Raw genomic sequence first — 144,179 nt, forward strand, 5'->3', positions numbered from 1 at the left:
TTCCAAATTTGGTAAACAGAGTACCATTAAATTAGGTAATAATTACATAGCACTTAGGAACATAAAAACTGTGGTAAGGGGGGGCACTGTCTAAAAACAAATGTATCATTATTATTAGAACACCCTTCTGGGAATAGTGAAGACCGTTGAATAGAAATATGGTAGCTATTCAGGGAAAAGTACCAGTGTTTGCACGTACTGTACAGCGGCTATGCAGAGTAGTGCTCACACTGCCCAATTTAAATTATGCCAGTCCACTGTTGTGATGGTTACTTTCTATTACATGTTCGCAGTCTTGATTAGATGTGTAGATACTTTTCAACAAGGATATAGCAGCCTGAAAAGCAGGTATACATTTACCATGGTTTCACGCAGTGCAGCAACCAAATTTGGCATTCTGCTCTCTTTGCAAGTGCATAATTAAGCTGCCACTACCATTCACACATTTGTATATGTGTTTTAGAGCGCAGCACATATGCAAGGTTCATAGTTTGGAGGGAATGAAATCCCACTTTGTGGTGGTAAGCCCTGCATACCATTTTTTTTAGATTAGGCAGGAACCCAGGATGGTAGAGTGGGAACGCCTATGTGGCATTGATGGGATGCCATCGTGAAGCAAAGCGCTACTTTGAATTGTGTTAGGTCAACTTTCCAGTGCAAAACAAGTTTTGCGCTGGAAATTAAATAATAAATCAATACTTAGTGCCTCTTTAGGCGACACTACACTTGTGCAAATAATGGATTCTGGCGTACATGTACAATAACTTTCTTGAGAAGTCTTGTTGCTGTTATTGAATAGTTTAACAGCCGTTAAATTCTTAAAGGTATCCTAGCTCTTCTGAGATTTGTTGGTACTACCCGGATTTGGTGGTAAGATGCGATTGTAAATTTAACCTCTCAGCTGCCTGGTATCATGTTTCTTCAGACATGCCATTTAACTTTGGAGCGCTCATTCGTTCACGGCGAGTTCACCAAGCATATCTTTTCCATGTCTCGCAGTAGGCAAATACATTTTCTTTTTGCAGTCATGGAGCACAAATGGGGGGCTTCTAGGACTTCCAATTTCTAGTGTGTGTTTTTGCACTGGCAAGGTTTGGAAGCTATTAAATGGGGCTCCATCTTGAGGTGAGCCATATGTTAAGTCTGCTGCAATTAGAGGAGAACAGGGATTCTACTTTCCTTAGGTTTGGCCTTCTTGAATAGGTGATTGTGCTACATGCCACCTGCACATCCAAAGATGAAGTGACTCACTGGGAGGTGTAGGAGTCAAACTCAGGCCAGCATGAGTAGAAGCCATCTTGTGACATTGCCACATACTGTTTAAGTCTTTGAGCCAGTCCGGTCAAACGAATGCTGGGCTTAGACTAAAGATCGATGTGCAACAAGCTCTCCATAACAAGACCACAGCATTACCCTGAGCATTGCACATATTTTCATAACATCCTAATACTATCCTGTTTATCTAGCCATCAAGGCCTCCCTGCAAGAGTCCAGAGTAATCTTTGCAGCCGTGTCTGATTGAGAGTTTGAGGTGTAATGCTTATGTTTCAATGTCCATCAGTATGTGCGCAAGCGGTTATAACTGATTACAACTCATCCAAATTCCATTCATATGTCCGCAAAAATGTACCTCGAAATTGTAAAAAAGTGGAATATTAATTGGGGTGGATGGTAGTCCACCACATGTAATTATGTCACAATTCTGGTCAGGTCAATTAAAGGTTTCAGTAATTTAAACTTAAGCTCAACCACCGGTAGCTGCAGTACAGAGCAGACAGGCTTAACTTAAAGAAAATATATTTGCATTTAGAATTAACAAAATAGTTAAAAATTCCAAAATGCAACACAATAAAAAGCACACTTCAATTTATAAACATAGAGAATATTTTAATGAACAAGAAGACATCAATATTATAAAAATTCAATAAGGTGAACAGGAGAGATGAAAGCTTAAAGTAAAAATAGCACCAACAAGCACGAAGTGCCAACCACGGACAACTGGTTGTGCTAGACTGACAAGGGTAAGGTTTAAGGTCAACTGAGAAGGAGTGCAGCTAGAATAGGAGGACAAGGTTGGTCCCAGTCAAAGAGTTACCTTCAGACTCTCCTGAGAAGGTGGAGTCCTCAGCCAGGAAAGGCTGCAAGCTGCACCCGACAACAGAATCTTTTGACGACTGGCAAGGAGTGTTATACGGTTTCTACAAATATAGCAGGACAGTGCATTAGACCAGCACAAACTTCATAGTTATAGAGACTTAGTCCACAAATACCATCAGTGAGTGTTGCGGGGTTTCAGACTAGCTCACAGTAGCACATCTAAACCTAAACCAAACAGGGTAGCAAATGTTGCCAACCTTGAACAGCACATACATATTTCCAAGGAATCTGTCGAAACAGATACACTTTTGTTTGTCAGAAGAAAGTTACAACAATGTATTTCCAAACATTTATTGAAATGATCGTATTCTTGCATATAAAGCATGAGCTGCAATTATTAGAAAGAAAAGACATGCTAATGTAATCAGCATTGTTAGAATGGTTAACAGGATGAATGATTCAACCATATTAATGGTTGCTTCACCTATCTGTACCTACACTATACTAAGAAAGCATAGCAATAGCATTATTCTGCCAGATCAAATGGGAAAGTCTAAACCGCGTACCCTAGTCTTAGGTGTCCGGAAGCCCATTGAAGTGCACAGGTTATAGTCTTTAGCAGGATAGAGGTTGGAATCAGCAGGGCTGCATTCAGTCATAGTCTGCAGCAGTTCTGTGATAATTCCCAGCATGGAAATGCTACTCTCAAAGAGCCTGAGAAAAGAAGTGGTTTCTTTACAAAAAATACTGTTCTTATCAACTGTGGTCAAGGCACAGAGCAGCTTTTTTAATTTCATTTAGCTAAAATGAAGAATCTCTTAAGAACAGAAAGAAAACAGTGACATTGTGTTCTTCATGTACGACCCTGGCAGTAACTGTACTACAGGGAATCAGCGCCTATTGCAAGTACACATACAGCAAATTCACGAATTAGCAGAAAGCTGAAAAATAGAAAAGAGTCACAAAGGGCACCATAAGAAAGATGTCAACTTAAGGAGCCGACTCTAAAATGGATTATGCATGAAAGTCATGCGACATGAGGAAGGATGAGGTCTCAGTGAAGTTGTCATCGAAGGCACGAAAAGCTCAAAGTGGGAAAGTATGGATTTTGTGCCTAGCAAGTCGTTGATGTCGAATAGATGTTGCTTCGCGGCCCTGCTGAAGATTTTTATCTACTGACAAACTGTTTTGCGGAAGGGCAGTGGGACCAATCTACTGATTGAAGCTGCAAAGGGTTGGACCACTGAATCCGATTTGTGGTTGCATAGAAGAACATAACAGGATTTGCAGAGGCAAACATACTGGCAGGTTGGTTACAGACCCACAACCATTTTCCAAACAAAGATTTTCAAAAAAGTGTTTAAGCCAAGCGTTTAGGGTTAGGCAAGAGGATTACACTCCAACACCAGTCAAGGGTCCCAAGATCTCAGGAGTAGCACTTTTAGGACTCTTGCAAACAGAAGCCACCACCAGGATCCAGAGCAGGTCCAGTTGAAACTGGTTAGTTGTGCTCTTTAAAAGAAAGTGGGCTTCTTGCAGCTTTTATTTCTCTGTAACTTAACAAGAGATCAACCAAATGAGCCTTTGAGTCCGCTTCATTATCATGGGTATAGGTAGGAGCAGGCCCAACCATTCAGGGTTCTCCTTCCAGTTCTAAACAGGTGCATTCCTTTTTTCGGTCTTCCACAGTCCAGTAGTATTCTGAAGAAGGTGCCCAGGGGTGACATTTTGCCAGACACGAGCCTGTAGGTGACTCTTGGCCCCAATAGTATAAAGGTTACCAGGGTATCTCTACCCACGTTTGCAGCAGTTCCTGTGAGCTCTACTGCAAATAATCCCACAGTGCCCCCCTCAATCTAACATAGCAAACCCTTCTTCCCATGTGAGGAGGTCCTGCGTCCACCCTAGAGATGTGGCCTGGGAAATGAGCACGCCCTCATCTTTGGTCACTCAAAACCAGTTTGGGGTTCGATCCTTTCCCACTGGGACTGCCTAACAGACTGAAGGTGGATGGGAGTACAAAGGAAGGGGCAGGCCCAGGAGTTAGCTATATCGGTCTGTGACAGGGTAGGCCTCTGAAGTTAATTAGGTTCATGAGCACTGCCCAGATGGTCAGCCAATCAGAGGAGAAAAAGACCTCCCCACACCATGTCTTTGTCTCTGCTCGCAAGTTCGCACATCATCAAGGAGCTATTCAGTTCCTGGATGACAGTTGAAAGTTAATGGATTATAGCGGTTTTAGGCAGGTTAAAGGTGACTTTTCCAAAATATCTTTGGTAAAAAGAAATAGTGCAAATCCGACTTTACCAATGAATTGAGGTGTTAATAAATATTTTAATAAATCCAAGAAGAAACTATTTAGCAGATTCCTAAGCTCAGCTAAGAATATCTAAATTTGATAATTATCTCCTATTGCACAGCAAACCCTACTTCAGTGAAAAAAGCTTTTGGGGTCTTGCAACTATAATGACATGTTTTACTTCAAACTTTACATCTTCTACTTTTAAATACCATGCACCTGCCTTATTGAGCATTAAGACCTTCTAAGGGGTAACTTATCGAATATTTAAAAGCAGTGTTTAGGCCGGTCAAAAGGAGTTGTTTAGACAGGTTGAATGTGCAGTTTAAACCTGAAAGGCACTGTCACTTTAGTAGTGGCAAAATATGTGCTGCAGTCCTTTAGTGACATTTAACTTAAAGTCCCTGTGTACATTTTGTACCATATACTAGGGGCTTCTATGTCATTTAAATATGCCAATTAAGAATATAGCCAATTTTTACATGTTTTGGGGGTCAGAGCAGATGCACTGGGTCCAGGTTAGCAGACTACCAGTGCAAGCACAGAGTAAAAACAAAACTGCAGCTTCATTCTCCCCTCACCCCCCACCCCTCAGAAAAAGAAAAAAGTTTTTCTATTTACTCAGTCATTCCTTGAGTGTTATCCCCTACAGCCACAGTAAAGTGGTATTGAAATTGTGTCCATCTTTGACCAGGGTTTCTAGGGAAAAGACACTTCTAATGAAATGTCTCTTTTTGTAGTCATCTCAAGTTTTTGAAATGAAGCTGCTGTTTTTTTGACTGTACAGAGGCCTGCTAATCAGACTTCAGTGCCTTTGGCCTTGACCTTAAAAGTATGTTTGTTTGATTGGTTGATACCCAATTGGTTTAAGATAACTTACTTGCAAGTCCCTAGTATATGGTACCCAGAGTATTCATGGCCTGCAAGTTAATGGGTCACCCTGGGAACTGCAGCACTGGTTGTGCCACTATGGGTGTGCCAAGATAAAATATGACCCTAGTCTGCCACCGCAGACTGGAAGAGCAGTTTCTAAACTGCTAACTCAATGTTGACATTTAAAAGCAGTGGCAACGTCATTTCTTTTAATATATGTAAGTCACCCCCAGGACTGCCTCACCCTGCCATGGACCAATACGTAGCTGCAGCAAGACCCTGTGGACCGCATCACATTCACAGCATCCTGTATGTCTTCCTTAAGGACCACTGTTATAGGAGTCTATGGCAAGGAGATTAAAAAAAATGCCTGGAACTCACTGAGAAACTGCTTCCTTCGAGTTAACTATTTCTGTGGACCTTACTGGTTTTATCTGACTGCTCCCTGCCAGAGTTGGACCCTTACAGTGACTTAAAAGTAAATGAATTGAAACTTACCCCAAGTTCTTCTTTAAAAAGTTCCAAGTGTCAAATTCATAGAATCTGCTAATGATTGTTCATGGTTAACTGAAAAAGTGTATTTTTACTATACCTTGTTAGTGCTATTTCTCCCGGAACGTCAGGTGGATCCATTGGATACATTAAAAAATACTGTGCCCGGACAACAGCCCGTGAATGAGGTACCGTCACGATTATGAGTTAAAGATGTTATAGATAAATGGTAACTATTGTTGGGGAGATGGTAAGGGGCTAACGCATAATGATATGATATAATGTGTAAAGTTATAATGGAAACTCATACGGATGCTGTGATGTACGTGGTAAACCAAATGATAATGGAGATTGTTGAATTTTCTTTTGAAAAATTAAATAAAATTTTACAAAAAAATAAAATACTGGGGATTTTTATTATATATTGGTGTCAAATTTGAGCTTCTCGTGTATTTCTTCAATTGCTTTGGTGCGGTTTAAATACTTCATACTTGTTCCTTTGTGTAAACCGGACAGTTCAGAGCCACAGCTACCCAGCATTGAGTTTAGGCTTAACAAACAAAACCCAACTGGTCCTAAAGGGGTTGGTAAGTGTATTACACAGTGAGTTTGTAAAAACCAGACCATATAATATACCTAATTTCCTCACAAGTAGAATTAATTTCAATATCTTGAAAATCATGATTACTAAAATTTTGTAAGTAGATTTTCTATGGCCAATAAAAACGAAGAGGCCTGCCCCATCTAGTTCCGCCATATAACTTAATGGGAGCAGGTATCGCATTCTTATTGAATTAAATCACGCTAGTAGTTAACAATGGTGTTATCATTATATTTGCCATTTATTAGATTAGTGGCAAATCAAAAACAAATCTGTGGTGCAAGTGTGAGGGCCAAGAAAGACGCAAGGTTTTGGATTTTAGACTTTCAATGTGACCATGCTAGTGACAATCCTCATTTAAAGAGGGAGAGGTGTTACAGAAGAATGAAAAAATAGCTAAGGGCATGTATTCTAAATTTAAACCGGATGATAACTTTGGGGCAAGAGTATTTAGCTAGAATTTTGTAATAAACATTTTCCTGAATAAACCTTTTCCACTGAGATGAAACATTTTGTGATTAATTGAAAAAAAGATAATCCAGTCAACCCAAACCAGATTTGCCTTTTAGCTACTGAAAACAAACAGTGTGCCAAAATATTTATCTACAGGAGCCACCTGCTCCAAGAAGACCAAGCACGCCCCCCTCCAGATAAGAACACAAGCATCTTCAGGCCGTTTTAGCCTGCGTAGGCCTGATCAGTGAGGTACAACTGGAGTCCTCTATGAGAGTTATCACAGGACTGGGGACCGGGCGCTAAGGGCATGAATAGCTACAAAAAAAGGTGATGGAAGGAATGCTTGCATTTAATCACAGCTACTGTCAACTGTTCTGGCTGATTTCCAGTTCATCATATTCGCCCACTGTACCAAGCAGAGATGAGCCATTTGAAAACCTCTCATGATCCTGCTCCAAAAGAAACAGTACAGTCCAAACTGCCCAGGAATACTTTTGTCAGCAGCAACACTCGAAGTGATCTAAGGCAGTGAAGGTTAATAAAAGCTTATATCAGTGCCATCTTATTTGGTTTAATTCAGCTTGCTTTGTGTACCAACAGCAGTTCAAATAAACAAGCACTCGCCAAGCCAATAGATCTTGCCTTTAAAAGGTGAGGGCCTCCTAATTGGATTTGTTAATGCATGCTTGGCGATGGCGCTCCAATGCAACTTCCTTAGAATTTCCCATTTAGAAATTCATTGGACATGTTGGAACAGTAAGTTCAAGAGGGTGAAATGACCGCTGCCTTCAGAATATGAGAACATATTTATTTTTAAACTCTATTCAAAGATCACCACTGTTCGTGCATGCATCTGCAACTAAATGAATTTGTGGCCATTTTTAAAAATGTGACTTTACCAATTAAAGAATGCAAGAATGCTGGTAGTCATTTTAGAATGGAAAATTAAAAATAAATAGCACTGGAGTGCCCCCCCCCCCAGCCCCCTCAAAAAGCGGGAAGACCGGTAGCACTTTGCAGTTGTTGGGTGTTCAGAAAGAAAAGTAGGGGGAGCAGGATGGGTAGGGGCCAATGAGCATAGGGAAATAGCTAGAGAGGGCAAATGACCCCTGGGTGTTGGAGGGAATGCAATGTTAAAAAATATAAAAAATGGGGCTGAGGCAGAAACAGATAAGCAGGAGTTGGTGGTGAGAAGTGAATCAAGAAAGATTGAGGAGATGAGAGTGAACAAGCAGTCAGGGAGAAAGGAAAAACATGCAGGGATATAGGGTGCTGAAATATAGGTATTTTGTTTTAAATGACAATCCCCTCAAGTCAGCAGTGGAAGGATAAACTCATCCAACCAGACGCAAAGTAAAGCATTAATAGTTCAGGGGCGGTAAAAATAGACCAGGGAAGAATGGCATTGATTAAGGGACAGAAGATTAAGCTAGACAAGAAAACCACCAGTGTATGAGCAAGGGCTTCACCATAAACCCACTAGGCACTGTATTGTATTGTACATTAAAACCTAATAATGTCTGTAATTATTCATAACCATTTGCTAAGAATTGATGCAGCACAATTTTGACTAAACTGGTACAAGTCACAATTACATAACATGAACATGCATTTATCACGTTTCTTGGGTGGGATAACAATATTAAAATAAGTGTTGCACTTGACATAGTTACTGTAGGGCTAAGAATTTACTCAAACTATGTATTTTAACTGAATTAAGATAATAAACTATTCTTACTTAATAGATATGTACTCACTACAAAAACGTATTAGATTTACATAATGTGAGCCATAATAAATTAAATGACATTACCCGTTTAGATGATTGAATAGAAACCATCCTGACTTATGTAAACACCCCAAAAGTTTATATAATGTGTTCACTGTTTCATAGGTTGCCTTTAAATTCTAATTCTTAGACATACACATGACGATCACAAGACTTTACTGTATGTCCCTTGTAATATGAATTTATTGTACTGACATTTTACATTTACAAGTGTTTAAATGTGCGCACACATATTAAACGTGAATTCTTGCTTGGCACTCCAAGCGGACATTTTAGGGCTACATTTTCATGCTCCATTAAATATTGTTTTCTATTTTCTGCTAATGTGACTTCTCTTGCATGTAGTCACATGCATTGTTAGTGTGAGAATAAATACATTACGGTACTAGTGATAGAGAAAAGAGAGAGCATGAGAAGAGGACCTGGACGAAAGAACATGGAGAACCAGAGCATCAACAGAAAGGACTATTCAGCAATGTTACCACCTAACTTTACATGGGAGCAACATTATCTTCTCACACTAAAGTGTGGGATACTGCAGTCCGCAACATGAGAACGGTGGAGGACAATAGGAATGTGAACTACCTAAATTATGCTAGTGTAAATAATAGGAGTTTACACTGGCGGATGCTACTGCAATTTAGTCTGGACTCTAATAGTTTCTCCCCTCTATGCTTCTTTTGTTTCTTTCCTCAGTGTGGCTTAGGCAAACACTCACTTCCCTGCCCCACAAATAATGTTGTCCGAGTTTCTGCAATGCAGACACCTTCCTACTTAATGCCCTGCCTAATTATGTTTTCAGTTATGGAATTTATTGATTTTTGAGCTCCTTGTGTGCTCTAGACCATCCTGTTAGTTTGGACTTTACTTTGGGTAAATTAGACTCATTCATGTCTAGACGAGAAAACCAGAGACTCTTCTTTGAGCATCATATACTTTTGTTACTATTTTGTATTGCTGTGACTGAACTCCTTGTTTCCCTGATATTGGTTCGCTTACACTTCTTTAGGTGGTTGGGCATCCCATTGGTGATTCTGTATTTTTATATTAAGGTACTAAGTGTTGTGTATCTTAACTTGATTATTAATTTATAATAAATCTTCTTAACCATAGTTACTGATTACTGGTCCTTATTGTGTAAAGAAATGTGTTACGCTGTTAATTGAAATTGACTGATGTCCTGTTAACTCCCATCACCTCTCGGACGGGAAATAAGTTTCATCGGAGGACCATATTTAAGGAAGTATGCCCAGAGAGTGCTGTATCAGAATCAAGCTGTGCAACATACTCTGGAAGTCACATACATTTTGAGTAACATGCTGTACATTATGTACAGCAGTGGAGTAATGCTGAATCCGGTGCTTCTACCATAAATACCCACATTCAAATCTAAAGTCAACAAAAATGCATTCTAGCAGCAATAAATCATTGTGTACAAAGTTGAAAGTTCACCTACAGCTTGCAAAGAAAAATCACAAATGTGGTGGTAGTATATCAGTTTATTTAGCCATTTCTCTTCGTTTTCACGACAATGTAAAACAAAATCAAATATATTAATTTATATGGCAATAATTAGAATTAAACTGAACACATTGTGACCTGAAATGTTGCAGAAATGTTACCTAAGGCTATCTGATCATTAATACAAATGCATTACAACCGACATTTAAGTCTGGATTTAGGTCTTGAGTGGACCCTGGCTAAACACAGCAGAAGACCTCATTTGCTGTACAGTTTATTTCTCATTGTTAGACACAGAATCATACTTTTAGACATAAATGCCGAGCATACGGTAGTAGAAATGCCAACATGATATTGCTCAGTTAAGCCATATTACAGAATCATGTGAATCACTTGTCTTTTCATTGAAAGCATGATTCAACATATAAATACCAAAATGCAATTCTTTCATAAGATTATTACACAAAATATATAGGCCCAAGGATGGACAATTGACTTTATCCATTTGTCAAAGTGGGCTACTCTTGCAAAATGGTCAGAATATAGAGAAAATAAGAGGATAACAAGTGTGTAATGGATTAAAAATACCCACAAAAAGTGGGGCAGAGACTCGATATTCTTCACAGAAGAATGTCTAAATCTATGGGAGAACAGTTATTACTGTGCTATGGCAGCAAATATGTTTGAAAAAAAGTTTGCTTTATAAAATACATTTGCAAGAACCAACTATAATCTGTAAATTTAACATACATGTGAGCAGGATTGCCAAAGAATACGATAACTCAATGATACAGTAGTGTTTATATTGATAGCACCTCAAATTGGATGCATGAGACAAATTCATACCAAAAAAACATTTTGTTATGAGCAAAGACCAATTTGTCAATTGAGCAACAAACAGTAATTAGGCTAAATGGCGACACACCAAGGACACAGATCAGCATAGGGTTAGACTGACAATGCAAAACATTGGGATAAAGGCCCAATGCTTTCATTGCGATCACATTGCTGAGCGTGCTCAAAGAAACATGTGTATCCCTTCTCCGCAATCAGTGGAGGTAAGAAATAGAGGTTTGTGCTGCAATTTACAGTACACATATTCGATGGAACATGTGAGGGGTGCTTATTGCTTTCCGTCTGGCCTCAATGGAAAGTGGGATTGGTTGGATTGGTTTGTAATGAAAATGCCACACCTGTGTATGAATTGGTGCTTCATCACTCTAGATCCATGCTCATCTGGGTACTTAGTCATTGACATAGAGACCAGCATCGTAAACAGACATTTGTGCGCCAGCAAGTAAAAACATGATTTACAGATATAATTAAATGCCTTATATGTAAGCAAGGCAAAGGTCAGACTCTTACATATCACATAGTGATTTCAATTCTATGAATTGTGAGAATATTAAAAATACAAGGAAAATATCGATCTCTGTAACATCGTGTAAAAGTAAAACAGCTGTTGCATCTTAGAAAATGTAGTAATGATGTTCTATTTAATTCCAAACAAAAACAACTACCAGTGCACGTTTCCCTGCTTGGTTTACAGCTTTCTGTAACAGTTAAACAATAACAGACCTATACTACAATTGTAGGATTATTAATTTACACCGAGATTTCTTTGCCAGCATAGTTTCAATGATCAGAGAAAATTATACTAAACACCAACAAAACATTAATCCTTTCCCTTCTGTAAATGCCCATAAAACAGGTCTACTAGAGTATGCTAATTCATGGAAAAATGAATTCCGTCAAGTTGTTAAGTATGTATACACACATATCTCAAACAGGAAGCTTATAAAAAAAACTATCCACAGCCAAAAATATTTTTATGCTAACCCAATCTTACACAATGAGACTGGATCCTAAATAACTTCTTGGGAAAAGGGTATGGGAAAAGGGTATGGATTCCTTATCACATTCTAGTATAGGTACTACTTTTCATGAAAGATATTCTGCTGTGAGGGATACCAACAGAAGCCTTTTTTGTTGAGAATTGCGACTGAATGTGGGACTGCGCGGGGTTTCAATGTGTTTTCATAACCACATCAATAACCTACGCTAATGAATTTGAGCAACATAAATGGTCTCAATGACATTACTTCTACACGGACTGCTACTTTTAATGTAGCAATCTTGCTTTTAATAATCATTTATGGCAATATCCACACTTGATCAAATATTTGGTTATAGTGGAACATGTTGAGTTTGCAATTGTATTCTTTACTTTGCTTAAGACCGGCTTTACAAAGTACTCAAAAGCAGATGTACGCAGGTGTAATTTGAAATATTTTGCTCTTTGTTTATGGCTCTGCTTGCCATTAGGTTTGAGCAGTCCACTTTCTATGGTTCTGTGATTATGGCATAGATAGACAATGAACTCTGCAACCGATACACCTGTGGTAATTATAGGCCTGCATGCAGGTAATTCATTTTTAATTGACGTCTGTCTGGAAAGTGATATTTCTATAAAAGATAACATATATAATAATTTGGTGGTCAGTAAACAGAATAATTTTTAAACACCTATTTCTACAGGCAAACAGGCAAAGGCAGTGATAATTCTACATTAGCGCATAGGTCCATTAGGAATAAGTACCTAAACACAGGAATTAACATTTTCCTGTTACTCAACACAGAAGCAGAGTATTACAAGCAGAGAGCACATTTCTGTTTGTGTTTCACAGTATGAGAGATTAGTTTGAACCGAGTTTAATATTGAAAACGCTCTCATTGTTGCACTGTGCAACCAAACTTTCACAGATATGCAAGTTTTAGACATCATTACACAATCATATATTACATATATTTCAAATAATTGCAGCAGCCTGGAACCAGAGGACAATGCAATTTTTTAAGCACAGCTTACAAAATTCATTTAAAAAATATTCTCTAAAAAGGCATCTTTCTTAATTGTGCAAAGTGAAATTTCCTTACAAAAAAAGAGAAAAACACTAGATACAGTTTACTGTACAAGCTCAGTAACATTGGTAAAAAAAGAAAAAAGGAAATCCTGGATCTTCTTTCACCACCTGGTTAAACTGCAATTTTTCCCTTTGTACTAGGCTCGGTTGTTTTGCTCAACTGATCCTCTGTGAAGGTGATGTATGAATACACAAGGCTTCCAGCAATGCTAGAAAGAAGTTTGCACAATAAACGTAAGTTGGGTGGGTCCAACAAGTTTTAAAAAGGCAAACACAGTGAAGCACATTCACGTTTTAAAAGAATTGTTGAATCCAGTATTAAAAAACAAAAAAAAAAAACCATACAACTCATTAGTTTACATCACATTAGAAACCATGTTCATACTATAAGACTGCCCTCTGTTTCCCATCTCTTACTCTTTCACCACTGGAAATGGTCAGTAGAAAAAACCATATCAGTTATTCATTTATTAAAGCCGGTACTTCTTCAATCATCAGTGTAGGTCTGAAACATGTTCTTATATGAACTAAATATTAAAAGTTGCAATGGAAAGTACACCCAAATGTGTTGGCTGCAAAACTAAAGTTGTAACAGTAGTAACCAACTGCAGGAACCACACCATGCCAATAAATGGGATCCTTGTTGACATACCACACCGTGTTTTTTGCTAATATGTGCTTTCAGACTCATTAATGCTACACTAAGAATTAGAAAATAGAAATGTGTAAAAAAAAAAAAAAAAAAAAAATGCCCCGTATTTGAGAAATGGACAGGAAAAACTAGTATCTAGAACCATGCTAAAAACATCACTCAGACTGCTTACTGTACATGTATGAACTGCAAAAGGTAAGAAATTCAGACGACAAGCCCAAATCTTATCCTTCTGGGTGATTGTGCACTTTACAAATATATGTCATGTTATGTAATGCACAACGACTGCTCAGCCAAACAATTTAAAAACACCTACTTTTTTAACTAATGTGTACATTGATAAAAGTTTTTACCTGATATTTAAACCAAGAAAATTGGTCCATGAGAAGATGTAGTCCCCACCAAAAAACATTCCAATATACGTAATTAGTATATTCTAAAAGAGAAATATGTAAAAACATCCTCAGTTAAGGCGGAAACAAATTCAGAGAAAGATAATAGACCTTCGTGAACAGTTTTAAAGCTTGGAGTTAATCTTCCAAATTGAAAAACAGTAGAAAAACATATATAATAGCAAATTACCACAAATTATTTGTCAAGGATTGATTACATTGGTCTCTCTCTCTCTGCAAACACCAGGACACTTCTCAATTTATTTTGTAATACTATATTCAACTGAACAACTTCTTGCAGGATCATCAGTAAAAACAGATGCAATCTTGAATCTTTGAATGAAATGGACGAAAAACATCCACATATTCTGATGCATCAAAACTCTAATGTTTAGGAATAAGAAATTACTCTATCGGTATATAGGGCAACAATGTCTAATTTCAGTGAAAAAAAGCCCTCATAGAAAGTTTAAAGGCTATCTACCACAAAAGCCCAGTGGCAATCAACATACAGAATAGCTTCGTAAGCCTGCACCGCGGAGAGCCTGATGCTGCATTCCTCCAAATGGTCTGGGAGTGCCCAATTCCCACCCCATTCAGGAAAACAATGCTGAAAGCTTGGTCAGTGGCTTTAGAACGCCTTTTGTCTCCTTTCCCTACGAAATGTCTTTTGTGTTTGTTTCCTTGACCTAAAGCAGAGGTCGCCACAGCCAGGTCTGTGAGACGCCAGTTGACAATGGCCTGGAAAACACCAGAGAGTGCCAACATCCAAGCCTGGTTGGCGGAGCGTCGCAAAAGGGCTTCTTCAGAAAGTGCAGTGTTAAAAAGAGGCAAACAGGGAACTGGAAGCTGGGTGGAGGCTTGGACAGAAATACTGGCCGATCTTTCCAAAGTGGGAAGGGATGGACTATTAATTAGGCACATTACAGACTAGCCACAATGCCCACCTGTCTATGAATAATGTCTCATTAACACCCGCTCCTCTCACGCGGTTTCACCCCATACTAGTGGAGATCGTGTTCCCGAGAAATATGCATGACGAGGCATGCCTAATCACCCCCGCCCTGTAATAACACATACTCACTCACTCAAAGACTGTGGCTCACTCCCTAGTGTCTTCTATACTCCCATAGGGCTGGTTCTTGGTTGCAAATATTTATTTTGCTTTAGTTGAACTCACTGCATTATTACCCAACCTTTCATATTGCATCCACCACCCCCATGCGTATGAAGGGTTCTAAATTATGACAATGATGCATGTGAACTTTTTTTATAACACATTTTTATTGGTTTTCCATAAATAAACAACAACGTATTGTCTGAAGCAGTCAACACAGTAACATTCCTTCCCGGTCTCAGACACCACATTAGTTACAAAGTGAGAAGTCAAGTCCGTCAATAGCTCGCTACACATATTCCTGCCTCTCGAGTGCGTAGCACCCTTTGACTCCCTGCCACCCTCCAATATCGGCATGTTAAGGCCCTCTTCCAGGTTTCATGATTATACTACAGTTTAAGACAAGGAATCACACATCGGGTGAGCAGCATCCCTCTGTATCAGGCCCACTCTCCAGATATTTTCTCATGTTTCTTCGGGTGACCTCTAGCTCCGTAAACCCTTTGTTCTAGGGCCCTACATTTATCAACTCGCGTTCTTCACTCTGCCAGGGATGGAGGTTCTGTGTTTAGCAAATGCCTTTTTTTTTGGCCAACACCAGTCCTGGCCATAGCAAGGCTCTTTTATAGCAGATGCCCTCTACAGTCTCTGATTTGCAGGAGGACGAATTTGTGATCTCGGGGAAGAGACCATCCCAAGATTCCTTTGAGGCATGCAGTCACATCTTCCCAGTATTGGGCTAAGACCAGGCATTTCCAAAGCGTGTGTAAGAAGTCCCTAGGTTGTTTGGAGCAACAGAGGCAAAGTGAGGACATTATTCGCCACAGCTTAGCTCGGGTAACGGACGTCCAATGGAGATATTTAAATTGTACGAGTCTGTATTGGGCAGCAATCACTGATCACCTGGGGTAATTCAGAGCTTCACACCAGTAGTCATCGTCTATTTGTCCTAAGTCACATGAACGTGCCTCCTTCTGTACGTAGATTGCGTTTGGCATGTTGTGACTAATGATTTGTAGATGAAGAACAGTTTATGGTGGCTAGGTGGCTTTAACAGTACCTGGGACTCCAGTGGTTAGAATTCTGCCAGATCCAATAAACCAGAGACACAAGGCTCGAATATATGTCTAATCCGAAGAAAGTGAAAAAATTGAGTTTGGTGAAGCCCATACTCCCTTTGTAGATCAGCAAAGGATTTAATGGTGGTCATGTTCATATCTCACAGTGAGAAAATGTATTTGTTGAAGCCCTGTAACGTAGTCACTTGTTGGAGCACACCCCTGTTGTGATCGTATCTAGGACCCTAATTAAATATTCCTGATTTATGCCCTTATGTGGTTATAACAAATCATAACCTTATAAAAAGGCATAAGAATCAAATCCATATTTAATAATAGCCAATGCAAACCAAATACGGCAAGGCTACTTCCTTAGACTCCTAGAAAGTACAACAAGTTCTTTCAACAAACCAAACCTCCAGCAACCTGGGAATTCCCCATGCTTTTGTTTTGATTTGTCCTAGAACTCCTGCGAGCACTGAAACAATGGCCAGTTCTTAGCCAGTTCTTAGTGACATCTTTTATTGACGTCTTATGTCCAACCTTACGTCAAACACGGCACCTTCCAGGTATAAATATACCAGCGTTTGCTTTAAGCAACACACGGTGGTTTGGAGCAGAGCGGCTATCTACTTATCCGAAGCCCAGCTGATGCGAGTGCCGAAGGAAGCCGTCCCTCCCATTTGACGCACTGAGAAAGACGCTGTCTTTTTCTCCTGCCGAGAAAATCCAGCTCCCTTGCGGGTTACTGGGAGATCGAGTCCTGAGAGCGAGATACAAGACCTCCTTCATTGTAAAACCAAGGTACGCTGCAGATTAGATCCTTAGAGAATTCTTGGGTCAGATTCTTGGCAAAAACTAACTTAACTTAAACTGCAGCTCACTTACTCCTTCCCACGTACTAGGCTTAGGTTAGTTACATCGGGGTAGGTGTATCTTAGAAGCACCAGTTGAGTACGTTTAGTCAAAACTTTTATCATTGTATGTAACTGTATATATTTTATACCTTTTAAGTATCATATGGCTCAGAAACCATATCAATACTTTTACAGTATTATTTCATAATACTCGTTTTAATGTACGCACTTTACTATATAACAAGTATTGCAATTGTGGCAATTCATTTCTCTTGCATGAGAAAGAAGACTACTCCATAAATAACACCTTTTGTTGAAAACAACCGTCTCTCTATTTCTCTGCACTCTGGTGAAACTAAGTATGCACGATTGACTGATTGAAATAGCTATCTATTGTTTTCACACGACTCTGGAGATATACTCCTCATTCTGGGGGAGCAAAGTTGTCATGTTTATGCGGTTGTCAGAAGCTGAATCCCTTCTTGTCTAATCAGAGAAGTTCACTCCTCCCTGTTAATTCGAGAAAGTTTCTAGTGACCTCTGAGCTAGGGGGCAAACCTAAATTAAGTCTAACATTCAATAGAGACCTAGTCGACCTCAGTCCTACGTCTAAACTATTGTTTATGTTATTCCAAAGCGCAGAGCCTATTGGGAAAGTAGGAGCTACACTACACCCCAAAACCATGGCAGGCTCTCCAATCTCAAGCGATTGCGCAAACCCAGTGCATACAGAGTGTTCTTCCACATCTGAAACACTACCATTGTTGCAGGAAGAAGTCCTAAGGGGAGATGGCTCAGTTCAGGCCCTGTGCGACTGGGGAATTTCGCAGCTCCCAGCGCTCTAAGGCGTATTTGGGGAGTGAGTACCACCGAACTACCAGTCACTGAGTACTACCAATTGTGCTGCTCTATAGTAGGAGTAGATCGGGTGTAGCTAGACCACTATCGTAAGTAAATTTGAAGCACTTGGCGAGTGCAATCTCGGTCTGCAAAATTGAATATGTGGAGGATAATGGTCCAGTGGGAGTGAAGTGGGGTACGCCCGGAGGCAGACAGATCTGTGGGCCCTCTCACACAGGAAACAGGCAGACAGATCCTCTGCCGGCACCCATGACAGCAGCCACTGAGTGACTAATTGTTTGTGCGGTGGACCCTATGCCCCCTCCAGGAAACCCACTAAATACCGGGTGAGGAGGGTTAGGTGAAGGTAACCTACCTGTTGTAGTTAGGGGGGAGCAGAGGATGTTTTTGTGGTATTCTGGCTCCAGCATCCAGCAGCGCATGACAGAACCCCATGAACCACATCTCCAGAAGACTTTTGGCCAACCCCTACCCCCGGGACTCTGCCAGAATCTTTTCCCTCAGTGGTAGGAATGTACGGTGTACAAGATTTCAAGCCAGGCCCTCTCAATGAGAAATTGGACCCCTCAGGAGTCCAGGGTACCCCCTGGGCTCCTCACACCATGTTCGCATCTCTGGAGCACCTGAGGACCACGGCTTGTGTGGCGGTGTAAGGCAACCTCTGCCCATCCCTCTATGCCTCCATCTCCATCCGAAGGAGACCACAGCCGGCCAGGGCCCTGCTCGCATAGGGCCGCAGCCAACATGCAGTCTATCTCCCCACTCTCCACTGCCCCTTAGTCACCAGCTGAGGGGTATGCACCAGTAACGAATGGTATTCCTCTTGGTCCCATTTTACTCACCTGTGGGGCGTGGAGGTCAGCCGCAGCTCTGCAGACCGGGCCCATGGAGGGGGTACGCCCTCCACAAATGCCAGCCACACATGTTAACCTATCTTGGTACTGCTTGTATACTGAATGAGGATCTAAAAATATCATGGCTGTTGTGGGTACTGCAAAGCAACTACTATGTTTTTCGAGTTACCTGCAAGGTGAATATTCAATAAAATAAGTTTAAAACACAAAATCGGTATGGACAAGCTCCGTTGCATAAAAAAGGGAATTACTAGATAGATAACGGTTATCTATAGAATAGTTAGGACAATCTGACTCACTTATGAACTGCAATCAATGTTGGTTTTTAGGCACCTCAATGCTCTAATTACTTCCTCTGCAGAACAATGTTACAAAGATAGCTAAAGTAGATAAGACAGACAAAGAAAGAGAGACCGATAGATATAGTTGTGAAGATAGATATGCAGAGATATACAGACAGGTAGATAGGACATACAATGGGAATAAAATGGTACAGTTTCAACTAGTAATATAATAGTTAAAAGTCTATATATGTACCACATACAAGAGCACTGAGAGCATACTAGAAATCCATGCAAGCAGGACATAATGACTACATTGGTTTACAGGTATAACTGTAGTCTCAATTAAAACACATATCAGTATGACATAGAGGCGCGTTCAGTTATATATGCACTTCATTGAATGCATTCTAAAAAAAGGAGGATCACTTTATAAAGAACAGTCGAAAATGGGTACAATCTGATATACTTTGAAATCGTAGCAGTCAGATCAGCAAAGACCACTCCAAAAGGAATTTAAAACAGCTTATAGAAGAAAGAGCAAATGCAGTTAAAGTGAAGTTAGAAACAGTCAACGAAGGAGAAGAGCAACAAAGAAGCTCCAGGGGAATAAAGAAAAAGGTTAAAAGTGATGGTAAAGAAATGGAGTCGTCGTAAAGTGTGAAATGAACAGAATTTGGGGAGTCCAGGTGTTAAACATTGGTATGTTAACTGCTGATATCAAAATAAGAATTGCAGTGTAAAATTAAGCAAGCTTAAGAAAAACATTTAGAAGCCACTTCAAAGGCTATTTACATGTAAGTACGGGACCTGCCGTAAAATTGCAGTAAGGTGAGAAACCAAACAAGAAGTTGTACAGTACCTAATGAACGCAGTCAGAGGAAAAGAGCAGGCAAAATAAGTACACATACAGAAGCGAGCAAGAAAACACATGCACTCTCAAGAAGTGCTAAAAGCAAAGGACAAAAATAGTTTTCCAACTGTGAGCATTTCAAAGAAAAAGGGAAGCCAGTCAAAAGTATAGTAAAGAGGATATGCTCCAAGGGATGGGCAAACGCAGGAAGAGGAGAGCAAATAATCAAACAAGCAAATGAGAGTGACAAAGTCAGCCGATGGTAAGCAATAAGTGGGCTCGAAAACTGCAATAGATCTTCCGCAACCTGACAACTTTAGGAGTCATGTAGGCAACACCTAATAAAATCTTTTAATTGGACGACGACTAGATATACAGTTTTAAACTAGTGCTCTTCCTTTCAACAAATCTCTATAGAAAATTAAACTAAAAAAAACAGTTAAGCTTTCTAATAAGACTTATAGGTTGGAAAACCATGGCAACAATCATGTACGGATTCTAAAGCAGTTTTCAATAGAGGCATTGCAATTTAAAATTCAGGTTTAATGCAAACTGAAGTCATTATCTAGTGCAAACACTGTAACTTAAATTAGTTTGTTAAAAAGACATCTACTGTAGAAAGGAAAGGGAAGATTAAAATGAATTGTAAAGAAAAAAAAATTGAAGGCATTAGCAAAGCCAATAGGTCTCGCCTACGAGCGAGCTATTCACTTTGCCAAAATCCTTTTACCCATGTTGGACTGCAGCGTGGCTGAAAGACTTTAAAAAGATAGAAGACACTATGATGCATTGTAGTGCGCTTTAAAAAAAATACTTTGGGGAGGGACAGGAGGCAACATAGAAGGTGCCAGAATAGCAACACAGAGGGCAACATGAACAACATAGGTTAGAATGGAGGAGCTGGACAAAGTCAAGGGCAACATAAACATGGGTTAGAATGGAGGTGCTGGACCAAACAACAAAACAGACAGTAATGGAAAAAGAGAAGGAGTGGAGGAGGGCGTGGTAAGGAACAACATAGACAACAATTGTAGGCGGGTAGGGGCAATGATCAACCCGGATTTCAATGGAGGAGGAGAGATGGCAGGTAGGGGCAAGCAACATGGACGAAGGGAGAAGTACCACCTGAGAAAGCCAGCTCAAAAGACACACTTTGGTAGAGTTCTTAAAAAAAAATCTTTTTAAAAACTTAGAGCCTGAAAAAGCGAGTAGTGGAAGGACACAAAAAATGCATCCATGCTTCAGGGGAGGGGCAAACACGAATATGAAGGAAGTCTACTGAAGCACATTTAGCCCAGTTAGACTTTTACTGTTAGTGACTCACTACCCGACCCTCATTGTAAATACGTAGTAATTGGACTAAGCGTGGTTTCCCAGAGGTAGTGATGTTCAGATTTAGTTAGATAGTGTTGGGTGGGAGCAAACAGACCAATCAGATGGTTCAAGGGGGGAAGAAGTTTCAATTACTTCTTGAAGTGAGGGAATGATTGATTGTTAGATAAATGCGGAGGCACAGAGTTTCAGATTTTGGGAGTGTTCCTGGAGAAGTAGGTGCAAGATTTTTCTCTTAAATTTGGTTAGAATCAGGAGTAGCCTGTTAGAGCTTCCAAGTTGCCTTATTCCCGGCTTTTGAGAATTTATTTGTGAGATAGATTGGTTTTTCCGTATCGAGAGCTTTGTTGGTTACACAACCAGTTTTGAAAAAAGATCGGGCTTCGATTGGGAGCCAGTTGAGTTGAAGAGACTACCCTGACAATTGTCTGGATGCTGCGTGGAGTGTAGCTTTCAAGGGGGCTAGGTGTGTTTTTGGGGCATCCGTAATCGTTGCTTTACTGTAGTCCAGCTTGGGGAGGAGCAAGGATTGCACCACAGTCTTTATGTCTTTGATGGGGATGAAGGATTTGACTTTAAGGTGTTTCAGTGTGTATAAGACACTTTTTTTTACAGAGGCATTGATACATTCTTTCATGTTATGGTGTCTGCCAAGTGTAAACCACAGAGATGGAGATGAACAGATTGCAGTTTAATACTGTGGGGTTGTGAAGCCAGTTATCTACTGGGAAGTTTGTTGGGGTTGAGCTTAAGATGGTTGTTGGTCAGCCAGGACTGAACCATGGAGAGAGTGCTTGTTTGGTTCTGGATGTATTTGACTTAAGCGATTTTCATGTAGACTTGGGAGTCATCAGCTAGATATGATAGGCAATTCTGGCTTGTTTCAGGAGAAATGCAAGGACTTCCATATAGATTTTGAATAGGGCAGAAGACCAATTTTACCTCTGGGGGACTCCTTGTGAGACAGGCTGGTGCTGCTTTTGTGATGGAGTTGCTAAGCTTGATTAGCTGTGAGCATTGGTTAAGGAACAAGCAAACCACCAAAAAGGACAGTACCACTGATGCCAGCCCGCTGCAATAGGGTGTTTAGGAGGATGTCATGGTTGCCAGAATCAAAGTCTAGGAGGGCTAGCAGGCAGGTCTGGCCATCATACAGTGATATGTGCAGGTTTTCTATGATGGTCAGTATTACAGTCTCTCTAAGGCAGCCTCTCCTAAACCCACACTGGAAGGTGCCGTGCAAGTTGTATTTTTCAATGTGGTTGTTGAGTTGTGCAAGCACACATTTCAATGGTTTCGGCCAGGAAAGGGAAGTTAGTTGTAGGTCTGTAATTATTAAAGTTGTTCTGATCAGCGTCTGGTTTCTTGATGAGGAGGGTGACTTGGCAGAGTTTGAGGGGGGCCTGTAACTGAGACTTTTAACAAGTGCAGCATGGGTCGGTGGGTCAGAAATGTGCGATGTTGGCTTCATGCTGGTGAGTAATTCTTCAGTGATAGGGTTGAATTCAGTCCAAGCTACATAATTTTTCAATTGCAACGGTTTGAGGTTGGCGAACTGTGTTGCTGAGAGGGGGAGACAGCCGTCAGTTGGAGGTAGGGTTGTGGATGGACCCTCTTCACAAGGGGGGCATCTTTGGTGTACAGTGGGGTTGGTGTCTCAAGAGAGAGTCCAACAGATTTCTTTAGAGAAAAATGTTGCAAATTCCTTGCAGCGTTCAGTTAGTTGAATGTAGAGGGAAGGAGGAGGTATGTTTGATGATGTTGAAGAGGTCTTTGGGTCTGTTCCAACACCACTCAGTCGGTCTCGGAAAAAGGAAGATCTTTCCCTGAAGATGTGATTTTTGTAGCTTAGGAGTTCGGTCTGGAGGATCAAGAGATTGGTCAATGAGGGTTCTTGCCTCCAGTTTCTTTCAGCCAATAAGAGTGGCCGGCTTTCTTTGGTAAGGTCTTTGTTAAACAAGTATCTGGAGGGGATGCTTTTTGATTTATTGAGTTTCAGAGGGGCGACTGCTTCAACAAGTTCTGCCATTTTTGTGTTGTAGTGGGTGGTCAGGTCATCCTCTGAGGAGAGATCGGGTGGGGATAGTATTTGGGAACTTACTAATGCTTCTAACTCTGCCTGGGGACTTGGTGTATGTTCCTCACACAGGACTTTGGATGGCTAGATTGGGGGTGGGCCATTGGTTGGATGGTATTGCGATCGAAAAGAATTAGAGGGTGATTAGTCCGGTTAGATGGTAGGACGATAATTAGCTTGTCACACTCACTAGAACAACGAATAGAGCCCAGACATCTGAAGTCAACACAGCAGGACTGTGCCTTCAAAGTTTTGGTGGGAAAGGATTAGACAGTAATTGCAGTCCATGGGTGGAGCAGAGGCCCTCTGAGGAGTGATTTCCAGAGAAAGCATGAAGTTGCCATTTTAGATTGTCCCAGAATACAATGCCGGATGGTTGAGGCAGAGGTGGAGGAATAATGTGGTATTGTAAAATTGGCCAGGGGTGCCTGACCCCCAAAATATTCGATCCCCCACTTAAATGCCCTTGCACAAGGGAGAGATTGTGGAGAAGATCCTGAACCTGGGAGGCGATGACGACGGACGAGATGACCTGTTACACGGAGAAGACATCTGATGCCCTGCAAGGATGGACCAATGACTTTGATTCCAGCTGCCCACCAGGACTAGGATTACTCTCTCCAGGGTCAGTGATGGTGGCCGCCTTGAGCTACCTGTGGACCATGACCAGTTGGATTGGGGGGGCTTGGGGGTGTTCTGATGGATGCTTACAGAGGGACTGTGTATGATATCCTCCACTAGGAGTCAGGCAGAGGGTAAGGCTGCTGCAAGGAGCAAGACAAAACAAACTCCTAGAAAATGAGCCTCTTTAGAGGCGGGGGCCTGATGAAAATGTTCCTGGTGGCTAGTCTTGGCAACCAGAAGCAAAATGTGCCCAAGATTGCTCAATGGGCCAGACATATGCAGCTTCAAATATTTTGGCCCTTTGTTGATAAGAAAAAAAAATAAAAGAGAAAAATGGACACATAGCTATCCTCCACAGGCTTCAAAAACTACCCCCTGGATGGACCATGGTACAGGGGTTCACACAAACATATCTTCATTATTTAAATGGGGAGAAGGTGTGTGTAGGTGCCCCGATTCAGGCCATCTTTCGGCCCCAAGGAGCTCATCCACAGGACAAGAAGGTCTTGGGGACCCCATCCTTCGAAACAACAAAAGAAGTGGCTGCCACATGGGCAGGTGTCTTGCCTAAACCCCATGCTAGTGTCTGCAAGGGACGCTGCGGGCCTCTCACCTCACCACCCACACAGGCAAGGGACACCGTTTTGCTACTGCTGAGAGCTGGAGCCCAGATGAGAAGCTACTTATGTCCATAAGGCAAACAAAGCACAAGAGCTGTGTGAGCAAACTACCCTCCCAGCCCCCAATGAATGGGAGTACATGTGGGTGCTCCAGGTTACTGGGGGCATATAATTGTTTCCATGCAAATATGCCCTACATTGTATAGGTACGCTGGATTGAATCCACTCTATTAACCCTTTCCGTGCTGCGAACGTCCAACGGTCGTCGCGTGCACTACCTCGCTGGTGCTGTGCACGACCGTTGGACGTCCGAATCCCGTTAGCGCGATCGAACGTCCGCACTGGGGCGGAATGTTCGACGCGCTAAACGGGTTAATACAGAAAAAGGTGGTGGAACTCTTGCATTGTTGTTTGGTACCAACAAAACAAATCAACACAGGTTTGTTCACAATGAAACAAGTATTATGTCGTTAAAGGAAAAAATCAAGCCACTTACTTTAATGCAGCCAACTATTGTAGTTGTGAGAGCTGAATTATACTGAGTGCAAAGAACTGTTGCATACATTAAAATAAACCTGTAAATAAATAAATACGAAAGTATGAGTGCATCGAATCAGGAATCAATAAACTCAACAGAAAGAAAGCTGCAAGGACGATATCATTTAATATTAATAATCCTTCATATCTGGACACAGAGACCAAATAATTTAGTACACTACAAACATTATTTGAACAAAGTATTTTACTTTCCAGTTAGGAGATGAATCTAATAAGAAGGTAACCGAACAACAGAGAACATTCTGTTTTAATAATTAGAACATCCCTTTACAGTCTGGGTATCACCTGTGAAACGTGTCCTTTTATTGTAATTTCAAATCTGAACTCAATTCTTAAGTATGTGCACCATAGGAGGGATTTCTCCATGCCCATGTTCCTTGCTGCGAAAAGACATTAACTGAATGATGCATTCTGAAGCCGTTTAAATTGAGAACGTTTTTCCCGACGGAAAGATCCAATTTTCCCACAAGAGCATGTGCGTGTTTACCAGAAAAACTGCTGTGCCATTTTAACCATTGTTCAATACAGATACTTGACAGATTGAAAGCAGCTCTGCATACATTTTATGCAAAGTGGATATTTACAGTTGTATTTCTCTATTAAATCAAGGCCTTAGTTTTGACTTTAAGTTTAGCATACCCATATCTATTTGAAAGACTACAAAAATGTCCCCATTACTCACTACTGAAATTAGGCCTTAGGACATTTCTGGCAACGGCACAGAAATAACTCTTTTAGAAGTAAACTCTAACAGAAGATTAAAGAACCCCAGGAAAGTATTTTCCAAGAAAAAGAAAAAGCTAAGTATTTTTAAGTTTTTTTTTCTGAAGTCATTACATTTATACATTGATATTCGCGAATTGATTTGCCGATGTTTCAAAGTAAAATCAAATAATGGTGAAAAGAAGAAAAAGGTCTTCTTAGTAGTCAAATCATAGAACCCCAGTTTAAACCTATTAGCTATCACACAAGTCTAGGGACGCTTGTGAAGAGACAAAGTATAGAGATTGTTCTTACTTGGACTTTATGCTCCCTTTCATTAAAGTCCCAACAGCTTTGTTAAACTGTTTTCATTGCTGGGCCATTGTTGACCCTTGTTGGATTAATGAAGTCTAAAAATGTAAACGAATTTGTCACTGAAAGACTGAGTCTTGTAGACGGCCATACCTCTAAAGAATGTATTTAGCAAGTCTCGGATAACCCCAAGATCACAAAGCTTCCTACATTTATTTCAAAGCATTTATAGGTTTTAATGTTAGGAGAGAAAGCCTCACTCTTTATTAGGAGTAGCGGTTAAACTCTATTGAATTGTTTTTAAAGGCGAATCCCTAGGAAAATATTGCAGGTTTTTCTGGACAGCTCTTAAAAGACTAATTCATTGAAATGTGTTTGGCAAGTCAAGAGAACATCTTATGAAATGTAGGGAAAAATATGAAAATTACATAACTTTGAGAACAAGAGTAAACTTTAATGATATACTGTTCTTCACTAATAATGCGGGTACTCATCAGTTGACTTTATAGCCCTCTATGAAATCTACAGGAACTATTTTGTATATCCTGGTGTTTACTGTATTGCCATATCATGCACAACCAGAGAAAGACTTACACTTCTTACCACTAAACCTTTCAAAATATTAAATGTAACACCCAGTTTAACTTGTGCAATCGCAGGGTATGTACTCCGTGCCCCAAACCGATATTGCAAGAATGTTAACTCCCCAGACTATTAGATCATCATTTCTGTGCAAAGTAGTAACTTTTCACAAAGCATTCCAGGTCCACCTTCTCAAATCAAATAGTTTATATCTATAGTAGCTAATCTCCCACCTATATTGATTTATTGTTTGCAACCGTTGCCCATAACAAATGAAAACAATATATACATGTAAGAATGGCAAAGTTGCAAGAATGCTTTGAATTGTAGTGGTTCAACTGTTTTTTTTTTTATTTATTTTTTTTAAATATATTTTTATTGCAGAGTTATAAACTACAGGATACAATTAGTCAGCCAGTTCACTCGTGACATCCCCCCGTTCAAGAAAAGAAACCCCAAATCTTACACAGCCATTCAGCCCGCATCCCGGAGGCCGGGCGGCATATTACTCCATTCAATAGGAGAACATCACGGTGCACGTCCCATAGGGACCATGGTTGAAATGTCGTTTTACGTATCTGCTTTTACCCCCCCACCCTCAACATCGCTCCCGTCAGCCATCCCAGTGGTAATCAGTGGTACCGCCCATGTCGGGACCTGTCCTAGGCGCTATGGTTCTGTCATGCCCGGCCTCTCCCCCCAGCCATTCCGCACTCCACATAGTACCCACCATCCTAGTAGATTCAAGGTGCCCTGGCGGGCTACCATCTAACGGCTTCCGACCCACCTCAAACTCCCATTAACCAACCCCCCAAAAGCCCCCCCCCCCTGGCAACTGCTAGGTGTATGCCTCGTCCTGTCGAATTGGATGGACCCACTACAGTGCGGGTTATAATACTTTTGTGTTCGCCCCGCGGTGTCCACCGGCTTAATTCTCAACATCCTCATCCTCTACCAAAGAATCACGTAAGGCCTGCACCACCAACTCCCATGCACGCGCCGCATCCAATACCTTCTCATTCCCCATCTTGACAGCCTGCTTCATCCGGAGCACACTCTCGCAGTCAGACCACCGCAGCAATTAATTCTTCCATCTACGCAGTGAGGGTCCCCCCCCTGGACTTCCAATGCCACGATATTTCCCTCTGCGCCAATATCAGACCCAGGTCAATGAATTTGCTCGTCACCTTGGTGTGTTTGGTGTGCGGGAACCAGAGCAGCAGGCAATCCGCCATATCAAATTCCACCTCCCTGTCCGTCACTTCGTTCAGGAGTTCCCCTACCTCCGCCCAATAGGCCCCCAAGTGCGAGCACCCCCAAAACAAATGATCCATGTCCGCTCCCAGAGACGAACACTGTGGGCATCGAGCATCCGGCACCTGGAAGTACCGCTGTAATTTCTCAGGAGTTAAGTAGGCCCTATGAAGCACATAGAAATGTACTTGCTGAAAGCGCGCATTTCTTGTGCCCTTCCACGTGCGCCACAGGATGTGGCCCCATGCCGTATCCGGTATGGGCCGGCCCACGCTCTCCTCCCATTTAGTCTTGAGCCCTTGGAGCGGTTCCAGTCCCTCATTCAGCATCCTATTATGGAGGCACGTCACAGCTTTGAACGTACCTGCCGCCATCACCACATATTGGCACGCCATAGTAGTTGTCGGTTCCACGAGCCCCCCTTTCCAGTGTTTCTGTATGGCAGCCACCACCGCCGCGTGTAGGAGGAACCCCCCGTCGGGCAGCCCAAACTGGTCCCGGAGCGCTTCGAACGGTGCCAAAGCCCCGTCTATGTATAGGTCGCCTACTACCTGCAGTCCCGCCTCTTCCCACTCCAGCAATGGGGACCAATCTCCCCCGTGCGGCAAGGCCGTCAGCATGCCGATCGGGATCTCTGGTGCATAAGGCCGCGTCGCCTTCGCTCTCCGAAGGCTCCTCTGCCAGCACAGCCGGAGCGTTCGCTCCTCCATGGTGAGGGCCCGCAACTCGAGCCTCTGTTGCATGATAATATAGGACAGTACGTGGCGTTTTATCCCCCGATCCCGGTCCTCCTCTGGACCCCGAAACACCCTGGCCACGTTCTGTGTAAGGACCTGCAGCTGCACCGCTAGATAATACAGCTCGAAATCGGGCACAGCCATGCCCCCTTCTATCTTGGGGCGAAGTAGCGTGCTCAGGGCCACTCTACGGCGGCCATGCCCCCATAGGAAGCCAATAATCATCGACCTCAGGTCTCTAAAGACCCCCTGAGGAATCCAGACAGGCAGCGTCCGGAAATAGTAGAGGAAGCGGGGGAGCGCCACCATTTTTAAAAGTGCGATCCTACCCAGAACCGTCAGCGGGAGGGTCGACCAGAAAGACAAGCTGCCCCTCAGTGCCCGGACACATCGACCAATGTTGCCCTCCAATAGGTCCGCAGTTGCGTGGTAGATGCGAACTCCCAGATAGGTGATACAAGATGGCTCCCATACCACGCCCAAATCGCCGCCAGGGTCTGGTGATCCCGCTCGCAGCGGAAACACACAAGTCTTCGCCCAATTGACCTTAAGGCCCGACAGCCGGCCAAACTCCGACAACAGATCCATCGCTACGTCCAATGCCCGCGCGGTGTCAGCGAGGTACAGGAGCAAGTCATCCGCATATAGCGATATATAATGCCACTGCCCGCCGCTGGCAATCCCCGCGTACCTGTCACCCGACCTCGCATGGACCGCCAAAGGTTCCATCGCCAGAGCAAACAATAGGGGGGACAGAGAACATCCCTGTCGCGTGCCCCTGCCCACCGGGTACGCCGCAGACACCAGGCCGCCCAAACGCACTCTCGCCGTCGCCGAGGTATATAAGACCCTCGTCCACCTGCGGAACCCCTCACCCATGCCAAACCTCTCTAACACTCCATCCAGGAAAGACCATTCCAAGCTATCAAAGGCCTTCTCGATGTCTACGGACAGGACCGCCGGAGCTCCCTCCCCGTCCAAGATGGCGTCCATTATTCCCACTAGGCGGCGAATATTCAGCGCCGTGCTCCTCGTGGGTATAAACCCGGCCTGGTCCCTGTGTACCAAGCCCGTCATGTGTGGGGCCAGCCTGGTGGCCAGGATTCGGCTCAGAATCTTGTAATCCACCGTCAGCATGGATAGCGGGCGGTAGGACCTTACATCCGTTGCATCCCGGCCAGGCTTCAGGAGCGGTACAATCAAGGCCTCTCGCATGGACCCAGGCAATTCCCCAGCCTCAAAAGCTTCCGTATACACCACCAGCAGCCTGGGAGCCAAGCTGTCCACATACTGTTGATAAAATTCAATCGGCAGCCCGTCCACCCCGGGCGTTTTGTTACGGGCCATATGTTTGATGGCCACCCGTATTTCTGTGAGCGTGATCGGGCTACCCAGCTCCTTCGCGTCCTCCACGTCCAGGACCGGAAGCGGCCTCTCCCCCAGGTATTCCGCAATGTCCTGAACCCCCACTTCCAGCTGACTCTGGTACAATTCCTCATAGTACCCCCTAAAACGTTCCAATACCGCTGCCTGGGAGTACACCATCTCCCCCCGCGCATTACCAATGCTGAGGATCGGGCAGCCCCTAAGTTCCGGGTTAGCTAGTCTGGCCAAGAGGGTGCCCACCTTGTCCCTTTCCGCATGTGCCCTGATGATATACTGCCGGTAGTCATAGCACCTTAAACGTTCCGTCTCGGTGGCAACCACTTCCTTCGCTTCCAATAACTGGGTCTGCAAATCTGGCCTAGCCGGCCTGCGGCGCTCCAAGTCCCTCAAGGTCTTTTCCGCTTTCATGAGTGCGTTCAACACAGTCGTGCGAGCATTCGAAAACCTGCCCAAACACACCCCTCTCACCACCACTTTCATCGCATCCCATTCAGTGGACCTACTCGTGGCCGTACCCTCATTCACTCCGAAATAGCTATCAATGCCTTGCTGAACCGCGTCGCTGAACACAGAATCCTCAAGCGTCTCCGGCCGAAGCCGCCATGTTGGTATCACTGAGCGCTCCCGCTGCCACTGAATGTGTACCAATAGGGGGTTATGATCTGAGATAGTCCTAGCCAGGTACTCCACATGGGAAATCAATGGGGCTAGGGATCCACCACAGAGCACCGAATCAATCCTGACATGCAGATCATGGAGAGCAGAGTAAAAGGAATAATCCCTGGTTTCCCTGTGCCGCTCCCTCCAGACATCCAGCAACCCCCACCTATCCTGCCAGTCCTTCCTGTGCGCGGCCAACCGGCGTACCGGGGAGTCCACCAGGGGGGGATGGGACCTATCCAGAGCCACATCCGTGATCGAATTGAAGTCCCCCCCTAACACCATCGGGCCCGCCAGGAGAGAGGCCAGGGACCCCGAGAGGCCATCAAAGTATCGAGCTTGATCAGTGTTCGGCGCATATACACAGCAGAAAACCACATCCCGTCCATACAACCTCCCCTCCACCGCCACAAACCGGCCATCTGGATCCACGACTTGATTCAGCACTTGAAAGGGTATCCCCGCCCTCACCCAGATCAACACCCCCCTGGCATACGCTGAGTACGTGGTGCCGAACACCTGGCCCCTCCATCTTTTCTGCAAAGCAGCGCATTCTTTTTTGGTGAGATGAGTCTCCTGTAGCATAGCGATCTGAACCCCCCTGCGCACTAAGTATGCATGGACTTTGTGACGTTTCACCATAGTTCGCAGCCCCCGGACATTCCACGTCAGGCATTTCAAATTAGGTAATGTCCCCATTCCAGCTTCGTACAGTCCGATTCAAATAACGAAGGTTCATAGCCCCCCCAATGCAGTTGCCCCCCCCGAACATACCCAGAACAGAAAAACTCCCCAAACCCCACTCCCCAGGACAGAGCACACGAACCCAATGTCCGCCCCCATCCAAACCTTGAACCAACTTCTCACACTCTTACCCTGTGGTCTCCACCACAGTCGGCCTTAAGGGCCCAAGGGGGGTGAGTTACCGCCGACCCCAGCTAGCGGAGCCCGCGCCCCGCGCCTTCGTCCCCTACTAAGCACACAGCCCCCCCACCCGGCATCCCGCCCTCCATCAACAGGATACCACCCTACCATGAAGTCTCGATCTAGTCCCAATACAGTCTCAGCCGCAAAATATGCCATCCGATGTCTGTGGTGTCACTATCGGCCCCTTCGAGCTTTCCGCCTCTGAGAGTTCCTCTCCCGTCCTGCTGCCTTCCCCGCCTGAGTCCGATTCAGCCAGTTCACTAGTCTGTTGCGACCCCGTAATGGCCGCCGTCGCTGCGAGTGCATCCCTCTTCTCCGCCGCCATTTGAGCCTCCCGTTTCTCCCGCTGGCGCCTGTTGCGAGATCTGATGCGCTGCGATTGCCTCACCCGGGGCTGCTTGGGTTGGTCTCGCCTACTTTTATGCGATCTGTCCGTCCCCGCTCTATACGACTCCAGCCATTGCCAAACTTCATCCGGAGTCTGAAAAAAGTGCGTAGTGCCATCCATTATGATCCGCAGCTTAGCCGGGTAGAGCAAGGAGTACTGGATGCCTTCCTCCCTGAGCTCCTTCTTCACCGCTAGGAACGATGCCCTGTTCTTCTGGACCGCTTGAGTGTAGTCCGGGAAGATCGGAACCTTACTGTTCTCCACCTCATAAGGGCCCGACATCCTGGCCCGCTGGATGAGGAGATCCCGGTCCTTGTAGTGGAGGAGCCGCACCACCATCGGTCGGGGGGGGGCGGCCAAGCCCCGGTGGGCGAGCAGGTACCTGGTGGGCTCGCTCCAGAGTGAAACGAAGGAGTAAGCCCCTCCGGCGCTACCACAGTGCGGAACCAGTTCTCCATATAGGCCACCGCATCCTCCCCTCAATCCGTTCCGGCAGGCCTACGACCCGCACGTTGTTCCGTCTATTGCGGCCTTCGGCATCCTCCGCCCGTCGCTCCAGCGAGTCCAGCCGGGCCAATATGTCCGTAATCCTGTGCTCCGCGGTCACCACCGATGGCTTCAGGTCCAGCAACAGTTGGTCATGGTCCTTGACCCTGTCCGCCAGCTTCGCGTGATCTGCGCGTAACAGCCCCAGGCCCGTGGCCACTTGGGCGATGTCTTGGTGCAATGCCTCCTTGGTCGAGGTGATCGCATCGAGTATGGCATCCAAACGCCGGTTCAGCCGCTGTTCTTGGCCCAGCTCCGGGGAGGGAATCTCACCCAGCCGAGTTGATGTCGCCGGGTCCCCCTCAGCGCGTTCCTCGGCCATCGGCCCTCCGGTCGCCGCCATTCCAGGGTGCTGCGTCACAGGTCCAGGAGCCCGTTTTGTGTCGGTGCTCGTAGTTCAGTGCCAGCCCCCTGGTACCGGGCAGTGCAATGTCGCCACCGGTGCCCTCAGGAGCAATGACCAGTTTGACGAACTCCGTTCAGCCGACCCCCTCGGATGCCTGAGGGGGGAAGGATGAGTCTTAGGGCGGCGGCCAGCGAGGGTCCCCCAGGTCCGGGCGAGGCAAGTCAGCGTCCCCTGGTCTCAGGACACAGCACCGCCGATCCTAGTGCCTCGATCAGCCGATTGCAGGATCTCTTGCCAGTCGGCGACAACTTGGCTCAGGGCTGAAGTTCGGGGCCGTCCGACCTCCTCGCCGCCATTTTCTTCGCACCCTCGGCAACACCTCGGCCGCCTCTTCGACTCGGTCTCCTTGGGGCCAGCAGTCCCCCAGCGGTTCTCCGATCGTGCCCGGCTGTCCCCTTACACTTCAGAGGGCAGGAGCGTCGTCTCCGGGTCGCCTAGGGTATCGAAAACAGGAGAATTAGCGGGATTCCGCGCGGAGCTGCGAGCTCACGCCGCCATCCCGATCGGCGTCCAAGCCACGCCCCCTGGTTCAACTGTTAAGAAGAAAATGTGTTGGGAGAGGAAAACTCGTAGTGCATTAATACAGGATTAAGGGATCATACTTACCCCATGATACAGGACAATGTGAACTGCACTACAAATACCATATCTGTCCAACCTTTGTATTCCATAGCCTAAAAAATAAACAAACAGGTTTACTAACAGATTAAAAGGTTTTCTGTCTTAATCAAAAATGATTTCTAAAGTGCAGCAAATCACCCGTGAGGGTCTCAAGGCGCTGGAGTTTTTGTTGCTTCAAGGCGAAAACAGTAAAAAAAAAAAAAAGGAGGCAAAAGCAGGAGAAAGCCCTAAAAGCAGGGCAAAAGCAGGAAAAAGCAGTGAAAAACGAGGGAGGAGAAAGAACTCAGAAAAATGAGAGGAAGCAGGAGAAAGCACTCAGGAAAATAGTGAGGAAGCAGAGCAATGCAGCAGCACAGGAGAACTGGGCCTGGGCCAGTCTGATGATGAATCAACACATTTTTAAAAAGTGAAACCAAACTTAAAGTTAGAGGTCAGCACGAATCCCAACTACAACAGATAATGCAAGGACAATTCCATTTAAACTTGATCACTTCGAATACTCTTTCGACCCCTTATGTGGCAGCTTCCAATTAAAATGCTCAACACAGCAGATTGGTGAAATGTTTCATACGCTGAATATAACAGTTCTTGGGCATTTACCATTCCAGTCAACGGTTACTTTAAATTGTATCTCTTGTGGATACAAATTTTGTTTTATAAAACATTTTCCCCCTAAACTGGAAGCTTCACAGAAATGTTACTGTTTGGCAAAGTACCAACGAAAATAGTATTTTGGTGCATAAAATACATTCCTGATATAGTATTGAAATTATGGCCAGAGCACTCTGCCCCACGTGGCTTGGTGGTTATCTAATACCAATATGCAATTGGGTAAAATCATCAAAGTGCCTCTTTTTCCACCAAGAAAACGTCTCCACACCCATTAGGAGAGGTAGTAAAACCAGAACTAAGATTTTATATTAAGATTTCCAAACTCACTACATTAATCATTAATATTAGGACACTAACTAGGTAGGCCAGCAAGACATTTGGGATATTTGCATAAGCCCAGCAGTAAAGCCATGAGTTCTTATACCAATAACAGCAAAGAACCATGCTAATTCTATTACAGGACCGGAGGCATCGTATTATGCTTCTCTTTCTTGAATATGCTACACACAGCAGCCAATGAAATTTAAGTTGTACCAAAACAAACTACATTTCCCATGATGCTAAACACACATCACTTCCTGTAATAGTCCATAAGACCTGGTCACTCCCGGATATCCTCCTCTTTCTTTGCTGCTCACGCAGCCAGTTAAGTGCCATTTACTGATATTCTTATATCTCTATATTGTAAGCATTGTCTTATTGCCTTGTATTTCGGCACGATTGTCCCTTTGGGTGTTTTGTTTATGCTCACGCTGCGGCGCGCTGTATTGGTGACTTCAGTGTATCTTTTAGCATCGCTGTTAGCGTCTGCTGGGTGCGATCGCGCTTGCTTTCCCTGCGGGGGACGAGAGTGCACCCGGACGCCGCGTGCGTGTTTCAGGAGCGGCGCTTGCTCGTACTGACTCCTGAGGGGCTTTTGCTTTTATCTGGCTCACGCTGGGAGCGCGGCAGGTGCCACTTGAGTGTGATTCTACTTTGACGACTGGGCACGGTACCGACTCGCCGACGGCGAGGTTTTTTTTCCAATATTGAGAGCGCGTGGCCCCCCTCATTGGCCTTAGTCGCTCGGAGCCTTTAGGTAGTTTCGACGTGTGTAGCCCAATTGGGCTTGTTTTTGGTAGGATTGCGCTACACACGTCGCTACTGCCCTTTGTTTGGTAGTTTTAGGGTCTTTGGTGCTGCCTTCCACCGGGGGAAGATCATTGGCACCTTGATGGCTGAAATAACTGCTGGGCCTAGAGGGTGCACACCTCTTTGGACTTTATTATTCTATTGAAGAGACTTTGGCTCCACTTTACGCCTGTGGGCTGCAACAACTTTATACAGCCTTTGGCTGAGGAGCTAGGTACCTGGATATATTATATATATATATATATATATATATATATATATATATACATACACACACACACACACACTTGTGCTGTGGGTTGGCTCCCCCCTGTTTTACTCCTCTGATTTATTCTTGCCTTCTCTATGAGCAAGTCTATGTACAAGTTTGGTGCCAGCATGGAGGACTGGGTGACATATGATGAGGAGAATCTCTATGCTGAGGAAGTGGTTTCCCCTTCTGTTGAAGAAAAGATTGTTGAGGCTCTGGACGCGCTTCTGTCCAAGATTCCGTCAACAAGGACCTGGAGAAGGCAGTTCCAGGAACTGTTCAGCAGGCTTTGGCTAGTGCTCTGAAGCCAATCACTAGGCAACTGGAGAAGTTTGCGAAAATGCGTGGTTTTACCTCAGCTGATTCCGCAAAGAAGGACGCTGCTGCCTCTCAGGCGCCTTCGGAGGCTTGGCCTCATTCCTATTCTATGTCCTCTTTGCCTGCTCCAGACTCAGGTAAGAAATTCCAGGTACAGGGCACAGATACCGACACGGACACTACTACTACTACTACTGATACTTCTGATGAATCTCCCCCCAGAAAACGGACAAAGAAGTCCAAGAATGTAGATTCTTCTCTGTCTCTGTCCACACCCTTTACCTTTGATCCGGCAGATATTGTCCACCCACGCTCTTCTGACTGGCTTCCAGCGCCAGAGGTCGCAGCCTATATTCATGATAATCTCCGCAGGAGCTTCGACAAGGAGGTCAGAAATAGATTGCGCTCGGAGTGCCCGCATCCAGACATATCAGACAAGGTGGCGGAGACTCCTGATATTGATCCTAGTATGTTAACTTTCCTTAAGAAGTTCGCGAAGGACCCTAAGAAGGGTATAGACCGCGCATGGAGGGGCTGCCAGGACAAACTCCTGGACGTGGTCGGCCCTCTGGCCAAGATCCTGGAAATGGCTTTAGAGGCCCAGGAATCCAACTCGGCCATGGACCCGCATGTGTTGGCGGGCTGGACTCAAAGGGCCATTTGCCTTTTGGGCAATGCAAACTGTGCAATTTCAACTGAACGACGCAAGTCCCTTCTCATGAGGATGGACACTAATCTCACTGAACTTGCCACCGCAGAACCAGGGCCCTTGGCGGATGGCAACCTGTTCAGCGGCCGTTTTGTGAAGGATGTGGCGAAGTACGTCGGTACTTTTACCACTTTGGATAAGGCTCAATGCGGTATCAAGCATGCCCTGCAAACTGGTGTTTTTCACAGGGCCGGACGAGGCCGGGGACGTTCGTTTGGCTGTCAGCAATTCCAAGGCCCCCACAGAGGTGATTTTGGACGTGGTAGAGGAGAGTGGGATTCCACCAGAGGGGGAACCTTCTACCCTACCAGGCAGCGGTTCAACAAGAGGCGGTTCAACAAGAGACGGTTCAACAAGGGTTCTTACCGTGGCAGCTTCCAGGCCTCAGAATCAGGAGGCGAGTGCTCCAGATCCTTACCCGTTGCCTTTGGGGGGGGTCGCACTTATCATTTCATTCACAATTGGGTTCAGTTATCTCAGGACGCCTGGGTCCTAGAGACTGTTCAAGGTTTTCATCTGCATTTCTTTCAGGTCCCCGTTCAGGATGTTTTTCCCAGACAGTTGTTTTTTTCCCAAGCAGAAGAAGTTTTTATCGTTTCAGAAATAGGAGAATTGCTGCGGAAACGCGCGATAGCACGCTGCGACCCGGGCCCTCGCGGTTTCTGCAGCAATATTTTTCTAGTACAGAAGAAAGGTGGAGGTTACAGGTTGGTACTCAATTTAAAAACCTTCAACCAGTTCTTAGTTTACAAGCACTTCAAGATGGAGGGCATCCATCTTTTGACGGATCTGTTGAAACAGGGGGACTGGATGGTCCGTTTGGACCTGAAGGACGCCTACCTATCCGTTCCGATTTTTCCTCCCCATCGGAGGTTTCTACAGTTTCAGTGGAGACACCAATGATACGAGTATTTGGTCCTGCCTTTCGGTCTCTCATCGGCTCCTTGGTGCTTCACCAAGGTGTTAAAACCGGTGATTGCATATCTCAGGGAGCAAGGGCTCCGTATGATAGTGTACTTAGACGACATCCTGATCATGGCACAGACGCAGGATATAGCTTCTCAGCACCTGCGCTTGACCATTGCTACGCTGCAAAATCTAGGTTGTCGTCAACGAGAAGAAGTCGGTTCTCTGCCCAACCCAGAAGACAGAATTTCTGGGCTTTGTCATAGACTCACAAAAGGCTCAGTTCAGTCTCCCGCGGTCGAAACTGCGCGACATTCAGAAGGAATTGCGCGTCCTATTGTCCAGACAGACGGTGACGTTGCGAGCGATTGCCAGAGTGGTGGGTCACCTGGCATCTTCCGTGCAAGCAATATTTCCAGGGCCCCTGCATTATCGGGCCCTTCAGAGGTTGAAGATTCGGCACCTGCAGGAGGGTCTCTCCTATACGGATCTAGTTCCTCTGTCGTCTGAGGTTCGGCAGGAACTCCAATGGTGGTTAGGCCACGTGGAGGCTTGGAACGGTCAAGCCGTCTTCGGCTCCGTTCCGGAAATCGTCAGAGTCCGATGCCAGCCGTTGGGGCTGGGGAGCGCGTTGTGGAAGTATTTCCACCGGCGGCAGGTGGACTCTGCAGGAGCTAGAGCTGCACATAAACTGCTCGCCGGTTCGTTTGCAGTCAGAACCCTAGCACCCAAGAAGGTGTCTTGTTGCATCTTCCTAAGGATGGACAACATATCGGCGGTGCGCTACATCAACAAACTAGGGGGTACAAGATCCTCCATGTTGGTCGAAATAGCAAAGGATTTTTGGCATTACTGTCTGAACCACCAGATTTCTGTCACGGTGGAGTACATCCCGGGTCAGTCGAATGTGGTGGCGGATTGGCACTCACGCCACCTGAAAGATTACAGCGATTGGCAACTCAACCCGAAGGTGGTGCACTGGTTACAAAAGATTTGGGGAACGTGTCTGATCAATCTTTTCGCGTCCCGCCTGAATCGACAGATGTCTCTGTTCTTCAGTCGGAGACCGGATCCGTTGGCTCTAGCGACGGATGCCTTTTCTCAGGACTGGTCTCAGTCACTGAATTATGCGTTTCCCCCTTCATTCTGATTCCCCGATTGTACTCTCGGGTTCTGCGTCAGAGGGCGGAGTTTATTTTAGTGACTCCCGTTTGGAAGTCGCAGCCGTGGTTCCCGAGCCTTCTGGAACTGTGCTGCGACCTTCCCAGGAGGATCCCGGATTCTCAGACGCTGCTCCAGGGCCCTCAGTACCATCGGGTGCATCTCTCCCTGTCAGGCATCTAACACTGATGGCCTGGAGACTTTCAGGAAACGTTGGCAAATGCCAGAGTTTTCGGAACAAGCTTCAGCCTTCATTGATCAAGCCTGGGCTCCCTCCACCAGAAAGCGGTATACTTCCGCTTGGAAAGGCTGGGTTCGTTGGTGCGTGGAACACGTGGATCCCTTGGGGGCAGGACTACCCTGTATCATAAATTTTCTTTCCTCGAAAGCATTGGAGGGGTTAGCTTATCGTTGTTAATAACTTCCGCTCCGCGATTTCGGCGGGCCATTCTCAGATCAATGGTACACCGGTAGGTATGGATCCTATGGTCTGTAAACTTTTGAAGGGGATTCGAGTTGCGAATCCGCCTAAGCCCAAGTATACGTCCTTGTGGGATGTCTCTAAGGTGCTCGATTTTCTCGCGAATTCGCCTCATAATGATCTTTTATCCAGAAAGCTAAACTCGCTATGTTACTCTGTCTTCCGGCTTGTCGACGTTCTTCAGACGTGAAGGCCCTGGATATTACGGGTAGAGTATTCACCCCTGAAGGGGTTTCCTTAAATATAATGGCTAGAACTAAGACTATGTCTCGATGTGTTGATTATTATGCTTTTCCTAGCAATACTAAACTTTGTGTGGTTCAATGCCTTAAAGCATACGAAGAATGTACAAAAAATGTAAGACCTCTGGGTGTTTCGCAATTATTGATTGCATTACAGAAGCCTTGCAGACCTGTTACTGCGGCTACTATAGCCAGGTGGTTGAAATTTATCATGCTGGAGGCTGGCATTGATACTCAGGTGTTTGGTGCACATTCTGTTTGGGGCGCCATGGCGTCTAAAAGTTTTATGTTGGGATGTACCATTCAGGATATAATGCATTCAGCTGATTGGTCTTCTGAATCCACGTTCAAACAGTTTTACTATAAACTGGTGGGTGATATTTCCTCTGTGGTGTTTCAAGAGCGTTAAACTAGCATAATACGAAGCCTCCGGTTCTGTAATAGAATAAAAAATTAGCTAGCTATCGCGCCAAGAATTTTCAATTCTATTAAGGACACGGATGCGAGGATTATCCCACCCGGTTGTATTACATGCATTGTAATATTTGCCCACCCATGTTTATGGTCTGTTTTACAGATTTTACGGGCATTATTTTTTCTCATTCTTCCAGATTCGGAGAAGATGGATTGAGTACATCTCTGGTTAAGGAATTCTTTCCTGTTGGCTGTTCTTCCACGTTGGAGGCGGTTATGTTGGACTTCAGTTATTTATGGACTTATGTTCGGAGCAAAGAAAGAGGAGGATATCCGGGAGTGACCAGGTTTTATGGACTATTACAGGAAGTGATGTGTGTTTAGCATCATGGGAAATGTAGTTTGTTTTGGTACAACTTAAATTTCATTGGCTGCTGTGTGTAGCATATTAAAGAAAGAAAAGCATAATCCTCGCCTCCGTGTCCTTAATAGAATTGAAAATTCTTGGCGTGATAGCGAGCTAATTTTTTATTGTAGAAATTGATGCCTTCGTTTTCACAGGAAGCAGATTCCTAAGTTCAGCAAAGGTAAGCAGGGGTGGACAACGAGCAATTACAGCTGTAGGAACAAAGGAAGCTCCTGGAGTTTGGCAAAAAAGGGTGTGCGGTGCGGCAACAATACCAAATTCAGGTTTACCAAAAGAGGGCAAGGAGGATCATCTCTAGGCTGTTGGGACACATGTTTCTGGAGAGTAACGTGTAACAGAGTAGTTGGTAGAAATACATACAGGACTTTAGCCAACCAACCAAACTGTAAGACATTTCCAAGGGCATCTGCTGATTTCAGATGTCAAGAGAATGGAGGACCCTGTTAATGGTACTTTGTTGCAAACAAGTCAGAGGAAAGCAGACATGGAAGAAGGAAAAGAGGACCAGTGGACTTGTAGTGTACTCTGTGCGTCACTCTCTGAATATTCTTTTCCAGTTTCCATACGAATGAAGAAAAAGATGTTGCTATGAAAAGAACCCTAAAACTAAACAACCAATTTAGACACAGGGGATAAGACCTTGTGACACCCTACAACTTTGAACAGAACATGGCTGCTTAGTTGCTTGTGAAAATGCAGAAAATATTTACTGAGGAGGAAAAAAGTAATTCAGACCCAGAAACATCACTTTTAAACTTCAGGTGTAGGTGGAGCCTAGCAATTTGGGCCGACTACAACAAGTCTTCAGATTTGGCAGGAATCATGCAAGCTTTACAGGAAGGATGCATGGAAAGTGTTTAATTTGTTTTAAGCCAAGTAAAAGTCTCACAGATAATATGCCCTACAGGAAAAGATGGGACAAAAAAAGTAGGAATCCCGTAAAAAAAGTGAGAACAGAAGCAGCCCATTCCTGCATCCTTTTGAACTGTAGAAAATAGAAGAACGGGGCAGAGATGCTATATAGCTAATGAGTAGGGGCGTGCAGACGAGAACACCACTCTAAATGTTCCTGAAACTGGTTCATTGGAGCTTTACCAAGGCCTGGAACAGTTTCATTATTCTTGTAGCAATACTGCGTCTTGCACCTTACGGTTATCAGTTGGCATGGCTTGCATCCACTCAATGTTCTGAGTACAACCCTCTAATTTACTTTCCTCACGAATCACATACCCATCTTCAAATATTGCTCCCTACCCCCTAGAATAAGTTGTTCCCCTAGTTATCAATGTCCAAAACACATGGCAATTCTTTAAAAAGTCGCCAGGCATAACCCAGGTCATTCATTTCCCGTGGAACTTTTGAAATACATTTTTATTTTACATATGGATGCTGGCAACAGTCCCCATCACTAGGTTGTCTCCATATTTTGCCAATTTATTTAACATCATCTTCGTCTCCCCATTCAAAGTAATAGGAAGAACTGGACAGGGGAGTTAAACAGGATCACTATCTGGAGAGCGTACGGATTGCCAATACAAAAATAATCTGGGAGTAGCTTATGTTTTACTTGCATCTCCAAAGAGTGACGCAAAGGGGTTTGGAGAATTAAAGATTGGGCTGTTGTCGTTTAACTGACATTCTATTGGTTGTGGCAATGAAAGGTTTCAGGGTAACATTAATTATTTCTTGTTGCCTGGGAGATTGTTATTAATAGCAGATGGTTTGTCGCGTCAATGAATCCACCCGCTACATCTTAAACATAGTCTCTTTTGGTGGCGCAATCTACAAGCCTAAAGAAGCCTCCGACGAGCTGCTCCTCACAGTGTAACATAGGTTATTGGCCCAAAATGGATTCTGGCAGGAATTGCATGGTGTTTACTCTAACAAAACAAAAAGCAAATGGACATGCCAGAGGCTCTAGAACTGAAAGCTTCTTCCTGTGACCACTGCGAGTAAATTATGCATGAGAGGGGCTGTTCTGCTTTATGCCTACAGCCCAGCTTTATTACGCCACTGACATCCTGTTTCAGAGTGCTGCACTGAACCCAGTGATAACATTCAAATTTGCCCCCGAGAACAGCCATGGTAGAAATTAAAAGAGCATGTCTGGGACTCACTAATAAATCATTTCCGTCTTTGGATGGCCTAAAGAGCCAATGATGCTTTTCTTGACAGCACTTCAGTAGAAAATACTTGGCCCCACTTTCAGACAAACTTGAAAAAAACTTGATTTGGGAATTGACTGATCACAACCGATCGCCTACCAAAGGAATAACATTTTTGATAACTCTGGCTGTAATAATCCATACGAGACTATGAGGACTGTCCTTATCAATCACACTAGTGCTATCCCATAGGTTGACATTAATCTACTTTCTATGGGGCTATAATGTAAGATACGTACATTATTGAGTACATTCCATGCATTGGAAAAGAGTCATATTGTAACATTCCATTTGTGCAAGTGCCTCAAACATCTGAAAAGTTTCTACATTAGCAGGGACAACAATAAGATTTGTGATTATATAGTCCCATGGTAAAGGCTACAGGTGTTGGATACAACAGGACTTAAAATAACCTCCTCTATAACTGTATTAAATGGAGTAGGCCATTTAATAACACAATTAGATTCCAAAACTTCAGAACAAATATGTATTTGCACACATTACGAAAACATGATCAGTACAAAGCTGGTGTTTGCCTGGACAGCAAAACCACATCGCCCCTGCCTTCAAATGCATCTATTGGCTTCCAGTAAAAGAAAATGTGCCTTGAAAAGTTTTTGCCTCTTACACAAGGCACTAAATGGCTGTGCACTGCACCACCTTGTAAACGGTTCGCTTTCCCAAAGAACCAGAAGCCACAGGTCTTCCAATAAAGCTAAGTGCAGAATCACCAGTTCGGGCATAGGAGATAACGTGGTCAATTCCTTCCCTTTTCAGATTCCTCACTTTAGAATTTCTGGTCCTTCATGAGATTGGGAAACTACTACCTCAAATTCAGAAAATCTTTCAAAACTTCCCCCTCCTACTAGGCATCTAAATAATCGTCCTTTCCCACGATTGCCTACATCAATTGCATTTCAGGTCCTACCGAGCCAGAAGCTCAAGGATGGCAAAATCTCCACCCTGGCAGCCAGGACTCGAGATCCATTACACCACTTACTTAGGGTCACATTGAAGGTAGATTTGTTCCTGCACCCTTTATAGCTGCAGTAAGATTAAGTGGTTGCCATCCCAGTTTCAGCATTGGGACTATGATGTTCTTTAACACATCCTCACACATGTCCAAGTAAAGCGATGAGTAGTGGTTTATAAACCCCTCCAAAAAATAAATAAAAATATGAACAATCAAATGGTCTAATAAAATACTTGGAAAGTGGAATGCATTTAGACACCAGAGGACATGTTGCACCCGAAGAGTCTGAGCAGACAAAGCAAGAGTAAGGTGATTTTTTATTGAAGTAATCAAGCAGCATTCTTAAACAAGCATTTGCAATGCAAAGGTCTCACATTAGGAAAGCTATTGGTATTGTAAATGACAATTTCTTTATTTATTGGTTGGTTTTGAAAATAGTTAAATTAATAGCTTTATCAACAACAAGGGGAAACCAAGAATGGACGATATTTAACGGGGTCTAGTGTACATGTCCAAAAGACTAGTAACACAAGAGGGGTACAAAGTTCCCCAATGTGAGTGAAGAGGACAAGTGTGTGTAGGGCACACACTTTTCCTCTTCACTCACATCGGGAAACTTTGTACCCCTCTTCTGTTACAAATTAATAGCTTTGTCATTTACAATGCCAATAGTTTTAACTTTCGCAAATGTGACACCAATAGCATTTGTAATACAATATGTTGTATTTACGTGACTTAGATGTATTGATATTACAAATAACAATGGCTTTTAGTTTTTTTTAATAATTCATACTTAAATAAAAGTTATTGTAATTTATAATGGCAATAGATTTAACTTTTGTAAATAACTTTTGTGAAGTTTATGTTCAGTGTATTTTATTTTGACGAAAATCCAAGAACAGAAGTGAAATATTAACATCTTTTTGTGACATTTGTAATAAATCTTGAAACATTGAGAGAACATATTTGAACCAGTTGTTGATGAATGGTTGCACTGATTGATGCTGTGGTGACGCATAGTGATGTTCTGGTGCCCCTGAGTGATGCTGTGGTGGTGCTGAGTGATGCTTTGGTGGTGCTGAGTGATGCTGTGGTGGTGCAATAGATAGAGGGGGCGATAGATAGAGAGGAGCGATATATAGATAGAGGGGAGCGATATATAGATAGAGGGGAGCGATATATTGATAGAGGGGAGCGATATATAGATAGAGGGGAGCGATATATAGATAGAGGGGAGCGATATATAGATAGAGGGGAGCGATATATAGATAGAGGGAGCGATATATAGATAGAGGGGGGCTATCGATAGAGAGGGGGCCATAGATGGAGAGGGGGCCATAGATAGAGAGGGGGCCATAGATAGAGAGGGGGCCATAGATAGAGAGGGGGCCATAGATAGAGAGGGGGCCATAGATAGAGAGGGGACCATAGATAGAGAGGGGGCCATAGATAGAGAGGGGGCCATAGATAGAGAGGGGGCTATAGATAGAGAGGGGGCTATAGATAGAGAGGGGGCTATAGATAGAGAGGGGGCTATAGATATCTCGATCGATAGATAGATCGATACATAGATTGATAGAGGGCAATAGAATGAGGGTGATAGATAAATAGAGTGAGGACGATCGATAGATAGAGTGAGGGCGCAAGAGTGAGGGCGCTAGATAGATAGGAAGGAAAGGAAAGGGGATGGAGAGAAAACAGTGGAAAACAGGGGTGGTAGGAGTAGTGCTTTTAAAAGAAAGAGGAAAGATGGAATTTGTGCACATGTAAAGTGCCCCCAAGCGCCGCAATTACAACACTGCACAAGCCAATAGGAAGAGCACACACGGACGAGCACTTACCTGAATATTGTATGCATACTGTCCTGTTAGCAACCTTGTAGATATTAAACTATAAATATTATATGCCTTTTATGTGTATGTAAGCACTCGCCTGTCCTTTTGGAATGTGTAGGTGCTAAGATTCGAGTAGAAGAGATACGATAACGATGAAAGGGGAAAAGAGGGAGGTGGGAGGGGATAGAGAGAGAGTTAGCCGGTGCCAGGGTGTAGTGAAAATGAACAGGCAGCTGCACAGGGCGTCTGGATGCTCATCTTCATAGACCACAATGGAGTGAGTTAGCCAGTCCCACCACACCGGAATAGTGTACAATATAATCATGATAAACTCTGTCACAAAATGAGGCACCCAGGCTCTCTTTATAGTGAGCTGCATTCATACTGTAGCCAGGGGTTTATAATTTGCTGTAATGAGGGAAAACACAAAACTAGTAGTATTTAATTAACTAATCAGGGGGCATAAAAAGTAAATTACGGAGGTGTTCAGCCACAGGCTATTTGAACATGAACACTGCACCAAAGTTCCCTTTTACCCAGTGCGTAGCATGCAAAGCACAAAGTTAGTAAGAGCCTGGAAGGTCCCGCTTGTGCGATGGCAGGGGAGCAGAAAAGAAGAAAAAAACAAAAGGAAGGGAGGTCCAATGGTGGAATGGAACTGAAGAATGGGTAGGGCAAGAGAAACCAGCGAGCATCCTCCCCTTTCATCTCTGCTTTCTCAATTAAGTTTTACTTTGCGTGCAATTGAACCAGCTTTGTATCCATTGTAGAGCAATAAAATAAACATTTGATAAACGCACCGATTGAATATTGAACCACCAATGGTATTTTTATCCCAGAGAACACTTCAAAAAGATTAAATCATGTAAATTAATGTCTTTCTTTGAATAACAATTGTTTTTATACAGATTTAAGATGTGGGAACTCGCATGTCCTTTGAGTGAAGATGAAAGGGGAGAGAGCGCTCGCTGGTTTAAAGTGCTGTCTGCAGAGAGCGATGGAGCGGCAAAGTATAGCGTCCAAATCTCCTATCCGTACTCGACCTTTGATCCACTGTGGGACCGATGAATTTAGAGACACGTAGATGAGGAATCTTACTAAAGCTTCAGATGGGATTTTTATTCAGATACAATTTTTTATTGAACTAATGCTATAAACATGAGTCAGCCTAGTAGACAAACGCATGTATGGTGATCAGTAGAGCTTTGAGATGCCCACCGATTCCCCTTATCTATACTTTGAACATTGTGTTAACCACCCGCTGGTACTGGCAATCAGCAGAGTGCAGATACATGCGAAAGAGAAGAAAAAGGACTACAGCCGTTTTTGTTCAATAAAAGGACAGAAACGCGCGCTCAGACTCCGCCCTTGATGGGAACATGAATCCTAAACACCAAAACAGGTTTATTCAAGGCTGTGGCGAGCATGAGAGATGGAGGGGGCGTGGTTGGCAGTAGCAGGGTATGTTTTGAGGGAGCAGAAGCATACTGAACTGACCGCATCAGTTGCCTTTCTACCAGCCAGCCAAAAAAACAGGAATAATAAAAACATGCGTTCAAGCAGCTTTTCTCAGAGGTCGATCGCTTGTGTTACAGCCACAAAATAAATGTAAACAAAGGATGGGGGCGGGGGGGGGGGGATCAGCAGTGCCACAAGGGCTGGACTGGATGGGAAAAAAAAGCCCAACACGCAGGAGGAGGCAGCATCAGCTGCGGCCTGAGGAGTGGGAACACGGGCTTGCTTGTGTTATGGACACCAAACAATAACCAGTATAAACCAGGGAAGTGGGATGAGCAGTGCTGTGGATGTGTACTAAACGACAATTGTCCGTCATGATTTTTGGGGAGAACGGAAGTAGCAGCCTCTGTTACAGAGTAAAAGCTATCTTCACTTGATAAAAGAAACATCCCTTGCTTTTCTGGATATTGTGGTAAAGTCCACTGTACTTCATGTCTTGGTTTCAGATGGCTTAGGAAAACACGGAGTGCTAGCTAATAAAAAAACAAGCTCTCGGCATTCGGGGGCGGGGCAGCGGCTTCCTTTGAAGTCTGATGCAGAGGCTGTGGGTGTGCGATGGGCACGCGCCTGGCTCACATGAACTGTACCCGATCCGCAGCAGTTTGGGTAGACTTTTGAGAGCCTTACTATAATCTCGACAAACAAGCATTGCAGGTCGAGACCTAAAAATATAAGGTGCCCTGTTCATGGTGGAGGGGCACATGTACAGGAAAGACTACAGATCAGTGCAATAAGCCCTTTAAAGTCTGGGTCATTTGTCAACGTGGCACATGTGTACTAAATGTCACCATGTGGCAACGATTGCTTCCTTAACAATGCAGACTTCAAAGGGTGGGTCTCTGTGGAGCCCTCAGGGCGCACAGTCTGTGCAACAGAGAGCATTCCTATTGGTTTGAAACAGTATTCCATAGCTAAATGACTGAACTTGGGGCTAGCACTATTTTTTTTTTAAACTGGCAAGACAAGTAAACACGTACAGGCTTATTGCACGGATACAAATCCTGGTGTTTGCTTGTCTAAGACTAATCCAATTAATAGATGTACCTTCTGTCCCAGGTCTTAGGAACTTAATATATATAATTATTCGAGGACAAAACATCTTGCTTATTCCAAGAAATTCACTTACTTTGAGTGCTGTATTTTGAGCGTCACAAAATTACAGTGACCTCAGCGAGCAAAGGTCTCTTCAACTACGTGGAAACAGCAGGATTGCTCACTCATTTCCGAAGTTCACATCCTGGGCTGGACATCAACTCACTTAAAATCTAAACACATATACAATATAAAAGCCAGGTGTGTAAATACAAGCACACTGTAGGAAGCTGCTTCTTTACACAATAGATCTCATTTTGATATATCATATAAAGAGTCCAGGGGTTCCCTTATGAGTGGACGACATCTGAAAATACACACAATTGTCAATAAATAAGACACAGCTCAAGAAGGCGATCCGTACCAATGTATAACAATAGTAAGTATCTTTACATTTGTTTATGCATCAAAAGAAAATTGTTCAGGTAAGTATGTTTTTAAATATGAATTCTTTTTAGTTCAAAAAGTCGAAAGTACAATTTCTGGAGGCTGCAATGTTATCCTATGGGAGGAAAAGTCAATGCAGCATTCCAGTACAGTACTGCAACTTACGGGACCCTTTTCCAGGAGTTAAGGCGAGTGGAAAACGAGGCTGCAGGCTTGGACTGTGGGGCCTGTCCGGCTGAACCAGGTTCAGGGTCTCATAATGCTCAGGAACGTAGGGATACCTTAGGTCCTCTTCTCCACAGCCCAGGGGCAACTAGGTTTTCTTACCAGGAGCATTTGCGGTAGAGGGGCCCTGTATGCAGAGGCTGCAGGCGATGTCAGGGAGTCCAAGAGAGGTTTCACCACACTGGACTTTCTCTGCAGGGCTGAGGGACCACGCTGACACTGTTGGTCCTCGAGCTCATAACCATTCCGGTTTTCATTTGGCTTCTGCCTGCCTCCCTCCCTCCCTCTACCCAGGAGGGAGCATTACTGTCAGAGCTCCCGACTGTGGCACGGGAGAACCAGGTTCGAGTCTTGGTGTTGGCTCCTGTGATTCTGGGTGCATCACTTAACTTCCCTGTACCTATAAACAATGCATGTGACTGTGTGTAATGCAACTTGCGCTCGTGTAAAGGTCAGCCGTCGAGTCGAGTTCGTGCTAGATTAAAAATCTGCAGAAAATTAACTAAGAAGTAAAAATAAAAGTCTTAATATAAGCAAATACATATAGAGACATGTTTTCTGGCTGATTTGTACAAAGTGAGGCCAGGAACCCTGGAGAACGCACAGCCAGCCCAATTAAATGGTTTGATCTTATGCAAATACTTTATTTCATAAAAACTTTTTTTTCATTATCGCATACGAAACACTTTAAAATGAGAGGTCAGACTTGTACGAAACTATCACTTTTAACAAGTACTTCTCAGAGCAGTACTATACAGTGCCTTACTAATGTTAAAGATTCCACATGTTAAAGAAATGCACTTGTTTGAAGGAACTCTACCATATTTTACTTGATGTTTGTTGTATGATTTACATAGCAAATACGTTGAGGGCTCGGATTGTGCATGGGCTCTAAGATCAAAGACAGAACATTGGCTTGGCTCCCCATGTTAATTTGTTGGCTCTCCCACCTCTAGTGTAAGCACATTAAATTTAGATAAACGAAAAGCAGACAATATTGGAGGCTTCCTTGATTTTTATACAGTTATGTTTTTGCTCCCATTTCACTTAAAGAGAGCTACAGTTTTAAGGTAGCCTGTCATGCAGGAAAATGGAAATACTTGAGTTGATTCACTCAAACAGTCAATAGCATTAGGTTAAACATGAATACTCGACTGGGCTGAGCCAAGACAATATGCTGATGAAGGGCCTCTCAGCTGCAATGATCCTGCTGTATCTCAGCACGGCTTTTGATACAGTCTCCCACGGTCTGCTCCTTCACAGGCTAGAGGCATTTGGTGTCAGGGGCAACGCACTGCGCTGGATGACATCCTTTCTCTCCTCGTGAAGCTTTCAAGTCTCACAACAGACACACCTATCTAAGAGTATCCCCTGCCTCAGGGTGTCCCACAGGGATCAATTCAGAGTCCCACATTATTTAATCTATACGTGGGACCGGTGGCTGAGCGAGTGGGAGATCATAATGTGACCATTGTGTCATATGCTGACAACACTCAGCTGATTGTGATTCTTTCTCAAAACAGTGAACAGACAGCAATCCAATTCTCCAAGTGTCTGGAGGAGGTAGCAGCATAGATGTCCAACCATTGCCTGAAGCTCAATGGGAACGAAATAGAGGTGATAATTGTGGGCAAGGCTCCCAAGTATTTGGTCATCAGCTTGGTGGCGACGTTGGCCCAACTACCTACCCTGAAAACAGAAGTGAAGAACCTCGGAGTGTGGTTTTACTCTAAACAGGCATTTGACAGCCAAATTCAGAAAGTAGTGGGGGAAATGCTTCGGGACCATGAAAATCTTGAGAAAGCTCCTCGATCTACGGCCGTCTAATGCTAGGAAAACCATAGTACATGCCTTTGTAACCTCCCAAATGGACTATCACAATGTCCTATATCTGGATGCTTCTGCTTCTAAAAAAGGGCTGACTGAACTTCAGTCGGTGCAAAACGTGGCAGCCCGGCTGGTGCTAAGCCTCCCTAGAAGAACCTCCACAAAGAAAGCACTGGCGGAACTGCACTGGTTGACGGTGGAGAAGAGAATCTTGCTCAACGCAATGAGCTACTGTCACCGAATCCTGTCAAAAAAAGGCCCAAGGTATCTACAACCCCTGATAACACAATACATACCAAGCCAGAACTGAATATCCAAAGGTAGAGCATTGGTGACAGTGCGGAGAATATATAACGCAAGAATGGGTGCAAGCTCCTTCAGATATCGCTCAGCTAAAACGTGGAACACAGAACCAAGAACAGATCTATGTGAAACTAGATTTCGCAAGCATTTGAAGACATGGTTATTCTCAACAGCACACTAGAGTCAATGGAAGGGACCAGGGGCTGCTAAGTAAGAATTGTCCTTCGCTTCCTTTCGGACCGTCTGCTTTTAGCACGGGGACACACCGGTGTTGTAATCATGTGCTCTATAAATGGATAAATAAATAAATAAAGACATGACTGATCAAGTTTCAGGCCAAAAGGCTGAAAAGAGATTGGTGGAGAAAACAATGCCTGAAAGGGTGGACTAACGTTTCTTGCACATTGTGAGCAATACTTGTCTGTTTGCACTGTCAAAACCCAGACCTAATAAAACATCCACATCTTCAGCAGTATAACACTGGGGCTCCTCCCTTCATCAAGATGTGCGTAGGCTTCAATCAATTACTTTCTCAACACCAACACACGAGCTCACCTTGCTAAATCTCCTAGAACCATACAATGCTTTTACCATTAGCGGAAGAGGACGTCTTGGAGCCTCTTGTTGGCCTTCAAGTGATTATAGCACCGCTTCTGCCTTCTGGGAATCAGTCCCCAGAAAGCTATTGAGTTGGCTTCACTGTACATTTCAATAGAATTGCACGGAGATCTGGTTAATCCACTAGCCCCCTTCACTTCAATGAGATTAAAGCCAAAGAAATGAATGTGTAGAATTCTTAAATGCAGCTCAATGGCCTGGGGTACTAAACATGTCGTAATGTAAGAGCTGTATTCTCAACTATGAGCAGCCAATTATTATACTCCACAAGTATCCAATGCCAGTACAGGGTGGCAGCCAGACTACTATTGCAAAGGTCTGAAAACTAAAAGGAGCAAAAACGATCAGTACAGCTTCCAGGGCATAGATTCACAGTGTGTAATGTGTCTAGCATGCCACACTGCCAAGCCCCACAATATTTACAAGTGATAAAATATGGGGCTAAGTGAATTCCGACAGATGCAGCGAAAAAGGCAGTATTCCCACCTCTCAAAGTTATATTATAAACATTAAAAAGCTATGCTGCAAGAGCAAAGAAAAATACATAATTTGAAAGAAAAAAATTGAAGACGGTTAATCTCTTACATAGATAAGTGAATTTCCTGCAAAATACTTCAAACATTTCGCTCTGTGTTTTTGACCTGGTTTTAGAGTACACGGACACAGAATTTTGTACAATTCGTGCACAAATATCAAAAGGCTGCGAGGACTTTTATTGAACAAAGCAACCCTTTTATCAGAAACCACATTTGGACATCCATGTTCCATGACGATATAAATGGGAAACAGTACTCCAGTAACCTACTGTTCAAAAGCAAGTCCCAAACGTGTACAGACTGAAATGGTCACAATACAGGTTCACACTTTCAGTACTCCTCTATGTGGTAAAAGGCCTGCTCGGGTGTACAGAGGTTTGCTTAAAGACTGAGCAAGATATTCCTATCCTCTCAGTGAATACACTGCAGGCACAGATTAACAGCACAAAGGGCACATTTTACTCCACTTCTACTGGACGCAGAGCGTAAAAAAAACAAAATCCTTTTCCAGTCAACATAACCCAGCCGGGGAGCTTTGGGACCATGTGAAAGGCAGGTTTACACAGCAGGTTCTCAGAATTCCAATGTCTTTCTCTGGCTCAATAAAGCTTGTGAATAAGTGGACTTGCAGTAAGATGAGCTCACAACAGATGCAGGCACAAAATAATAAAGAGCTTACAAAATAACTGGAGAAATATAGCCTGTCGAAGCCTTTGCAAAGAGGAGCAATTTAAGTTGCATGCGCACAACTTGAAGACGTGCAAGATGCAGACAGGTTTAATTATGTGGGTGTTGAAAGGGGAAGGGTTCTAATGTCTAGCTTTAAAATAGGGTTTGGTAAGGAGTTCCCCCACATCTGGCTAGGAGGATATCACCCACAAAGGAGTACATTCAAGTGAAAGGTATTCAGAATCACTAATAATTAAAAAGAATTTAAAGGCAACTGCCCCTACTACCAACCTAGCTGTTGGGGTTTGAGATCAGAATTCATGTCGTAAAAGAAATCTATTGATAAAAAAAAGCACTTAACTGACCAGGAAATGTTGTTTTGCCGCCAACAAGTATGGGCACAAGAACTCACTGAATGAGATACATACATTTTCAAGCTTGTCCTCTTCAACAGACATTTGATTCAAATTAACATAAAGGCTACCAAGTCATGAGCATTTAGCAAGTATGCACAAGAATTCCTTGCACATGCTGCAAATGATACAATTTCTGGAGCTTTGGGACTCAGCTGATCCAGGTTTACAGATGTAAACGTTTATTTCGCCTTATGGTTTGTAAAAGCAGAACATGCGCCCGTCTCAAGCTAATGATCCATGGGAAAAGATGTATCAACACATCTTCCACCAACTTAGTCATTGAGTTTAAACAATCCTATCAGATGAGTTTTTAGAAGCAAACATTTGTTTCAATTGTTTCACGCTATGCTAGGGGTGCATGCAAGGTTTAAGGGTTGACGTCATTGATTATTGAAAATTAGACAACAACCCACTTTGCAGAGATTGCTCACAGCAGCCAAAGTTTAAAACATGGAGCGCAACAGAGAACAATTTGGGTGAAAACGTACCAATCTGCGTTTTTGAAGAACGCTGGTAAGCACAACACACATATGTAGTCCTTCTTTCATGAATACAAATATGCATTGTTTGACATGAAACAGAATGAAAAAAGTGAATCAAAGACAGTTCACAGCCTCTACATCGTGTACCCTCCTACCTTTTCCACATCTCCAGTGTAATAGGTTATGAACATCGTCGGAAGAATCATAAAAAGTGCATTGTAATACAGTAGACCATATTTCCCCAGTTCCTACAATAAAAAAAGTTTGATTATCGCCATCTCAATAAGGAACACTTGTTTCACTTACGAAGTAACCTTAAACTACCAAATGCACAAACAGCAATGATACATTCCAAGAAGTTGAACAATAGATTTTATATAGGTTTAGGTTTACTTTATTGTACAGTTAATTAAAACTCACAATATAAAACGTACATCATTAAAATCGTTGTAAGCTTAAAACGCGTGTATTATTAAAGGAAAAAAGGTATATAAAACCATATTGAGTTATCGTTCTCGATTACAGTGTCTCTAGCCCACGAATAAAATACAGTGTATTCCAGTGTTGACAGAAGGTGCAGGACCAATAGTACCACAGACTACTTATCTACACAGGACATAATGTGGTAAAGAAGAAGGAAGCAAACAAACAGCTAAACATCCTCAAGTCAACTAACCAACTAACTCAAAATCCAACCGGTTTGTTGGGGAGGGGGAACGAAAGTAGAGTCCAAGAAAGAAAAAAACATTATATACGCTTTAAAGAAGAACCTGAAGTAGAGACCTCCATCAATAGTGTTATCAGGTTTGACTGACACTTCGAGGCTGGCCGACTACTGGGTCTTTCTTTCATTACTCAATACGCCCCGTATTGCTATAATAGCTTTGACGGTTGATTATTTTATTAAGCAGAACACTCCTAAATAGATAAAGCACCAGAGGCCTCAAGCACTAAAGTGGTTTCCCTAACTCACCGGCTTTGCGACAACAAGACACCTTTTCACAATGTACAAAGCCCCTTTTTAAAAGTTAGAAAACTCTTTCCGGCTCTGGGAAGCAGGGATGGCAGTCTACTTTACTTACTTTGCAGGCTACCGTCCCTGCATTCACTGCCATTCAGAGACTTGCATTATTCCTGATGTAGAGGATTTTGTGGCTGATTTGGACTGCAGGTATATTATTCCTGCATCCTCCACACATTAATGAAGGGCTCCTACTCAGTTGCTATCGTCATAAAAATTATCAAGACGCCTCTACTCCCGCCCTCAGAAAAGTCACACCTCAATTCAAGCCAATGGAAGAGTATTAACTCCTCCTGATTGGTTTCCAAATACCCTGAATGGAAAGCGTAAATCCTGCCAAGAATGCCAGTCGTGGGCGCTTCTCAGATGGAGGGGAGGCATCTTCTAAAGGTGTACACCAGCGAATGCAGGGGAATACAGGCGTTTGTCCTGTTAAAATTCTGTCCTGCATTCATACACAGAGTACAACGTGTTCCACATCCATAACTTGAAAACAACAACTTGGAGTTCCTGATTAACATAGTTTAATTCCTTGGCATAATTTAAAATATTTTATTGCCAGAATTTCCACAGGGCTAAGTGCTGTGGATTAAGCTAGCCTTCTCCCAAAATCACATCTGCTACATACCTAAAGCCCAGAGCATTTTGTAGGTTTAAACAGTGCTCCCAAACTCCAACACACATGGTCAAAAGCAAACATGAATAATGAAAATGACAGAGTAAAATAGGACGACCAAAAATTGCTCAGTAAGACGCAACAACTGCTCCAGACTCAATAAAAGCAAAGGTTTAAAGAGAATCGCCTACCTTAGAATCAAGCTTCTGTTTCACATATGCACCATTTGCTGCAGTCAAGACATCATTGACCAGGATAAAAACATACCCCTCGAGGTCAAATGCCAAGTCAGTACTGAAAACGAAATTATAAAAGGGATTAAAAAAACTTTATCAAATAGCATTTGTGATAAACACATAAGTTTTATCTGAAATCATATCAAACATAGCAGGAAAATATATAAATCAGATTGTACGTGCTAAGGGGTCATAGTTATTTCAACTAAAGGGCATTTGTAAAGTACTTGCAGGTTTCTGGTCAGTGACAATCATCGCAGAATTCATACAGGGCCATCCAGAGTAGAGAAAAAACAACTCTCAACCCAATTCTGCATCTCCATCAGCAGGCATTCTAGAGTGCATGTTTTTTGGATGTCGGCTGTGGTTTTGAGATCTACTGGCCAATATTGACGGAATGGCCCACGTCTCTAGATAACAGTTCAAGGCAGAATAATGTACACAGGATTTGGGTAATCAACAATAAAGTCTTTACATCTTACAAGAGGGTTTATTGTGTGTGGTCTCGTTCACAGGTCAGTTTCACAACGCATTTTATGTTCCACTTAACTTAGGAGGTTTGAGATAATTTGCCATTCCAGACGACTCCAAATATACCCATAGTATGGGTGGGGGTGGCCAAGAGACGTGAAAGGGGGCAAGGGATGGAAAATCAGCTCGAGCTGGGCCTCTCCTCAGGCGCACTTCCTGTGTGGCTGGCAACGTGCCCTTCTGCAGCTGTGCTCCGGTAATAGATTGCAGGCTTCGGGCAGCGCCCAGAAAGACACGTGCGCCGCCGTGCCTGCGCTTTATTAATATAACATGGTGGCATTCCTAGACAGTGGCTGCACGAGCTGCGAACAACCGAAAGAAGGCACGAGGCCAGTAGATTAGCAACGGAAATAATCACTTCGCTTCCAGTTTTGTTTCGATTTTTGAACAAAGAACAAAGGGTAGAATTGGTATTTCATTGAAAATTAAGTACCAGGGCCTAATTTTTTCCCCAGAAGCCTCGCCAACGGCACTATGGAATGTCAGGAGTAGCACACTGTTTAGTAATGATCCGATCTCCCCCTCTCTTTCCCCATGTCTTTCATCCAACCCTAGACACCCCCGTCTCTTTTTCGCTTGTTGCATTTTCTTTTTCATGCTTACTTTCGCCATTTGTCACCTTCCTTCTTCTCTTCCCCTTCTTTCTCGCTTTTCTTCTTCCAGATCTGGGTCAAAGTCTAATACTGGAAAAATCAGCACCTGTACCCCCAAAATTAGCGTCGGTGGGCCCCACCAGTAAACACCAGTTCAAATTAAGCAGTGTGTGTATGGAAAGCCTATGTATTAGTAATAGCTCTAAAAGCAAGTTCAGATTCTGGCAAAGATGAGCCATGAGAAACGCCCATTTATGGTGGAGTCAGGAGTAGTAGTCCACAGATATTATTCTAATCAAATTTGTGTGCAGGAATTCCAAAATTCGGCTGCTTGTTATTGTTGCGCGCTGGATACTTACTACGGCATCACTTTTTCATTTCACTACAGAAGTCAAACACAAGCAAAGGCCGTATACTCTCGATGCCAACTGGGAGGAATCAATCAACAGGACTTCATTCCAAGAGAGCAAATGTTAATACCAGAGAAACCCCCTGGAACAGGCTCAAACCAAGGTCAGCAGCACAGAGGATTCATTGCTCATCACAACTCTTGACACAGGCTATAGGAACCTGGAACAATTAAAAAACCTCACCCAAAGGAATGCAGATATTTACCTGTGCAAAAATATAAAGAAATGTTTCGAAGGAATTGTAATGGAGGGGTGGGGAGTGGCATAAAACTGCATTTCACCTATGCTGGGTACGTTTAGGAGACAGCACACAATCCCATCCTTTACACAAGACAAGACGACCAAAACACCATAGTTGGAGTAAATAAAATAGCACATTCTGCTCTGTGTCAAATAGACCATTCATCTTCTTAAGATGGATTGCGTCTGCTGACATTAGGTTGTGGTCGTTTGTTGCAGAGGCCGCCGCACCCGCCCGAAGGGTGGGGGAGGCTCGAAGGTCGGCGCCATAACCCTCGTGGTGCCACCAGCGGGGGTAAACTGGTTCTGGGCGCTTCGATGCGCACAGGAACCAGCGGAAGCGGGGTGCGCACCAGCCACCCGACCGGAAGTGACCTGTTGACCTGAGCGCCCCCAAAGGGCGCCCAATGGTCAACCTGGCTTTGTTTGAACCCCCCAATCAGGGGGACTCACCTGAGACCTGCATGGAGGGCTCAGGAGGATTTAAGCGACGCCGCCCTCCCAGCAGAAGCACATCGCATTCGAGGAGCTGGGAGAACGGCGCGACAGCAACAACGACTGAAGAGGAAGAGAGGCGACGCGGCGAAGGACGAAGAGGAAGACGGCAAGGCTCCAGTTGAAGATCAAGGTCGTCATCACCGAGGACGCCTTACGGAGCGCGGAGCGCCGTGCCAGCTCCCCCGAAGCAGCAGCAGGTAAAAACCGCAGCAAGCTCACAGCCCGGGATAAGCACACGCAGCTAGCTGTGCCTCCATTTGACGGCCTGACGCAGACGCGGGAAACCAAGAAGCCACACACCAGTGCGCAGGGACTCACGACATGTCGGAAGGCCAGCCGGACGAGTTGGCAGAGGTGCGGTTGAAGATCCGAGAGTTATCGGCCATCCACGGCGACGACTGGCTTCACCCCCACCTGGGCAAAGGGAAAGAGAACAGACCGGTAGAACAGGCGGACGAAGAGCCAGGGCCTTCCGCACCCAAGAAGTTGAAAAACACGCCGATGAAGAGAACATCGAAGAGGAACCCTCCGAGGAAAGTGCGGCAGAAACCCCTCCCGCCGAGACCAGAGGGCGGCGACCAGAGCGAGACCACCAAAAGAAAAAAGGGTGAGCATATTAGCAACATCGTAAGGGAATGTCTAAAATCGCTGGCGCCGGGGCTACTTAATGGCACAGGGCAGGGGGTACCAGGGCCTAGGGAGCAGCGCGCGGAGGAAGCGGCAGGTCCCACGTGGCATATGGTCGACCCGGGGTGGGCCCGTCAGACAAGAGTGCAAGAACAGGTAAGCTTGTCCACCCAGGGGGAACAAATCTCCCCACTACCCGGTTGGGGTTACGGCCCCGTTTCGGAGAGCCCGCCTCCGAGTGGGGTAGTCAACGATCATTACATCAGGCCATCCCCTGGTCCGGCGTCCCTGACTACGAAAGCCACCGGCTTGGCATGTCTCATCCCCCTAGCGGTGAAAGAGAGGATATGGCGCAAAGAATTCATTGACATATTTTCGCTGCTCGAAATACAGCTAGAGGGACTTGATCTAACCACGTGCGACAGGAAGGAAGAGGACAGGAGAGAAAGGCGTGGGGCCAGAAAGGAGCGCAGTTTCGACAATTGGTTAGATGCCTTTAGAATCATGGCGTGCATTATAGTGGAAAGGTTCCCCCATTGCGCGGCTGACTTGTGGCTTTACGAGGCCAATATCCACCTAGCACAGAGGCAGTTCCCGGGGGATGCCTGGTTAGAATACGACAAAGGGTTTAGATTAAAAATGCAGAGGCACCCCGAAATGGAGTGGAATGAGGAGGATGTCTCGGGTTTCATCCACAAGATGCTCACAGCCAAAGATGTTAGGGCCTGGGCGGGAAAAAGCGACCAGCCCTTTCGGAGCTCCTACCAAAAGGGGAAGAGCGGTTCTTATCAAAGGCGGTCGAACGGGAGATCGTACTCCCCAACCGCAACCAAGGCGATCTGTTAGAGATACGAGGCGGGGGACTGCTCATGGGGCTCGTCTTGTAAGTTTCAACACGCATGCGCTAGCTGCGGGGGCAAGCACGCCACCGTTGCGTGCAAAGGTTCCAAGCAAGAAGCGAAAAGAGAGAAGAGAGAAACGAGCAAGAAGCGTTAGCCCCAACGCAGGGGAAAGGGGGGGGACTGGTGGACATTTGTAGGCGCCAGCTGGCCAGATCCCCCATTGTTACGCAACAGCTGCGCAGATTAACAAACAAATACCCGAACAAAGCGGAGGCCAGATCACTGGTAGAGGGCTTCGAGCAAGGCTTTGTTATTCCATTCCAGGGCCCGCTCCCCTCGGCGGGAGCGAGTAACCTGAAGTCGGCAAGCCAACACCCCGAAGTGGTGAGTGCCAAGATCGAGAAAGAGTTGAAACTGGGTAGAGTTGAGGGCCCCCTCCCAAAAGAATTGCATGAGGGCATAGTCATCTCCCCGCTAGGCGTGGTCCCCAAGAAGGAACAAGGTCAATTCAGGCTGATACACCACCTATCGTTTCCAGAAGGTTCCTCCGTGAACGACAGTATCGACCCCGAAGCTTGCTCAGTGAGTTATGCGTCAGTCGACGACGCTATCGAGCTGGTTAAGGCGACAGGCAGAGGGGCCCTCATGGCGAAGGCCGATATTGAATCTGCGTTTCGACTATTGCCGGTCCACCCCTCCAGCTTCCATTTATTGGGTTTCCAATGGGGCGAGGACGTGTTTATTGACAAAGCCATGCCCATGGGATGCGCAATTTCAGGCGCATACTTTGAGCAGTTCGCCACTTTCTTAGAATGGGCGCTGCATGACCGGCACCAGGAAGGTGGAAAACTGCACTACCTAGACGACTTCCTGTTCACAGGCCCGGCAGGGTCCTCAGTGTGCGCAAGCTTATTGGCAGCCTTCGAGGAGCTAGCTAGGTCCCTAGGGGTCCCCCTCGCAAAAGAGAAAACTACAGGCCCGACCACAAGTCTCACGTTCCTGGGCATAGAATTGGACTCTATAGCGGGAACGGCCAGGCTGCCTCCCGACAAGGTGAAAGAATTTCGCGAGGAAGTATTGAAGCTACGGGGTCGGAGCAAGGCCACCCTGAGGGAAATCCAACAAGTGATAGGGAGACTTAACTTCGCGGCTCGGGTTATCCCGCCCGCCAGGGTATTCTCAAGACGCCTAACGGGGCTAACGGCCGGCGTCACCCACAAGCACCACCACATCAGGCTGAGCGCAGGCGTGAAACAGGACCTGCAGGTGTGGGACGAGTTCCTGCAAGATTTCAACGGGGTGCTGATTTGGAGGGCAGGTTGGGTAACGGCCGAACAGATAGCTCTTTACACAGACGCGGCCGGAAGCCTTGGCTTCGGCGCGGTCCTGGGAAACAGTTGGTGCGCCAGCCAGTGGCCGGACGAATGGCATGCGCAGGGGCTCACCAGGAACATCACGTTTCTCGAGCTGTTCCCGATCATTGTGGCTCTGACCATATGGAGCGAGAAAATAAAAAACCTGAAACTCACGCTTTGGTCAGATAACATGGGAGTAGTACAGGCCATTAACAGAGGCGCAGCTGAGGCTAATGCGACTTAATTAAATTACAGCTGGAAGGGAACCTGGAGCTGAAAGCACGCCACGTGCCAGGAGCAGAGAAATCAGCAGCAGACGCGCTCTCACAGGCCCAAATGAAACGTTTCAGAGAACTGGTGCCCGGGGCGGACAAGGAGATGACCCCCTTTCCATCGTCCCTTTGGGACCTGGGGGAGTAGACTTATCATGGCTAATAGGGCAAGCACTTACCGCAGAGGCCAACAGAAGGTACAAGACATACGCGGGCACGGTAATGAGAGTGGGGGGCCTAAGATCGCTGGAAGACAGGGCAAAAACTCGCACAGCAGTCGAGAAATTCGTGCAATGGGCATTCGAGTCGAGAAAAACGAGATCGTGGGCCCAGGCGCATTTGTCCGCCATCGCCCATTTTGCCAGGCTTTACACAGGCGAGGACCCCACTACCTCGGCCTATCTAAAGACGGCCTTAAAAGGCTGGAGGAGGGTTGAAGGTAGAAAGAAGGACGACAGGCGTCCCATCAATTTTGCCAAACTGGGCCAGCTCCTTGGAGCCCTCACGGGCTTAATATCGGATAAATATGAGCTGCTGCTGTTTAGGGCGGCTTTCACGACTGCTTTCTTCGGAGCATTCCGTATCAGCGAGCTGATAGCCCCCAGCAAATCGGGCCCAGCGCAGCAATGCCTGCAGGCAAGAGACATTAAACCAATGGAGAGGGCAGTCGAATTAACGTTGAGACAGTCCAAAACGGACAGGGCAAGGAGGGGGACGACGATACGTCTCCATTGCATCCCAGAGTCGGGGCTCTGTGCGGTATGCTGGTTATTTAAGTACATGGGGGCTCGACCAGCTGGTGAGGGCCCTCTCTTCATACATAAGGACGGGAGGAACCTGAGTAAGTTCCAGTTTACAGCCATAATGCGCCAAGGCTTGGGTAAAGCCGGGTATTGCGCGGCATCGTTTGCCTCTCACTCCTTCAGGATCGGCGCAGCGACCTCGGCAGCGCAGCATGGCATGCCAGAGGACAGGATCCAGGCAGTGGGCAGATGGCGCTCCAGGGCGTACAAGTCGTACATACGCCCTCACCTCATTAAAAAAAAAAAAAAAAAAAAAAAAAAAAAAAAAAGAAGAGCAAAGAGAGAGAAAGCCACGGGGGGGGAAGGGAACGAGAGGGATTCGCCTTGGGATGCCGCACGGCAGGGTGACAGCACCCCCCCCTCCCTCTCCTAAATGCACACGGTGCGCAGATAAGCCACCTAACAGAATGCTTTCTCTCGACAGGGGGACGCCCGCAGCTGGTCTGGGTGGTGGGGCACTCATTCGTGTCCCGGATGGAGTCTTGGTGGCGGCAGGGGGGCCGCAGCATAAACAGGCCCAAAGCGACGTACATCCGGTGGATAGGGCAGCCAGGTATGAGATGGGAGCAGCTACTGCCGACGCTGGACGGCCTCATGGCAGATTCGGCCTGGTTGCCCGACGTCCTGATCATCCACCTTGGGGGCAACGACCTGACCCGGCTAGGGCGAAAAGCAGTCGGGCAAGCCATCCAAAGGGATCTCACCAAGACGGCAGCGTGGCTGGGACCCACGACGGTAGTCTGGTCCGAAATGATCAGCAGGAAACATTGGAGAGGGGCCGATTCCAACAAGGCCGTCGACAACGCAAGAAGGAAACTAAATGTGGCAATGCACAAGTTTTGCCTCGCCAATGGCCTGGAATCAATTCGGCACGGCCTCATCCACCCGGGCCGCCCGGAGCTCTATGGGCAAGACGGGGTACACCTATCCGAGAAGGGGATGAAGGTGTTTTGGGATAACTTGTGGGGTGCAATGTCACTCGCAGGTTGCATATAAAAAAAAAAAAAAAAAAAAAGGAAAAGATATGATGAAAGGTGGGAGCCACGAACCAGGTGCAGGGGGGGGAGCCGCAGTGAGACGTGGGCCTCCCTGCGGCGTGGCGGAAATCCTACACTGGTTGGCTAAGAAAACACACCGGCGGGCGGTGTGTAAGAGGATGGCCACCCACTTTTGAATGCCTCACGGCAGGGTGACGTGGCGGCATAAAGGAGGGGAGTAACAGGAGGAGACGGCACTCGCGGCCCAGACCCGGCCGGACGGCAGGGCGCAATTTGGTAGCGAGCTGGGGACCTAACTCCCGACTGGAAAGCTCCCCTCCGCAACACGCAAAGGGCGTGGTCAACCAACCACTGGAGCACCAATAGACTGGCAACAAACTGGTTTGGGTACAAGCCCCATTTTCGAACTAAGGAGGGCACAAAGAGACTGACACCCGCTATCACAAGAGGGTGTCATAATGTGTAATATGCCAATTATGATTGATAATTATGATTGATGAGTAATGTTCGCAAAATGGAAGATTGCTTGAAACCAGTTTGTGTTATTAATATGTCTTTGGTTATTAATAAACTGCGGCCAACAACGACCACTAATGATACCAGGTTTTGTTGGCTGACATTATTTCCCACCTTTGGCAACAGCAGAATGCGGGGGCCGGTAAGTATGGAGACTGGGGTCTCCGCTGAATAGGCACATGCGAGGGTTATTGCAGAGGCCGCCGCACCCGCCCGAAGGGTGGGGGAGGCTCGAAGGCCGGCGCCATAACCCTCGTGGTGCCACCAGCGGGGGTAAACTGGTTCTGGGCGCTTCGATGCGCACAGGAACCAGCGGAAGCGGGGTGCGCACCAGCCACCCGACCGGAAGTGACCTGTTGACCTGAGCGCCCCCAAAGGGCGCCCAATGGTCAACCTGGCTTTGTTTGAACCCCCCAATCAGGGGGACTCACCTGAGACCTGCATGGAGGGCTCAGGAGGATTTAAGCGACGCCGCCCTCCCAGCAGAAGCACATCGCATTCGAGGAGCTGGGAGAACGGCGCGACAGCAACAACGACTGAAGCCCACCCACCCACACCTAAGGAACAGCAAAAGTCGCAGTGCTGGATAAGGGAAAGGGTGTTAGCGGAAATCCTACACTGGTTGGCTAAGAAAACACACCGGCGGGCGGTGTGTAAGATGGCCACTCACTTTTGAATGCCGCACGGCAGGGTGACGTGGCGGCATAAAGGAGGGGAGTAACAGGAGGAGACGGCACTCGCGGCCCAGACCCGGCCGGACGGCAGGGCGCAATTTGGTAGTGAGCTGGGGACCTAACTCCCGACTGGAAAGCTCCCCTCCGCAACACGCAAAGGGCGTGGTCAACCAACCACTGGAACACCAATAGACTGGCAACAAACTGGTTTGGGTACAAGCCTCATTTTCGAACTAAGGAGGGCACAAAGAGACTGACACCCGCTATCACAAGAGGGTGTCATAATGTGTAATATGCCAATTATGATTGATAATTATGATTGATGAGTAATGTTCGCAAAATGGAAGATTGCTTGAAACCAGTTTGTGTTATTAATATGTCTTTGGTTATTAATAAACTGCGGCCAACAACGACCACTAATGATACCAGGTTTTGTTGGCTGACATTATTTCCCACCTTTGGCAACAGCAGAATGCGGGGGCCGGTAAGTATGGAGACTGGGGTCTCCGCTGAATAGGCACATGCGAGGGTTATGAAGAAGCATTTCCTAACAATACTTCTTTACAACATGAAATTTCAACCGGTGGAGTGAGTGAAGGAGTAGAATTGATCTAGCACTATTTATTAAAACAAAGCATGATCATGCATCCATATTCTTTGCATGACAGGGAACAAAGCTGATAATAAAAAGCAATCCCCTTTGCTTCTCTCTAAAAAGCTCTCTTGTTGAGTTACCGTTCGACTGCCTTTTAATTCGAGTAAAGTGCACCAGGTAGTGAGAGGTGAGGACAGGAAAGATGAAGAGAACTTAGTCGATGTTGCTAAAGCATAGGTGGACTAATGTGGAGGAGTTGTAGACTTTATTCAGTTTCTCCAGCAGGTATGACGCGAGATGCAAGGAGGGCAGAAGAAGCACGAAGTTAAGATAGGCTGTAGGCCGAGCACTTGCTTGGTAGGTGACAAGATTTCTCCTAGGGCACCATTGGTTGCACTGGCGCAGTAAATCTGCCAAGGATGGTAAGTGAATACTTCAAGGCACAGTTCGTGTCAAGGTGAAATTCAATATTGGGGTGCCTTTGTAGTGGCAGGAAAAGGGCACCATGACTGGAGATGGAAAAGCCAGGAGATGAAACTTACCCTGAGAGATGTGTCCTGTGGACTTTGCTAGGAAGAATTGAGGATCACCAAACAAGTTGGTCATAAACATACATAAAAATAGATATTTAATGTAATAAAGGCAAACACTGGAATGGGGACGGGAGCTTTTCTACACAAAGGCGCGTCAGGCTAAATCACCACACCAGAGAGTGGTAACTTGTATAAAGATCCATCATATAATCCTAGCTTATCGTCCCCAAAACTGAAGCACTCAGAAGTCAGATGGAGGAGTCAGGACAACAAAAGAACCACTTGAAGTTAGAAAGGCATGGGAAAAAAATACCCAAGTGCAGCAGGTTCAGGGGTAAACTTTATAAGGCACACTGCGATGGTGACAAACATGTCTTGAAGACATGGGATACCCTGAACAACTCATGCCGCTGGTGAAGCAATAGAAGAAAAGCACTGAGCGCTCATGATGACATTTGAGGTCCAGCAGCAAAAGGAATCGGAGGGTAGTGCCCTCTTTGTACTAGTCTTACTTTCCTCTATTAAAGACACAAACACTGACTTAGTTTGTTGGTGGAATGTTGGATGGCCCAGGAGCGGAGACGTGATTTGTGGCGCTCTAGAGGGTACTAAGTTGAAGTATCCGGCCTCTTTGGCTGTTCTGTACAGGATGGTCACCCATGTTTCCCTTGATCCATCCCAGTTATGTACAGACCCCTTGCATAACCCATATAGCACACCAAGATTTGTCACCCTCTTTAGGTTACCCTCGCCCCTTTCATCCTACCTTTTGCTCCTCCTTTTTCCACATGCTCTGACTGCTTAAGTGATACCAAAGGGGATGATGGCTTGAGCAAATCAAACACTCGCCCCCAGTCAACTGATCTGGGTTTAATCCATCATTATTCTTTAGCCCACTCTGCCACCCCAGTTCGGACATGGCCATTTGCAAATAAGTCTGACCCTGTGCCTCATAGGAACTGTCCAGCCCGAACTGCCAAGCCATGTCTTCTCTGGACCGGAAACAAGCATCCTGGGACCGGTTTCCGATCCATAATCCTCATCAGCCAGGCTATCGTGAATCCAGTGGTAGAGTGAGCAAGGAACCAAAGATACCAAAGGGGATGATGGACTGTTTAAGACACTTCTAAAAAGTCCTGGGACACTTACTATTGATGGAGAATTAATAAAATGTGATCAAGGAACAGTTCTCCTGGCAATACAATAATGCAGTTTCAGGGTATTGTGTTTCAGTTATATAGTTGCAAGTCATGCCATTATTTGTAAATGTGAGATGGGGTTCGTTGGAACAGGTTACTAAGGTATCAAGGTTGCCCTATGCTACAGTCTCATGTGGAGGAAGGCATCGTAAAAACAAATAAATGTTTTTAAAAAAACTGCCCAATGCAACGCTAAATAAGAAAAAATGGACGGAGGCAAAAATGACAGGACTGGGAAGTTTCAAAAGGTTCAGAACTGCAGAATTTGATTAGCATGACTTTTCAGAGTCTAAAGTGTGAACAAACTCCATGTGGAGAGTGGCCAGCTAGAATGCACCAACATGCCTTAGCACATGCCACATTCCAAAGCAAATACCAAACCATACTCCAGACGGTCATCGGGCCTGCATTCCCAGCAACGGAAAGTACATTTGGCTAAAAGTGGCTCCAGGAATCGCAACGCAAGCGAACCATGCAAACTGCCAAAATTCACCAGATCAGAGGCCAAAAACCTACCTTGGTTGCATAGACACCATCCTAAAATGTTGTCAGATTGTGCTGGCAAGGTGTTTTGGACTGTTAGTGGATTGAGCCTTTTTCATAACGCACATTTAAACGTCATTTACAATCCAGGATATAGGAAGAGAAACAAGATATGAATGACCAAATCCATAAGGCAACAATTCCTGCACCGTTCGCTTAGCGTTTTGAATTGCATGCTTTCAGAAATGTGCAACACTTCAGGTTTGATTGCAGGTTTGAGGGAAGAGGACAGGTGATTTCAGTTATGAGTAAATGGGGTGTTGAACACAACGAGCATTTTACATTACAAGAGGTTGTGAATGGCATGTAAAATATGTTTGGGCTTTTATGATTGACTGGTAAAAACTATTTAGCATGGAGAGGTAGAAGGTTCGGGTACTGGTTAGACTGTCTTAACAGAGTAAATTCAGAGTTCTAAAACACGGTTAGGTAGTAATTCTGAGTGTCTTAAGATGCGCAGCTTCTGAAAAGAAGGGAATTAAATCTCACTATAGAGTCTAGACTAGGTTCCTTTCAGGGTGGTTTAGTTTTGGGCCCCCTTTTCCTGGATGAATAGATCGCGGTCCAGAGTTTTAAAACCGAACTGATGTGTTGACAGAATGAGGTTAAGCGATGTAGGTATCCAAGGTATTGGATGCGCCAACTCACTTCAGAAAAAGTGCAAAATATGCAGCAGAAAAAAATTACTTCGACCTCCACGTCTATAGAAAGCATAATAATAATAAAGCGTTTGTAAAGCGCATGGTTACACTAGGTAGTGCGCTGCGGCCATAGGGTGCTACAGAGAAGTGTCGAAAAGGGCAGGCAGAGCCCAATGGCTCTATGTCTGGAAGAGCCATGTCTTCATTCTTTTCCTAAAGATTTTATCAGATTGTTCCATCCGAAGGTCCATGGGAAACGCGTTCCACTGTTTAGCTGCCAGGTAGCAGAAAGATCGGCCCCCCCATTCTCATTCTTTATATTACTGGGACTTGAACCAGCACTGAGAATGCAAGGCCCTGGTTGGAGTGTAGGGGGACAGTAGGTTGTGCAAGTACTTTGGGCCTCTCCTCATCAGGATCCGTTGACTAATACATAGGGCCTAGAATAAAATTATTTCCCTTATTGGGAGCCAGTGTAGAGTAGTTCGGGCATTTTTGGATGAGGCTCTCCTAGGAAGCATCAGGACTAGGCTGGCAGCAGCGTTTTGGATGTATTGTAATCTTTGCACGCTCTTTTTACTGGTGCCTATGTAGAGTGCATTACCGTAGTCCAAGCGAGAGGTGACAAATGAGTGGACTAGGGTTTTCCTGGCAGCTACCGGGAGCACATCTAAGGTCTTCCGGAGGCCTTTCATTATGCCAAAGCAGTTTCCGCCTCGTCCTGGTGTGGTGATCGAAGGAGAGAGTAGAGTCTAGCCACATCCCCAGGTTTTTACCTTGGCTGCTAGGTGTTTTCCCCTCCTGTGCTGGAAATTGCAATTTTCCTGGATTCATGACGAGCTCAGCTCGTCATCAGCACAGCTCAACTGTGCATCATGACGAGCTGAGCTCGTCATGAGCATCGAAAGGGTTAACCTCCTCCTTAGGGGTGGGGGTGGTGCCCAAAGTCTCCGGCCACCATCTAGGAGACCATATCGAGGGCGCCTTGCCCACAATTAGGACCTCGGTCTTGCCGCCATTCAGCTTTAAGCGGTTAGCCATCCAGACTGCAAGCTCTTTTAGGCATGCGGAAAAGTTAGCGGAAGCTTCTTCCTGAGATTGGGACAAGGATACAACAAGCTGCGAGTGATCCGCATATAACAAAACTGATGCTGTATTTTTCAATGATATTAGACAGAGGGGCCATATACAGATTAAAAAGCGTAGGGCTAAGTATAGAGCCCTGGGGTACCCCCTGCCCTATCCTTATATTCTTTGAGTAGTACTGCCCTTGGGATACTTGAAAGCTCCTGTCCTGTAGGAAGGAGTTTAACCATTTCAGAGCCAGGTTGGTCAATCCACTGTCCTTAAGGCACTGAAGGAGTATGGGATGGGCCACGGTATCGAATGCACCGCTGAGGTCCAGCAGAATCAGTGCCACCGTCTGTCCAGCATCGACCTGCCGGCGGATGGTTTCAGTGGACAAAAGCAGCGCCACTCTGGAGTATGTAGCCCATAAACCCGATTGAGTGGGTGGAGTAGGCTGGCCTTATTCATGTGATCAGTTAACAGAGCATGGACCACTTTTTCCGCGATCTTGGCGAAGAAAGGTAGGAGAGATATTGGTCGGAGATTCTCCAAACGGCTGGCGCTAACCCCGGGTTTCTTTTTAATGGGAACAACCACTGCCTCTTTCCACCTTTGGAGGACTATTCCAGCCTCAAAAGAGAGTCTGATGAGGTGACTAATGTAGGACCCAGAATGTCCATACTCTCCCTCATATTTCTCGGTTTAATAGGATCTCTCGGGGAACTCTACTTGATTTTCAAAGCTATGGATTTTAGATCATCCAAGGAGGAAAGGCTGAAACTGGAGAGGCAAGAAGCTTTTTCCACATTACAGACTTGCGTCCATTCAGATTTCCCGTTGCGAACCTCCTCCGGGAAGGTTGAGTAGATCCTCTCTACTTTATCAGAGAAGTAATCTGCTATCAAGTTGCAAGATTCAACAGAGACTTTACTAGGGGCAGAGGTTCTGTCAAGGGACGAAAGCTCTTTATGAATCACAAATAGCTCTCTAGAGCAGAGTTCTTCAATCTGTGGGGCGCGCCCCCCCAGGGAGGCGTGACACCATCCCGGGGGGGGGGGGGGGGGGGCACGCACTCAACCCTAAAATCTTACCTTTGCTGTCCTAGGCAGCACAAGTCTTCACCCATTTCAAATGGGAATTTCTTTAACTAGAGAACTCTTGGTGACAGAGGGTTGGAGGGTGAGGGAGGGGAAATCATTGGGCACGACGCGCCCTTGCTTTTGTCAGCTAAGTGCTAACAGTTCACCGTCCCAGGAGGGGGTTAATTCGCGCTGAAATGCTTCAGCTGCAGTGGAATGCAGTGTCTCCTCTGCTGAAACCGAAAGCAAAGGAATAGACAGTCCGTTCCTTTGCGTTAGATTTCAGTGTACCCAGCGCTCCTTTCTGTGTGGTCAGAGCACTGGCTTCTCGTCGGATAGTTAGACCTGCCTGCTTGGTGGTCCCCTACCGTGTGTGACACGTTCATCCAGCTATATCGAACCTTGAAAAAGTGTAGTTCTAGGACCTGCAGTTTCATTTGTTACTTTGTGGTTGGACTTAAAATCCCATCATGCAAAGTCCTGTTGGTGCAAGGCCACTTATCGGCTACTTTTCTTTTCAACTTTTTTTTTTACAGCACTTACAGTTGTTAGGTCATATTGCTGATTGAATCAGGTTATTTTTTCTGTGAACTCCCTCTTATTGCAAGACATGTTTTACGTTACCATCGATGGAATCTGTCCAAGTCCCCTCATGCACATGGCGGAAAGACTAGGATGAGCAGATAATGCAACATAGTTGGGTTGGATCAGTGGAGAAACAGAGCTTGGGTTGGGAGCATCCCTGTAGCATGGACAATAACACTAATTTGTGTGCAGGATGTTTTTATAGGCATCTGCGGCATATCTGGGTACTGCCCCCCTCCCCTGTCACCAGGGCAATTTTGAATCCCAAAACACGAAGCATACTAGCACTTGCAGTTTCCCTTTCCCACAATAAAGATGGCTTTGTGGTGTTTGCTAAAAATCAAATCTAGGTTATAGTAACCCCTGTCGAGATACTGCAGCTCCCACTTGCTACCTACCTACCTTTAGTTCAGCAGGAGTAGTGGCACCGCGCCCTGGGCGTAAAGGACACTTTGCTGCCCGAATTTTGCTATATTTGACTCCCTATCTTTGGGTGGGTGGGGACGGGGGTTAATTCTATCCTACATTGCTACTACCGATTACGGCCGCAATCCATATTGCACAATGGGAGGCAGTTAGTTTGGTGTACATCACGGACAGTGCAGCTTTTCTGAGTCCTTCAGCAAAAAACACACATAAGCTTTACAAAAACACAGCCATGGGATGACAAAAAAAAAGAAAAAATCACGTTAAAAATTTTACAAATACCAAAGAGAGGAAAAACGGACCTAGACTGGCAATGCAAAGAGTGAGAATAACGAGTATCTGATGTATGACAAAGCTTGATTGTGAAAGCAGGAATAGCCAAGCACAAGCAGATTAAGACTTCCTTTTAGCTTCCTTTTTATATGCTTCAAAAGTACCTTTAAGTGTTTTTATATTGTTAAATGATCGAAAACCTAATTTACTTTATGATTTTGATAATGATATTTCTTTATATTTTTTCAGAATTTAGGTTTTAGGTTATTTGTACCATTATAACAGTAGCTGAGCCCGGCTGCGGCCCGGTAGGCTTGGTCCCTCCCTGTCGCCTGATAAATTACCGCCACCGATGTGCCATCTGTTATGCTGCAACCAATGCGCACAGCAGCTTGCTGCACCCACTCTCACTGCGACTGCCCACCCCCCCACCCTTTCCCCCGGGGCTGCACGGTCACCCTGACTCGTGCGCCAGCTAGCCAGACTCTCTAGCCCTGACTTTGGATGACTGGTGCAGGTGGGATCCGATACCACATTGGAACCATCCATGAGCTATCTTTACCGCAGACGGTCGACGGTGTCCTGCATTGACAACGGTGAAAATCAGCCGCAGCTGGCATTAGTTACTGTTGGAAATACCACGGTTATCTGCGGTCAGAGCGGCGAGTTCAGGAGGAGCAGGAGCTGCGCATTTTAAGTTAAGAAACGCAGGCAGCAGCAGGAGGACCATCGGTAGTGACGCACATAGCCTAGGATTGTGAGTCTGTCGGATATGGCCTGTGATATGTACGCGGCGGTCAATTATGTAGTGCACCAGATTCCAGAACTTCTGTCAGGTGGCGGGGGGGGGGGGGCAACATCTAAAAAAATTCAGCTGGGGGCGCTCAACCTACAAAAGTTTGAAGACCTCTGCTCTATAGGAATTATCGGCAAGTTCAATCTTCATATTGTAGTGCGCAGCTCGCGTCTTACTTATTAGAGAATGATACTGCTTAAGACTGGTTTTATATGTGGCCCTCCAATTTTCAGAGAAATATTCCCTCCACCTACGTTCCAGACGTTTACAGGAGGACTTCACAGCCTTCAGCTCCTCATTGAACCATGGTGCTGATCTGGACTGTCTCCTAGGAGCATTGGTGGCCCATGGCGCCACCTTGTCAAGCGCCTCACAAATGCGTTGATCTAAAGCACTGCAGGCCGTTTCGACCTCACTCCCTCCAGGTTGTCCCACCTGCGGTAGAGCAAGATTGAACTTGGTTGCCGAGAAATTAGCCCATTTCCTCTGGGGTCTGCCGGTGTCCAATTTTAGCACAGCTTGGGCTTTAGGAATAAGAATCCTGAAGGGAATGACAGAGCCATATGCATCAACACATTTTCCCCATAGACACAGAATGGGCAAAACCCTTTGATGCATCTGGCCCATAGTGATCTGTCCATGGGACTGGGATTGAAGTGTCAACCGGGAGCTCTCCCCAATTGGCAAAGATAGGGTCAAATAAGTGTCCATGCTGATGAGTCGGGAGAGTGGATTGTAATACTAATTTAAGTGCATCCAGCTCCTGGCCGAGCTCTTGCGCCGGGGAATTATCCCGGTCGTCAAAGTGTAGGTTCAGGTCACCCAGCACCAGCATGGGGTTCCATTACTGAGGCGGGGGTGCCTGCTGGGATAAAAGGTAGTAAGAATTTTGGGATCTTACAGGGTAACACATCACCCCCCCCACCTTTGTTATGAATACGTGGAAATTTTTACGTTTAAGTCCAGTTAAATGCAATTTGTTTGCAATGTTCCAATTATTTGGTTTGAGACAATATGGGTGCTGCATAATATATCCATCCACCTTCCATTATCAGTTATAGTTCTACTTTAGTCAGGGATCTATTTACTGCCTTGCACAATTTTGCTTGAGTGCGTTCACATAGGTGTGGACTTGCATGTCTCGACCCCAGCGCTCAATTTATGAAAAATTAAGTGCCAGGGCCCTTCTCAAGAGCCATCGCAGCGTGCACCATCCATTGCCCAGGTCAGCTTTGCCAATGCCAGTACCAACACAACTATTTACCATCAAGTACCAAAAAGTGCGACAGCTAGGACTATTCTAGGCCACCCAAAGCTACAGCAGGTATTTCTAATATATTTGATTGTTAAAGTGTCTGTTGTGCTCAGACTTAAAATTAGACAAGCAGCGCCACCATGTAGTAGACTGTTATAACTGATGGCGTTGAGATTTGGGTACCGGTGCAGAGGACCTGTAAACACTGGCTCAAGTTAAGCACTGCTCCACCACTTCAAACAAGGTGGTGGGGACTCCTACAACAGGATTTACAAGTGTGAAGTTGCTCGTAACTTTGCCACCATGTCAGATCTCTCTCAATAGGAAAGTGTAGTTAGAAATGAGTTTTCTGGTTGGCTAGGGTTTCAACCTAAGCCAGGCAGAATCTACCTTTCTAGTAAGGATAAGAGGATTGATTATACATATAAAATAATTCCTGCTAACCCCCTTGGTAGCTTGGCACGAGCAGTCAGGCTTATCCCAGAGGCAGTGTGTAAAGCATTTGCACATAAGAAACAATATTACAGTGAAAACACTACAAAAAAGGACACCACACCAGTTTTAGAAAAATATCCAATATTTATCTGTGGAAAGCAAGACCAAAACGATAAAAATCCATCATACAGTAAACCAAAATACCAAGAAAGCAAAAATAGACTTTACATACAATTCCTTCAAGTTGATAGCTCTATCCGGGGCTTTCATGGTGTCGTGAACAACAAATCCAATAGTTATGGCCGACCGTGGCGTCACAGGCCAGCTACGGTGTCGGGGAGACCCGTAAAACAGTACCTTTGGAGATGCAGGGCGTCGGACCTTGTGGCGAGCTCCGGATGACACATACGCTGCAGGGCGAACTCCTGGAGTTTAATGTCAGGAGCATCGGCAGGCATGCGGTATGAAGTGGAGCGGTGCGACGTGCGGTGCAGGCAGCAGGCTCGGTGTCGTCGGGGATACCAGGACGCCGGTTTGAAGCGGTGCGGTGCCCACAGGTCACAATGCAAGCAGTGGCTCGGTGGCGGCTGCAGACAGCATCAGTGAGACCAGAGATTAAGATACCCTCTGCGGTGCCTACGTTACGGAGCCTGCAGCGGCTTCGTTGATAGCACTGGGTTACCTTTTTCCACTGTGGTACCTGAAACATCCAGTTACGGAAGCCAGAACCCATAAGATGTTGAAGTTTTTTTTTTTTTTTAATAATTTTTTTTATTAAGTAGAAACTTTCAATCATTGCATGTATTAATTCACAAACATTTGGCCGTAGAGCATCAGTTGCGGATCATTGTAAACAGGTATAAACTCAGACAATCGGATCAAAGGAACAATGAGTAATTCAGGACATTTCCATTTTCACAGTCGGAGATATACATAGATTTCCTCGGTATGAATTTCACCCCCTTCACTTTTTGTCCCATTTCTTGGGACATCCCCTTGATTTAAACACTTCTTTTTCTGCAATCATGCATTTATTCAGTTCGACCGTCCAGGCATTTGTCGATGGTCACTCTGGCACCCCCCACTTCATTGCTATAGCTCTTTTTACCAATGTGCAACCTAAGGTGACCAACTGTTGTTCCACTTCTGTGAGATCAGTCGCTTCCCAGATGTTGAAGAGCCCCAGTGGTGGAGTGAGGTCAATCTCTTTACCAAGTGCGTCTTGCAGGTGTGCCGTTGGCCCCTCCCGAATGAATTACAAGGATGGACAGTCCCATATACTATGGTAAAAGCTGGCTTCTTGATACCCCTCACGCAAAATCCATCCTGCCTAGTCCCTATTTTTGCCAGCGTGGCCCCAGTTAAGTATGATCTGTGTAAAGTTTTTAATTGGATCAAACGGAAGCGGAGCGAGATGGCTGCCTCTCTCGGTGACATTAGCGCAGTTTACCAATCCTCATCAACGATATTTCCGATGTCTGCTTGCCACCGATACCGGAGAGCCCGAAAAAGGGCCGGCAAGTTATTACATAGTTTGCAATACGTTAGGGAGAAATCTTTGCTTGGGACTGATTCAGAGAGCAGCTGGTCTTCCAGTGTGGATGACTCCGGAAAGCCACCCACATCTGGAACAGCAGTCGTTAGGGCATGATGGGTCTGTAATTACTGGAACGACTCCCCTTGAGCCATTTCTTATTTCTCCAGTAACTCCTGGAACGTTACAATTTTCCCTTTGCGGACAATGTGGCCTATGTTAGAAAGTCCACTCGCATCCCACTTGTCGAACCCTGGTTGGTGGCACAGAAGTCCTACCTTCTGAGCGTACTATAGCGGAGTGGATTGAGTCAGTACATCAGCCCAGTCTATACGTTTGGTAGCCTGGTGCCAGAGTTTCACTTTGCGGGCCGTGGGCCCAGATATCTCCCTGTTTGAAAATGGGATTTATGGTTGGCTAAGGCTTGCGCCAAAGCCAGGCAGAAACCACCACTCAGTCAGGGCTGAGGAGTTACACACCAAAGATAATCCCTGCTCAGCTCCTTGTAGCTTGGCACGAGCCTTCAGGCTTATCCCGGAGGCCATGTGTAAAGCATTTGCGCATGCACACAGCAACAACATCCCAGGCGCACTACAAAAGAAACTCCACACAAGGTTATATCAAAAATAGCCTTTGTATTCTCATAACACAGTTAGAATAAGTAATCACACAATATACACTTTGCCAACTGGTACTGCGCAATATTTACAAGAGATTATCTACACATGACAGGGCCACATGGACCACTGTCAGAACCATCACAAAGCGAACTTGGTAAAAGTAAAACAGATAATAATTGTACAACCAGTAACTACTGGTAATCCCTGTACTTAATTTCAGCCTGTAACAAACTACATTATGCACAGTCTCATCAGGCACGAATTACATTCTGCACCAACCTCACCAGCAAAAAACATTATGCAATCATCTCTCAAGTCTAAACACATTAGACCCTAACCTCTTACGTATAACTCACATTAGGGGCATAAATCACACAGTGAACCATAATCTCACTAGCATAAACCATGATATGCAAAACAACCCCATAATCATAAACCACATTTAGAGGTATAACAAAGGGTGCTTAAAACATACTACATGCATTACATTACCTAGTACCACATAATTTTTAGCACATAAATCACATTAGGGCCTGGCGGCCTACAACCCTACTAGTTCCCCAGGCCAACTGGCCATCTCAGAAAAGGGGCTCAAATGCCCTGTGTCCCAAAAGTAAGGAAATGCTGACTAGCAGCGAAATCCAATTGCGCCACTGCGCAAACCTAAATGGTGCAGCTGGCACCAAGTGCTGCGCAGCTGTGAAGGGATGAGGGCGAGGGAGTGCGTCTCACTCCTAGCTTACAATCCATGACCCCCAAAGAAACAATAACAAAGGCGCAGATCAGCGGGGTGGGCTCCTGCTCGATCCTGAAGCATGAGGGAATCCCTACAACGGGGATTCCCTCTATCCCAGACAGCAGCTGAGCTCTGCAGAGCAGACATGGTCCTCTTCTTGACCAAAATAAGAATAAAGCGCTCCCAGGGCGCTAGGCGAGCACAAAGGTCCTGAAGAGTAACAACTGGAGCAAAAAGGTCCCCACAGATGAAAAGGGCAACGCAAGGCCCAGGGAGGCAAGCCCTCCTGGTAGCCCCCCTGGGCCCCAGCAGCAGCATGCCCTGGCAGGAACAGCACACTCCAAGAACTGAACAACTTGCCTGGGGTCACAGCCCCTTCTTTTATACATCATTTTACCTTTGTCTACAAGGTGCAGGCCATGGGAAAACCAGATTCAACTGGTTCAGGGGAGAGCTTGACACACATATCCCCCATGCATTTCTATGGGAGGGCAGGCCCATCTCCCCACACATACACAGACAGCTCACGCACTTTACACTGGACCACAGTGCTAAAGTGCTCAGAGGCCTACAGTCACCAACACCAGGTTACAGAAACAGGCTAGGAGAACGCAAAAAGTTTTGGGCTGAACTTGCAAAAAGGGCCAAGTCCAACACTCCCTTTTTGGACCTTTGCATATAGGGCACCAAGGTAACCCTCCCTCCCCCATCTGATACCCATCAAGCATACAGGCAGGGTCCAATGTAGAATACAGCCAATGGTTTACCACCACAAGCTGCGAAGCCCAGTAATTAAGTCGCATATCCGGAAGGGCAATCCCCCCCCCTCCTACCACCCCTTAGTTAGTTTATTCACAGCTATACGGGGTGCCCTCCCATTCCACAGCAGTGACCTGACCTCATTGTCAATACTGTTAAAATACGAGTCTGAAATCTTGTATGGGCAGTTCTGAAGAAGGACATACAGGAACCGTGGGAGAGCGAGCATCTTAAACAGGGCCGCCCTGCCTAGCAACGAAAGTGGCAGGGATCGCCAGTGAGCGACATCATTCCCAAGTCTAGCCAAAGAGGCAGCTAAGTTCCTTTCATAGATGTTGAAGTTTTTGATTTCCTGGAGACATCCAACAGGGGGCAAGCTCTACATCAAGCACTTGGAGATAATTAGAATGCAGAAAGAACAGTCCAGTCCTTTCCCTGCCCAAGACAGAAGCAGCAACTGCAGGCCAACACAGCAAAGTGGCAGTTTCTCCTCACAGCTCTTCTTCCTGGCAGGTTCCTTAGTCCAGCAGTAATCTAAAGTGCTGGGATCAGGGCCACACTATTAATACCACATTTCGCTTTGAAGCTGGCACAAACAAAGTTCTACTGGCATACATAATCCAGTTCTGCCTGGGTCAGGCCAGGCTCACTCCTGGGGGCAGAGACATCATTGTGGAAGACAGACAGTCCATTCAGGGGCAAGCAACAACTTCTCCTACTAATACTTTAAACGCAGCCAGGTCTATTCAGCTGGCTATGAGTCACCCAGGAAAGGTAGGACACACTTCAACCCCCCTCGAGTCCGTCTAGTGTGAATGCACAAACCAGCTTGTGTCTGTCTAGAACCCAGACAGCGAATACACAACAGGCAGAGGCACAACATACCCACTTTCTAAAAGTGGAATTTTCAAACTCACAATATCAAAATCAGATTTACTAAAATATATGTTTTTTAATCCCGAGTTCAGGAAGAACTCCATTTCTCAATCTTGTCCCAATAGAAAAATATGCTTGTAAGAGGTTACAAAGCAACTCCCATGTCAGCCTATGGAAGAGATCGCCTTGCAATAGTGAAAATATGAAATACACAGTCTTTCCCTATCAGGACATGTAAAACACACCAGTAGATGTCCTAACTTTCACATACACGGCGCCCTGCCCATGGGGGTACCTTGGGATTACCTGAGGGGTGCCTTACATGTAAGAAAAGGGAAGGTTTGGGCCTGGCAAGTGGGTGCAATTGCCAGGTTGACATGGCAGAAAAAACTGCAGGCAGACACATTCATGGCAGGTCTAAGACACATTTGAAAGGGTGCCTGTGTGTGTGGCATAATCAGTCCTGCAGGCCCACTAGCAGCATTTGATTTATAGGCCCTGGGAAAACACAGTGCACTATACTAGGGACTTTTCAGAAAACCACATAAGCCAATCATGGAAACACCAATCCATAAACATAATTTATATGGAGAGCATATGCACTTTAGCACTAAATAGCAGTGGTAAAGTGCTCAGAGTCCTAAAACCAACAAAAAAAAACAGGTGGTAAAACATCTGGGGGTAAACCTGCTGAAAAAGCCAAGCCGAACCATAGTGAACAGTTTAAAAACAAATATTTGCAGGTAAAATTCAGATAACATAAAACAAATATAAAGCTTATCAACGATAAAATAAAATACTGCAACACATTAACTCAAACTATATGTGCATTACATAATTTGTTAATTTATAAAAAAAAAGTGAATAAAAATCCACCCTAACATTATTTAATATATATAAAATTTTGCTAAAATTTGTTTTAAATTCCATTTTAAATGCACTTCCTAAAACAAAGTTTAATTTGTTAATTAAGTGTATAACATTATTAAATATAAATTCAGATATACAAACAGATGACTTGGAAAATAGGGGGCGGGGGAATAATACCTGAATCACAGCACGACCAACATCAGGACAGCTATTAAGTTGAATTAATCTGTGCTTGGTCCATGTTTCACAAAAAGGAAAGGAAGCAACGGCTGGCCGTGCTGGCCAATTAGGAGGCAGCAAAGAAGAGTTACAAAGAAGCTGCTAGTCCCCTTGTTAGGTCGAACCTAGCGCAGCGCGCATGTGCTGTTCTATGGGAGGCTTTTTGTAAGTTCTCAATACTTCTGTGTGACTCCTTCCACACATCAGATGGGCTTTTGCGTGTGTCTTTCACCAATGAAAGCACGCAAATGGCTAAAAGGCGGGTGCACGTCCCACCTCTTCTTTTTCTAATGTTAACTTCAACGTCGGTCTGCTCTCGGAAGCGAGCTGCAGCACACAGGGCGGCAGCTTCATTCTTGTGCCCGCCCCCACCACTCCTCTTGAGCTGCTTGTTTTCATTAGCATGTTTGCACCCCCTCCCATTCTTCTTTGTTGTTATTTGTAGCGCAGTCTCAGTCTCAGCTCAACATCCTGGGCAAATCACTTCATTTTCCCGTGCTGGTCTTCCTCCGAAAAAATTTACGTTACCGTGTGTAAGGGAACCGAAACTTATCTAACCTACTCAGATACTGGCACGTAGAGTTTGCGCTATATAAAAACTGCAAAAACAAATAAATACATGTGAGCGCATTCGGATTCAGGATAAAGACTTTGAAAGCCAAAACACAGCTTTATTGTAGATTTTCATAGTGCTTACTGCCCCCGACGAGGTGCTGAAATGTCAATGACCGAAAAATTCCCCCCCCCCTTTTTTTTAAACAACTCTATTGAGAAGTTGACAAGAGATTACAGGACACCAGCAAAATGTTTTCAATAAAGTGAATCCTCCAAAAATGAGCGGGTGACAGTCCGATGCATCTTATAGGTCCATTGTTGGCTCGTAAGTAGAACATGATGCCAGTAGAAGTCAGCTGCCCCAGCCCACCAGGCCATTTACCACCAACAAAACACACTAGACACATACATCCCAACAATACACATCATATCACGACTCACCACTACATTCCTCACCATGCCACTACACTTACATCACTTCACTAAGCACAACTTGTACACAAACTTTACAGTACTGAACACAGCAGCTACATTGCTCTACAACACACCTTAAAAACATTACCAATATCTCTGACTAAACACTTATAGGGTCCCAAAGGCGAAACCTATTGGCTATGCCAATGCTTGTTTTTTTAATATTTGTGTCTTGGTTTCTCAATGCAATACATTTTGCAACCATTATTATCGCTGTATAGCATACACAGAAACATACGATAATTTCCCAATAGGTTTGTATATACACATTCCATGCATGCCCCTTGTTATACACCATAGTCTCGCAGCAAGAGCGCATGAACACGCAGCGCACGCACTTTCACAGGCGTGACCTAAAAACACAAAAAGGTGGTCTACGCCTGTAGCTGTGTGAATAAAGTTTTGTTGTACATCAGTAATTCTTCTACAGTACAAAACAGTTTTTGACTGGGATACTAAGATTTTAATAAATGGATCTATTTATTTAATTATAAAAAGTTTTATTGAAATTGGCATGTTGGACAGTAGCAACATAGCATAACACATAGTCTGGGATACGCAGTGCGATAGAACAGCAAATACCTCCCAACCCTCATGCAGCATATGCAGTTACAGGAATATCACTTTATCCCACATCATCCTCCTCGTCCCCCCGACCCTCTGATGGTTTCTCAGATCTCCCACCGGAAGGTGTTCCAGGGCCACCAGATTTGCGGCCACTTATTCGAGCATCCCCTGGACACATAAATAGGCATCTCAGTCACCATAAACCAGTCCATGTCTCTGGCCCATTCCACAATGTTCGGGGAGGTCGGAGCCCTCCACAGTCGTGCGACATTCTGCTTGGCCACCATGAAGCCCAACGAAACCCATGTCCTCTCCTTAGCAGTAAGATCAGTGGGGTTCCCTACATTCAACAAAATCAATTTGATGATACATTTTATCTGCTGCCCCAGTACTTCCTCCATGATGGATACCACCCCCTCCCAGAATTTCTGAATTACCTCGCATTCCCAGAGTGTATTGATGAAGGTGCCCTCCTGCCCGCAGTGCCTTGTACAACCGCTATCTTGGGCGTATCCCATATGGGCCAGCAAGGGTCCAGACAAGTATGAAATGGATCTATTTCTATAGGACGGACACAAAAACATAAAAACAAAACGGTTTGTGGCTTTACTTGAATGCTGAATACAAAACTGCCCTACACACAGCCTCTAGTACAAGGTCGCCGGCTTGGGTGGGAGAGGGACTAGAGGCAGTAGATCATCCAAACATTTAATGGAAAACAAGCCTTTGAAATTTCCAATTAAAGAAACTAGTTAAAATAATGTTGCAGTGAAAAAGCAAACCCGCTGAAACGTACTATTTATGATAAGCTGCACCGGCCATAATTCAAGCATCATCAACACATGCTCCCCGTGACCTTGATTTTACGGATTACAGCTCAATTTACATCTTTGAGTAGATCACTGATGGCATCACATGACATCAGCAATGAGGAAGGTTTGAGTGGTACTGATCCATGGTGTGGCCAAAAGTTGCATTCTAGGACCAGACCCCACTCAAACACACAAAAACACATGAAAAACATACTCACGTTAACCCCCTGCCCCCAAAAATGAAAAAGACGAAGGAGGCCCCTGTACAAGACCAAAAGCTTTCCACACACTGCGCTCAGTCCACATTGGCGCAGGCTGTGTGCACTTGGGTTATGTGAACCCAGCATTTAAAGGGTTACTGAAAAGAAGAAAAAAAATCTGGACAGCTGCATATAACTGGAGACAGTCGAAGCTGCACACAGATGCTTTGAAGGAAATAAGATGGAAGGGGTTTAGAGTGTGGCAGTGTGTGGTGGAAAGCCACAACAGTCCCCCACCGTGCAAGGCCTAAGGACATTCTCAATGGGCTTTGTGGTTACTAATTTTGGGAGTGTTAAATCTCCACTGTCACCCGATTCCCACCGTCATCAATAGCGAGTAGCAAAAATAAAATACGTTTATCAAAATAAATTATTATGTATAAAACCGCTGTGAAAATAAAATAAAGGAGAAACGAGAGCCAAGGAGGGGAACCTGGAAACGCTTTCCATTTCTGTCTTAGGCTTATTGAAACATTCTCACTTAAAGCTGCATTCAACGTGCAGCACTTGCCCTCCTATTCGAGCGCCGCACCTACAAACCGAGGCTGCGATCGCCTTTGAAAGGTTTGCAATGGAGCACTCGTTTTAAACTTGTAACTGGCAATGGGCTTTCAGTTCAAATTTCAAGAAAACACTGCAGCCAGAAGAGTAGATGCCTGCGGACCTTGGTTGCCATGGAGCGAATCATGTAACCAATGAAATGGCAGGGTCCTATGCATCAGAGACCAAACTTCCGTAGGTTACTTAGAATGCCATGGGCTATAATGCAAACCACGAAAATACAACTGCCCCCCCTCCTACCCCCCTCCCCCCTGCTGGATATTAGGAGACACTGCTAATCGCGGGCTGTCTGATAACGTCTCCTCTCATGTAGTACTACGGAGTCACAGGAGGGACAATAAATAGTAAAGATTGCCACTAAAGATCTCCAGGACCATGGAGCTCATCCGTACTACCAGCAGTTGGGTCCGGGCGAGGATCAGCTCAAGATGGAGCAAACCAACTAGGTTGGTGGATGAGGAGTTCACGTCCTTTCCAAGTAACAAAATAAGATAGGTAGAAATTATCTCCCCCCCCCCCCAATAAATGAAGTACTTGCACATGGGACTAGGTTCTATGTCCGCAGTATTGTTCAGTGATAACCAGGTATTAAAAGACAGTCATATTTGGAGTCCAGACAGCCACTCACATTCATAGCCACCAGTGTCGCTCCATGGGGTGCTGGGTACACCCCTCCCAAACTTCATATCTAGAATTACCTCTCAACTTCACAGGTTTTTATTATCATATCTCTAGTTCTCCAAACAACATGAAAGATGAAACAAGCGGACTTTAATAATCAAAAAAGCGAGCAGCCACGTTTCAAAGCATATAGCATCCAAGACTGAATGCTACATTTTTAGAAATGGTATTTTAAGTAGGGAAATGAGACAGTTATCCAGATTTTAAGACACCTGGAGTCTAGTAAATTACGTCAATATCCTGGCTGTGAAACGGAGCTCAGCAGGCCTACGTTTCCAGAGCTCTTCACAGCTCTCAGTGTACAGCTTTCGCGCATTTCTGGTACATACATGACAAGATTTTTTTTTACAACACACTCTTGTCAAACATTTGCATGCCCCCTGTGCATCAAAGAGCACCTATTTATGAAAACTCGACTCCAGAAGCAAAACTGCAAGAGAATCAAAGTCTGCTGAAACCTCTTCACCTGGAGGAAGGGCCACTCCAGCAGCACACCAAACTGGAAAGTAGCCTGAGCATTAACCCACGGGGTACACTACAAATATTTGCCCCCTTCCATCAACGCCTCTCCCACTCACTTATGTCCGAATGACTAGTAGCTCCAGCTCCTGAAGTGGAAGCCATATATGTGTCTAGTGATGGTTCCCCCTGGCTCGAAAAACTGGCATCTCACCTCACTGCTTTGGGTTTGATTGAGAAGAAGTACTTAAGCATGTTATGCAGCCATCATATTTTCATCTTAGTCACTGCAACCTTAGAGAAGGCTCCCCAGCTTCCTGGGGATCGATCCCAAGCCATCATGAGGGGATGGAGCAGACTAGAGTATTTCATCAGGTCCCCAGACTCCAGGCGAATCGTCATCCATGTATAATCCAACTTGTTGCAATACAACAATGCGCCTGCCAAACAGCAGAGACTACATGGGTGACTACTGGGAGGAGAAAGGATGCGATCCAAGCGGAAGCACTGCTAACACTAGGCAGCCTTCAGCTGTAAGAGTGAGGTCTGCACCATTAAAGCTCGCTCTGGCCAATCTAAAACTTGGATGGGTGAAGCAGCCAACTCCATATCACTGATTAGCGGTATGGTTGATCATCTCAAGAACCTTCTCTCTGTGGTCTATGGTGGAAAGAAAGTAAGCAGAGTACTTGTTCATCTGAACTAGGGGCGCAGTATTCTACATAGGAGCCAGGCACAGGATCAACCCTCTGTAAGCACCCTAGAATGTGATCATCATCACATGGAAAAACAGACCTAAGAAATGAAGCTCAGTTTCATTTGGTGAGCACTAGTGTTCCCCCATGTGACCTGTGTAGGCATCTAAAAAAATAACAATAAGGCACACATGGGCGGAACGTATAAAAAAATGAGCATAACCCCGCAAGCATCACACTCACTAATCACTGGCAATGTGATTTCACCATTCTGCTGAAGAACTGAAGTGATATTCATAATAATTGATCAGTCTCAAGGAGACTATGCAAGTAGTTTCACAAGACTCTGGATTAGTCAGAGCTTAGCTGCAGAGTTAGTCAGCACATCACCACAGGAAAAAAAAACTATATTGCCCCGATGGCACCACCCTGAGGGACATTTCTCCATGAGCTGGTCGTGCTCGAGGGCAGGGGGGGGGGGGGGGGCAGTGGCTTGCCCACTGTTGTGGATAGGGACTGTTTGGTCGGCCCTGGAACCGAGCAAGCAGTCCGGACCCACAACAGTTGGTAAGCCACTCCCCCCCCCCCCCTGCCCTCGAGCACGACCACCCACTCTCCCTTTTTCTCTATACAGAGAAAATGGCGCGGCTGGGGCGCTCTCCCCTGCCCACTCTCCCTTTTTCTCTATACAGAGAAAATGGCGCGGCTGGGGCGCTCTCCCCTGCGGCTCACCAATGATTGGCGGAGGGGAGGGAGGGTGGCTGCCTTTACAGACGACGAGGAGAGTTGGCGGAATTGGCGCAGGAATCTGATTTGGACCCAGCCCCATCCAGAAGCTAAGCAAGTTAAATTTTATATTTTTTTATTTAATTAAACCCCTCCTGCCTCGCCCCTGTTCCCCCGCGACGACCCCATTTCCAATCTCCCCCGCGCAATGCTGGACACGACTGGTACCACGGCACTGAACGCTTAATCGGAGCTGGCGGAAATGGTACATGTGCGTTTGTTAAATTATTGGGCACACAGGCCTTATTTTCTAAAGTTTCGCACAGGTATTTGCGGGGTACAAAAAAAAGGCGTGGATTTACCATTTTAAAACCCTGCGGGTGCGCCCAGCGCTAAACTAGGGGGTGCACTATGCACATACTGGTGAATGAGGTCCGGGGCCGCTTGCTCTCTAATTCCGAGTAATGCTGAAATCCGGAATTGTAAACTATTGAGGCCTGAATTTTACGGCACACTTGTAATCAGACTCCATACATTCTGAGGTAATATAGCACCTCTTAAATATGATATCATCCCCGGATTTACAGCTGAACTCTAAAGGAGTGTAGTGTACAATGTGCTAATCTGCACGGACACTCACTCCATCAGCGTCCTTCGCTCCACAAATTTACATGGCTCCATTAACGAAGTCCTGATTGCAGCGCCGCAAAGCCGCCAGCCTACTAATTAGCGCACCAATTGGCACCACGGATTGAATAACCTTTGCAAAATCATTTATTTAGAAGATGTTTTCATTGTAGAACAAGATAAAAACACTATGTACAACGGCCGCTTGGCGGCCTGTTCTTTCAGGCAGTGAAGGTTACATTGAGTTAGAAAAAAACAAGTTATATTACAATTCTCACTATATAAAATCGGCAATCCAAGTTATTTGGATTGTTGATTTATATAGCAAGAATTGTAAGATCACTTGTTTATTCCGCTTACTCCTCGTCATTATCGTATGATTTTGGGTTGTTTACGGATGAACTTTCCCCTCTTGGAGCATTCACAAAATCCTTCGCTTTGACACCCAGAAAAGAAAACAAGCACTGGTGTTGCCAATAGGTCTCGCAGTAGGAAAGTTGGAGCTATTGGTTTTGTAAATGACATTTTATATTTATATATCGTTATTGGCATTGTCAATAACAATATATAAATATAAAATGTCATTTACAAAACCAATAGCTCCAACTTTCCAAATACGAAACCTATTGGCAACGCCAGTGCTTGTTATCTTTGCTTACCGACTTCAGTCTGCCCTCCCCCACGTCTTTAAGAGAATCAGCCAACCGTCAATGGAAAACGTGTGGGGACGGAGAGAGAGAACTCTATATATTTTTTGTAGTACCTGGGTCAAATATATATATATTTCCCCGTTCAGAAAGTAGCCAAAAAGAAACAAGTGGGAATGGCTGTCCAGAGGTAATGCCGCTGGCTGTCTGATGCTTTATTTTCAGTTAGACCTTTCTGCAGTGGCATTCCCCTTCTTCTAACCTCACTCCCCTACCTCTAGATAGCGGTGGGGGTTTACCTTAACCCCTCCCCCGTTGCACACTTGTTACTTTTTGATGCAAATGAAGGCGATCCAGGGGATATGTATTTAAACCAAATAACAGACCGACTGGCACGTTTCCACTCCATGTGTTCCAGGGAGGAGTTACCCTAACTTCAAAACCCGCCAAAAAGAGGAAAGGGGGACGGAGCGAGCGAGCCGAAAGAAAAAACGAGGCTTCACATACAGACTGCACTGTGAAAGCAGCGACGTGGAGTGTCCTTCAGCCGCTTGCCGTTTAGCTTTTACATGTTGCCTATTACGTATGTAAAAGGTGCCTTGTGCTTTACCTTTGTATGTAGATTGTGATAAATATATAATAAACTTTCGAGCAGTTTCGCTGCAAAGATTAGACACAATGATTAGGACGTACATTACAAAAGCTCGCGTCATGGAATAATATTTCCTTGCTGGACCGGCAAAAGTAGGTAGCAGGCTCGGGATTAGTCTGTAGAGCAATCTGGCAGTGCCCGGCGGGCTGATCTAACAGGTGAGTCCGTGGACCATTTCTGGACTGTTTTAGGCGCTTTTATACCGCTGTTACTGTTGGTTTCCTCGACGTTAGCACATACATTGTCTTGATCACCAAGCACAGTTGTAGGCTATGGAAGTGCAGCGTGCAAACAGCTTCTCAGAGCTTTACCTTGGCATAGACAGCGCTTGTTAATGGAGGCAGGGTACAGGGTAAAAAGGAAGGGCTGGTGCGGTTTACCTTCTTTCTCCATGTACGCTTGTGATGTGTTTTCGATTTTCATGTAAGGAAGGTTGAAAGTAAAATGTTAAGCTGCAGGAGTGCTGTCTGTTTTATTGAATGTCCTTTTTAAAAAAATTATTTTATCAGTGACTATTTTTTTCTCCAAACGCGGCGTGCAAAAGTGTTGTGAGTCAATCGACATGCAGATGGAGAGGGGCTGTAGTCTCTAGGAGGCATGGCCATAGTTTTGAACAACAAGTTCTGCCACCACGTTAAGTGCCTAAAAGATTAAAACCAGAACTGAACCATTTTCAATGTTATGTACAACGAAGCCACAGTTGTGGCTTATTTAGCTTAAACAGCTAAGAAAAAATGCCAAAGCTAATAGTCCAGGCTTGTTGTATGTGGATTGTTACTCGTTGTATTATTTATCTGGATACAATGACAGAAGCAGTACATTTTTCGGGCAGGACACTATGCAAAACATGTTTAATCAGTCCTTGTTGTTATGTGGGAAGCGGCTTGTTTTGGGCGTTTTTTAAAAGAATGCGGAACTTGTGCTCTATACAGGAAATTATATAACTACGAAGTCTGAGCTTTCGCCTTTTGTAATTTACATTCTCGGGAGTGGCGCAGTAACCGAGGAGGTTCTTACTAGAATAGTTATTTATGGAGCGGGTAACTACAACATGGACACTGACAGGCACTGATAAAGATAGACAACGAGAGCTTAAGAAAGAAGGTTTAGAGGGAAGGTGGGCAGAAAGCCTGCATTCCTACTTTTAACAAGAGCGGCCGGGAAACTGAAAGTACGGCCGGCCAGCCATGAATAATTAGGGGAGGAGAAGCCGCAGAGCACACACTGGGAGAAGCCCTTTGATGTGGTGGCGGCCGTGAAAAAATGCAATTAGGAGGGAAGGAGGCTGATGCGTGTGCTAGTTTGGTCACGCGATTCACGTGAACTCAAAGAAAACCGCACCAAAAAACCCTTGGTTTCACGAGTATTTTGAGCACTTTAATTCTCTCCATTTTTCATTCCTTCGGAATGGAAAAGGCGAGACCTAAAAAAGCGATGCGACATGGAGATTTAAGAAGGGAGGAAGTTGGTGAAGACGGCAGGGCTTGAAAGCTTATCTTTAAACAGCAGAAGAAATGGGCTCCTGCGGCGAGGCGAGGGTGTGAGGCAAAGTTCAATGACCGGGAAGTGTAATCCGCCTGCATGGTGGTGTGCTGAGTGCAGTGTGCTTGTATCGTGTAAATCTTTAAGGTGGCTTGGCAGCCTCTCCTAATTTGTCATGCAGGCGCAAAGATGTAGTTATTGCTCACTTCCTGGTTTACTTTATGCCCCCAGGCAGTCGGCATAGTGGGCAGACACTCCTAAGTGGGTTACAAATGACAGCACTGCACCACAGCAAAACAGTTCTTTAATGTGAGGTCACTTTTATTTTTGTGTGCATGTCACGCAGCATGAATGTAACCATGGTAGTGTGATAGATCGCTTGTAGCCTGAATAAAACTGTTGTTTGCAGAAGACTGGTACTTCTTAGTTCTGCTTTGATTGTAGCTTTTTCCCACCCCTTTCAAAATGCAGGCAGTGTCAATGAAAACCATTTGTCAGGACAAACAAAGCCAGGTAACTGATGGCTGCATTGGAGCGTGGGTGTTGGTAATGATGACATGACATATAGGCTCCAGCAATGAACTTTAGAGATCCCCGCCTTGCCTTGGTGCATGCTGCTCTTGTGACCATGGGGTTGGCAGGTGTGCAGCTTCCATTCTGGCCTGCTGAACATATTTAAAGCAGTAAGATATGGGGCAGTTTGGAATGGGTTTAAAAATGTAATGAATACATGTTGACAATAGCTTTATAAACAGTCTTGCTTTTTCAAATTTGTTTTAAAATACACCATTTGCCCACTCTTTTTGGGGGAGAAACCCCCTCAAACCACTCTTATGTCAGTCAGGCTTGCTTGCTTTTGACATAACACATACCCAACTTTTACGCCTCACCACTTTGAAATGTCACCAGCCACCACTGGGTGCAGCACATTACCCCCTATACGAAGGAGGGGTTTAGAGGATAGTGGTTAGCAAGTCGTAGACTAATCACCTGAAAATGGGAGTTTCTAAGCTATGATTCTTTTGTGTGCTACATAATGGGTTGTATCTTAATACTATAGGAATAGCTAATGTGGGTCATTCTCACGGATTTGATGCCCTCACTCTAAAATTGGCTAAACAACTAGGCAAGGAGACTCTCAGTAGAGATAATCTGGAGCATGGACTAGTTGGATCCCTCCCATTAAGTGATCAACTTAACTGTACCATAGAAAGCATTTTGTATGAACTCCATTTTACCTAGCTCTAGTAATAATGGACAATTACATTAGGATCAGTGGAAGAAGCAAAACTCTGGATGGGTTAATAGGCTGAAGACCCTCAGATTAAAGAAATGTATTAAAAAATATTGCCAGATATGTGCCTTCTGCCCCTATTAAGTGTACCAAAGTATACTTAAGCCCTTACCAATTCGAATTAGGTCACTGGCCTGGCCGAAGTGAAAGAGTGTAAAGAGGACTACCAGAGCATCTCCAGTATCTAAACGTTACTATTCTGAGAGAGGGAGGCTGGGCTTTGCTTAGAATCTCCTTGCTGGACTCGGAGATTATCACAATGAGGTAAAGTGGTTCATAAAACAACAATACTATGGCCAGTTCAATAGGTACATCTGATGGACTTAACAATGAAAAAGGCTTGGTTGTGGGTGGGGGGATGGGACAAGACATCCATTGCATTCCTTCACAGATTTTAGGGTGAACCAGGTGTGGGCGCCTTTAAAGACACACATATCCAAATGCCAAATGTTTCAACATGTGGATGAAAATGGCCCTACAGTGATTATAAAGAGTTTTTCTAACCAACAGGGTATTAGAAATCAGGTCTGAGGTTAAAGTGGAGTATAAAGGTTTAATGCGCATCAGGACTACCAGACTTAAAACAAATGGATGAAAAGGCCTACAACAAGGAAAGAGTAAAACGTTTTTTCATTTAACTTCAAGACCAAAGTGAGAAGTTATTTTAAGGAAGCATTGGTTTGGCGAAAGGATTAAATAAAGCAAACATGAGAACTACACCAAACTTCTACAAGGACAAAGGCTATCTTGAACTTTCCAAATTAACCACTTATTATAATACAAAACAGTAGAGTTAAAAATAACATTTAAAAAATTGGTAAATAACTAATGCACTAAAGAAATCCAACACCAGTGTATAAAATATAGATTGAATTTTTTATATATTTTGAAACAACGCAACGAAAAAGAACCATTGGAGGGTTCCTGAGATAAGGATTTTAAAAGGTACAGTAAATATGCTCTTTTATAAGCAATCGTGAACAAGCACTGATAAATTCTAATAATTTGACGCTTAGCGACTTTTTGAGCAAAAACTTTGGCTAATTGTATTGCGGTCAGTTAGAATTACTTTGTTCAACTAACTCTGAGGGAGAGCCAGGTTCTCAGAAACAGTGAACTCAGTCGGGGAAGCAGTCTTCTGTCAGTTCCAGGCGCTTTTATCCTTTGCTGTAGGTTCCTATGAAAGTGGTCCTAATACACAGGAAACAGGAAGCTGAAGATACTCAAAAATGTTGTGGATGCAATGAAGTCGACAGGGATCTTTTATGTGGCTCTGCCTCCGTCCGGAGACAGTGTTGGTCGCATAGGGCTGAGGTCTCTCAAAGTCCTCCTGGTCCTAGTAGAAGTCCAGTCACCACTGGGCTACTGGTATGCGGGTATCACTGTCACAGGAAAATCCTTCCCTGGGCAATTTTCTGGATGACCGAGCTGCATTCCTGGGTCCAGTGGACTCTGGTGCAACTTTGAGCTTCAGGTCCTGGTCTCTGGTGCTACATGGTGGCAGTTGTGTAAAGATTCTGGATAACCAACTTCTCCAAGCATGCTTCTATAGCTGTTGTGGCCTTGTGCTGCGAACAGGAGATGTGCTGCGAACAGGAGTTCAGCTAACTGACCTTTGGAGCCTCTTGCTTCGGCTGGGCTCCGGAGAGGGCTTCTCAATGAATAGGACACAGCAGGGACTGTTTCTTCTCCTTTGCTAGCCACCAAATTCAGCAGGTGCAGTCCACACAGTGTAGCCTCTCTTTGCTGCGTCCTTGGTGCAGCAGGGCAGTCAGAGATCTTGGTGCTGGGTTCGAGGGGTGCCCTTTCTATGCTCATAAAGTGCCCTTAAGGTAGACTCTGCCAGTAACCAAGGGGCTACTAGGTTCCCTCCCTCCAGAGGATCACTTCCTGGGAAGTGTGGCATCTGGCTAACCTAGGATGTACAATTCTGTCCACTACCAACACGGAAGAACCCCTCTCTCAGCGTCCAGATATCCCTAGCCCATCCCAGAGGTGTGGCAACTGGGTTCCCCTTCCCTATCCTAACGCGTCAGCCTGTCTGCCTAGACAATAGAGCAGCCCCTCTTCCCAAGTGTTTCCCATTTGCCCTTCAAAGGTGGTTTCTCCTTTGAAAATCATCTACTGGGATAACAATTGTGTGGCCTCCTGCAGGAGTGAGGTAACACCTCTCTCCTCTGCAAGCTTCTATTGTATAATTTCCTGGGAATGGTGAATATGTCTCTCCAGGAGGGCAGAAAGCTGTCTCAGAAACAAATCACCATGTGCAAAGGTTGAGGGCATAGAAGTATAAAGGCAACAAAGTGGCAACTTAACTTGTTGTGGTGAGCAACTTTTGTAATGTAAATTCCGACTCGAGTATCAGGCCAGGCTTAATGCAACAAGTTATCTGATAGCTTGGAGTATCAATGTTGGTAACACCATTCCAAAGCTAGCACAGCTGAGTGGGTCAGGGTGTAACTCTGTACTTGCCAACCAGGTGACCAAGTCTTTCCACACTAAGATGCAGTAAAAATAACAGTTTCACATTTTGACTGTCAGAGCATGCATGCTCTGTTCAGGAAATGTGCTGTGCCCTGCCTAAGGGTTTGGTTGGCTTAACATAGGGGTGACTTGCACATATGCCAGGGGGAAGACTGGCTTTGCCAAAATGTTACATGGCAAAGTTGGGCTAGCAGTTTCAAACCTCTCTTCCAGTCTGCAAAGGCAAACTGGAAGACTGATTTTAACTGTGTCACACCCAGGGTGTACTGGGTAGTACAGAACCTCGACTATATCATATCCTCCCTCTGGACCAAATCACAAATGCCTCCCTCTCACCCCTCAGGGTGTTTTCCAGAGTCCATTCAAACAGGTCAAGTCACCCCCATTCCCCCAAAAAACAAGAATGGATCCCAATGACTTTAATAACCTTAGACCAAACCAAACATTTCCTTCCTAGCCAAAACACTTGAGAAATGTATCCTCCTGCAACTAACCAGACACATGGAAGAATTCAACCTCCACATTACTTCCCAATCAGGATTCAGGACAGGTTGAAGGCAGAGAAATAACCATGCTCTGTATTTTGAATGACATTCAAAGAAGCCTGGATGAAGGTGATGCCGGTCTCCTAATCTTACTTGACTTATCTGCGGCTTTTAATACAGTAAATCACCCAGCTCTACTTGAAACTCATATATTGCACAGGTGTCAATGGCACAGTCCCAAAATAGTTTACGTCCTCTCTGCAACATTGCCATCAGCAAATAAAAATCCAAAGCGGTCTCTCCAACCCAACTCCTGTGACGCAAGGAGTGCCCCAAGGATCTATCATCTCCCCAGCCTTATTTAATATCTTCATGGAAACCCTCAGTGCCATTTTGAATCAAACAGGGGTCAAATACCACCAATATGCAGAAGACATAAAACTCTACTGCAAACTCAAATCACCTGGCGACTTCCGACAACTGAACAACACACTTATTAGTTTACAATCTTGGCTCCAAACCAACCATCTATAACCGAACTCCAAAAAGACAGAACTATTTCTGTTCTCCCCTAGAACACATCCTTTGCCTATCCTAGATTGGATTAAGAATCTGGATGCTCTTAATTGTGCCTTATCTCTCTCTAACGCCATTAAGTCACTGGGCATCACCCTGGACAAGAACATTTTCATGGTGGAACACATCAACACTCTGCCAAACGAGCACTTTGCACACTCAGACACCCGAAGAAAGTAAAGACGTTTATCCTCCCAGATGATCTCAAGATGGTAGTGCAATTTCTTGTCATCTCAAAGCTTGACTATGGCAATTCTCTCCTTACTGGAACCCCTAAAGGTCACCCGGCACCCGTGAAAGCTGCTCTGAAGACCACTGCCTGACTTCTCCCAGGTACCAAATCATTTGACCACATCTCTCCTGCCCTCAGTAGTCTCAAGTGGCTTCCCATCGAAGGCAGATGCTTTTTCAAGACAGCCGGCATCACTCACAAAGTGCTTCATATAAAAACAACTAATACTTAGAACATAGACTGTCAAGAGCTGGAAGAGCCAGACTTCTCAGAAGCTCCGACGCTCTTCTTCTCATTCCTTCCAACTTCAAGAGAACATCTCAATCCCGCGCCTTCTCAGGTAATACTCTGAAGATCTGGATCTCGCTACCTAAAGATCTAAGCTGTAACCCTTTCTTCCCCTCATTCAAACATGAACTCAAATCTCTACTCCTTAACAGCTACCTCCACAGGCACACAAGCTGTTCTTCGTTCCTCTTGTTGTTTAACACCTTCTAGATGGTCACATTATCTGAGACTTGCTCATTTGCCCCCCTGATGGCTTTCTACTCCATATGGTTTTCCTGTGTTTTTCTTTTGACTATCATCATTGAGTGCTGTACTGTCTTGATACTTTTACATTAAGAGTTCCTTTTGCACCCCTTATAAACTTATTTATGTATTCGCATAACCAGTAAAGCACTTGGATAGTCTCGGGACTAGCAAGTGCTATATATACACACAAGTCAAATTAAAATAAATAAACCAGTGCTGTAATACCTGGGAGTGACCCTCTAACTTACCTGCCCTGGGTACCCAAGCCACCATATACTCACAACTAATAGGTAAGTTAGCTTATGCCAATTGGGTATATGCCAAGGAAACACACGTTCTAAGGTCAGAGCACAGATGTCTGATTAGCAGGCATCCATGCACTCTCAGTCGAAAAACCAGCAGAATCAATCCAATAAGTTGGGGGTGACCATACAAAAATAGGCAGTACCTTACAGAAACCCTCAGAGTGTATGCCTTATTCCTGTTCTAAAACTGCCAATCAAGAGCTAACAGCATTGCTTCCTAGAAGGAGTATAAAAAAAGAGCAAGCTTTTTGTGGAGTGGCACTGAAAACAGCTCCCTATGTTAAATCACTTTCCCTTTTCTTCGATACATTCTCTTTTTGTTCCGCATATTTAGTAGCTCATTGACGTAGCGCCCAAAGAAAACTCTGTAGAAGGATAAGTACTGCTGGACTGCAAAAGCCTTGCATTTCCCTCAATACAGTTCAATACATAGCCTGCTAAGAATGTATTCTTGACATCTCAGGAGATTTACATTATTCTATACACTTGTAGGTTATTCACCTTGCCATGATAAGGGATAGACAAACTTATTATAAGAAATGTCCACCTTGATTGCTTTCAACACATCTCTGATTACGGCAATCCCGCAACTACCCAAGCATACACCTTTAAATGGAGAATGTAGTAAACCAAACTAATCACCCTTACAAATGAAGTTGCATTGACACGGGACCCAAGTTCTACTAAGTCAAGTGGGTTAAAGTAACGTACAATATTAACACCACCCAGAAGGACTTGCTAGATTGAAACCTCCAAAGAGTTACTGGAGCAATAAATGATGGCAGGGATTATCCTACATCCGACTGGGAGAAATAAGAAGACACAGCGATTTACACTTCATCCGTGTATGTGAATCAGACAGTTTACCGTACTTCTCTGGTTTAGTGTGCACTATAAAAATGCAATGAATCCATTACTCTAGTAGACATCCAAAATCCATCATTATAATCAGTTTTTACCCAGATAAGTTTACCAACGTTTTATAAAAACTGGAAAACTATCAAGCTTGTTTTAACTGGTTATTTAAAAAAAATATTTTGTGTGGATTGTTCAAAGACTATGGATTTTTGAACAGGAAGGAGTACATAGCTTTAAACCTGCTTGATTTTTTTTCATACAACACAGAGTTATAGATGGCCCTGAAGTTTTTAACATATCTATTATGTCCATGTGGAGAAGTGTGGCTCACTGGTTAGAGGAGGCAGACCTGGAAGCAGAGGTCAGCCCGGGACCAGGGTTCAATTCCCGGCTCGGCGGGGTCTTGAGTCCTAAAATGTCCATGGACTCGACAATTCTTGCTCCGGTGCCTACTCGATTCACACTCTGCGACTCTGGGCAATAGCTTGCTTAATCTCCACAACGGCCCCTCGCGGCGGGATGCCTGGCTTTCACCTTGCGGATACCCTGCCAGGGTTATCTCACGGGGGAATACCAGGATGGGTTCCCTAAGCAAGCGCTTAGAAACGGCTAGGTGATTTGCGCTATATAAATTCCTGTACATTTACATTTACATCAGTGGTTAATTTATAAAAATAAAAAGTGCCGGTGCTGAAAATTTTGCCAAGGAGTCCGCAGCTCACTTCTTCCTCCGGTGAGCCCCACTTTCAACACTCTCACTGCCTCAGTCTCTATCTTCTAACCTTGATTGGTTGTCTGTCCCGTAAGTCTTTGCTCTAAGAGTCTATCCTTGGACATCTCTAATTGTTTTTATCATCTTTGTCACACCTGGTGTGTTACCTTATTCCCTGTATTTTTGAGTTGCCCTCTATTCATTCTAGCCCTGCCCTTTTTCCTCTTCACTTTTATCCATGCTCTGCTCTCTTTCCCCTCGATCTTGGCTCTTAGCTATCACCCTTCTAGCAGTGATTAGCTGTGTCTCCGTTTTATTATTTGTCTTCTTTTTTTCGTCTGTCCTGTCCTCTACATCCTTTCATTCTATCTACTCTCTTCTTCACATCATGGCTGCTTTCTATTTGTATCTGATTTGCTTTCCTTTTCTTCTACTTAGCTCGGTCGTATCTCTCTCCTCTTCTGTTTCTTTTTCCTCTTTACTCCTGCTCTCTCTCTCTCTCTCTCTCTCTCATCTATAACACTGCTCCTGCCTGTGACCCCTGTCGTCTGCCTATACATGTCCGTGCTATTTTGAACTCTGCGTTTTCCTGTTGTCATTCCTAAAGAAAATGGCACGTTTTACTTTCTTACCTACACAGAGTGCAAAAACATAATGTACACCTATTGAAAATGCTTTTTTTGCATATATTAAATCAGTGCGGTATGACTGGGTTTATTGCGGAACAGACAGCTGCTCGAGCACAGTTGGGGATGTAACTGCCAGTAATTAGTAGGTCCAGGGATGGCGACGGCATCGGCATCCACTGCTCAGCTTGCTGCGACGCTGCCTGCTACAGCACATGCATTGTCCCCCAGTCGTAATGCTGCCAATGCCAATAAGTATGGCTTTGGTGCCTACTGGACTCACGCATGCTCAGCAATTACCATGCTGCGGTGCAGTGCACAGATTCTACATGTGACGCAATGGAGCACAAAAGTTGTGTTGGTCCACAGCCGCATCGAGCACGTTGAGGATAGCAGCAATACAGGGCTGCAGGAAATGCCTCTCTGGCTACGCAGCAAGTGGAAAGTCCACACTTACTTTTGTTTATCCTTCCTCAAGAGTCCTCACTCCCAAGTTCCAAATGCGTTCTTGCAGCTTCCTTGCCTCAACTCCGTCATGAGCCGGCCCCCAGCTACAATTATCCAATGGGAGGCGCAGGCAGTGGCAGGGTGCAGCAGACTTGGGAACTAGAATGCAAGCCATAGTTTGTCGATGACTTCTTGGATTTGTGATCGGCGTGATGATATCATCACTAACGTGGTGATATACAATCATGCCTCCCTGGACAGGCATATGCTGGCCAGTCCATGAACATTTACCAGCCAGTCACCATGCAATGTATGTTATTCTTTTTATTTTGAATTTGAACAATGAATATTGAGACCAACACCTGCAGGGTCAGAAATTGTAGCCCCGGCCCTGTGAAAGAAGAAAGAAGTGCCGGTGCCGAGCACCTGAAAGCACCTGCTCAAATTAAGCACTGATGTCTACATACTACTGCAGCACAACAAAGGTAGTAGACAAAAGGGCATAATGCACTTTTTATGACTAACTGCAAAAACTTAGGAAAATGAAACCCGCCATACAAAGTAGTAGCTAAGAAAACAATAATAATCCCAAAATCTAGGTAATGCATCTTATTCCAAGCAGTTTCAACTGTCTATCTCAAATCATCCAACAACTAAAATCGTTACAATGATGCCACAGATCAACATTCCTTCTTTCTCATAGCTATAGTTCTGGATCAAGACATCCCATGGATCACACCACATACTTGGCATTTGGCGTTTGCTGTTGGGTCACAAACCTAATCCCAAAGTTTAATTTGCTACCATCGTCTGAGAGGTTAAGGCATAGAAACAATCATAAAGAATACCTTGTAGTAAAGTACAACCCTTACCTGGCAGCTATGAATGCACCAAGTATCATTGCAAACACTGTCATCTGGATTCCACGTGAAAACGTCTTTCTGCAATCAGAAAAAAGAGCTTTTCACCATTTAAATAACACTACCTCCGGTTGAAAAGGTTTACAAAGCTGCAAGGTACCCATCTAAATCATTTGCCTATTTTTAGGGGTGAAGACAGTGTTGCAAGATGCTATGGACAGAAAACAAGACAGCAGGAACAACTACATGATTGTTTTGGAGAGATCATGGTTGTAATGCTGCCTTTGCAACTGGAATTGTTAGAGAAAGTATTTTTATCCTTAGTTATAGGGCTCAGGGGATTTAGTTGCTAGCGTGTTAGCGGTGGAAGCAGAAAGCTAGGATGACAGCCTCAGCTTGATATGGGCAAATAACTTCATCTAACTGGGTGTTCATCTCCTTAGCTGTTAGACTTTCTAATGGAAAGAAACAAACAAAAACATGCTTATTAAGTGTTATATTAATGAGGGACACTTATACCGGGTAGGCACTAGCACATATTCGCAGAACATTCATTTCACTCTCTAAGTATGGACTATTTGATGATTGAAAACATTGCAATAGTTTCTTATACCTGAATGAATGGTGGGAAAATGGACACATCCAGCAGGTGAATTAAATATCATATTGTGGGTTCTGAGCCACTGTTTCTGTAAACGGTCTATAATTCAGCCAAAGTAAGATCAAAGGCAGCCTTAGGAAGTGATTTTAATATACTACACATTATGTTCAACACGGACTGTAGTTCAGACTTAACTTTTGGAAAAGAAGCAAAAAGAAAGCATTACTTACTTTAATAAAATTAATTCTGCAAACATTGTAAACAGAATAGAAAACCGCCTGAGGACTGTAAACATAGGCAGGCTGTAAGATAATTGTTAAAGTTAGAAAAAGAGCCACAGGCATTGCAAATATATACTTTGTTCATTACGTTTTATAAATAAATATATTAACATTGGCAGCAATATTAACATTGGCAGCAAGTGTGTTAAAGGTAGCATTTTACTTCTCAAAGACACAATGAAGTTGGCAGATTTTACTTATTTTGTTAGGATGATTTATAAAGCAAAAATGTATACACCAATTTGCCAACATGCACTAAATAAACCATAGGTACGCAAGTCCCTCATGGGTAGTCGACAACCATTCTCATCCTCGGGTATACATCCTGACCTGCCCCTTTCAAAGACTCAGCCATTTGAACTCAGACTCATGGAGTTCTTTCCACTGCGGCAACTAGGACAGCTGGAAAACTAGGACGAACACCAAACATATCAAAACACACAGGAGAGTTTCTGATATTCTGTCTTGTCTACCACCTGAACTGATTACCAGCCATTCTCACAATAGAGGCCTCAGACCTGGATTTACAAAACCTCTTGCCCATAAATTACAATGTTGTAGAGCCACATCATATAGTCGCTTAAAAATAGTTTATAGTTATAAATGTCAATCTGCATTTTAATGTTCTACACTTCAATTTTGTATATAAAGGTCTCGATTAAAGATCTAGTCCAGGCTGAGCTATAGAGTGTGGTTTGTTGTGTAAAATAGCATTATAGTTCTACATCTTCATAGAGGAAGCCTTGACTCTTCGTCCACAAAACCCCTTCGAAGCTTCAAACCCTGAAAAAAAGAACAGACAACTAACATCCAAATAGCAGCCCAATGCATCAAAGATCCTAGGACACCCACCGTTGAACAAGAGTTACTCACTAAAACATACCAGGAACAGTAGACTGCCCCAAAAGATGGAGAAAATACATGACAAATGCTCTTGTCACAGAGAACAAAGGGCCAGATAAGTCAAATGTTCTATCAATTCTGAGTCTATGGAAAAACAGGTTGATGCATAAGCGGCTAAGAGAATTATAAGTACTGCTCTATGGAAAGGCATGTCATGATGTTAGAAAATAAATCAGTATAAGGAGTGGCAAATAAATCTTGAGCAAGTGAACTGCAATGAATGTCTTTCAACAGAGTACCTGAACTCCCCAAAAGCAGAGGACAGCATCCACAAACACACTTATGCCTGGAAAAGATCCTAATGTGTGCATGTATCTATTATATGAGTTATATGCGACAACCATTTTATCACTTTTGCAACAATGCACGTGTCCACCATACATTTTAATTTGGAGTTCGATTACATAATTGATCCCACTTAGGTTGGAGTTAATGGAGTGAGGTAACGTTTTTGAGAATGCTTTTTTTAAATATCGAATTGCAGGCATCATTCCAGTGTTGGCAATTGCAATGTGCTGAAAATCCAGTACCGTTGGTTCAACCCTTAATCTATAACGAAAATCTAGGCTTAGCCGTAACATGGGGATAGATATCCATAAAGGAAGGTCTTTTGGTCTGGTAGGTTCCAATAAACTTATCAAACATGGCACAAACCTACTTAACTAACACCTGAAAAATCTTTGTAACCAAGCCAAGCCACTAGATTTGTTTTGTGTCAGTGTTCCCTGTAGGCACCAAGACTGATACAGGTTTCTTTTGGTTGATCAAATTAAATGCTATTCCGAACCTGAAATCCGAGGTGATCCAAAAATTGATTTCTTTCCAAACTCCCGGTGAGTTCAAGGAAACTCCTCTGCAAAAAGTACCTATATCTCAGGAGTAATAATGCACCAGTATCTTTTCAAGGCTTCGGAAAAATGTTTTGGGGATTTGCTCAAATTCACAGGAATAGGGGGCACAAGTTCTAAAATCCTTTAAATTCCTTTGCAGACTAATACAAAGTTTCCATTACACACTGAAATGTAATCATGCTGCTCAGTTCCTTACCGTGCCAAAAACAACATTCACCACAGTTTACTTTGGCCACTGACTCTCACTTAGACAGCTTTACAAACAACGAACCCATTCAGATGAAAATAAAAATTGAAGTGAACATACTTAAGTTTTTTTGTGCTAAACAGTCCTGTGATTTGGTTCCCAAAATACAGCAGAGGTAGTGGAAAAACCTGCAATCATAAACGGAGAGCAATATATAGAGAGAGCGAAAGATACTGCAAGCTAACTAGGCGAAACGTCACATTAGGACATACAAAATGTCCATTACTTGTTAAAACACAACAGTTGATGGACAGAATGCAGAACAATGTCATACATTCACCCCAGTACAGAGATCTGTGCCTAAATCCATCGTTTTTTTGCACTCCACACCATCCCAGTTCAGACATGGCCATATGCAAATCAGCCTTGACCCTGTGCCTCATGGGAACAGTCCAGCCCGAACTGCCAATCCATGTCTTTCCTGGACCGGAATCAAGCATCCTAGGACCGGTTTCTGACTATCAGCCATCATCAGCCAGGATAGCTTGACTCCAGTGGTGTGGAGAGCATTGGACTCACGTCTGAGCATACCCATCCCACTCGGGGTGACTTGTTTAGGCCAAATACAGCAGGCAATGCTCCAGCCAACAAAACATCTTTCAAAAGCAACTATTGCCTGCAGGATAAAATTCAGTAAACTGCAGGATGATTTTTTTTGCATTCAGCAGAAATATCACAAAAGACCATTTGCTTCAAAAATCGCTTTATCAAGACACGTCAAAGTCTCTATTTTTAAAAAATGGGGCACAATTACTCAACATAATCAACATTTGTACTTATGTCTCCGAAGACAGCCTGAGGTCGTCCTAAAGAGCAACACACTTAGATTTACACTAAGTATTTTCCACCAGTTTTGAAATGTTATCAAACACTAACTAATTTCTAGGTCGTTTTCCATAAAGCAGTTCTCTGTCAAGAGATCGGAAACGTGCTGTAGTGTGGTCTGGAATCTCTAGGAAGCAACATTATTGTTAAAACATGGAAAATAGACAGACAATAAATTATTGAGCAGTTCATCATACAAAGACAGTCACTAATGTATTCATTCAAAGAGCAGACTCTTCCTGTTCCTTGGGCTGTGCTTCACTCGATGCTGATAAGTTCATTACCTTACTAAAACATGCAACTTAAGCTGTAACACGCTCACTCATACTTCAAGTCTCTTTATGTCAAGTCTCAAGTTACTATGAAATGCATCAACTAGGTTTCCATGCCAATTCTCTCGATTCGTTTTATCCGGGTCCCAAAAAAGGTTCTGAAGGATTTTCCTCAACATACAACTTCAAATCATCCAGATGTCTTATCTTCCCATTTAGGTTTAGTGTTATAGCAGCTGATCCCTCCTTAACCGAAGGCCATCCATGGAAAAGGAATAAGGAATATCACTACACTGATCCACTTCACAAAAGTACTGCAATGAGAACAGATTGTCACTGATACCAAGAAGACAAAGGGTTTTAAAAGGGCAGTACTCCTCCTATTACCCAAACTTTAAATAGTCCCCCTGTAATGTACATATTACACATTTGTGTTACTACTGGTTTGGAGCCTTGCTGCTGTGAATGCACTGCCTCTATTTAACAGGCAATGGCAAAGCAAATCGGTCTCGCACTTTAAAGGCTATTGGATTGGTCAATGGTTCTCTACATTAATATACAGTAATTTCAAGATGGCCCCAAAGACGATGAATGAGGAGGCACAGTGGCAATCTAGGAATTTGTTTTCTGATAATTGAGGACGTCATTTTTTGAATACCCTTTTATTTTAACCATTGTGAATGTGCTTTCATAGATACTTAAAGCACACCAGAGTCTTTGCATTATTGCACATTTACATGTATTTTAAATACACTGCCATCTGGCTATTCCATGTTGTACACTGCACATTTAGCCTAATTGTTCAAACCAGCATAGCCATGTTCTTAAGTTGGCAGAACGAAGGTGGAACTTCAAAATTAGAGAAGTCAGCCTTTTGTCATCTCCTCCTCAAGGTCTTCTCGCATTCATACCACAACAAGAGCCCAACACCTGCTCATTAGTGCCCGGTTAGAGTTTCTGTTTAATCACGAGGCCTTTTCTCTGCTCTTTGTTTGTGAAAAAAGTGTATGAAACAGTAGTAATTGTATAGAATTTAGCATCACATGGCCCAACTTATCAGACAGTGCTGGTCTGCTGGAACTTGAAATATTTTACTGGGCTGCTATTTTTCATTAAACATGGGCTACATTTTTATGAGCTTTTCCATGTTTCTGAATCATGTGCATGCATAAGAATGTGCCATGAGGGGAGAAAAAAAATAAGCACAAAAGGGGGATAAAAAAAATAAGCACAAAAAAGGGAGAGACTGAAAAAATATGCACTCGCATGGAGTGCTGGAAAAAAAGGCTTTTCCTGCTCGGAAGCAGTGGAAGAATTCAAATATTTACTCAGAATAAAATAGCTATGCTAGAGGGGTGAGAGAAACACAAGAAGAGAAAGGAAAACTATTGAATAAGCAAACAAGCAAATGAGAGGGAGAAAGCCAACCAAGTGATAACCAATGGGTTGACCCAGTGCTCGCTCCGAATACTGGAATTGTACAAATTAGGCTTTCCAACCAATTTTGTAGATGCGACCTAAAAAGGAATAACTGAAACATTTAATGTAAACATATAAAAGCAAGCATGTACATGGAAAGCAGCATTTGCAACTTGCACACACCAATTCTTTTTGTAGACATTCTACAGAACGGGTAATTTGACAAATAAAATAGCACATTCAATAGGCACAACAAGCTGTGCACTGTTGTGCTCACTTACAATACTCAGTATAGGAACTTCTAGAATCAACAGCCAATGAGCAAGTCGTCTGAGACATAAATGCACCATTGCTTATGGAGATCACAGCCACTGCAGTGCTTGCTGAATTGAAGAACTACAAGTACGTCACAGAAACCTGTGTGCAAATCACCCAGCCCTAAAACAGTACAACGTTCGGAAACAGAATCACTGAGCAAGTGCAGGAAAAGTGGTACTAACCCAGCATGCACCTATCATGTCATTAGCATGAAGTTAAATGAGTAATTGTGAAATGCGGACTTCAAATATCATAAACCATAGATTTACCTTCTTAGGGATACTCCTATCAAAGTCTGGAAAGTGTATTAAGCGGAAAATCTTTGCCACCCAGAGCACAGTCACAGTAGCTGCCATCTACGGGGAAAGAATAGAAAATTTGACGGATTTACCTACCGCTCTAGAGTTGGTTAACAAGGGCACGGGACAATAAAACAAAAAAAATAAAAACTTTAATTCAAAACGTACCTGGCCTAGTCCAACACATAGTGAGGAAGGAAATCTGTAAAGGAAGCATAAACCAAGGCTATGAGCTGCATTTTGTGAAATCTAGACAGGTCTAGAAGTTTTTTAAAAAAACAGCATGCATTGGACTGCCTCAAACACCAGTGTTCATCTTAGCATGCAAAGCCCATTATAACTGCATGGGATGATGAATCAGAAAAACACTGTTTCCAAACAAAAACTTGCACTTCTGGGCAGCTGACTCTGGACTAGCCTGCCGGGCAATGCTATTGATTCTTTACCATTAGTAGAAGCAAGAACAGGGTGCTGTCTTACTACTAAGCACAATAAAAAACTTTCAATGTGTAATTTGGAAGCACTTATCCAGACTGCTGAGCAGCTTCACAACTCAAACCATTAAAAAAAGAAATACATAGTAATTAAAGACACACTTTAAGCAGCAGCACTGTCATGGTTATCAATACAACCCTTGCAATTACTTTTCCTTTATAAAATGTTTTACCAGCATCGAATTTTACATATGGAAAGATGGCTAAGGTCCCTGGCCTGTTCACTTTTAAAGTATGCTCTTCATTAGGCCTGAGAGAAATGTTAACTACAACAGAATAATTTTGGGAATTTCACATTACTCTTGATGCAAAAGTACTAAAAATTACACAATTACACCGGTTTGCATAATTATGAATAATTTAGCACAAAAATACCACTGCAAGAACAACTAATTTAGTGAGTGGCGGCTGCTGTTTATGTTCTGTTGCATTTAGTGCTATTTAGTTAGCACAAAAAATGCATTCTCTGGTCCTTTTTGTGTTAAGAAAATATAGTTAAATGCTGGTTTTCGCTCCTTGAACAATTCTATGTAATCTTGTTGTAATTTTATGTAATAAGGCTACAGCAAATTATGCAAGCGACACCCCCTCAAAAGATACACATCAACTCATTCTTGATCACCATTTATTCAATTGTCGGCTCCTCTGTTTCTAGCCCTTTTTTAGGTCGAGCTTAAATAGCGCTTGTGCGGTCAGGCGAACTGTTGGAGGTGCTTTGTGGGGTCTGACTCCTCCTTTGCTTTGGATTGGCTTTTGTGCGTGTCATTTAAAAATGGATGTGTGCTAATGGCCGATAGTTGGTGCATGTCCCACCTTTCCTTGCTGGTTAACTCCCATGGAGTATTTCCGCTGGAACGAGCAGGGGCGCTCACGCTGCTGTTTTTGTTGGTTTCTGCCTGAACGTGCTTTCGGTGCGCCAAAACCCATCAACTAAGCTTTGCACACCCCTTGCCTGCCCCACAGTCAGTGTACCTACGAAGTTCCACGCGCTCCTTCCTTCATTGCCATAGATGTTTTTCACACTTTGTTTCTGCCTCGCTTCAGACGCACAGCGCCTGTCCAGCTATTAGTGTACCTACAAAGCTCCATCCACTCCTCTCCTCAATGCCCTCGTTTTCCTTTTCAATAGAGTGTAGCTTTGTTATACGATTCTCCTTTGCAAACCTTCCCCGATCAGGCAAGTTTTTAAAGGGTTCGGCTACTGCCTAAACTTTCTGCTGCCCAAATAGATGAGCACTGGTCGTTGCTGGTGCCCCAGCTCGTTCTGTTGGCGATATAAAAGGAAAACCAGAATACGCATGACCCCCATCTGTCTTAATGCCGAGCACAGCTCATTATGACAGAGCTTCAAGGAGTACACATTTTCAACTTTTTCTAATTAGTTACGCGTCTTTCAAGAGCCAATATAGGTTTTGTTATGCTTATACAAGGTAAATATTTTGTGAGTCCAGCTCAGCCCTCAGCATAGCCTGTTTTGGAAGTTCATGGAATAGTTCACATTTAGAAAGTCATCTTGTTATCAGAGATGTTAAAAATCCCAATTTGGGTCAATTAGGTGTCGTACAGGCTATTATCTTTGCATGAAAACCACTTTAAAAAACAATGTTTTATGCATAATGGAACTTCCAAAACTTTGATTGGCACATTTTTCATAATTCTATAATGGTATGTTGAGGTGCAATATTACGCTGCTGGGGAAACATTACTTATTTAGATACCATTTCGCTTGATGTGTTAATTGGGTAGTACAGAGTTCAGCCAGAGCAGAATGATCATAGGCTGACTCCATCAGTTTGAGTAAGGGAAAGGCCATTTCCAAAAGCAGCCTGAATTATGTTTAAGGCTGGTCCTAATATTTCACTTTTTAAGATATTTTGTTTACTTTCAATAAAATAAAACATGTAATACAAATTGTGGGTAGAAAGACCTAGCCGTTTACATGCAAAATTCAGACTGGAATCGTATATCATAACATCAATATACATTGACCCACAGTGCACAAAAAAATAAGGATAAACCTAAAAAGAAAACAAAAGGGAAAAACTAGAAAAGAACCATGTTATAACGACAGTTTCTATATAACTGTTTATAACAGGGGTGTGCAAGAGCGGCTCACGAGCTTCTGGTAGCTACAAAAAGCTCTCCTGTGTAGCAGGGAAAGTACACTCAGAGGAGTAGTGATCAGGGCAATGTTTCAGCAGTTGCAGTAATGCACCTTCAGGTAAGGGAACAGCATATTTTAATGTAATAGCCATTTACAGACTGCTTTAGATATTAGCCAACTGACAATATGCACAACGTTGTTGCAAATAATTGTGATTTATTACATGCAAACATTGAGTAGTATACGTTGTAACTGTTTTACACGACAACTTTGCGCAGGGCTTCTGTTTGCACAATGCAGAAGGTTTGCGCGACCTTAACTAAGGCGGGGAGTGGGTAGATAAGAATAGTTGTATATTTATATATGTTGCACACCCAAGGCTTTTCAAGGGCAGACGAGCAAACTTTATCCCAGCCCTCCTGCCCGTCAAAAAACTTTAATTTGTTAGGATACGAACTCCATTTTGGCCAGCACCTATGAGGAACTGTCCAGTAGCGGTTCACCCACTTTTTTCTGACCCTCTACACCAGTCTTTCTCCCTACTCCTCCCTTCTCCACTCCTCTCACTTGCGTTCCAGTCATAAGGCCCTTACCTCAGTGTCTTTATACGGCTACCGCCCTCCTTCCTTGTAGGTAAAGCACATTACCAATTGCTATAGCTCAAAAAACGAGAAACCTATTGCATTTCCAATGCTCTATTTTTGTTGCAGTTTACTGCTTTCGTTAAGTCTTTTTCTATTTAATTACAGGAGCCTGGTGTTCTTGCAGTACTGCCTCCACCTGAACACAATAAATAATTTCTGAAGTATGTTCTGAAAGGTGAAAGAGGAATGTCGGTGTTTGTGTTCGGATTGATAGACTGTGAAGTATTGTATTGTAATTGGATTTATATAGCGCTTACTACCCCTGACGAGGCGTCGAAGCGCTTTTTTGGCGAGTAGCACACTACTCCGGGACCCATAGAGGATTAGTGTTGAATTAGTATAGTGAAACATGCAAGTACATTTTAACTGGTGTATAGGTTAGCCCGTTATTTGGATTTGGAATGATAGCAGAAGGATAGAGGAGGAAAACAAGGTTAGTATTTATATAGCGCTTGTTACCCCTGATGGGGTGTTGAAGCACGCTGCTACGGAAGCCCATAAAGAATTAGTATGGTGAAATTCAAAAGTAATTTCAGTGGTGGATATTAGTCAGTTATTAGGAGTGAGAAGGATAGTGGAGGGATAAAAGGGAAGGAAGGTTTGCATTCATATAGCACTAGTTACCACTGATGGATGTTGAAGCGCTTTCTGGCGAGTAGCACGCCACTCCGGAACCCATAAAGGATTTGTGTTGAAAATTAGTATAGTAAAATATGAAGTAATTTGAGTAGTGGATATGTTATTCAGTTATTTGGGTAGAGAAGGGTAGGTGGCAGGATATTTAAGGGAAAGAGGTTTGTATTTATATAGCGCTCGTTACCCCTGAGGGGGTTTTGAAGCGCAAGTAGCACGCTACTCTGGAACCCATCAGGATTAGTGTTGAATTAGTATGATGAAGCATGAAAGTAATTTTAGTGGTGGATAGGTTAGTCAGTTATTTGGACTGAGAAGGGTTCGGGAGGGGTAGAAAAGAGTGAAGAGTTTAGAAAGGTTTGTTTTGGGAGATTGGTGTAATAAAAGAGGTGTCAGATGATACAATGAGGGGTAGTGTAGGGGAGTCTCTAGAAAGGGTTATTTTGGGGATCATAGTAGTGGTATGGGGTTTGGGATAAATGAGAGTGCATGTAGAGGATATATTGATAGATGTATAGGATGAGAGATAGGGTAGTGCACTGGAAAGAGTGCTAGAAAGAAGTTTGAGATGAGTCAGAAGGTTGGGCTAGAAGATATATTGAGCGAAGTATAGGCTGAGAAATAGGGAAGTGCATTGGAAGTTTTAAATTAGAAGAAAGTGATAAGTATATTGATCCATGAGTACATTGAAATTATATAGATACATAAAGGAGGTATGTATATTGGGCAGTATCTCTGGCCCTAGTCCCAACCAGTCTCAAACAGGCTCAAACAGGAAACTGCCCTTGTCCTCTCCGCCCTTAGCCTCGACGCCTGGGCTGAGATGCCCTAAGCCTGGCCTTTTTTTATAGCCCTAGTAATCAGGTGACCCCTTCAGCCAATGGGAACCCTAGCCCTAACACTATCCAATCACAACACTAGCCCTAAAATCTAGAACCAATAGGAGACCAGACCTTACAGCCAATCTTAGCCCTAGTCCAAGCACCCAATCAGTTAAAAAACCCGACCTCTACGTCCAATAAAGGCTCTAGCCCTACCAGTAGTCCCAAAACAAGTCCATGCAACCAATGGCACAGGTAGCCCTAGTCCCTACTGTGAGAAGGTGGCCTGATATGCAGTGGTCACTATTCTAGTGAACACTATGTATCAGTCCAGCAACCCTTATTGATGATTGGTTGTAAGTCAACCTTATAGACCAGCTATCCTAGTAGCGTGGATACGAGCAGTCTAAGGCTAAAGACTCGAGAGGGCGTGTTAAGCCAGCTGTTATACCACATATACCCCTTGAACACCAAGTGAAAGGACACCACACAAGTGTTATGAAAATAAACAGTTATTTATTAAGAATCACAACAGCCCTGTACTCTTTATGAGGACAGGGTACTAAGCACAAACCAAAACTCTTACAAAAATACTTAAGTTAGCACAGTATATACAAATGCCCGAGGGGCACGGAAAACCATATACTTGAAAAGTGGAATGCGAAATTACTAGCAGGTAATTACAGTACTAATAGGCTTTGGAATCGCTAGGACTTGACTATAGAATCGTTTGATTACTTCTAGGAGACCCAGGGGACTCGGGTGCAGTGTGTGCACTCTCACGCGAGATGCGGGACAAAGTCTATGGTAGCTAGGAATTGCAAAGTTAGTGTTCTCGGGCGAACCCGACCTGGTAGGGAGAAAACGAAAGTAGATTCTGACCCTTGGATAGTGAGGCTATGCTGGGGCACCGAAATGCCGAAGTTACCTAGCCCAGGGGCTGCAGCTGCATAGGACTCAAAAGACGTCGGGAATCCTCGTTGACGGACCAGGAGCCTGGAAGAAAGAAGTTGCTGGCAGGCGACCAGTGAAGAAAGTTCGGTGGATCCAAGCCTGGATCGATGGAAGATGACACCTGAAAGCAGAGGGGACCAAGTTTGAGACTACTAGCCAGTAGTCAGTGGGCACCAGGAGGGCACCGGATGGTAGCCACCTCAACAAGGCGTGTGGGTGACGCTGAGCTCGGAGATCTCACGGACCAGGAGGCGTTGTCGGCGACCAGGAAGGAGGATCGAGCTGTCCCACGAAGATAGAAGCTGTCGGCGTCGCTGGACCCAGGATTGGGCAACAAAGCCTTGGCAAATTCAAGCCCACGCGGTGGACCTAAAATGGCGTCTGGAGTGGACCAGGAGGGTCCGGGGTGCCTCTCTTCAAGAAGGAAGCAAGGGCCAGTCTGGAGCAACCAGACCAGCAGCAGTGATGTCGTCGGGCGTCGTTCAGAAGGCCACAAGCCAGCCGGCTAGTAGCCAAACAACGCGGTGCACAGCAAACAGCAGAAGGGCCCCACGCAGATCGTGGAGATGCAGGGAGGCTGACCTTGGGTGCTGGAGCTGCGCAGGGTCGGGGCTTCTCGGACCCCAAAGCACTCACCCGTGGAGGACACGGTGGGCTTGCAGTAAAGATGTCGTGCAGTCTTGGCGATCGTCGTTCCCTCGAGGTCTCGTCGCACTCACGGTTCTCAGCTTGGCTGTAGAGGTGAGTAGAGGTCAGAGGTGCCAGGGAAGCCGGGTCTCGTCGAGCTGGGTCGTCGGATTCGTGATGAAGGACTTGCAGCAGACCGCAGTGTTCTTTAGGATGGTGCCTGCGGATGCAGGGTGACTACTCCTTAGTCACAAGGGAGAATCTTGATGAAGAAATCGTGAAGTCCTTTCGCAGAAAGTCGTGTCTTGATTCCAAAGATGATCTAATTTTAACAGGGGGCCCGCTCCCATCTTTATACTAAAAAAGGGGGCTGACCCGGTGACTAGGTCCTGCCTATGGGTGGGAGTAGGTGGGGGGTGGTTACACCCCTCTGCCATGCCGGACTTCCCAAGGCCAGGGGCTGGTGTGCCCCTGGAACTGGTTCAGACCGGCCTATGCGTAGTGAGCACCGGGGTGCCACTCAGCAGTCACCTTCCTGAAAAGCCCTGCCTACCCAGGATACACAAAACCATGTCTGGGACGGTGCTAGCACCGCCCCGGACAGGAAACCCTTTGTCCAGGCCTCCCTCGCTGGAAGGACTCCCAGCAGCAGGAGATCAGACTCGTGTCTGTGGTGGCAGCATCCATTTTGTGGAGCTGAGGCTTCAGTTAACTTTAACCGGGGTTCACAGTTACATACATGTCGTGTCCCTCTAGAAGGGTGGAATGCTAACCCCGTCGCCAGAATTGGCGAGGGGTTAGTATTCCAATTCGTATGACACCTTACTCGACATGTTTTGATAAAGCAATACCAAAGTTAGCATTTAACCGCGAGGATTATAATGCACTTAAGAGTATATGGTATGCGATATCATGGAACAGCTATTAGGACTTGATTCCGCAAGCTGCAGACAGGCTCAGCTCATGCCAGAGCACCATCTCACACGATTCCAAGCACTCTGCCTTCAGGATTGTCAAGGCCTGCCATAGGAGTGACTGATAGGAATCTGTGTGTCCATTTTTGGGTTAGGTATAGGTATACTACACCTACAGCAAAGGGTGATTACACGACTTTGCCCCAGCTGTCATGCAGCCAGTTGTGTCAAATTTAGGAGGCCAGCCAGGGGTGGCATAATACATGCTGCAGCCCCTGGCAGCCCTGGGTACACCCATGCCCTGAGTTACAGGGTCTGATAGGGTGGCCCAGTACCAATTGGAAATGTACCTAGGGTACATGGAATCCATTTTAAAGAGAGAGCAGTAGGCCTGGGGTCCTGATTGGCAGGGTCCCAGGTCGACTATGTCCAAAACCAGCTAAAACACAGGGCAAAAAGTTGGGGGCAACCATAGTCAGGATGTACCTTCCTACACCTACTTCCAAAAGAAAGCCTAACCCTACTCCAAGTCCCACACCTAGTCCAGCAACCAATCACACCAGAAGCCCTAATCGCTACTTCCAATTAAAGGTCTAACCCTAGCCCTAGTCCCACCCTACTCCCAACAACCAATAACATAGGAAGCCCTAGTCCCTACTTCCAATAGAAAGCCTAACCCTAGCCCCACACCTACAATGATTGAATCACAGACCCAGAAACCAATCAGTACCCTCAAATACCCAACCAATGAGGACAATAACCCTAATCCCATAGAAACACCAGATACACCCACCAATCAGTGTAGACATGTACCAACCACTAGCAGCAGGAAAAGTATAGGAAGGTGCCCTTATTTATTATTCAGGGAGGGAGTCAGTAGGCAAGACAAAAGGACAGACCCTGTTGGGTTGTCTTACTATATCAAAGACTACCCCAAACACATACTTCTAGGAAAAACACAATTGTAAAGATCAGTCTCTAAGTTGAGGGGGACACACAATGTTGTAGTTTAAAAAAAGTCACAAAAGTGTTGCAAGATTAATCAACAATGCGTAGATAAGGATATTAAGTTAAAACAATGTATTCTTTACATAAAAAATAAAAATGCCTCCCTGAGGGTTACAATCTAATTTCTATACAGCTGATATCTCTTTTAGGAGACAAATCTTAAAAACAGTCATTAAGAAACAATTAAAAACAGTTGACGCGGCGTTTCGGTGTACAGTTGATATTAGCACTTTCTTCAGGACCAAAATGTTTCTTTATCACAATATCTTAAAGGTATCGATGGATCCCTTATAGTCTTTCATTGCTGAGCTAATCACAACATTCTTAGGTTTCTTATAGTATAATTTCTTTATATTTTCTTGTTTGTCATTACAGCATAATAATACACTCATATGCTCTCACGTGTTGCTGGAGCCGTCGAGAATAAGGCGTCAATTTGTAATAAACGCGGTTCTTGTGTTAATTTAAGAACTGGTCCCACTTTTTCAATTTTGGGCCTCTCGACCTGTTAATGGCGCTCCTCTCGTGTTGGCGTGTAGATCTCCGAAGTACAAAGGAAGTAACCGTTGTACTTCTGGAGATCTACACGCCAACACGAGCGGAGCGCCATTACATACATACATACACACACACATAAATACACACGTTTACTAGTGTTGCTCATAAGCTTCTGTCCTTCATACACCTGCAGTCGCGTCAATTACTAGGTGTTGACCCCAGCCCCAAAAAATATAATTTGCTACTGAAAGCAAAGCGGGGCAGTTTCTTCTCAGCCCGATGTCTCTGCTCTGAAAAAAAGAGTCTTCCACAAACAGGTGTGAAGCATCTTCACTACTTTCCAAACAAATAGATTTTTTTTTTGTGAGTAATGCTTATATTTATAAATAATGACTGAGTCTATTGCCTCCTCACTGGGAGGGGTGGGTGGGGTCTGGGTGGTGCCAGTGCCCCAGCTGTAATTGCCCTGCCCCCCCAACTCCCTTGTGCTGGATTCCAAGTGAAAGCTTTGGCACGCAAAAACATACACTGTCCTCTCAACCTGGGTAAAGCGATGTTCTTCTAGTTTGCATTAAACATTTTATTTTCTCTTGAATTCCCTTAAAGAGTATTTGATTTTTCCAGGATGCCTTTCTCTAGGATTTTCATGTAACATGTTTTTCGAGTATAGTGCGCTGTAAAAGGAGTTGTTTCTAGAGGTTTGTGTGACTTCTCTGTGTAAACTTCTCACAATGCACGTCAGTGGGTCATAAAGGGGTTCAAAATAAATGCTCATCCAATCATTGGCTCCTCTACAGAGTGCATAGCGCAATAGTCATGTGTGCCAATTGTAAATGTGATGCTATGCAAAAGGGTGTGAATAATGTATGCATTTGTCGAAATATTGACACAGCGAAAGTTAAAAAAGAGACAGTACTTACAGATGAGGTGGTAAATTGTGCGTGGGGAAGGAGCTGCAAGGACATGTATGCAGGAGAGAGTGAAAGTGTGTGCCAAATAGGAGAGAGAGATCAGATGTGAGTTATGCAAATGTAGAGATTGAGAAAGAAATCTGAAGAAAAAAAAAAGAGCCAAGTGCCTGATCGAGAGACTGCAGAAGAAAATGTGCGGTGGACGAGACAATCGGAAGACCACTAGCCCTTCCACATACCTCAGGAAGTTTTTCATAGTCTGCTTAAAAAGTTTAAATGACTATGGGCCATATGTATCAACACATTTCCCCATAGACACAGAATGGGCAAAACCCTTTGATACATCTGGCCCTATATGTGCTTTTGTTTGCGAGAAGAAATATATTTATTTCTCATGTGCACACAATATTCACAATTTTCAGTTGTTGGTGCCCCCGGCACTTGGTTTGCCCTATAAATAATAATCACCTTTAAAGATGCCACTGACTGTAGCCAAAAACAGCTGAAATTTTCCGTGGTGCACACATTCAAAAAAATTACATAGAAATAAAGAGACTGCTTATAGACTTGAAAGCATTCCATGTCCTCGTTAAGTAAATTAACCATCTGTTTCTACGCTAAACGAGGTGGTTAACTTCCAAAACACAGATAAGGTACAAGAAAACGAGCAATCCAACATTCCGTGCAACAAGTAGGAGCATCCATTGTTAAAAGATAACTTTTGTTTAATTAGTGTCAAAGTCTTCGGATGAATTTACAAATTAAATGAGAGTTAAAGATGATTTTAAGAATAAAAACGTATTTCAATTTGTAGGTTAGGAGATACACGAGTAGAACGCAAAGGCAGGTTAAAATTTAGTCCCAAGACTCTGAATGCTCACAGAAACCATGAAAGATCCTCAGAAAATTTCAGACTACAGTGGATCTAAAAATACTTCATTAAGTCAGCTGAACTCGGAGAAAAAAGTACGACTGCTCTATACGTTCAGCTGAAAAGAGGTATTTATGGAAACGTCAGTACATGAAAGAGGCATACAGAAAGAACACTTGTGTTAAAGTGCCTAAAACCCTAATACACCACGTTGTAATCTCTCACTGGCCGGAGTACAATTGTACTTGAAATGCAAAAATCTACTTTTGCCAAAATTAAAAATGAAATTGCTTCTAGATCCATGCACATAATGCGCGCAGACGGGCTGGGTCGGAATCAGTGAGCTGAAAGAATTCTATTCCCCGGAGTAATGCCCTGGGCGTCACTCCACTTCTTCAGCTGAGGTATAACAGCTCCCAGAGTTGGTCATTCATCATAGCCTAGAACAAGGAATGGCACTGTGCTGTCGGCAATGATGCTCGGGTTGCAGACTGGCATGCTTCCAGGCAAGCAACACATGATGCTCTATTGCTGCAGGCTCTCAACTTTCCCAATAGGAGCTCAAAGTACAGTGCTGCCTGGCTGCACTCCTAATTGTGCAACATCCGTGGCGCGAGCCTCACCTGTAGCTGGTCAGCACGCTCTTGTTCACCACAACGATCAGGAAAGAACTAATGCCGTAGAAAGCGGCTGCGAAGAGCTTCAGAAATAAGGTTACCGTTTCGGCCGCCATCCCCAAACCCTCATCCCTGTATGCAGAGGATTTGGCGGCGTCTTCGCCTTTAACCAGCTCATGCTGACGTCTGCGAACTTCCGCCATGGCCTCAGGAATGCACTGAGAGTCGCGCATGCGCAATGACTGCTGTGGGAGGAGAGAGGGAGGGTACCCTGCCACGCAGTTCAAGCTCGGCAGACTGCAGTCCACCCAAATCCTCGTCCACTCTACGGTGTATGCATGTATCGGCCATATCTCGAAGGAAACATTTTCAGCGGGATACTTTACAGTCGGCTACATAGGGATGTAATACAATAACCATGCCAAGGTCGCGTTTCCCAGTTGCTTGAAAAGGTTTCAGCTATTGTCGTGCTTTCGAAAATATGCACAGTCTATTTTTTTCAAATAGAAAATGTTAACAATATATCATGGTACATCGTGGCTATAAAGAGGAATAATAAAACGTCACTTAGGAAGTGGATGGTTGTAGTGTTTAACGCATATGAGTTACTTTAAAAATGTGTACGTTTTTCTTGTAATTTTTAAATATCTATATGATCACTTACTTTTTCAAAAAGGCATTTACGAAGGGTTTCATCTGCTGATATTAAGACAAGAAAGAGTTAATTATTAGTGTTTATGTGCCGCAGACAAGGACGGCTGTCTAAGAGGATCGCTTCATATCAATTGCAACTTTTTAACTTCCATTGTTGTCGTTATCAGTTTCATTGACCAGGCGTGTCTGGGTTTACAGTGGTTATCCATTGTGCACCTTCTACCTTTGATGCCATACAGGTTTAGGTTCGTTATCTCCCTCCTGCCAGTAAACGTGATTTCGTCAAGGAATTAATTGTAAACTTAGAACAAGCATTTACAATGCAATGGTCTCGGCATTCTTAAAGTTAGAGCTATTGGCATTGCTCATGACATTATTTTTATTAATGTTTTTTTTAAAAAAAAAACATAAATAAATGGCATTGTCATTTACAATGCCAATAGCAGGGCAGGAGAGCGAGCACAACGAACGAGGGGGCAGGACAGCAAGCACAAGCAACGAGGGGGGCAGGAGAGCAAGCACAAGCAATGAGGGGGGCAGGACAGCAGGCACAAGCAACAAGGGGGCAGGACAGCAAGCACAAGCAACGAGGGGGGGCAGGAGAGCAAGCACAACCAATGAGGGGGCAGGGAAGCAAGCACGAGCAACGAGGGGGGGCAGGAGAGCAAGCACAACCAATGAGGGGGCAGGGAAGCAAGCGCAAGCAACAAGGGGGCAGGACAGCAAGCACGAGCAACGAGGGGTTGCAGGACAGCAAGCACACGCAACAAGGGGGTGGCAGGACAGCAAGCACAAGCAACGAGGGGGGGCAGGACAGCAAATTCAAGCACGAGGGTGGGGGGGCAGGAGAGCAAGCACAAGTAATGAGGGGGGCAGGACAGCAAGCACAAGCAACGAGGGGGCAGGACAGCAAGCACAAGCAATGAGGGGGGCAGGATAGCAAGCACAACCAATGAGGGCGCAGGGAAGCAAGCGCAAGCAACAAGGGGGCAGGACAGCAAGCACAAGCAACGAGGGGGCAGGACAGCAAGCACAAGCACAAGCAATGAGGCAGCAGGACAGCAAGCACGAGGGGGCAGAACAGCAAGCACAAGCAAGGAGGGGGGGCAGGAGAGCAAGCACAACCAGCGAGGGGGGGCAGGAGAGCAAGCACAAGCAACGAGGGGGGGCAGGACAGCAAGCACAAGAAATGAGGGGGGGGCAGGACAGCAAGCACGAGCAACGAGGGGGCAGGACAGAAAGCACAAGCAACGAGGGGGGCAGGACAGCAGGCACAAACAACAAGGGGGCAGGACAGCAAGCACAAGCAACGAGGGGCAGAAGAGCAAGCACGAGCAACGAGGGAGCATGACAGCAAGCACAAGCAACGAGGGGGCAGGACAGCAAGCACAAGCAACGAGGGGGGGGCAGGACAGCAAGCACAAGCAACGAGGGCGGGCAGGACAGCAAGCAAAAGCAACGAGGGGGCAGGACAGCAAGCACAAGCAACAAGGGGGGGCAGGACAGCAAGCACGAGCAACGAGGGGTTGCAGGACAGCAATCACAAACAACGAGGGGGGGCAGGACAGCAGGCACAAGTAATGAGGGGGAGGACAGGACAGCAAGCACAAGCAACGAGGGAGGGTAGGAGAGCAAGCACGAGCAACGAGGGGGCAGGACAAAAGCACAAGCAACGAGGGGGCAAAACAGCAAGCACAAGCCACGAGCGGGGGGCAGGACAGCAAGCACGAGCAACGAGGGGGGGCAGGGCAGCAAGCAAGAGCAACTAGGGGGTAGGACAGCAAGCATAAGCAATGAGGGGGCAGGACAGCAAGCACAAGCAGCAAGGGGGCAAGACAGCAAGCACAAGCAACCGGGGGCATAAGAGCAAGCACAAGCAATGAGGGGGGCAGGACAGCAAGCACAAGCAACGAGGGGGGGCAGGACAGCAAGCACAAGCAACAAGGGGGCAGGAGAGCACGCACAAGCAACGAGGGGGCAGGACAGCAAGCACAAGCAACGAGGGGGCAAGACAGCAAGCACAAGCGGGGGCAGGACAGCAAGCACGAGCAACGAGGGGGGGGCAGGACAGCAAGCACGAGCAACGAGGGGGCAGGAGAGCAAGCACAACCAATGAGGGCGCAGGGAAGCAAGCGCAAGCAACAAGGGGGCAGGACAGCAAGCACAAGCAATGAGGGGGCAGGACAGCAAGCACAAGCAATGAGGCAGCAGGACAGCAAGCACGAGGGGGCAGAACAGCAAGCACAAGCAAGGAGGGGGGGCAGGAGAGCAAGCACAACCAGCAAGGGGGGGGTAGGAGAGCAAGGACAAGCAACGAGGGGGGGCAGGACAGCAAGCACAAGCAATGAGGGGGGGGCAGGACAGCAAGCACGAGCAACGAGGGGGCAGGACAGCAAGCACAAGCAACAAGGGGGGCAGGACAGCAGGCACAAACAACAAGGGGGCAGGACAGCAAGCACAAGCAACGAGGGGCAGAAGAGCAAGCACGAGCAACGAGGGGGCATGACAGCAAGCACAAGCAACAAGGGGGCAGGACAGCAAGCACAAGCAACGAGGGCGGGCAGGACAGCAAGCACAAGCAACGAGGGGGCAGGACAGCAAGCACAAGCAACAAGGGGGGGGGCAGGACAGCAAGCACGAGCAACAAGGGGTTGCAGGACAGCAAGCACAAGCAACGAGGGGGGGCAGGACAGCAAGCACAAGTAATGAGGGGGAGGGCAGGACAGCAAGCACAAGCAACGAGGGAGGGTAGGAGAGCAAGCACGAGCAACGAGGGGGCAGGACAAAAGCACAAGCAACGAGGGGGCAAGACAGCAAGCACAAGCCACGAGCGGGGGGCAGGACAGCAAGCACGAGCAACGAGGGGCGGCAGGGCAGCAAGCACGAGCAACTAGGGGGTAGGACAGCAAGCACAAGCAATGAGGGGGCAGGACAGCAAGCACAAGCAACAAGGGGGCAAGACAGCAAGCACAAGCAACCGGGGGCAGGGGAGCAAGCACAAGCAATGAGGGGGGCAGGACAGCAAGCACAAGCAACGAGGGGGGTAGGACAGCAAGCACAAGCAACGAGGGGGCAGGAGAGCACGCACAAGCAACAAGGGGGCAGGACAGCAAGCACAAGCAACGAGGGGGCAAGACAGCAAGCACAAGCGGGGGGCAGGACAGCAAGCACGAGCAACGAGGGGGGGGCAGGACAGCAAGCACGAGCAACGAGGGGGAAGGACAGCAAGCACAAGCACCGAGGAGGGGCAGGACAGCAAGCACAAGTAATGAGGGGGGCAGGACAGCAAGCACAAGCAACGAGGGGGGGCAGGAGAGCAAGCACGAGCAATGAGGGGGTAGGACATCAAGCACAAGCAACGAGGGGGCAAGACAGCAAGCAAAAGCACAAGCGGGGGGCAGGACAGCAAGCACGAGCAACGAGGGGGGGCAGGACAGCAGGCACGAGCAACGAGGGGGCAGGACAGCAAGCACAAGCAACGAGGGGGCAGGACAGCAAGCACAAGCAACGAGGGGGCAAAACAGCAAGCACAAGCAAGGGGGGCAGGGGAGCAAGCATAAGCAACGAGGGGGGGCAGGACAGCAAGCACAAGTAATGAGGGGGAGGGCAGGACAGCAAGCACAAGCAATGAGGGAGGGTAGGAGAGCAAGCACGAGCAACGAGGGGGCAGGACAAAAGCACAAGCAACGAGGGGGCAAGACAGCAAGCACAAGCCACAAGCGTGGGGCAGGACAGCAAGCACGAGCAACGAGGGGGGGCAGGGCAGCAAGCACGAGCAACTAGGGGGTAGGACAGCAAGCACAAGCAATGAGGGGGCAGGACAGCAAGCACAAGCAACAAGGGGGCAAGACAGCAAGCACAAGCAACCGGGGGCAGGGGAGCAAGCACAAGCAATGAGGGGGGCAGGACAGCAAGCACAAGCAACGAGGGGGGCAGGACAGCAAGCACAAGCAAGGAGGGGGCAGGAGAGCACGCACAAGCAACAAGGGGGCAGGACAGCAAGCACAAGCAACGAGGGGGCAAGACAGCAAGCACAAGCGGGGGGCAGGACAGCAAGCACTAGCAACGAGGGGGGGGCAGGACAGCAAGCACAAGCAACAAGGGGGCAGGACAGCAAGCACAAGCAACGAGGAGGGGCAGGACAGCAAGCACAAGTAACGAGGGGGGGCAGGACAGCAAGCACAAGCAACGAGGGGGGTAGGAGAGCAAGCACGAGCAACGAGGGGGCAGGACAAAAGCACAAGCAACGAGGGAGGGTAGGAGAGCAAGCACGAGCAACGAGGGGGCAGGACAAAAGCACAAGCAACGAGGGGGCAAGACAGCAAGCACAAGCCACGAGCGGGGGGCAGGACAGCAAGCACGAGCAACGAGGGGGGGCAGGGCAGCAAGCACGAGCAACTAGGGGGTAGGACAGCAAGCACAAGCAATGAGGGGGCAGGACAGCAAGCACAAGCAACAAGGGGGCAAGACAGCAAGCACAAGCAACCGGGGGCAGGGGAGCAAGCACAAGCAATGAGGGGGGCAGGACAGCAAGCACAAGCAACGAGGGGGGCAGGACAGCAAGCACAAGCAACGAGGGGGCAGGAGAGCACGCACAAGCAACAAGGGGGCAGGACAGCAAGCACAAGCAACGAGGGGGCAAGACAGCAAGCACAAGCGGGGGGCAGGACAGCAAGCACGAGCAACGAGGGGGGGGCAGGACAGCAAGCACGAGCAATGAGGGGGCAGGACAGCAAGCACAAGCAACGAGGAGGGGCAGGACAGCAAGCACAAGCAACGAGGGGGGGCAGGAGAGCAAGCACGAGCAATGAGGGGGTAGGACATCAAGCACAAGCAACGAGGGGGCAAGACAGCAAGCAAAAGCACAAGCGGGGGGCAGGACAGCAAGCACGAGCAACGAGGGGGGGGCAGGACAGCAGGCACGAGCAACGAGGGGGCAGGACAGCAAGCACAAGCAACGAGGGGGCAGGACAGCAAGCACAAGCAACGAGGGGGCAAGACAGCAAGCACAAGCAAGGGGGGGCAGTGGAGCAAGCACAAGCAACGAGGGGGGCAGGACAGCAAGCACAAGCAACGAGGGGGGCAGGACAGCAAACACAAGCAACGAGGGGGCAGGAGAGCACGCACAAGCAACGAGGGGGGCAGGACAGCAAGCACGAGCAACGAGGGGGGGGCAGGACAGCAGGCACGAGCAACGAGGGGGCAGGACAGCAAGCACAAGCAACGAGGGGGCAGGACAGCAAGCACAAGCAACGAGGGGGCAAGACAGCAAGCACAAGCAAGGGGGGGCAGTGGAGCAAGCACAAGCAACGAGGGGGGCAGGACAGCAAGCACGAGCAACGAGGGGGGGCAGGGCAGCAAGCACGAGCAACTAGGGGGTAGGACAGCAAGCACAAGCAATGAGGGGGCAGGACAGCAAGCACAAGCAACAAGGGGGCAAGACAGCAAGCACAAGCAACCGGGGGCAGGGGAGCAAGCACAAGCAATGAGGGGGGCAGGACAGCAAGCACAAGCAACGAGGGGGGCAGGACAGCAAGCACAAGCAACGAGGGGGCAGGAGAGCACGCACAAGCAACAAGGGGGCAGGACAGCAAGCACAAGCAACGAGGGGGCAAGACAGCAAGCACAAGCGGGGGGCAGGACAGCAAGCACGAGCAACGAGGGGGGGGCAGGACAGCAAGCACGAGCAATGAGGGGGCAGGACAGCAAGCACAAGCAACGAGGAGGGGCAGGACAGCAAGCACAAGCAACGAGGGGGGGCAGGAGAGCAAGCACGAGCAATGAGGGGGTAGGACATCAAGCACAAGCAACAAGGGGGCAAGACAGCAAGCAAAAGCACAAGCGGGGGGCAGGACAGCAAGCACGAGCAACGAGGGGGGGGCAGGACAGCAGGCACGAGCAACGAGGGGGCAGGACAGCAAGCACAAGCAACGAGGGGGCAGGACAGCAAGCACAAGCAACGAGGGGGCAAGACAGCAAGCACAAGCAAGGGGGGGCAGTAGAGCAAGCACAAGCAACGAGGGGGGCAGGACAGCAAGCACAAGCAACGAGGGGGGCAGGACAGCAAGCACAAGCAACAAGGGGAGGCAGGGGAGCAAGCACAAGCAACAAGAGGGCAGGACAGCAAGCACAAGCAATGAGGGGGGCAGGACAGCAAGCACGAGAAACAAGTGGGCAGGGGAGCAAGCACAAGCAACGAGGGGCAGGGCAGCAAGCACAAGCAACGAGGGGGGAGGACAGCAAGCACGAGCAATGAGGGGGGGCAGGACAGCAAGCACGAGCAACGAGGGGGGGGCCAGGACAGCAAGCACGAGTAACGAGGGGGGGGCAGGACAGCAAGCACGATCAACGATGGGGGACAGGATAGCAAGCACACCTGAGGACTCAGCAGCTTTTCGACTTCTTGCGGCGGCGGTCGGGCAGAAATGGCGTCCGAAAAGCGCCGACATTTTCGCATTCTGGGTCATGGTTTTTGCTGTTGAGTGACAGATGACGTCACGTCGAGAAAACTGGAAAAAATACGCCCCCAATTCCGAAAAAGACGGTGCTTGAACGGAGTGACGCCCCTCTCCTCCAATGGCTGGCCTCCGTTTAGGAAGCCAGCCAATGGAGAAGAGGGGCGGATTCAAGACCCCAGACTGCGCAAGCGCAGCCTTCGGTCCGAGACCTATAAAAGCACCCCAAGGTTCTACTCTAAATGCTAAGTCTGCACAGAACGGTAGTCCTTGTGTGCTTGTCCACCCGTTTGTTATGTTTTGTGTTGGATTGTTTTGAACTGCGTTTAGAAGAGCTTACTTTGAACGTTCTCGCCAAACTACTATATTTAACGTTTTGTTGACTTATGTCGTTAACATTGTTATGAATCTGGAGGGGTGCTGCACTCAGTTCACTAAATTACTCAGTGTTAATCCGGTATGTGTGCTGTGCTGGTATAAAGCCTGCAAACTATGTGTAACAAGTGTATAAGGCCTGGTATTGAACACTACCAGGACACCAGTACGCACTACTCAAATTCAATTTAACGTTAGTACATTCTTTTAATTTTTACAAACAATAAACAGAATCATTGTTTCATTCATTTTGAAATTTCCATTATTGAGAACAAAAACGCTCTACTTTCACAAAAAATGCCAATAAAATACGTAGTTCATACAACTCAAATCAAAACAATTCATCAACACCCAATGCATTTCGGGGCGGAAGCCCCTTCGTCAGGGGTCGCAAGTGCGCTGGAATTGTGAATTCCAATGAAACTGAATGAAATTGAGTGACCTGTATGACTATCTGCGTTAAAATCTTTTCTATAGTGCCATATTTTCAAGAGCCTGCGAGCCTTAGGTGGTTAACATCAGTCTCGACAAGTGCTCAGGGTTAAACGAACCGGAAAAGAATGAAACTGTCGCCTCACGTCTGGTCAGGTATTCGAGTTGCTTCAGTTGTTGTGTCACGGATTCTCCTTGTGCATCAAAAGTTTTGGATTCCTTAATGAGTTTATATATTTGATTCGCATCTTCAGTTGTGTATGCCTTTGTGTTGGCTCTGTTGTCTGTGATGGCCGCTATTGAATCAAACAACATTTTTCAAATGGTGCTAGCACCCTGTGGTTGCAGTATGATAAGAAATGAATCTGGAGGGGTGCTGCACTCAGTTCACTAAATTACTCAGTGTTAATCCGGTATGTGTGCTGTGCTGGTATAAAGCCTGCAAACTATGTGTAACAAGTGTATAAGGCCTGGTATTGAACACTACCAGGCCTTGCTGCCTGCAGTCATGATAAGTATTATACTTTGTTGCTTCATTTCCAAATAACTGTTTATTTTGATAATTATTGATTCAGTGCCTTTCTGGTAATTATATTTACTGTGGTCTTTTTTGCGCTGGTGTTTCTTCCGTTTACATTTCCAGTCGGCACGTTGCTGCATTCCACTCACGCGTGCTGCTCTCCTCGCGCACACCACATCTTGGACCACGCACGCCATTTTGGTGGTGCAGTTGGAGTTGCGTTGACGGTTTTGTTGGCTTGTCAGCATTAATTGCCTCCTGCAGCACTGTTCTCCCCTGCTGGCTTTGCGGTTTGTGTGTAACTGCTCTGGTGAGGCCCGCTGTGTCTTTTCTCCATCTAGCAGCTTCTGAGCCGATCTTTCTCATCCTTGAGACAGAGGTTCATTCCCGACTGGTTAGCCTCTTCAGTGCTCACACGGCTGGTCTTGGCTTTCAGTTCACACACTCCCTTTTGCTCGACCACCACAGGGACCTGGCTTTCACAATATATTAACCCCCTTTTTGCGAGATTCAAGTAACTATTTGGATTTGGCCGCGGAAATTAATAGATGTCCTCTATTACACCATGAGGATGAGGAACAGACCATTATGAACAATAATTTGAGTAAGTTATACAGTCTTCTGTGGAACAGGCTGTTGCAGACTCAACGGAGAAAGTGACCACAAATATAGAAAATGTGGTCATTAACCTTATGTCAAAGACAATTTTGGCCCATTCTGCGGGGGAAAGTAGAAAGCGCAAAGCTATGGGTTATCTATCCTATGCCATCTGTTCACAGACCCACGTCCAAAGTTAATATTGCACTGGTGAACAGTGAGGCTCCCTCATGCTCGACAGAGGACGTAGTTCCTCCCAGGCCTCCTTCCAAGGAGGGGAACAATAATAAAAGCATGAATAATAAGGTTACACTGACCACATCTAAATGTAAAGCAAAGCCAAGGCAAATGCAGTCAGTGTTGTCTCCTATTCTAATTTCCCACATTAATGGGATGAATGACAACATAGGTAAAATAGATTCTATTATAGGACCCGAGGCGTTAGATTATTGCTTCTCTTTCTTTACTGTCAAACACAGCAGCCAATGAAAGAACGCTTTCATAACAAACATAAGCTACATTTCCCTTGGTGCTCTTTCCACCAGTCATATCCCATCAGACCCTATAAGAGTCACCGTCTCCTTCCAATGAGCCTCTTTCATGGCTGCTCATGGCAGAGATAAGTGCACCTTTCATGATTTTACTCTCTGATGCTATTAATTGCCTTGAATTTTGTCAGCTGTTTCTTATAGGCGCACGCGCGCTTGTTGGAACGAGCTAACTGTTTATGTGCATGTTACAATATCGCGTTGTTCTTAAGCTGTTACCTTTTTTGTGAGGCGTTCGTGTTTGCTGGCGCGAGTGTTTGAGCCCATTTCGGGCAGGTTATGCATTTTGTGGATTCTGCTTTCTGAAGTTTGTACCGCACCACAGTAAGCATTTTTTCTTGCCTGATTGGCGGCGCTCCCCTCGCGCTGTCCGTATGAGCTGTCCTCGCTGTCCTCGCACTGTCCCCTCATTGGCCCAGACGTTCACTGCTGAGCCTTCTGTTGGTTGACAAGCGTAGCCCAATTGGGCTACTTTTGGGCGGATTTGGGTTACGCACTTCGCGCGCATCCCCTCGCTTGTCCCAAGGCTCCGAAAGCGAGCAGCAGGTAAGAAAGATGCCTGACCGGCTGTAACAGCAGTTGGCCCAAGGAGTGTGCAGAAGCGCCTCCATACTTAAATTTGGCTCACTATGCCGAAACTGGGCTGGAACAATTAATTATTACAGCTTTGCTGAGGAGCTAGGTACTCTGTTTTGATTTTCATATTGTGTGCAAGTGGGTTGGCTCCCCCCTGACTCCTCCAATAAACTAATTTGCATTAACTTTATATTATAATATTGGAGAGTAAGATAAGTGATGCAATGGAAGAGTGGGTTAGATATGAGGAGGAGGATAACCCTACTATGATAGACAGCAGGAGACTGTCTTAGAAGACAATATTGTTGATACCCTGGATGCCTCCCTCCAGCAGCCTGTCAACAGGGCGATTGAAAGGACGGTCCCTAACAATGTGCAGCAAGCCTTGGCAGCAGTGCTGAAACCTATTACCAAGCAGTTGGAAATCGTTGCGAAGCGCCACAGGTTCCAAAACCCCTTTGATCCCCACAATAATGCCCCTGCAGGCAAAAGTATGTCGAAGTTGGGGTCATGGTCCCATGCAGGTGCATTCGCTAATTTGAGGGGTTAAATGCGCTACAGAGGTGTAGGAGCATCCCTGTGGTGGGCACAATTGTGTGGTTCTGTGTGTGGAAAACAACACAGTAGATTCCAAATAAAGTTCAAATAAAGTTCCAAGAGTTTGAAGTATCAAAGTTTCAAGGTTTATTTGATATTTTCCATTAGGATGTGTTTCATATTTACTTCATATGAGTCGTCAGACAATCGATTTTAGCAACATCAAAAGACTGAGAAAGCTCCAATGCATTTCGGACTGAAAGTCCTTTCTCAAGGAGCACTGCAACAAAGAATATACAAGAGATACGAATCAATATAAGAGTTTAAACAACAGTGCAACAAATGCTACATTGGTGTCTTAGTGAGTCGACCTCATGCACCCTCAAAAAAGGATGAAGACAGTTAGAAAAATCCCACCGGTGTTTGAAGGGTGATCAAGATGTAGTCAAGTCGAAAAAGAAGTGTAAAAAAAAAGGTTTAACGAGGATCGGTAAAATGGGGGATGCAGGGAGAGTTGAAGCCGAAGATACAAGTGAAAGGTGATGTGCCGTGGAAACAGGGGAAGTGAGATGGGTGAAAGGCTCTGAAACGGGGTGTGTGAGGGTAGTACAAACTGCTCGACCGGGGGCGAGACTTACGTAATCATCTCCAATGATCGGTGTGGTCCTGAGAAACAAGAGAATGGCAGTCATGCGTTAGCCGAAGATACGGAGGGAAGGAGGGAAACTGTCCGTGCGGAGGGGTTGGGTAGAGACTTACTTGGTCTGACGGGTGAACGGGAGTCTGAGAATCGGGTTCCAGGTGCAAGAAACTCCGCGGAGTGAATGCGGAGTTTTGGGAGAAAGTGAGAGGGTGGTGGGAATAAAAGAAGGACTACTGGGGAGAGTGAAATGATGCGGCCATCTTAGAGAGGGGAAAAAAGACGAGGTAGAACAAGGTGAAACGGAAAGAGAATGTGTGGAACAAATATGAAAGGACAGAAGTGAAAAGACAATCAGCAAAACAGAATTATAATGCATCAATAAGCGCCCACTGTCGGCGTCATAAATAGCAGCTCAGTTCAGTCCGGTCATTAAGACCAAAAGGCTTCTGCGATTGCAATCTATACATCCATGCTGTTTCTCTTTGCAGAAGAGTTTTATTGTTGTCTCTCCCTTCAATTTTAGGGACCATTTCAAGGACCATATACTTGAGTTGGGCCACATTGTGATTGGCCTCATTGAAATGGATAGGCACGTTAGATTTGGTGTTTTTAGTCCGTATATTAGACTTGTGTTCGTTCAACCGAGTCTTAATTTTCCTGCTGGTCTTGCCCACGTAGGTTTTGCCACACGGGCACTTGAGGAGGTAGATCAGGTTAGAAGAGTCGCATGTCGCGTCCACATTTAATTTAATGTTGAACCCTCTCATGGGATGATTGAGGTTGTTTCCTTTAATTATGTTATTGCAGTTGTTGCAATGGTGGCAAGGACGGGTACCAGTGTGTTGAACTGAGGCGGAGATGGTTGTGCTCTTTAATAGGATTTCTTTGAAATTCATTGGTCGGGTATAGGCAAAAATTGGGGGATCCTTGAAGAGGTCCCCAAAATCTGGTTCGGATGATAGGATGCGCCAGTGTTTCAATATAATGTTTTTGTAGCTTTTACTTGAAGTAGAGTATCTAGAGACAAGTACCATTCTCTGATTATTTGTTCTGGAAATGCTCCGTAGAGCTTCTGACCGGGAGGTAACAGAAGTTCGGTCAATGGCCTCCTTGAGAATAGCATCTGGGTTACCTCTACTGCGGAATCTTGACGCCATAGATTGGATTTGATTAGTTCTGATGTCTGGGTCAGAGACGATGCGGGTTATTCTTAACATCTGGCTGTAAGGCAGGTGTCTTATTAAGGAATTTTGGTGGAAGCTGCTGAAAAGTAGAGCATTATTGCGGTCCGTGGGTTTACGGAATAAGTCTGTCTGAATTCCCTGAGAGGTTATTTTAATGAGGACGTCTAGGAATGCTATCTCCTGATGGTTGATGTTACAAGTAAATTCTATGCGGTCATCTTTAGTGTTGAGATCTGTTAGGGCAAGTTCTAAGCTCTCTTGAGAGTCCTTCCAAATGAAAAACAGATCGTCAATGTAACGTACGTAAAGTTTAAGGTTATCCATCCAATTCCTGTCTTTGTGAATATGATTGAGTTCAAAATTGCCCATGTATAGATTAGCGTAAGTGGGAGCCGCACAATTGCCCATAGCCATTCCGGACATTTGTAGGTACCATTTCTCTTCATATTTGAAATAGCTATGGTAAAGAGTGTATATCATAAGTTCGAGAATGAAGGGTTTCAAAGAATCGCTAATGTCAGATTGGAGTAAGGCATGTTCCACAGCGTTTATTCCTCCTTCATAAGGGATGGAGGTGTATAAGCTTTTCACATCAGCTGTGCATAAGATTAATTTCTCATTTTCAAGGACTTGTATGGTTCAGAGTTTGTTCAAGAACTCTGCAGTGTCTTTAATGTAGCTTTGTAGACTTGAGACCATGGGTTGCAGGTATCGATCTATGAATTTACCAGTAGGTTCATGAATCGAGCCTCTGGTAGAAACAATTGGGCGAAACGGAGGATCCATCAGATTCTTATGTATTTTGGGCAGCATGGTGATAGAGGGGCTCCTGGGATGTTCTACAGTCAGGTATTTTTTTGTTCTGTCATCAATAACTCCATCAGCTGCAGCTCTGTCGATAATTTTAGATAGTTCCATTCTGTACTCGTTGGTTGGATTACCATCTAATGGTAAGTAGACATTTGGATCAGTGACATGTTCTGTCGGTCTCTGGTTGTACAGTTGCGTGTTGAGGATGACAAGGGCACCCCCCTTGTCTGCTTTCAGACATTTGATAGAAGGATTCCTAGCAATGTTTTTTAGGGTATCCATGTCTTTATTGGTGATGTTCTTGCGAGTCTTCTTGCGGAAGTTGATTTTGAACATATCCTGTTTCACAAGGGTCTCAAAAGTGTCGATGCTTTTATGACTGATGGAGGGCATAAAAGTGCTGGAAGGTCGTAAACCCATGAGTTGGTCAGGTTTTGGGTCTGTAGGAGGATCTAGAATGTTTGCAAAAAAGTGTTTCAGTCTTAGTTTTCTTGTGAGCTTAAAAGTGCTCACGTCTAGTTCAAGTAGGTTTGTGTCGCTTGTAGGGACGAATGACATGCCCTTTTGGAGAATTCTTGTTTCGTGGCTAGTGAGGTGGACATCCGAGATGTTAATTACTAGCGATTCTTCCTGGTCTTCTGTTTGACCTTCAAGGGTTGTTGGGTACCTTCGTTGTCTTTTTCCTGCCCTTTTGCCCCGTCTGGGTCTGCGGTTTTGTCTGGGCCTGCCTCTAAAAAAGGCTCAGTGATGGTTAAATCGATGTTGTGAGTCAAGGGTGTTTCACTAAGTGGAGCGGTAGATGTTGATGCTCCTGCTGGGGTTCTCTTGGGTGGACGGTTGGTGCTATCACTCCCAGAGGATGAGGTGTCGGTGTTAGGGTTGAATGGTTTATTCCTGCGACGTTGGGCGTAGACATCCGCCCACGTATACACCTCTCCTAATTTGTAATCCAAGGTGTCCCGACGAAATTTGCGTATCTTACGCTCATTGATTTCTTTTGCATGTTTATCTAATTGCACATTAATATCTTCGAGTGTTGTGGTCAGCTCTTCAGGGGTGATTAATTCCTTTAACTCATTCTCAATGGTGGTGATTTCATGCGTTAGTTCAGTCAGGATACCTGATAATTCCTCAACTATTAATAGTATTAGGTCCAGACTACACTTGTTGAGGATGGCGTTCCATCTCTCTATGAACGCTTTGGAGTTCTTACATAGGGATGGTTCAGGGCGATCCGTAGGCCACGGGGAATGCGGAGTACCTTGTGGTACTTGATTAGAGTGTTGGCGTGAAGTTTTTGATTGATGCGGCGCCTTGATAGATACAGAAGTTGCTTGATGCACTGTTCTTTCGTTCTGCTGGTGGTGGTCTGAGTTAGGTCTTCATTGATAAGTGCGTATATTCTCTCTGTTGCGTCGGTGTCAAATGCTAAGGTTTCGGCTCGAGCTTCCGTCGATTTGGAGATTTCTTCGTATTGCATGTTGGGGGGGTGCGTGCTGCCAGCCACGAGAACAGTGTGGGTAAAAGTGAACTAGGTGGATTAGGCACGGCGCACAACGTTGTATACCAGAATTGGTTGAATGTAAGCTAAGGAAGGTAAGTAGGAGAAAGTAATCAAATTGAAGGTGCTCCTACAGGTGATGTAACTGTTCAGGTGCGTCCTAGAGGATTGAGGGGTTGAGTGCGCTACAGAGGTGTAGGCGCATCCCTGTGGTGGGCACACTTGTGTGGTTCTGTGTGTGGAAAACAACACAGTAGATTCCAAATAAAGTAGCAGCTCAGTTCAGTCCGGTCATTAAGACCAAAAGGCTTCTGCGATTGCAATCTATACATCCATGCTGTTTCTCTTTGCAGAAGAGTTTTATTGTTGTCTCTCCCTTCAATTTTAGGGACCATTTCAAGGACCATGTACTTGAGTTGGGCCACATTGTGATTGGCCTCATTGAAATGGATAGCCACGTTAGATTTGTCTTTTCATCCTTTTTTGAGGGTGCATGAGGTCGACTCACTAAGACACCAATGTAGCATTTGTTGCGCTGTTGTTTAAACTCTTATATTGATTCGTATCTCTTGTATATTCTTTGTTGCAGCGCTCCTTGAGAAAGGACTTTCAGTCCGAAATGCATTGGAGCTTTCTCAGTCTTTTGATGTTGCTAAAATCGATTGTCTGACGACTCATATGAAGTAAATATGAAACACATCCTAATGGAAAATATCAAATAAACCTTGAAACTTTGATACTTCAAACTCTTGGAACTTCATTTGAACTTTATTTGGAATCTACTGTGTTGTTTTCCACACACAGAACCACACAAGTGTGCCCACCACAGGGATGCGCCTACACCTCTGTAGCGCACTCAATCCCTCAATCCTCTAGGACGCACCTGAACAGTTACGTCACCTGTAGGAGCACCTTCAATTTGATTACTTTCTCCTACTTACCTTCCTTAGCTTACATTCAACCAATTCTGGTATACAACGTTGTGCGCCGTGCCTAATCCACCTAGTTCGCATTAGCTAATTTACCATAGGTGAATGCAGAGGAAAATGGTTATTCCACACCATTGGCCACTGAAGATGGAAAAGTAAAACGCAAACAGAAAGTGTATGTAGATACGACACGGACACTACTGACAAGGAGACTTCCCCTAAGAAGAGGTCTAGAAAAGGAGTCATTATAGTGCCCAATATGACGCCCTCAAAATCCCAACACCCCTTTCACCTTTAACCCTACAGACATCGTTCATCCCCGGTCATCCCATTGGGCTCCGGCCCCTGAAGTGGCAGACTATTTACATGACAACCTTAGAAAGGCTTTGATAAGGAGGTGCGCAACAGGTTGCGTTCCGAGTTCCTCGGCCGCATATCCCAGACAAGGTGGTAGAGACACCCGATATTGATGCTAGTTTATTGACCTTACTCAAGAAGTTCACGAAGGACCCCAAAAAGGGTAGTGACCGTGCCTGGCAGGGCTGCCAGGACAAACTTCTAGATGTGGCAGGATCCTTGGCCAAGATCCTAGAGATGGCCCTTGTGGCAAAGGAATCAGCCAATCCAGTGGACTCAGACATTTTGGAGGGCAATATGCCTCCTAGGGAACGCAAATTGCGCCATCTCTACGGAGAGATGCAAATCGCTGTTAATGAGGATAGACTCAAATATGACAGAATTTACCTCGGCCAAACCAGTTCCCCTTGCAGAGGGCAGCCTCTTTGGTGAAAGATTTGTGAAGGATGTTTCAAAGTATGTAGGTACTTTTACGTCGCTAAACAAGGCTCAGTCAGGAATCAAACAAGTGTTTCAGGCTGGCCTTCTTAACAGGGCCGGGCGAGGCGGAGGATGCTCGCCAGGCCGCCGGTACTACAAAGGTCCTCCCAGAGGAGACTATCGACGCAGTAGAGGTGGCTGGGACTCTACCAGAAGCGGAACCTTTTACCCTACATGACAAATGTACAATAAACGTCGATTCAACAGAGGTGGCCACAGAGCAGGATTTCAAGCTCAAAACCCTACATGTAAGAGTAACAGAATTATCTCATTTACCCTTGGGGGGGTCGTACCCAGTCCTTCATACACAATTGGAGAGTGTTGTCACAGGATGCATGGGTTATACAGAATATTCAGGGTTTTCACCTAGAATTCTACCAAACCCCGTTCCAGGACAGATATCTGAGACAGCTCAGTTTTTCCCAACAAGAATGTGCTTTTATAGACGCAGAAATAGAAGAATTACTGCAGAAGAGCGTGATTGCTTATTATGGCAGCGAGGCTCGCGGTTTCTGCAGCTATGACTTCATGGTGCAGAAGAAAGGTGGTGGTCACAGATTGGTTTTAAATCTGAAAGAAATCAATCAATTTATGGTTTACAAACATTTCACGATTGAGGGTATCCATCTATTAGCAGATCTATTAAAATAGGAAGATTGGATGGTCCGGCTGGACCAAAATGACGCTTCCCTGACGATTCCTTTTATTTCCCCCTCATCGGCGCTTCCTACAGTTTCAATGGAGGAACCAGTGGTTGGAATACTTGGCCCTTCCTTTTGGGCTTTCCTCTGCTCCATGGTGTTTCACCAAGGTAATGAAGTCGGTGATAGCTCACGTCCGGGAACAGGACATTTGCATGATAGTGTACTAAGACAATATACTTATCATGACTCAGACTCTATCCCTAGCCAATCTTCCTTTAATCTTCCTTTAAAGAAGACAATGTCCCTTCTGAGAAATTTGGGATTTGTAATCAACAAATCCAAATCGGCCTCATGGCCCTCCCAGACGATGGACTTCCAAGGTTTTATCATAGGAAGAGCTCACATCAGTGTCATCCAAACAGATGGTCTCTCTCAGGACAATTGTCAGAATAGTGGGGTTACTGGCATCCTCAATACAGGCTATTTTTCTGTGCCCTCTACACTACCGGGCCTTTCAGAGACTAAAAAGTCAACACATATGACCGTCTTATACGGATCTGGTCCCTCTGACACAAGAAGTGAGGGAAGAGATGCAATGGTGGTTAGGCCACATAGAGACATGGAACGGCAAAGCCATCTTCGGCTCTCAGCCTGAAGTTCTTATAGAATCAGACGCCAGCTTTTGGGGCTGGGGAGCACGCTGCGGAGATATCTCCACAGGAGGAAGAGGGTCTCTTCGAGAACTCTCCTTCCACATGAATTGGCTGGAGTTGTTAGCAGTGTCATTTGTGATACAAACGCTCTTCCCCAAACAGGTGTCTTGTTGCATCCTTCTCAGGATGGACAAAATCTTGGCAGTGAGATATATCAACAAGTTGGGAGGTACGAGGTTGTCTCTGCTAGTGGAAATAACAAAAGATTCTGGCACTATTGCCTGAATCAACAGATATCAGTGATAGCAGAATACATTCTGGGACAGTCGAACACTGATGCAGATTGGAATTCCAGGTATCTAAAGTATTACAGCGACTGGAAACTCCAACCTCAAATGTTCCAATGGCTACAGACAGTGTGGGGTCCTTGCAAGACAGATCTCTTTGCATCCAGACTGAACCGGCACCTGCAGACGTTCATCAGCTGGAGGCCGGGCCCATTAGCGAGAGCGACAGACGCCTTCTCCCAGAATTGGTCAACAAATCTGAATTATGCTTTTCCCCCTTTCATCCTAAACCCCAGAGTGTTGACTCAGATAGCCCAACAGCAAGCGGAGGTGATTTTGGTAACCCCCCTGTGGATGTCACAGTCCTGGTTCTCGATATTATTGGAGATGAGTTGCGACTTCCCCAGGATGCTCCCTTGGTCTCAGATGATACTCCTGAGCCCTCACGAAGAACTGCACCAGATGGTGGCATCAGGGCAGTTGTCCCTGATGGCATGCTGCTTTCCGGCAACAATGGGAAATGCCAGGAATTTCGGACAAGGCTTCCAGATTCATTAGGCGAACCCGGGCCCCCTCCACACGGAAGAGATATTCCTCAGTTTGGAAATGCTGGGTACGTTGCTGCGTGGAACGGCACGTGGATCCAGTGGGGGCAGAGTTATCCCATATTGTAAATTTCCTGTCCGATAAAGCCTCAGAAGGATCAGCATATCAATTAGTAAATAATTTTAGATCAGCCATATCCGCAGGACATACACAAGTGAACGGAAAACCAATAGGTAAGCATTCCGTGGTGTGTAAGTTGCTTAAGGGAATTAGAGTGGCTAATCCTCCAAAACCGAAATATTTATGTTTGTGGAATCTATCACTGGTCATAAATCTTTTTGACAAATGGGCAGGTAATGCTTTATTATCCAGAAAGCAGCTTTCAGCTAAATTAGCTGTGCTTTTGTGTTTATCTGCCTGCAGATGTTCTTCAGACGTGGAAGCTCTGTAAATTACAGATAAAGTATTCACTCTGGAACAAGATCCTTTTACCATTACTAGCAGGACAAAAACCTTGTCACGTAGCATTGAGTATAATGCTTTCCCCAACAATGATAAGCTGTGCGTAGTGCAATGCCTTAAAGCGTATGAAGAATGTATATGGTCCTTGCGAGGTTTCAACACAAATATTTATCGCTTTGCAAAACCGTTCAAGCCGATATCTGCAGCTACAATAGCCAGACGGTTAAAGTCTGTTATGAAAGAAGCTGATATTGCTACCCAGGTGTTTGGAGGACATTCTGTACGTGGCGCTATAGCTTCCAAAACTTTATGTTGGGTTCAACTATTCAAGACATTATGAAATCTGAGGATTGGTCATTCACGTCTATGTTTAAGCAATCCATACTAATATAATAAAGAGAGAGCCCAAACCTTTGAGGCGGGTAATCTCAGGAACCACAGCACCAATCACAACACCCAATACAGCGTTGGAAAGGGCAGTTGCAGCAGAAGGACATAGGCTATGCAGACGCCCACCATATACATTTAAAAGGTAAAAGAACCGTGCCAGCAAAGTAGTCCCTTGTGGGCGTGTCTGCGTTGGCGTGACAAGCGCTGGGGGCGTGTGGTACGTTCCACCCTTCATGCCATGTCTCATATCGTGTGCTAATCCCACCCTGCTCCCTTTAAATACCCCTGGACCTCATAATCATAACCCACCCTTACTCCTTAAAATACCCCAACACCCTTAAACACTAACCCATCTTAAACCTATAAATTTACCCTGTACCCCAAAACCCAAACCTATCCCTAAACACTAAAAAATACCCCTGTACCCCAAAACCCAAACCTAGCCATGAACCCTATAAATACCCCTGTACCTCAAAACCAAAACCTACCCCTGAACCCTAAAAATACCCCTGTACCCCAAAACCCAAACCTAGCCCTGAAACCTAAAAAACCACTGTACCCCAAATCCCAAACCTACCCCTGAACCCTAAAATACTCCTGTACCCCAAACCTAGCCCTGAACCCTTAAAATACCCCTGTACCCCAAAAGCCAAACCTACCCCTGAACCCTAAAAATACCCCTATACCCCAAAACCCAAACCTAGCCCTGAACCCTAAAAATAACCCTATACTCAAAACACAAACCTACCCTTGAACCCTAAAATACCCCTGTACTTCAAAACCCAAACCTAGCCCTGAACCCTAAAAATACCCTGTACCCCAAAACCCAAACCTAGCCCTGAACCCTAAAATACCCCTGTACTTCAAAACCCAAACCTAGCCCTGAACCCTAAAAATACCCTGTACCCCAAAACCCAAACCTACCCCAGAACCCTAAAAATACCCCTATACCCCAAAACCCAAACCTAGCGCTGAACCCTAAAAAGACCCCTGTACCCCAAAACCCATACCTATCCCTAAACCCTAAAACTACCCCTGTACCCCATAACCCAAAACTATATCTGAACCCTTAAAATACCCAAACACCCCAAAACATACACCTCAGTACCCCAAAACATATACCCCTATACCCATACTTACCTTATCTAAACATTAAAAAAAAACATGCTTTTACCATTCATGCATTTACAACGAATTTTGTTGTAAATGTATGCGTGGTGAAAGCATATAAAATGTAATGCCATGCGTTATAATGGCATTGCGGAGTCATGGTACTTTCGTAATGAAAGTATGCGGAGTGATGGTATGCGGAAAGAAAGTTGCGGAATAATGGGTGTTTACCCTCCCCCGGTAAGTACATTGGTGGCACGGCGGCCCACATCTCCAGCAACATACGTTTCACCACCCATTTGAAAAATGCACAGGTCTCTCTCATTGATGGCCAGCACCGACATACACTTTTAGACACACCTCCCGCCACATGTTCTAGAATTGCGAACTTTAGAGCTGGGGAGCTACGTTCGAATCTCGGCATCAGCTCAACATCCTGTGAATCGCTTTGTCTCCCCGTGCCTACCACAAATGAACATGTTCTTCTGTAATGTAAATTGTGCTCATGCCATGTCGTCGAGTTCGCGCTACATAATATTGCAAGGAAAAATAAAGTAGGGAAACTCGAGTTTACACACTACTGAACGCGCACTCTTAAGTGCATCAGCAGAGCACTGTGAATCGGAGCGTTTCACAGGCCTGTCACAGATAAGAAATGCTATCAAAACGAAATCCTACAAAACAATATACTACTGGCCGGCAGCAATTCATACCCGGACAACGTCGGGACGGGCTGCTAGTTTTATTATAAACCGGTAGGTGATATAACTACTGTGGTGTTTGAAAAGCATCAAAGGAGCAATAATCTGAAGCCTCCTGTCCTGTAATAGAATACAAAAATTGCTAGCATTTGCGCCAAGAATTTTCAATTCCATTAAGGACACAAAGGCAAGGATTATCCCACCTGGTTGTATTTCAAGTTGTCTTACAACAAGTACCCATCCGAAGTTAGTTGTACTCTATTCAACAGAGATTACTAGTTTATCTGTTTCATTTATTCCAGGTTCAGAAAAGAAAGCAGAATAATCGTTCTTCTGGTTGAAGAGGTTGGACAAAGTCGCAGTTCTTGGTTAAAGTTCTTCCATGTTGGAGGATACATCGGTGGATTTTTGAATTAATGTTTGCACTTGGACTCGAGCAAAGAAAGAGGCTCATGGGAAGGAGATGGTGACTCTTATAAGGTCTGATGGGACATGATTGGTGGAAAGAGCACCATGGGAAATTTAGTTTATATTTGTTACAAAAACGTTTTTTCATTGGCTGCTGTGTTTGACAGTAAAGAAAGAGAAGCAATAATCCTCGCCTCCGTGTCCTTAGTAGAATTGAAAATTCTTGGCGCTAATGCTAGCAAAGATTTTATTCTGAACATGACCATGAAATTGGTCATACTCATTCTCTTCCAGGTCCTCCTCACAAAAAAGTCAAGCTTTTGTTTCCTTCTAAGGATCCATTTGCAGCCGTTACTGTTTTGGACACGAAGGGTTCCCCTATGTTTGACCCAAGTTTAATTCACCACCCCAACACCACAGAATTGTTCCCGGCAGATCAAGTGAAAGAGAAGATAGCTTCTAGGCTCCGTTTGCCTCATGATAAATAGACTACAGCCAAGCTTAAGTCACAATGCCCTAGACCATATCTTCCCTACAAAATCTCCCTTACTCTTACCATACACTCCTCTATGATCACCTTTTTCTCAAAATTCAGCAAGGATCCACGCAAAGACATGGACAAAGCATGGTCCACATGTTAGGACAAATTTTTAGACATTGTGGGCCCCCTACCTTAGATTTTTGATTTGGCAGAGTCCAAGATTCAAGCGACTGGAAGCTCCATCCATCAGTCTTCAATTCTTTACTTCTAAAGTTGTGTCCTTTCCACTTGGACCTTTTTGTTTCCAGGCTCAATCCGCAACTTCCTCTATTCTTCAGTTGGTGCCCAGATCCCTTGGCATTGGCAAAAGATGCCTTCTTACAGGACTGGTCCCAGCTGGTGAATTATGCCTTTCATCATGATAAACAGAGAATTAGCTCAGGTCAGACACCAAAAGGCAACTCTTGTTAAAGTGGTTCCCTTTTGGCATTCTCAAGCCTGGTTCCCTTCTCTACTGGAACTGTCTATGGATTTCCCCATCCTCCTTCCGTCCTTTCCCTCCCTCCCTCCCTCCTTCGTGACCCTGCAGGCAATTCGCACAACCTGGTTTTAGACAATTCCCTGGTTTTGTCAGCATGGAAGATAACAGGTCATTAGAACCTACAGCTTTCATTTTTCCAGAAGCTATGGAATATATCAACAAATTCTGGGCTCCAGGAAAAACCTAGACTTTATAGATTAGCCTGGACTCTTTGGTCAAGATGGTGTATGGGAAAAAAACATCACTCCCCTTTCAGCAAATATAGTGTATATTGGTAACTTTCACGTAGCAGAAGCCACTAATGGGAAAATATATTATACCATAAATCTTTACAGATCTGCCTTTTCTATCAACCATCCTTACGTCAACAGAAACCAGTTGGAGAACATCCGCTTGTTTTTCGTCTATTAAAGTGAGTGAACTTTTGTAATCCTCATACTCCAAAATACATCACATTATGGGATGTAAATGTTGTTTTAAATGTGTTATTTTCATGGCCTGATAAAGCACTATCTCTGAAAATGTTATCAGCTAAACTTACCATGCTGTTGTACCTCATTTCCATTAAACCTATCAGATGTTAGAGCGTTGAATATTACTTCTCAGCAATTTACTCCTACAGGTGTTCTGTTTACCATTATGAAATGCACTAAGACTAACTTAACCTCCGTATTTAATCCATATTTTAATCATCCCAAACTTTGTACAGCACAATGTCTCAAAGTTTATAAACAACATACAGTTGATTTCAGAACCTCTTCTGATAACCAGCTTCTCATTTCTTCCAGGAAACCCCACAAACCTGTTTCTTCCCCTTCTCTTGCCCATTGAATTAAGTGGGTTATGTCCCTTGTGGTTATTGATACTTCTTCTTTCGGTGCCTATTCAGCCCGAGGAGCCTTTGCTTCCAAAGCTTTTTGCAAAAAGAACTAGTGATGGACAGAATGCAGAACAATGTCATACATTCACCCCAGTACAGAGATCTGGGCCTAAATCCATCGTTTATTTGCTCACCATGCCATTCCAGTTTGGAAGGAGCCATATGCAAATCAGTCTTGATCCTGCGCCCAATGGGAACAGTCCAGCCCCAACTGCCAGGCCAGGTCCTCCCTGGCCTGGAAATAAGCATCCTAGGGCCGGTTTCGGAGTTTCACCCCTCTTCAGCCAGTATAGCTTGATTCCAGTGGCATGGAGAGCACGGGACTCACGTCTGAGCATACCCGTCCCACTTGGAGTGACGAATGCAAAAAGAACTAATGATGGACAGAATGCAGAACAATGTCATACATTCACCCCAGTACAGAAATCTGGATCTAAATCCATCGTTTTTTTGCTCACCATGCCATTCCAGTTTGGACCCAGCCATATGCAAATCTGTCTTGGCCCTGAGTCCAATGGGAACAGTCCAGCCTGACCTGCCAGGCCAGGTCCTCTCTGGCCTGGAAACAAGCATCCTAGGACCGGTTTCGGGGTTTCACCCCTCTTCAGCCAGGATAGCTTGATTCCAGTGGCATGGAGAGCATGGGACTCACGTCTGAGCATACCCGTCCCACTTGGGGTGGCAAATGCAAAAAGAACTATTGATGGATAGAGCTTTTTGGGCTGGATCCTGTCTGGAGGGCATTCTGAGATCAGCTGATTGGTCTAATGGTTCTGTTTTTCCCACTTTCTATTGTAAACCTGTTGAGACTGCTTCTACTGTAATGATTAATATACTTTAAAATGAGCATAATAGGAGCCTCCAGTCTGGCCATAAATTGTCGTTTTTCCTATAAATTTATGAAGGAATGTCACCCTAACAGCCACTTCAGCTCAACCACCTGCATCTACCTAAAGCTCCAGCATCTCTTCATGGATCTACCAAGTGGTCGTCTTCGGCTCTAGTCACATCTGGACATTTGGATTCGTCATCTTCCTTTAATCTGATGATGCCTGCATTTGTGGACTTTTGCCAAGATGTGTCAGATTTTTCTTTAGCCATTTCTATTGTGTTTTCAATTTTACCTTTGTTTAATCTGTACCTCTTACCTCTCGCACAAGAAGACGACTGTTGACAGTCAAGTTAGGTATTATACATAAAGCTGCCATACCATTGGTCATTGTATGGGTTAAGTTTTATCATCCTAAAAATAAAATGAAATATAATATTAATTTATAAAACACGCGGTACTACCTATGGGTGTCTAGGCGCTGGACTCTATGAGGTGGCTAGCCAAGACTGACAAACTTTATAGTTTAAAGAGCCAAGTTTTAAGTGTTTTCCTGAAAGTGAGAAGGTCCATTTCCTCCTTTAATGATAATGGAAGACGGTTCTAAAGACTGGTGGTGCTGCCTATAAAGCTTCTCCCTCCCCACTGAACTCTGTTTGCTCTTGGAATGATCAAATTAAAAGCTGATTCTGAGCAGAGGTGTCTGTCTGGGCGGAATGTACCAGCTACATTTTAGCCTAAAAAATTCTGGTCCTTCTCCATGGAGGGCCCTGAAAGCAATACATAGAGCTTTGAAATGTATGCGTTTCTCTATGGGTAGCCAATGAAGTAGCGGAAGAGCGGCTGATAATTGTTCTGTTTTTTGGTATGCCTAACAGTGGGCGTGCTGCTGAGTTCTGCAAAATCTAAAACTTTTGAGGCTTTTCTTTCTAATATTGATAAATATTCTATAATCCTATTGACTATCTTCTGCTTAGCTTCATGGGATTTGTAGTTCTTTTATCTTGACTGCTGCTATTCAAAAAAGCAAGATTTGAAAGCATAATACTTGCCTCTGTGTCTTAAAAAAATTAAGACTTTCCTTCATAAATTACTAGGAAACTCAACATTGATTAGTAGAGACTGCTTTATAGCATTATTATGCTAGAAGGTGACTCTGATGCAATGTTGCACATATGAGCACCGGTGCTGGAATGTTTTTACGTCACAAGAGTCAGAATGATAGTGAGAAAAGGATGACACAGGACAAGTGTAGCAGATAAGCCATGCACATTCAGGAGGAGAGCCATGTGTGTCCAGTGGTGCCTTTTGGAACACACTGTCCCGGATATATGACTAAAGCATGGTATGGCAAGGTAATGCCATTTACAAGGAGCACATCTTCTTTTGACATGGCGTCTTCAAATGGCCATTACATATGCATCAGACCTACAGTTTTACTGCTAAATTGTATGCAGACAAAATATCGATATTTAAATATCAATATACAATAATATCGAAGTTTAAATATCGAAGGGACATAATATAGCAGGTAAGTAATATCAATAGATTTAATATCGATATTAGTAATATCGAAGTTTTAAATATCGATGTTAGTAATATCGATGTTAATAATTTCGATGTTACTAATATCGATTTTTAAATTATTTTTGTGTATATTATTATGTATTTATTATGTTTTTAATTTATTTTTATGTAATTTAATAAAATTTTGTATTTTAGTACTGTAGCGGGTTGTGGGTTTATAGGGGAATAGGGTGGGAAGTAATTTAATTATGTTAAATTAATTATTAATTAGTAGGAATTATAAATTAATTTTAATTAATTGATAATTATTTTTAATTAATTGGTAATTAATTTTAATTAACTGATTAATTGATAAATAGGTTCTGTAGCGGGTTGTGGGTTTATAGGGCAGTAGGGTGGGACGTAATTTAATTATGTTACATTAATTATTAATTAGTAGGAATTATACATTAATTTTAATTAATTGATAATTATTTTTAATTAATTGGTAATTAATTTTAATTAATTGATTAATTGATAATTATGCTAGTGAATTGTGGGTTTATAGGAGAATAGGGTGGGAAGCAATTTAAATGTAATAAAATAAAAAAGTTTTTTAATTAATTGTTTTATTAATTATATAATTGTTAATTAATTATTAATTGGTAATTAAATATTATTAAATGGATTTTTTTTTAGTTAAATATATTTTTCTAATCATGTTGTTAATAATTATGTATTGGTATTTGTAAATGGTTTATATTTATTTAATAGTTAAGCTTTTTATGTTTTAAAAAAATACATTTATTTATAAGTATGTTATTTTTACCCCTACGCTATCCAACACTTTCCCTACTGTTGGACTCTCTGGAGTTGGAATAGAAATTGTTACCCCTACGCTATCCAACACTTTCCCTACTGTTGCACTCTCTGGAGTTAGAATAGTAATTGTTACCCCTACGCTATCCAACACTTTCCCTACTGTTGCACTCTTTGGAGTTGGAATAGTAATTGTTACCCCTATGCCATCCAACATTTTCCCTACTGTTGCACTCTCTGGAGTTGGAATAGTAATTGTTACCCCTACGCTATCCAACACTTTCCCCAATGTTGCACTCTCTGGAGTGGGAATAGTAATTGTTATCCCTACGCTATCCAACACTTTCCCTACTGTTGCATTCTCTGGAGTTGGAATAGTAATTGTTACCCCTACGCTATCCAATACTTTCTCTACTGTTGCACTCTCTGGAGTGGGAATAGTAATTGTTACCCCTCAGCTATCAACACTTTCCCTACTGTTGCACTCTCTGGAGCGGGAATAGTAAATATTACCCCTACGCTATCCAACACTTTCCCTACTGTTGCACTCTCTGGAGTTGGAATAGTAATTTTTACCCCTCGCTATCTAAATCTTTCCCTACTGTTGCACTCTCTGGAGTTGGAATAGTAATTGTTACCCCTATGCTATCCAACACTTTCCCTACTGTTGCACTCTTTGGAGTTGGAATAGTAATTGTTACCCCTACGCTTGTCGCGTTCTAATCTAGGACCCCGATCAATATTGTGACCTTATGCCCCTATACGGCTATAATCCATTTATTCTCCTATAATGGCATAAACGATCAAAAGTAATATTTCAGAAACTCGTCTCTGGCCTAACACGATCAGAGCCACATTTCAGAATCACTTCCTCTGCAGCTTCCTCTGCAGCTCATTAGAGCAAATGACACAGCAGAAGCCACTATCTAAGATTCCTAGATTACACTCCGAGTTCTTCAACAAGATAAAACTCAGCAACCTGGGAAAGCCCCGCTTGCTATGTTTTGATTAGTAATAGAACTCTAATGAGCACTAAGAGACGATCACTTCCTAGTGACATCTTTATTGACGTCTTATGTCCAAAAACTTACGTCAAACCAGGCACCTTTCAGGTATAAATATTACCAACGTTGCCTTAAGCAAACGCTGCCACGCTGATACTGATGCTATCGCTGCCTCAACGACATCAGCGAACGATGGTGTGGTGCACATAGGAGCAGAACAGCTGTCCCCTTCAGAGCCCAGCAGATGCAAGCTGCCCACGGACGCTGCCCCTCCTCTTTCTCGACGCGCTGAGAGAGACGCTGTCTTTTCTCCTGCCGAGAAAATCCAGCTCCGGCGTTTCCAGCCTACTCTTGCGAGTGACTGGGATATCGTGTCCTGGAAGGAGATACCAGACCTCCAACATTCTATTTCAGAGGTATGGTGTTGACTAAACCCTTAGAGAAAATTCTTGAAGCAAACCTTGGCAAAACCAACTTAACTAAAACTGCGACTTACTTACTCCCTCCCAAGTATTAGGCTTAGGTCAGGTACATTGGGCTAGGCGTAGTTAGAAGCACCAGTTGAGTACGTTAGCCAAATGTATATATGAATGTATATATGTTTTATTCATTTTAAACCATTGTATGGCTAAGAAACCATATCAATGCTTTTACAGTATTATTTCGCAATACTCATTTTACTGTACGCACTTTTTATAGTAACAAGTCTTGCAATTGTGGCAATTCATTTCTCTTGTATGAGAAGAAAGACTGTTCAATAAATAATACCTTTTATTGAAAACGCCCGTCTCTCTATTCTCTGCACTTTGGTGAAAGTAATCTGCACAAAACTGACTGAGTAAAATAACTGTCTATTGTTTCACACGACTCTAGAGATTGACTCTTATTCTAAAGAGCAAAGTTGTCATGTTTATGCGGTTGTTGGAAAACTGAATCCCCTCTTGTCTGTACCAGGGAAGCTGATCACTTCCTATTCAGTCAAGAAAGTTTCCAGTGACCTCTGAGCTAGTTGGTAACAAACCCAATTACGTTTAGCATAGTCAGTGGAGACCTGGAAGATCCACACTTCTACATCCATACTACTGTTTATGTTATTCCAATGCGCAGGGCCTATTGGGAAAATAGAAACTACACTACACGCTATCCAACATTTTCCCTACTGTTGCACTCTCTGGAGTTGGAATAGTAATTGTTACCCCTACGCTATCCAACACTTTCCCTACTGTTGCACTCTCTGGAGTGGGAATAGTAATTGTTACCCCTACGCTATCCAACACTTTCCCTACTGTTGCACTCTCTGGAGTTGGAATAGTAATTGTTACCCCTCAGCTATCCAACACTTTCCCTACTGTTACACTCTCTGGAGTGGGAATAGTAATTATTACCCCTACGATATCCAACACTTTCCCTACTGTTGCACTCTCTGGAGTTGGAATAGTAATTTTTACCCCTACGCTATCTAACTCTTTCCCTACTGTTGCACTCTCTGGAGTGGAAATAGTAATTGTTACCCCTACCCTACCCAACACTTTCCCTACTGTTGCACTCTCTGGAGTGGGAATAGTAATTGTTACCCCTACGCTATCCAACACTTTCCCTACTGTTGCACTCTCTGGAGCTGGAATAGTAATTGTTACCCCTACGCTATCCAACACTTTCCCTACTGTTGCACTCTCTGGAGTGGGAATAGTAATTTTTACCCGTACGCTATCCAAAATGTATTTAATTTTTTTATTTGTTTTACATTTTTATTAATTGGTATTTATATTATTATTTGATGTATATAAATTTATATGTAATTTATTACATTTTCATTTATTTATAAGTTAATAAAATAATTTATTAGAGTTATTATTAATGAAGTATATACTATGTAATATATCTATAAAACTATGTTTATTACATTTATAAGTATTATTTTGTTAATATTAATTTTTTTTAATTAAAAAAAGATATTTTTAAAAAAACTATATTTTT

General features: G+C 44.9%; 1 protein-coding gene across 1 annotated transcript; it reads right to left on the reverse strand.

Moving 5' to 3' along the window:
• Window positions 1–10,088: 10,088 nt before the first annotated feature.
• Window positions 10,089–114,586, reverse strand: SLC35D1 (solute carrier family 35 member D1). Its single transcript, XM_086953839.1, has 12 exons — window positions 114,350–114,586; window positions 103,416–103,449; window positions 103,218–103,304; window positions 100,175–100,242; window positions 98,063–98,134; window positions 97,244–97,312; window positions 55,175–55,277; window positions 53,502–53,594; window positions 33,635–33,702; window positions 25,067–25,145; window positions 13,998–14,080; window positions 10,089–13,201 (listed from the first exon to the last, which is right to left on the reverse strand). Exons 1-12 carry the CDS (start codon window positions 114,574–114,576, stop codon window positions 13,105–13,107), a joined length of 1,080 nt encoding a protein of 359 aa, XP_086809965.1. The 5' UTR covers window positions 114,577–114,586; the 3' UTR covers window positions 10,089–13,104.
• Between the last annotated feature and the right edge of the window lie 29,593 nt (window positions 114,587–144,179).

The sequence above is a fragment of the Lissotriton vulgaris genome, chromosome 1_1, assembly GCF_964263255.1.
Source record: "Lissotriton vulgaris chromosome 1_1, aLisVul1.2, whole genome shotgun sequence".
NCBI lineage: Eukaryota > Metazoa > Chordata > Amphibia > Caudata > Salamandridae > Lissotriton > Lissotriton vulgaris.

Bases quoted from the DNA above. Each gene is read 5' to 3' on its own strand.
- SLC35D1 (XM_086953839.1), bottom strand. From the start codon at position 114,576: ATGCGCGACTCTCAGTGCATTCCTGAGGCCATGGCGGAAGTTCGCAGA. The intron at 103,450-114,349 runs GTGAGGCTCGCG...CTTCCTTTACAG, and splicing joins AGCGTGCTGACCAGCTACAG to ATTTCCTTCCTCACTATGTG. The intron at 14,081-25,066 runs GTAAGTGGCTTG...TTTCTCTTTTAG, and splicing joins CAATAGTTGGCTGCATTAAA to AATATACTAATTACGTATAT.